The 107328-nt window shown below is 36.7% G+C and overlaps 6 protein-coding genes and 1 long non-coding RNA gene across 9 annotated transcripts; 3 read left to right on the forward strand and 4 right to left on the reverse strand.

Moving 5' to 3' along the window:
• Positions 1 to 1592: 1592 nt before the first annotated feature.
• Positions 1593 to 18706, reverse strand: LOC580307 (eukaryotic peptide chain release factor GTP-binding subunit ERF3A). Its single transcript, XM_030984226.1, has 14 exons — positions 18385 to 18706; positions 16684 to 16854; positions 15966 to 16082; positions 14148 to 14181; positions 13648 to 13725; positions 12693 to 12873; positions 11268 to 11422; positions 9934 to 10171; positions 8577 to 8657; positions 7429 to 7530; positions 6094 to 6165; positions 5383 to 5472; positions 2998 to 3166; positions 1593 to 2179 (listed from the first exon to the last, which is right to left on the reverse strand). Exons 1-14 carry the CDS (start codon positions 18581 to 18583, stop codon positions 2139 to 2141), a joined length of 1728 nt encoding a protein of 575 aa, XP_030840086.1. The 5' UTR covers positions 18584 to 18706; the 3' UTR covers positions 1593 to 2138.
• A 5199-nt stretch (positions 18707 to 23905) lies between these two features.
• On the forward strand, positions 23906 to 27067 carry LOC115923485. Its single transcript, XM_030984228.1, has 3 exons — positions 23906 to 24013; positions 25349 to 25546; positions 26576 to 27067. Exons 1-3 carry the CDS (start codon positions 23944 to 23946, stop codon positions 26815 to 26817), a joined length of 510 nt encoding a protein of 169 aa, XP_030840088.1. The 5' UTR covers positions 23906 to 23943; the 3' UTR covers positions 26818 to 27067.
• Positions 27068 to 29821: 2754 nt separating this feature from the next.
• On the reverse strand, positions 29822 to 33112 carry LOC100893386 (centromere protein X). Its single transcript, XM_003730375.3, has 5 exons — positions 33012 to 33112; positions 32017 to 32068; positions 31699 to 31752; positions 31086 to 31174; positions 29822 to 30709 (listed from the first exon to the last, which is right to left on the reverse strand). Exons 1-5 carry the CDS (start codon positions 33057 to 33059, stop codon positions 30695 to 30697), a joined length of 258 nt encoding a protein of 85 aa, XP_003730423.2. The 5' UTR covers positions 33060 to 33112; the 3' UTR covers positions 29822 to 30694.
• Positions 33113 to 33668: 556 nt separating this feature from the next.
• LOC587421 (ethanolamine-phosphate cytidylyltransferase) lies at positions 33669 to 54954 on the forward strand. Of its 2 annotated transcripts, XM_030984231.1 has the most exons (13): positions 33669 to 33907; positions 38851 to 38939; positions 39669 to 39830; positions 44814 to 44880; positions 45562 to 45609; positions 46041 to 46137; positions 47284 to 47331; positions 50153 to 50291; positions 51192 to 51268; positions 51696 to 51773; positions 52679 to 52810; positions 53508 to 53596; positions 54534 to 54954. In XM_030984231.1, the coding sequence occupies exons 1-13, from the start codon at positions 33807 to 33809 to the stop codon at positions 54667 to 54669; spliced, it is 1263 nt and encodes a 420-aa protein (XP_030840091.1). In that variant the 5' UTR covers positions 33669 to 33806; the 3' UTR covers positions 54670 to 54954. The 2 variants fall into 2 exon arrangements, with proteins under 2 accessions (XP_030840091.1, XP_030840092.1); XM_030984232.1 differs by lacking the exon at positions 47284 to 47331 and having other exon boundaries at positions 33671 to 33907.
• A 4604-nt stretch (positions 54955 to 59558) lies between these two features.
• LOC100891988 (adhesion G-protein coupled receptor G6) lies at positions 59559 to 80434 on the reverse strand. The gene is made up of 13 exons (XM_030984230.1): positions 80261 to 80434; positions 79203 to 79379; positions 75500 to 75758; positions 74039 to 74155; positions 72949 to 73079; positions 72011 to 72163; positions 70605 to 70968; positions 69780 to 69958; positions 66825 to 66986; positions 65856 to 65968; positions 64638 to 64897; positions 63465 to 63534; positions 59559 to 61742 (listed from the first exon to the last, which is right to left on the reverse strand). The coding sequence occupies exons 1-13, from the start codon at positions 80336 to 80338 to the stop codon at positions 60959 to 60961; spliced, it is 2847 nt and encodes a 948-aa protein (XP_030840090.1). The 5' UTR covers positions 80339 to 80434; the 3' UTR covers positions 59559 to 60958.
• A 1776-nt stretch (positions 80435 to 82210) lies between these two features.
• Positions 82211 to 85684, reverse strand: LOC115923486. 2 transcript variants are annotated; one of them, XR_004063910.1, is made up of 3 exons: positions 85316 to 85684; positions 83267 to 83497; positions 82211 to 82912 (listed from the first exon to the last, which is right to left on the reverse strand). It is a non-coding gene; the product is annotated as an uncharacterized LOC115923486 (long non-coding RNA). The 2 variants fall into 2 exon arrangements; XR_004063911.1 differs by having other exon boundaries at positions 83236 to 83497.
• Positions 85685 to 99908: 14224 nt separating this feature from the next.
• Positions 99909 to 103752, forward strand: LOC582622 (5-demethoxyubiquinone hydroxylase, mitochondrial). The gene is made up of 5 exons (XM_030984233.1): positions 99909 to 100202; positions 100638 to 100752; positions 101439 to 101523; positions 101940 to 102063; positions 103579 to 103752. Exons 1-5 carry the CDS (start codon positions 99966 to 99968, stop codon positions 103654 to 103656), a joined length of 639 nt encoding a protein of 212 aa, XP_030840093.1. The 5' UTR covers positions 99909 to 99965; the 3' UTR covers positions 103657 to 103752.
• The last annotated feature ends 3576 nt before the right edge of the window (positions 103753 to 107328 follow it).

Genomic DNA, 107328 nt, shown 5'->3' on the forward strand with positions numbered 1-107328 from the left:
ACACTGTTGGCCAGTTCCTTTCACAAGCACCCTCCATTTTTAAAAAACATGTTATGTGTACATGAAACTGACTCTAGAATATTAAAGTGATGATAAATATTAAGCGGAGTCTGTAGGGAGAAAATAAGAAATGCAGAGATATCGTGCAGACTTGAAGAGTCAGAAACAATGATGTGATGTAAAGAAAAAAAGAGAAAGTGAAGGAGAAAAGGGAAAGAAAGAGAGAGAGAGAGAGAGAGAGAGAGAGAGAGGGGGGGGGAAGAGGAGATAGACTGCAAAAGAACATAGTTTGATTCCCCAGTAGTAGTAATATAGTAGTAATGATGATGCCGCCTAATAATGGCTGTTATTTTCACAACAGAAAAAGTGAACAATGCTTCTGGAAATCTACGACAGAGGCACGACACGTTGATGTCTGCTTTACATGATTGGAACGAGTGAAATAACTACAGTTGGGAAAGAATATATATATCTATTTCCAATTTAAAAGACCTTAGCCTTGCAGTTTCAAAATATTCAGTCTAAAGCCACAAGTTCCTTGACTAACCACACTGTACTTCTTCCTTCCCTCCTGCATCTTGCAGTATAGCATTAGTCATTTTTGCAATTTAGAAGGCAATGACGTCATAGAGGAGTGAAGAGACAAACAAAAAATTAACTAATTCATGTAGTGGTATCTACAGTGAAAACATTTATTACTCTTAGAGAATAGTCTTCACAATACAACAACCAAGATTTTATTCACTATCCAAATACTACAGCCATTTAACCTCGTTTAAAAAAGAAAAAAAAAAATCAAATTCCACAAAGAGCAAAATCGACCCCTCAAGGCTCAAAGTACATCTGCAGTGGTCCACTCATATTACTACTGTTTTCCAACCTCTCTTTGTTTGTGCTCTTAAGCATTGCAGGAATTATACTGGAAGACATCTCCAAATGATCGAAGCAAGGGTCAACAAACCTGCACTTTATTCCAACTACCAGCCCATCTAAAGTGATACCACAGTCACATCGGCGAACAGACACCAGGGGGCGTTTCACAGAACTTGTCATCAGTGACAAATGACAGTATTTTGTTATACGCTACTGAAATCCTTGCTTCTGATTGGTTATTAGCATATTTGTCACTGATTTTTGTCATTGGAAAAAGGCTTTGTGAAGCGGTTCCCAGGGGGTCGTTTCAAGAAACCAACTTCATGACAATAGTATCTTTGTCCGCGACCTACGGAGATGTCAGGAAGCGGACAACGGAAGCGACGAGTCTCGTGTCGAGGAAGTTGTCGTTCCTCCAGGCAAAGATGGTTATGTGAAACACTTAGCGGACAAGTCGAGTGACAGCGTCGAGACATTGTTGATCTTGTACATATGATGGTTTTGTGAAACAACCCCCAGACTGACAACAGACCAAACATGAATCAATTGCTTTGAAATCAGTTTTGAGTTGATTTGTCGGTGTGACTGAGGTATCTGTCTTGACATGCTCCTGTAAACTACATTTCTTCCTCCACTAAAAATGCCCCCTTTCAATTCAAACAAAGACTGCATGTGACAAGTAGACAACGGGATGATAAACAATAAATAATACACACAGATTCTCTCTCCAAAACAAATTCATACTACGGGAATATTTTAATACGTGTTGATCGATTCCATTTATACAACATGGACTGGAATAACTATTTAGGGCTCCTGAAGTCCATGCAAGCCGTGCGTTTGTCATGTCCACGTTCCACTTTGTGAGCTCTGTATTTGGCCGCTAAATAGCTAGTAAGGCACACCTATCCCTACAGGCTCGCATGTCAAGCAACCATCTCCATGACGTTGCTCTTCTCGTGTTTCCTTATTAGAGCACTGGCTTCTCTGAAGTCCTTGACCGTTCATCAAGATTGAACAGAGCATGTTCGCTTGGAGTGAGAGTGAACAATGAAGTGTTTTGATGGAGTTGCTGCTTCTGATGTTGCCGTTGTTCATTCCAGGTGATGCAGTTTGCCCCAAAGGATAGTGTTTACTGGAGTGCACTTGATGTGAGGGTCACCACGAGGTGTTTCTTGCTTTGGTGGTGGCTTAGTTTGGAACTGTTATTGGCGATAAGTGTCTCGGGTGTGACTCGTATTGCGACAATGTCCGGTGGTTGAGATCTACAGCAGCTTCAGCACCTTGCCGATTGCAATGGTTTTACCTGCAAACATGAAGGGATCCAAGACAAGAGAAGTTCTGTTAGGAATCGCATAATTAACATTTTCACAAACTAATCACATGTGCAACAAGAACAGCTGGTAGCAGTAAATATCAACAACAACAAAGAAAAGATTTAGGAATGAAATACTTTTTTAATAACCTACATGTAAACTGACATTTAAGACGGCAAACCATGGACTTATAATTACTCATAACAAACCTAGCAGTCGGTGGATTCTAAAAGTAGAATAAATAAGAGAAAAGGAGAGTGTGAAGATAAAGAACAGATAGACAACTATGAAGGATAGATGAAGCATATCCCTTCAACAGACCTGCCAACCTCTGGAGTTCAAAAAATGTATTCTTTCATCCCAAAAGTTGTATTTTACTGACAAAAATTGTATTAAAAAAAAAAAAAGGATAAATGCCTCTTACAGTTCCTACATACAGGAAGAAATTTGTTCATGGATCATTGGTTGAATATGCATCACTTTGTCATGACTGGTGTGTTTCATGAAAAAATGAACATCCCCAAATTGCTGATGTGAGATGCTAGAAGGATACTTTACAAGACAGAATTTTTTTTTGGAAAATCATATTTTATTGAGGAAAATCGTATTGTAGTATTTACTTCTAAAATTTGTACGACATACGATTAAATCGTACTGGTTGACAGCTCTGCTTCACCCTCAACAAGAACCAGCCCATCATATATTTGATATTTATACAAAAATGAACTGCATGAATCGAAAAGAGCAAAAGACGCATATCCTGGACAAGAAATCAAAATCTGCATCGGCACCGAGAAAATCGTTATACCTTCATCTCTGAGAGTGAAGCGGCCCATTTGTGAGAATTCTTTGAAGGTTTCCATACAGAGGACTCCCGTTGTCTCCAGCCTTGCAATGGCTACATGATCCTGCTTGATGAAGCGCGGTCGCTGCTTCGTCTTGGCCCCCGTCTTCTTGTCTATCAGAGCAATGATTTTCTGAATTACGGAATGAAGAGAAAGAGACAAAGTGGTAATGATAATGTCCTTTGGCAATACATTGATCTACATTTGCCACACTCAAGCCAGGTGGGGTAAATGGGTACCTGGTAGGATTATTCCTTGAAATGCACTGTGCGCTGATAACAGCTACGGGAGCTCAAGCTAGGGTAATCATTTCCAAAGCTCTTTGGAAGCGCATAGAGATGTTATTTCATAACATATTATGCGCTATACAAGAACTGAATATTTTTATTTTTATACCACAGATAGTGAAATTACCAGAGGCAAGACACCAACATTTTCATCGAAGATCCAGATGGAAATTTTAGGGGTTCAAGTACGATGAATCCCATTAAAGACTGTCAATACTACTCCCAGAAGGGATTAGACCACACAGCGAGGTCACTGACAGGTGGCTATCTCATTAACTCAGCTCTCAACTAACATCAGAAAAAGAGGATCATGGGGGACCAACAGGCACCGATTGGGGAAGTTTTCTATATAGAGGGAGCAAGTAGCTACAAGTAGGACAGTGGGGCTTTAATGCCTATGAAGGTTGATCAATACAATATCTACACATCCTTGCTGCAACAGTCAAAGACCCTAGTATCAATTGAAGCAAAGTATATCGACATCCTTAACCAAGAGATAACTTCCTTCTATTCTACAAACCTTCTACTTACAAATTAGATTTGTCTTAGTTCCCGCCCCCCCTCCCCTTCATTCCTCCTGCAACTCTGCGTGTGTGTGTGCGTAGGAAAACGCCAGCAACCGCGGACCACTCCATAGAAAACTACCTCAAACCGCGGATGTACCTGCAATGGGGGACCGTCCACGGTTGCGATACCGGTTCCGCCGTATCAAATTTACGACGTAGGGGGCGTTTGAATATTAGATGTCACAGCGTGTAGGCAACATCGACTGGATCAGTCCGATGTGTATCGCGAAATGTCACAGAGCCCCCTTTTGACTGCGCGGGAGAGGTGCTCGCTACCTGGATCATCCCATAGGAGGTACGTCCGCGGTTTGATGTAGTTTTCTATGGAGTTGTCCGCGGTTGCTGGTGATTACCTACGCACACACACACAAGTACTAAACTTGGTCCGCGGTTGACGCCATTTCCCTGTAGTGGTGTGTGAGTGTATTTTAATGTTTCAATCCCATGTGATTATTTGCGTCCAGTCTAGGATCGGCCTTCAACGTCACCACCCAAAAAGACGCGACTCTGATTGGACCCAGGGCCCCGTTTCATAAAACTTGTTATCAATACCAAGTTACAATAACTGTTTAATACAAGCTCCTGAAATCGTGGCATCCGATTGGCTGAGAGCAAATTTGCCACTGAAAGTTAGCATTTGTTATTGATAACAACTTGAATGAAACAGGGCCCTGGGTCCAATCAGAGTCATTTTGTAGATGAAGACAGAGAGCTGATCATACCACGAAAATATCCTCTAGATCCACTCCCAACTGCCAAGTGAACGTTTCTTCTGATTAGCATATGAAGTCGTAAAAGCCATACCGTATTTGCCGGCGTAAAGGCCGCAGTATTTTTGGAAGAGAAAATATCAAAAAGTCGGGGTGCGGCCTTTACGACGAAAGAGTAAAAAAAAAACGAAAGTCAAAACCAGCACGAATTTCCACGTATGGGACTAGAAACGGTAAAAATAACAATACCACTATGGTACAGGAAATTTCCAAACATCTTACCGACAATTTTATCTTGCATTGTTGACATGAAGACGTAAATAAACGTCCTAACACAATATTTGCTGATAGATCTTGATCTAAGTTCGTGCCAATGCATTGCAAAAGTAAAGGAAGGGACCGTCTAACGGAGCTGCCGCGAACATCCATCCAAAGTCGCCATTTTGTTTTTCCATTTCATGCAGTTTTGCATTACAGCGTACATTGTGGTAGGGGAATATAGGACACCAAACCTGCCTGCGATCACTTTTTTAGCTAAATTTCCGGTAAATTATAAAAATATGGATGAATTTGGTATCAGTTTGTAAAAAAAAAATATATAAGTTTTGAGAAAATTATGATTATTTTGTTTTGTCCGTTTGTTTTTTTTTCCTTTTTTTTTTTCCTCTTTGAAATGTCAAAGTTGGGGTGCGGCCTATGTGGCGGTGTGGCCTTATCGCCGGCAAATACGGTAGTTACTTTGGGTATCTGGTCAACCCTCGACAATATGCAGAGGTCATACTTACGGTGATTTGAACTTCCTCACAGGCATTATGGATGTGAAGCACTGCACCATAACCTGGACAGATAATGGACTTATATTCTACAATTGCAATCTGTAATGAAAGAAAGAAGAAAATGCATGCATAAATTTATAATATCAAAATACAGCAATACTAAACAAGCCTCTAAATGACATGGATTAAGTCTTTCAGTAATCCCGCCTACGATTCAAACAAACTAGTCGCAATTTTTTCTATCACTTCCATTGCTTATTCAAATTCCAAGAAAGTATGGCTTCCACGGTTTGTACAAAAATGAGGAGCCGAATTTTTGGACATCATCTTCGGACGAAAATATCTTTCCTGTACAAAGCTTTCATAGTTTTCATAGTTTAGACCTAAAAGTCTTCTACATAATATTTCATACCAAATATAACATTTCGACAGAGCGTTAACTTAAAATGATACTGAATCGTCAAAAAAAAATATATAAGAGAAACTAATTGGCAACAGGCTTAAAAGCCTTGAGGGTTGAATTGTCCTTCAGAGCTAACAATTAATCTTAGATACTAGACAGAAGTTACGAGAGGGCATGAAATCATCTAAAATGAGCTTCTTGTAGCATGGAATAAAACAACAATAATTGCTAGGGCTTGAGTTCAGGATTTTGCCTGAAGACTGGCACCCCTGATTAATAACAACATGTTGTATCCATCATCTTAATGTGAAGCTCACCTGTGCATCAAACATTTTGGAGGTATGGCACACATCTGTCGTATCACACAGGACAAAACCAGGACACACGTCCTGTCAAGAAGAAAAAATCCATGACAAAAGAAAACTATTCAAAAAACAATAGAAAACAAAAACAAAACCTGCTGCATCTGTATCACTCGAGAGTAGTTTGTTCTTATGATTATATTGCAGGTATAGCAAAGTATACATCCCGGACACAGCACTAATGTCTTTTGGTAAAGCATTAATCTACATTTGCTACTCCATACCCAGGAGAGAAATGGGAGCCTGGTAGGATAACAAAAGCCTTAAAGGTACTATGTCCCTTTTGCAGCCAACCTCAAATGCTGCAGAACTTTGCAGGAATTATGAATATGTCATGTATGTCCTATCTGTGAAATTTAAACGTTAGCAGTGTCCTCATATTCAAATTATGCAAGGAAAACCGTTTACTTGCTAGACTTCACTGCCAGACACTATTGAGTGACTGACTGGCTTTTTTTCTTCTTTGGTAATAACATACATGAAAAGAGTTGTAAAGGGTACATGAGTATTTTTCTACATCAATAACCCACTTCTTGTGATGGCCAAGATTAAACTGATTGAATCTTTGGGCAGCATAAAACGTATGACCATTCGGTACAATTGTCTGAAAATCAAGACTATTACTTTTGGGCTCTATAGCCCTAAAGTCGATTTGACAACTAATAGTCGTTATTTTCCCACTTGAAGACATTTTCAAGCCCCACCTTTTTTAGGGAAGTTCTAAATTAGTATTATCTTTCAAATGCAGTTGGAATTTAACTTTTTCATTTTTTGGGCCTGCAAATGGGACATAGTCCCTTTAACAATGATAATGCTCATAAATTATCTTTCACCTTTCCCAAGAACTCAACCTTCTCTTTAATGATTTCAATTTACAATATATCTAAGCCAACTGTATTTGAAGTTATATCATTCAAACACCATTACGCGTAATAAATGAGGCCCAAATCTACCAGTATCTGGTTTGTACCTTAAGCATACTTCATCACAACAGAGCAAAATTATCACAGAAAAAAAATTCAAATACTATAACTTCTTTTTAACTGACTGACATACCAAAATCATCCCCTGCTCAATATTCACTTAACTGGGCCCTGTCTTAAAAAGAGTTGATATCAGTCAACTATGTACATAAGAGATAGGAGACCTCAAACTTTTGATTGATAAGAGGACTTGCGATTGATCCAAATCAATCACAACTGTTTATAAGACAGGGCCTCATCGGTGTTGCATGTTAAAGAAAAAATTCATGTTTTCCTTTACAATGATATATCTTGCAATAACACTTACATCTTCTTCTACCCCCCTAACTTTTAGTTTGACGTTTTCTCCTGTTCTTGCAAAGTTGGTTTCGTCTTCATCTGAGATGATTTGAAGGACTTCTACGTTTGTCTGTAGGAAGAGAAATACAAGTCAGGGAAATAAAACATTACATTTTGTTTTCTAATTGGAAAGGTGGCACCCGGTGGGCTAATTAAAGGCCGTCTGAACTAGTTTGGCTTAGAGGGATTATACCTCACAGGAAGGTCACTGACAGGTGGCTATCTCATCAACTCAGCTCTCAATTTACACAAGAGGATCATGGGGGACCAATGGTCACCGATTAGGCATTGTTTTCTATATAGAGGGAGCAAGTACTGACCTGCCAACCTCAGGATTAATCCCAAAAGTTGTATTCTACTGACAAAAGTTGTATTCTTAAAAATAAACACGGACTGTTACGTGGATCAATGCGTCTTACAGTTCCTACATACAGGAAGAATTTTTTATGGATCATTTGTTGAATATGCATGATTTCGTCACAACTGTTGTGTTCGATGAACCAATGAACATCCCCAAATTGCCGATGTGAGATGCTTGTAGGATACTTTACAGGACAGAATGGGCATTTTGCCATTGAAAATTGCAAACACACACACACATAAAAAATAGAAAATATATATTTTTTTTTAATGAAAATCGTACTGTCGTATTTGCTTCTAAAAATCGTACGAAATACGACTAAATATATGTACTGGTTGGCAGGTCTGCTAGTAGCTACAAGCAGTACAGTGGGCCTTTAAGATTTGGTTTCTATTTAAAAATCTGTTAATTCGATCCCTTATGATCATGCTGTCATAGTTGAACTAAAACAAACCATTTCTTTCTACTTTTAGAAGATACCGTAATGTTAAAATATGGCATCACTTGTTTCAAATTTTATGAATAATTCATGGCAAAAATTGCCTTTTAACAACACCGGAAGTTACATGACACACTCAGCAAAACTAAACGTATCAATGTGGTCTCCATCCACATATTCTTTATCATACATTACATATAGTCAGTTCAACTCGGTAACAAGGTCTTTGGGAAGAATATGCATAAATGCGAAGACATCTATAACAAATCAACCCATGTTTTATACAAGATGAAGATGAAACAACGTTCAGACTTACTTTGTTGGGCATTAGGGTATATGTTCCTCCTCTCCGTAAGTTCCCAGATTCCACCTTACCTAGTAAGATCGTACCCATGTCCTGTAAGAGAGAACGAGAGAGAGAGAGAGAGAGATGAGAAACATACACAGATGAATGATAATCAGGGGGGAGTTTCACAAAGATCCTAAGTTGAACTTATCTCTAAGTTGGACTTAACCACTGTGGAAAGCCATTAGCATCTTTGAAAATATTTTGTAAAAAGTTATTTTTAAAAGGCACAAAATGTAGAATCAAATCATTCATATTTTCTATTATCAAGGAGATTTCATTTTCTTGATGTGAAATATGAAAAGTCAAAAATACTAGATGTTTCTCTTTGGAATAGATTTTATTTTAAGGCTATAAATGGCTCTTCATAATTTGTTAAGTCTAACAGAGTTAAGATCGGTATTAACCTGGAAGTCAGGCAGACACTGGAATTCTTCTGATGTAAAAGAGAGGCACTCATTGCAATGAATGCATACTTCATACTTTAATAAGCAATTTGCTGTCATATAAAAGTTGAGTGTCACTTTAACATTGAAAAATAACATGATGTGAAAATAAACAATTTCCTGACTAAATAACCTTTTATTTGATGCTTAAAAGTAATCCAGGTTTGGTAAAGGTGATTGGACTCATTAAAATGTCATCACTTGGTGCGCCTCTAAGCTCAGTCCAAACAGGTTTAAGCTTTCAAAACATTCATAAATAAAAATGTAAAATTGCTCATAGCAAAGAACAAAAACCCTCAATCGGCAGCGAAGAAGCAAGACCAGTCTCAAGCTTCTGATATCTGGGGAGTGTTTCACAAAGATCCTAAGTTGAACTTATCTCTAAGTTGGACTTAACAATTATGAAAAGCCATTAGCATCCTTGAAAATACTTTGTAAAAGTTATTCTAAAAGGCATAAAATGTTGATTCAAATCATTCATATTTTCTATTATCACGGGAGATTTCATGTTCTTGATGTCTTGAACAGTCTAAAATACTTGAAAATTTGCTTTTGGATATATTTCATTATACGGCTACAAATGGCTCTCCATAATATTTAAGTCCAACTTAGAGTTAAGTTTGACTTAGAATCTTTGTGAAACATCCCCCCCCCCCCAGGTCTTGACCCCACAAACCGATTCATTTCCAAACACGTGCAATCAAAGCTTTCCTCCTTGTCTCAGTCTCATCAGAAGAAGGAATAAGAAGTTGGTATAAACAAAAACAAAAGGTGAAGTTTTGCCAGGGAAGCAACCTCTCATGCCCTATCTTGAATACAGCATTGCAATGGCTGGAAAAGCGGCATCTCGGAACAGTTTCGATGACGATGATGCGACTCACCTTGTACCTATCTGTGATGGGTAACCGTAGAGGTCCCTGAGAGTTCCTGGCAGGCAGTGGGGGTAGATCGTCTATGTACTTGATGAACGGTGCGCCGGTGTACCAGGGACACTGGTCGGACTCCGTCTTGAGGTTGGCCCCCGTGATCCCCGACACAGGAATGAAATGAATGTCTTTTTTGGGATTGAAGCCGACCTTGCGGAGGAACGGAAGCAACTTCTCCTTGCACTCTTCGTACCTGAAGCAGAAATGGAAATAAGTCATGTAACAGAAGGTTGTAATGTGAAGTATTAAAGCCGCACTGTCCTACTAGTAGCTACTTGTGCCCTCTATACAGCCAACAATGCCTAAGGGGTACCCATAGATCCCCCATGATGCCTTTTTCTATTGTTAATTGAGAGCTCGTTCGTTCGTTCGTAAAAAGAATATCAGGGAGTACATCATCTAGATAGGAAGATCCTTATTTAGCCATCTGATTGTCTCATCATCAAGGTCTCAAAGTCCAGAAGCACTGTGAGGGGATTTGTAGATAGGACAATCATCGATCACATGATCCATAGTTTGGATCTCTCCATTGAGAGCTGATTTTATGAGATAACCTCCTGCCAGTGACCTCACAGGGAGATCTAATCCCTGCCAAACTAGTGCAGAGGGGCTTTAAAAAGGAATCACTGGCATTTTCGGAGTTCAGTGGCTTTGAGGCATTTTACAGAGTGCTAGAGATATGAATGACTGCTCAGTTTGTATTTGAGCGGAGACATCTTAGCCAACTCGACAACTACATTCATATTTTCTGCAGTCAGGTTACTCTAAAGGAGGATTTCACACTTACGTTTCTTCACATCTAAAGTCTCGTTCAGAAGCGACTTGAAAAAACTTTTTTTTATATATAATGACAGAAATATAACACATTTTACATGTTTATATCTTATATCACATTTCATTTGACAGATCAACCTTGGAGATTCATCAGTGTTCTCTCATCCAAACGGAATGACTCAGCTCATTAAATACAGAAAGAACACCACACTACTTGTGTACACTCTGAAGAGAGAGAGAGAGAGCTAGAGGGGAGGATGCGAGAGGAAAAGAGAGAGAGAGAGGAAAAGAGAGTGAGAGAGAGAGTGGAAAAGAGAGAGACAGACAGATAGAGGTTTGGGGAGAGGGGGAAAGAGAAGAGACACTAGAGAGGGGAAGAGAAAGAAAAGAGGGGAAGAGAAGGCAAGGAGGGGAAGATAAAGAAAAGAAGGGAGAGAGAAAGTGAGAGAAAAGAGAGAGAAAAGAGAGAGAGAGAGTGGACTTTGGGTCCCTGGCTCTTAGGATGATAATTTTACCTTTTGACTGACCACTCTACTGTATGGTCATCCATTTTATTAACGAGAATGACTAGATGCTTGACTCCTGCCGTCTTCGCTAACATTGCATGTTCCCTTGTCTGACCTCCCCTTTCAAAACCTGTTTCAAATTCACCCTTTCGGGCAGATATTACCTATGGGGCAAAAAAGAAAGAAAAAGAACATTAGTACCCGTACAGAGTGCATTAGAGATAATACAAAACTTATAAATTAGCTACATTATATCAAAGACTGGTGATAAAATTTGCTTCAAACCTCATAAATTAAAAAAAAGAAAAATACAAATTTGAAATAAATGAAATGAATGTACAAAGGGCATTTTATCAACTGTGCTTCTCTTTACCCATGTGTACAAATGGGTACTGAAACATGGGGTTGAAAGGGGACCTCAGTCTATTTTGTTGCTCAATTGTTATGCTTTCAAAATTCTTGTTTTATTATATTTTATCTACAGTGAATGATAGAAATGGAAACAATTCTTATACCCTAGGGCACGAAAAGCTTAGAGACATCATTGATTTAGCTCATGCTGCAATCATACTTATAAATCTTTAGGTCAGTCAGGAATCACATGAGGTTTACAAGCCGATCACACGTCTGATTAACAAGATATTTTTGATTGGAATTAGAAATTTCAAAAACCATTTTCACAACAGTTTTTATTACACCTCAGTCTATTGGGGAAAATAAGTATGGTAAACCCAATCACTCAAAGACTTTTTTTTTTGTTGAGGCATATTAGATCATTTTGAAGTGCAATTTTTTAGGGCTTCAATATTACACCATATTACAGACGCTGATAAAACATAGGGCAACGCATCTCAAGTTCGGCATTGTTAAACAATGCCTTTAAGCACTATATAAACGCGGAATATTATTATTATTGATATTTGTCCCTGTTCACCATGCTTGGCGGGAGTACCATTGATCAAGGATTCAGTGACGCAAAGACGTAACTCCATATTTTGCCAAAAAGAGAATTTGATATCAAAATGTTCAGAAAAATGTGGGCTTTCCAGGAACCACAAAGACTTAACTTCACCCCAACACCCCATTGACACTATGAACATCTCGGACAATGAAAGCGGACAAAATATACAGTTCCTCAGGTATACAAAGGAACATCCCTTTACTGCTATTATGTAAAAATGTGTAGAACAGGTGAATATGCATGTGACACCTGTTCTACACATGTTTACATAATAGCAGTGAAGGGATGTTCCTTTGTCTACCTGAGGAACTGCATATTTTGTCCGCTTTCATTGTCCGTCATGTTCATAGTGTGAAGTCAATGACTAGTGAAACATAGGCCAAAGTGCTCAGTGGCACATGAACCACTTTTTCTCAAAATGGCCAAAATGGAGTTACGTCTTTGTGCCACCGACCCCTCGTAATCTCACTCACCAGTACAGCTAAATCAGCTTGGGCAGCACCACCGATCATGTTGGGTACGAAGCTTCTATGGCCCGGGGCATCCAGGATTGTGAAATGTTTCTTTTCCGTCTCAAAGTACGCTCGCCCGACCTCCACCGTCTTACCCTTATCGCGTTCCTCTTGGTTGGTATCTAATGCCCATGATAAGTACCTATGGATCAAAGAAGAAGATAAAACATGAATATTTGTAAATCATAAATAGTTTCAATAACTTTTTTTCTAAAATGTTGTGTATATCATCACACACAAAATATTTGGCAAGAAAGAAGATTATATATGTACAGTGAAACCTGTCTATTAAGTCCACCAAAGGGAGACAAAAAAGTGGTCTTTATAGACAGGTTGTCTGTATGTACAGGTTCCTTTAGAACAGGTTTCAATGAGAAACCATTTTCAAGGGAAACAAAAAATGTGGTCTTTGTAGGCAGGTGGTCTTTCTATACAGGTGGTCGCTAAAGCAGGTTTGACTGTAACCACATTTCTATTTTAAAACATGAGCCCTAGAATGAACTAGACAACTCAAAATATTGATTTTTCATTTTATAGTATTATACCCGAGGACCATTATGATCTGACCATTATCTAAAATCACAGAGAAGTTCAGCTGTCTCTTATATTTACAATAAAATAGAACCAATAATTACAGCTATCAAGGTAAAGACAGTGGTTAAACAAATGCCTTTTCCTTTGAATGCCTTCCAATTTGTGATATAATAAATGGAGTGCACCCAGATTCCTTTAAAAAAGTTGAGCTTATTTTTGTTTACAAGTATAATTCAAGTCATGCCCCGTTACTTGCCACATATGAACACCCTTCAAAGATATGTTTGGTCCTTTGGCACATCATCAATTGATGTCTTTTTGATGACGCTCATGAGTTATCCTTGTGTTTTTCTTCCTTTTGTGACATCATGAATCAACTTACCAACTCTCCCTGTTCTTTTCTTTAGCCTCTCTTTCATATTTTTCTAGTGTCCTCTTGTCTACACCTCCTGTAAGATACCTGTAGGTTTCACATGAAAACAAGATTTACAATGTGGTTAATCTTCATGCGCGATTGAAATGATATCACCAATAAATCAGTAAACAAATTCATTTTACTTTTAAACGGTCTTTCAGAACTATACAATTTGGAAACTCTGAAACTTAACAACACAGTTCCAAGCAATTACATAAAGAGTTATCCCAAAACTGATGCCAACCAATTTTGCGAACGAGTTATTTCAAATTAAATTTTAATTAAAAAAAAGAAACCTTTACCATTGAATTGCATCTCTCATATAAACCAAAAAACAAATAAAAAGGAATATCTCTACCTTATAGTATACTTATCAATCATCTAAAATTACATCAATTCAAAGTTTGAGATGTAAATTTTCTTCTCCATCAATGCCACCCCCATCTTCCTTATATATTTATACTTACATTATATGACCTCCAATGGTGGATTTTCCTGCATCTGTTTGTGTGTGTGGGGGGGGGGGGGGAGAAAAAGAGGGAAGATAAGAAGATAATGTTTTACAGTAAATACATGTATATAGAATAACTGTTAAGAGCTTGCATGAAATTGCTGATATGGACATGAAAATAGTGTATTTTATATCTAACACTGCATTACCAATTTAGAGACTTTATTGAATAATGACAATTAATTCACTCATATTCAAAGAGTGGCACAACGTACTGCATTGGAAAAAGACAACAAAAATTCTGCCTTTTCTGCACATGTATAATATCCTATAATTCCTAGCATTATGGGTCAAAAGATAATGCACAAAAAATGTTACTAAAAGGAGACACTGAACTGCATCATGCTATGGGATTAAAGAGGACATGGGAATGAATGTATGTATTCTTATAATAACAACATGATTCCTCCCATTTTGATGATATGTTCACCCTAAATAAATCCTCTCATACGTACGCAACTCGGCATTGTAATGACATGCAACTTGCCCCCTCACTTAATTCAGTTAAGAGGAAATTGAAATTGTTTCTTATACTTCCTTACAATACAATTAATATCAGTGCATTGTCAAATCATGTCTTGCCTTCATCAAATCCTTCCTGTCGTGTCTTTCTTTACGCTCTATATCTTACTTTAATTATGGTCAGTAACCCTGCTTTATGCACATCGTGTGCTCTCTCTCCTTTCTTCTCCTCTCACACCTCTCCTCTTTTTTGCTTTACTCTTCACATATGCTGCAAATCTTTCTATCCTTGCATTTCTCTTTCCTTGCTTTATTTTCTGTTGTCTTATGTTTTTTATTTTTAATATACGTTAATGTCTTATCTGTCAGTCTTCACTGTTCTGTTGGAAATGAAAAATGGGGAAAAAAATGGAAAAAAGGGAAACGCTCTCGGCGGTCTCGCCTGCATAACGCAATTCAATATGATAAACCAGAACGTCAATGACGTAGCGCTCATCTGCATCTCGCAACAACAAATATCGTAAATTTTATGTGGTACACTTTTAAACTGGTCAAGAAATAAAAATTTGATGCCCTGGAAGGGACATAATTTCATTTCATTTGCATAAAGTACCATAAACAATCAATGAAGCAAAATCTCACAATTCTGTGTAGAAGTTTAGTGTTCCAAGTATACTAAGCTCTACCAGATAAGGCAAACCAAATCAAAATCGGTCAAGAAATGAGGGAAAAGAAGCAATTTTTGTTATTTTTGGAATAAATTTGCATAAATTACCATAATTAATTAATGGAGAACAATTTAAAAATTCTGTGTAGAAGTTTAGTGTACCAAAGTTAGCTCTACGATAAAAAGCAAACCAAATCAAAATCGGTCGAGAAATGAAGGAGAAGCCTTTTTTGTGATTGCCAATAAATTTGCATAAATTAGCATAGATAATGAATTTCACGATTCTGTGTAGAAATTTTAAATCCCCCTCCTAGCCCTATCATATGAAACAATCAGAATCAAAATCGGTTGAAAAATAACGAAGAAGAAGCATTTTGAAAATCTTGATGTTGATGCCACAACAAAGTCTAAGTTTGTTGACCTTGAATGACCTTTGACCTTAACTTAGTGACCTGAAATTCTACTCACATGATTGGGAATACTTGATTACCCTATAGTCAAAGTTTCATTGACTAAGAACTTATACTTTAAAAATTATATCAAAAATTCGTCGTCGCTGTCGCCGTCACCGGAAAAGCGGCGCCTATGTCTCGCTTTTTGCTACGCAAGCGAGACAAAAATGAAACTGAACTGAATGTGCCTTACCAACGTGACCAATGAAAACAACATTAACATGCTCCTTCTTGGATTCTGGTTCTTCTTCTCTAACAGCTTGTTGCTTGGAAGGCTTGGGTGCGATAAAGGCTTTCATTGATCCATTATCTGTTGAAATTATTTTAAAAAATGCAAATCTATCAATCCATCGTATCAAAACATGTAACAATTGTTACTACTAAACATGCTACAATAAAAAGTCAGGCAAACTTAGGAAAAGCAGTAGAATATAACTATTCACCAATTTCAGTTGTTGTGACCGACATGTTGAAATGTTGATGAAATTTGGGCAAAGTCTGAATACGAGTACATGCAGACGACTGCTGGCTGCAGATGTTGGGCAAATGAGTTTGTAACTAGAGACTGTAATAACTAGAGAATACAAATAGTATCTTAATTATTAACTGGATAATCATTCTGATCTCTAAATAAGCCCAATACTGTTCCGTCCATCCCTTTTTCCTTCTTTTAGACAGGGATCGATTGTAGTAGACTTGACAAAAATACAGGGGCGCTCAGGGCAAATTAGCCCCCGAAATGCCAAAAAGAGCCCCCAAAATGTGCGTAGAGTTCAATGCAAAACAAATTAAAGAGTGTTATTTTCAAGCAAGCATATTTGAAAAGTAGCCCCTGAAATTTTTCAAATATTTTTTTTTCCTCTGCGTCTGTCTTGATATGATTTTTTTAATAATAGGGGCACCTATATTACCCTTGACAGAAGCTTCTGGTACAGGAACTTCATCCTCTTGCATGGCTTCCTCTTCCTCTTCCTCCTCCTCTATTTCCTCCTCTAGTTCCTCCTCCTCCTGTTCCTGCGCTTCCATGACGACTGCATCCTCGTTACCGAACCCTGCGCTGTTCTGAGCTGCATCTGTTGGTACTGAAAGGACACAAGAATATGGTACACTGTACTTCAGAGTTCTTACCAGTGTAGAGCGGCCTTGGGAGTTGGGGACTCGTACCAAGCATGGAGGACTTCAAAATAAATAAAAAAGGGCAATTTCTCCCTAACAAGAGTACGTACCTACAGTGTACATGCATAACAACCAGCACATCTGTTAATGCATACATTTGGGACAAACTCTTATCTTCAAAAACCATCCCTTCGGATGCCACCAAAGGTTCACTTTCAAGTTTTCAACCAAGGATAGATGCAAGTACTATTCTTGTTAGCAGCTGTTAGCTTACTTTTGGTCCAAGTTGAGGGGAAAATATATATATGCCTTGCACCAAATGAAGGCGGGGGGGGGGGGGGGGGGGGGGGGGGGGACCGTGGTGCTGGCCGGTGGGTGGTGGTAGGGGAGGGGGTACATATCTCCCTCCTAATCCCCCTACATTTGACATGACTGAGCAAAAGAGAACGTTGAGCACTGCTAAGAACAATAGTTTATTTTTCCACTCGTTTTTATTCCATCCTGATTTTGTTTTCATCTCAACTGTATTTCTAAAATTCAAATTTTAAGACTTTTAATCTAGATTTAATTTAGATTTTTTAATCAGATAGCTAGTGAATACTAAATTCTAACAATTTCTTTTTCTCAAAATACAGTCTTCTTTTGATGAAAGTTTTATCAATTTCATGGGCAAGTTTTGGAAATTATTTTTCATCAATGGATAATCAAACATGTCAACAGACATGGGGAGAAATTCATTCAATAACTATAGTAAAGACCTAATGCTTAAGTTCAAGAAATTATCAAACCTCATACACAGACATACAAGAGTAGGCAAGAGTCTTTTTCTTTTCGTAATCTCAAAGCTTTCAGTCTTTAAAAGTTTAAACAAAATTGATATTGTGACACTGTGGCTTTCAAAGAATAAAAGAAAAAGAAACAAAACAAAAAATGAGACAAAACAAAAATGAGACAAAACAAAATCTTGGTTCAAAAGTATAGAGGCACAATCAAGACCATCATGCTCATCCTTTAAAAAAAATTATGTAAATACTTACTACCGGTACTTGTTCGTGCCCCCCCCCCCCCCCTTCCTGAAAATATGATATCTTTAATTTTAATGAATAAACTGTTTTAAAATATAAACCATCAGGCTTCAGTAGGGGTCTACATGTCAGTACAAATCACCTTAAAGTTTCACATCAATGAATCTATCACTCATCATTAAGTCATCAAATCTCATCATGTAACTCCATTCATTTAATTTTCAACATTTTTCATCAGACACTGATTGGCAGTGACTCATTCATTCATTCATAAATTGCATTCATTCATTCATTCATTCATTCTCTTCCATCTCATTCTCAACTTTCACCAGCCATTTTTATGAACTTGCAATCAATATACAGAAGACAAAAAATGAGATGGATACAAAAGTACCCCCAAAATACGTCTCTATTCATGAAATATAGCAGCGTAACAAAGAAAGACAAAAATTATGATTTTAGTCAAGTTACCATTCCCTGTGGCATCTAAATCCGGTTTTGTGTTTGTGGCATTGCCATATGATGGCACAAATGCCGGTGCATTCATGTTCGGTATGAAGGGTTTTGCTGCCACATTTAGCGACGAAAACTGGTTAGCAAGACCGGGTCCGGGATCTTCTATATCGTCCCAGTTGTCCAGACCCGACGATTCATGAGGATCTGCGGCCATTTTTCGAAATATTTTATTCCTACAGTCAGTAATCGCACGGGCACTCGACGTCGAATGATGTGGTTTCGTTTCAATGAATTAGTCACACAGCGCCTCAAAATGAACCTCTATCACACGCGCACTAAGCTATCAAAGATGGCCTACTCACAGCTAGGTCGGTAACACACGTGCTCGATCATTTCATCACGGAATATCGAATTTTGATGAGTCGCTTTTCAGTTACATAAATTATTCTATGTAAGTACATTTTTTTAAAATAACGTCAAAGCAAAAAGCAAATTCATCTTTGAGAAGGTATTTTGCTTTTTAAAAGTTTTTTTGTAAGGTAAATATTTATTTTATTTAAGGGGGAAGGTGAAAGGGGGGCATGCACCCCCACGCCCCCGGATCTGCCCCTGCATATCTTCCTGTATATCTTGGTCCGGGATCTTGGCCTCATTTAATTCTCCACCTCTATTTGATTTGAATTGTTTTGTTTTTCTTCTGTAAACCAATGACGTATAATTAAATGGTGGGGCGGAGGGGGGTGGGGGTGGGGGTTGCCCACCCTATAAATGGGAGAGAGGGTGAGGGCTGATGGAGCGATGGATCATGGATGGGCAGTGATCGAACCACATGAGGTGGGGCAGGCTCAAAAAATTACTCTGAGGGTAACTATAAATTGCCCCCTTTCTTTGAGCATTACAACTGCATGGCCCTATAACTGGCTACTTGTTGGTCTTTAACCTTTAAAAATAAAAATTGAAACTTTAAATTATGAGCCATTCATAGTCTGCCAACATGTGCATCTTCAAAAAATTGTGTGACATATATAACTTACCATAGATCTATGAATAAAGCAAATGTTTTGTTTTGTTTTGTATAAAGGTACAGCTACAAATTCAGTTTCTAAGTCACACTTTACTTACCATTTGTATTAATATTTAGTTTTTGTATTATTTCAAAGAGTATTTAAACATCAAGGAATTTGTACATAAACATTTCTATTTTATTTCATTATGGAGTTCTTTAACAATTGTAAAATGTAGGCCTACTATTTTCACTGCAGTTTTCTCTTCCCCTTATAATCTACCCCGTATTGGCTACCGCATTGAAAAGCGATATATCACCGAGTAGGCTATCTTTGGCACCATAACTTCATGGATCCCATAGACGACGTGTATTATCGGAATCGTAGCGCTAGCACACAAAACGTATACAATCTAGCATGTGCAGTCTTTGCTCATTGTTGGTTTGACGTCATCACTGACAATGAGGGCAGTCGTCGTGTATTGCGCAATTTCTGGAAAACCACTGAACTTTAGTGTAAAGTTCAAATGGGAAAAATAGAGCGATGTCATATTCGTTTTCTAACCTTTTCTATGAAACCGCCTACACAATGATTTTAAACATCCGTCACTTACGGTCACTACGTGAGGAATAATTTCTCGGTTGTCCAGAGATAACAAACAGTGAGGGGGAGTTGAAAAAAGAGAGATCAATATTATCGGGGGGGGGGGGGGGTTGCGTATCCCCGATATTAGCATAATTAAACAGCCCTTCGAAAAAAAGAAAACAAATTGAGTTGTAGTTTTATCTTTGGTATGTGGATTTTCAAATTTTCAATATCGTCTTTTCGAATCAATCAAGACACAAGCATGTAGAAAAATAGCTAGAAAAAGGGGGGGAAATTATGAAGAGAATAATCTCAAGCCAATGAAAAAGTTGGGGCGGTGCAAAGTGAAAATTAGAATATCAAATCAGTACCCGTCGGAAGGGGATTAGTGGCTGATGGGGGCAGGTGTATGGCACATTGCAGGAGCGGTTGAGCGTCTTCGAAAGTGGGAGGGGGCACCAACAAAAAAGAGCACTTACTTGAAGAGCGAAGGGTTCATTGACTGGGGTTCCATTCAATGGCGTACGGATTGAGCAAAGGATGGACTGTTTACTTGTCTAAGTAGGCCTCGATTTGGAGGGAATTAAAGATCGATGCAAACATTACAGTTCCATGAATTGAGATCGAAGAATAAATTGTTTTCATGATAAGAGCCGTAGAAAATTAAAATCCCTTAGCGGCAGTGGCGGATCCGGGGGGGGGGGGGCGAAACGGCCGCGGGCCCCCCTATTGGCGGCGCAAAAAAAAAAGGAAGGAAAAAAAGAGGAAAAAAAGAAGAGAAAAAAAGAAAGGAGAAGAGAAGAAAATAAGGAAAAGAAAAAAGAAAAGAGAAGAGAAAAGAAAAGAAAGAAGAGAAAAGAAAGAGAGAGAGAGAGAGAGAGAGAGAGAGAGAAAGAGAGAGATTAAAGGAGAAAACAAAAAGAAGAAACCCCCCCCCCCCCCTCCCTCCCACTCTGAGGTCGGAGGGACCGAATTTGTGTTCCCAAAATCTCCGGTAAAGGGGTACTTTTCACGCAACAAAGTCCGGTCCGTAGATCACCCCCCCCCCCCCCACTTTGAGAACGGAAGGACCCGTGCGTGTTACCAAAATGTCCGATAAAGGGGTACTTTTCGTGCGACAAAGTCCAGCCCGAGAATTGTAAAAAAGGGGGTGTTTTTTTTTTTTTTTTCCTCTCATCTCTTTGGACTCCTGAGAAATTATTCCAAATTTAGGGGGGTACAGTGAGCATTTTTCATGATTTAGGGGGGTCTCCAAGGCAGGAAAAGCCCGTGAAAAGCCCGCGAAAGGGGGGTTCGGAAATGTTGCCAGTCCTCAGATAGGGGGTGCTTTCAAAAAGAGGGAACAAGCATAATTATGCGTACCCTAAATAACACTGAGTGGGGGGGGGGGGCGCGCAGATACACACAAATCCGGCCCGTACTGACTTTACACGCCGGAGATAGAGGGGTGCTTTCAAAGAGAGGGAACATGCATTCGCGTACCAACACTGAGTGGGTGGGGGGGGGGGGAGTCGGGTAAGAAAGGGGAAAGACAAGGAAATGACGCTAAGTGACAGTAACGACGAAAAAGGGAAAAACTGTAACCGGGGGATTTGGGGTCATTCCAGAAGGCTTTGGAAACGTTATTAAAGTGGGGCCGGCCGCATAAAATCTCGAGTCGCGGATTCAAAGTTAAACGTTAAAAACAGCCGCTGCGCTACAAAGGTCAACACTCTTTAGTGAAAAATTTGAAAAGGGCGCAATATTTGGGATGTCTTTTAAATAGAAGCTATATACTCAACAGTCAAATTTTAAATTAACGGTAAAGGGGCCGCTTCACAACTCTTGTTTTGCCCTTCATTTGGCTTCAGCTCACGTCCCCCAGGAAATTTAGAAATATAGCGGAAAGAACGTACATTATTGGGGTTAGGGATTTTCTAGAATGCATAATTTCAGCATTCAACATTGCAAAATCTCGCTTGGTCGCTACGCCCCCTCGCCCAATAACACAAAATTATGATATGATGTTCCAGGCCGTGATTTATCCATGGTTCGTGTAATAGATCTTTTTTTCATTTCATTTCTGCTAACCTAATATTATTGTGTGCTATCACAATCATGATTGTTTCATTTTCCCTGCAGGCGCGTAGACAAGGGCGGTAGGGGCAGTAAGATGACATAAGACAGAAGCGGATCTAGAGGGGGGGTTGGGGGGGTTGCAACCCCCCCCCAAAAAAAAAATCCGGGGACCATTTTTTAAATCTTATCTTTTTTTTTAAACTTGTAATTTTATTTTATTCTATTTCTATGTATTTATTTCATTTATTATTATTATTATTATTATTATTATTATTATTATTATTATTATTATTATTATTATTATTATTATTATTATTATTATTTCTTTTTGGGGGGTGTTTATTTAAACCCCGTAAGTGATGTTTTCCTGGCATCTATTAACGCAATGGAGACCATAAAAAGCAATGCGGAATAACGTCTTTTTAAATCAAGTAACAGTTTAATACACAGTTATATCCAGAGTTATCATGTGTTTGGTTAAGTTACCAGATGAGTTGAATATCTTCTCACAATATTTGCACTTGAAAGGGTTTCTCTCCAGCGTGCGTTCTTTTTTCTTTCTTTTTTTCTTTCTTTTTTTCTTTTTTTCCCCTTTTTTTTGTTTTTTTTTGTTTTTGGGGCCGCCCAAGAGGGGGGGGGGGGGGGTTTTAAACCCCCTAAACCCCCCCCCCCCCCCCCCGTAGATCCGCGCCTGGACTTGCAAGCAATACGGATCAATCGCAACTTTTTATAAATCAGAAACTGGGCCCTCTCAGTTGCGTAAAAAGTCGAGTTTCTACGCATATCAACAAGTATATACTTGTGTATTAAACTGTTACTTTATTTAAAAAGACGTTATTCCGCACTGCTTTTTATGGTCTCCATTGCGTTAATAGATGCCAGGAAAACATCACTTACAGGGTTCAAATAAACACCCCCCAAAAAAATCGGCTCGCCGCTTCGCGGCTCGTGGACGATGCTCCGCATCGTCATTATTTTGGTCAAACCCCCCCTTAGCAAAAAGCTAGATCCGCCCCTGTAAGAAGAAAAAGGAGCAGACAAAGAAACATTTTTGAAAATTCTGACAAGTCGAGAACGGTACAACGAATCGTCTTCTTTCTCTAAACATTTAATGAAATGTCAAAGCTTCCGCGCTTCGCTCGGGAGGGAGAAAACTGAATTCAGACAAGAAGAGTCGAGAATGGTACAACGAATCGTCTTCTTTCTATAATAATTTCATTAAAGTATGAAGGGTCAACGCTTCCGCGCTTTGCGCGGGAGGGGGGGGGGGATCTGAATTTAGACAAGGAATAAGAGTCGAGACTATATACAACAAATCATCTTCTTTCTCTAATAATTTCATTAAACTATGAAAGGTCAAAGCTTTCGCGCGGGAGGGGGAGAAAAAACTGAATTCAGACAAGGAATAAGATCAAGACGAGATTGGTACAACAAATCTTCTTCTTTAATTAATGAAAGGTCGAAGCTTCCGCACTTCGCGCGGGAGGGGGGGGGGGCTGAATTCAGACAAGGATTAAGAGTCGAGAATGGTACAACGAAAAGAAAAGATCGAAGAAAAGGAAAGTAAAGTAAAGAAGAAAAGAATGGAAAAGAAAAGGAAGGAACAGAAAAGAAAGGGAAAAGAGAAACGAAAAGGAAAAAGAAAAAGGAATGAAACGAAAAGAAAGCTAGAAAGGCAGATTTTCAATCAACAAAGTGACCGTCGATCGATGTTGTTGTTGTTGTTGGTAATAGTTTAATGGCGTTCATTCAGTATTGAATATATACGCCATATCTTCAATTTTGTAAGAAAAACAGTTATACATAAGAAAACTGAGAATAAAGATTTGTAATGATATAGTTAATTAATCAGTAACGCTCGATCAACCCTACCCCGTCTTTTGTTGTAGTCTAGCGCCATCTCTTGATAAGTTACATTTAGAGAACGATGGCGATGGCGGAGACAGCGTCCCGTTTCTATGGCTGTGTGTTATCAATTCTGATGTTTATGTTTTTTGGTAAGTAAAGTGTAATAGTTCTTTTGGTTACAAGCAGCAAAAAAGTGTTAACTTTAAAACCGTAGATCTAGAGTCCATGTACGTAATTGTAGTTCATGCAAGATGTTGGTCTAAATAACAAGGAGAAGTTTACACAACTCAGAGAGTCAGAAGGAGCTCGGCATGCATCGGCATCGGGAGGGAGTCGGGGGGGAACAGTCAGTCTCAGTGACAGTGTCTGTCATTTGTTGGACATCGCTCATAGATTCTTGAATTGAATGCATCTTCTTCTTAGTTGATCCCTCCACTGTTTTGGAGATTCCTAGAGTCCAAATAAAGTAAATGTTTAAAATCCGACCGGTTAGGAGCTTTGGAGAGTATAGAACGAGAAGCATCAATTTTGTGTAGGAAAAAGAGCGATAGTACTGGTAATAGTAGTATTAGTAGAAGTATCTAGATCTAGATCTCTATCTAGGCTATTAATGAATTTCGGAAGGCAGGCATGGATGGATGAAGGGGTAACAGAGTAGCTTGGGTAAATTTCTGTGGGTCATCATCGTCATATAGGTTTAAACAGATGGGATAATCCACGAGGCATTCCTTGACTTTGCTGATGAAATCCTGATGGAGATGGTCCAGTCATTCAATCAAAAATATATAGATCTAGATCTAGTAGGGTCTAACTTTTTTTAGATCTATTTTTTTTTATTTTCCTTTTGAATAATAGATCTAATAATAGATCTAGGTCTAGATCTATGTCCGACAATTATAATTTTGAATTTATTCAATTATCGAAAGTGTAAATAGGTCTAGGGTTAATTTAATGTTTGGGTGATCCTGAATGTGTTCTGTAAAATCAAGTCCATGGCATGACCACCATGTCCACTCCAAGATGTTGTGTGTCAAGATAATTGATTTAAAATAGTAATATGAAGAAGTTTACTTGAAACATTTAATAAATCTTTTAAGACATTTGTTGGACAATATCAGAATTGACAATTATTCTTGATGATGAGTGCTATTTCAGTATGTGATGAATATTTTTGCTAAAGGCAAGACAAAAACAAGGCTGTTGAGTGTTGTAAGAGTAAGACCGTGTCTTGTCACCCCCCCCCTCCCTCGCACCTCATCATTCATACTCGTAGTTCATAGTCATACAATGTGAACATTGTAAATGCAATTAATGCTCCAAGTTGTCAATTTTTAGTGGTCAATAATATTGATAATTTTCTTCTCACCTTAATTAAAATGATATGCATCTAATCTGGATTTAGTTAGCCTACATATTTTGAGTTTAATTAAAATATAATTTTGTTTTGCATCTTATCTTCCTCCCCTGCCCCCCCCCCCCCCCAGTCACTGGAAATGAGTGGCACTATCCCTCCTGTATAGTGGTAGATCCCGACAGCTATGAGTGCCTGAACAGTTTCTTCTATTATTATGGAGGGTACAACTCGGCAATAGGGGGAGGAGAGGAGGTGGAACATACATGGGTCCGTTACGTGGATGACATCTACGACTACAATGATGCAAGTGCGACTGCATGTAACATCAGTAAGTGAATGTTAGTAGAATATTGGACAATGTTAGTTTTCTTTGTTGAATGTTACCAAAAAGTGGCATAGCATTATGTTGGCTTTAGTGGGGGAGGGGGCGGAGTGGGGCTTAGGGAAGGGAACAGTACACAGGGGGTGTAGTCTTTTTCTCGACCATGATGCTCATCATCTGAAAAAATATCAGCTTTAAATTTCCAAAGTAAAACTTGCGCAAATAGGTTTAAAATGTGAAAATTGTTTTAACTCATTTTTATATTTGATGTCATTTGTGCAAGGACTCACATTCACTTTTTAGAGAAAAGGAGGTAATTTCAAGGATTGGTGGAAAAACAAGATTAAACACACGCCCTGATCTCTTTGTTGGATATACATTGTCTAGCGTAGAACCTCCCATTGTAACTCACACACACACATACTAACTCTTTGAGATTACTGAATTGTTAAGATATTTTAGAATTTGAGGCCATTTGCACCTTTTCAGAAGCTTTAGTATTATTATTACTATGATTATTATTAAAAGCTTGCTCCAAACTATGAAAAAAAACATTGCTTTTGGAAATTTAACAGTCTGCATCCACAGAATCCTTCACCATTTTTTGACGTATTTCAGAATTTGAGAAGGCAATTTGTACCTAAATTTCTGGAAGCTTTATTGTTATTATTACTATTACATAACTTTGCTAAAAAACACAATGCTTTTCTACTAACAGGAAGGCAGTCTGCATCTACAGAATCCTTCACCATTTTTTGACGTATTTCAGAATTTGTGAAGGCAATTTGCCACTAAATTTCTGGAAGATTTATTGTTATTATTATTATTATTACATAACTTTGCTCAAAATTGCGAAAAAAATGCTTTTCTACCAAGAGGAAAGCAGTCTGCATCCACGGAATCCTACCCCATTTTTTGACGTATTTTGAAATTTGAGAATGCAATTTGTCTCTAAATTTCTGGAAGCTTTACTGTTATTATTACTATTGCATAACTTTGCTCAAAACTGCAAAACCATTGCTTTTCTTCTAACAGGAAAGCAGTCTGCATCCACTGAATCCTTCACCAACGTGTCCTGGACACGGGACGGGTTCTCCACCTGTACCGTAGAGGAGGTGTCCACCTTCAATACCTGGTGGAGGGGTAAATGTGAAGGGATCTGCGTCGATGACAACAACTGCAGACGCTACGCCACCTTCCTGGGCTACCACCTCTGGAACAACTGCAGCTGGGACGCAGAGATAGAGAGGCCGAACTACGACCTGGTTGTTCCGTGATGGCGGGTTCTCGTGGTGGCGGTGGTGGTAAGGATCGGCTTTTCCGGGCAGACGAATAGATGGATAGCCTCTTCAAGATTTTTGTGCTTTCTTTTGCAGTGGGATCGATCTCATTAGAAAATCCAGGACCAGGGAAATACCTGGTGTTGTATTCTGAAAATTATGTTATTTGTTATGTTTAAAAGTAAAGCAATGTTTATTAATAATAATAATAATACTCAGGGTTTATATAGCACTTATTAGAATCACTAAGCGCTTCCAAACTTGGAGATTATTATCCTGGCTTTAGCTGTGCTGCCATTGCGGCGCTCTAGCATTTCAATGAAGTAATTCCTACCAGGTACCCATTTACATCACCTGGGTTGAGCGTGGCAAATGTAGATCAATGTCTTGCCAATTAAAGGACATTAATCATAACAAATCAAAATTAGGACCATGCAGTCATTTGTGAACGTCTGCACAAAGCTTGCTGCATTTGCATCAAAGTATAAGAGACATCTGTGCAAGCACCAATGATACTTACGTGTGTAAGTGTTTATCCTGTGCTATTTCAGGTTGTTATAACAATTAACATTGTCTTTCCCAAATTAAATGATTACATAGTTTTCAGAATGCCGCCCCTGGTTATTATAAAATGATGTCGTATCAGGGCTAACCTAAAACAGTAGAAACACAAGTAACTGGAACCGACAAAATTACCTCAATAACATGAAAATTTGTAATAGGTGTACTTTACAATGAGGTTTCACCTTACTATTCTTTACACTTTGACAAAAAGGGCCGACACACCGAGCTGACGTGTGGTGCATCAATTGCCACTTCCCATTTCTTTCTGTGCACTTTTGTTTAAAAAAGAAGAAAAAAAGAAGAAAAGACAATACAAATTTTGATTTCTGAATATGTCCAGAATGTATAGCCTGTTGGGATATGGTGTTCGCTACATTACTTTTTTTATACAACTCTTCCATTTTCAACACATATTCGAAATATGTATTTTAGTACACATTATAGATACCTGTACAGGCACACAGGAAGAAACCTTTTTCATTGATACATGTTTGCAGTGCTTCATTTTATATACACATTTTTTTCTTCTTAGAGAGAATTCTTGTATTTGAGTATGTACAGATTTAAATTTTTAATTTTTTATGTAGACTACATAACATCTTTAATACTGAATATCTTTAATTTATTAAAATATATCATGCACTCGATTTACACGTGGAAAAAAAAGACAAGTGTACACATCAAAGTTCAAAAGCAATAACAATATATTTAATGCCAAAGATAAATATTACAGGTATTTACAGAAGTAAATGTTTTCTCAAATTTAGACATTTTCTACTATGTACATATAATATATAGAAGTAAATGTAAGTGGCATATATCAGATTGCCCAAAATTTAAAACTTACAAGTTCACAGGTAGATTCTGACTATGTCTTCTAAATGCTGTTTGTTATTTTTAGCTGGCAAAAAAAAATCATGGTTGGTAAATTTTATGGCATTATACCAGCACTGTTAGATGCTCTTTTATTCACATTGGCAATTATCAATAACTTTAACATGTTTGAGACTTCCAAAGAACTGATATACAGTATATTTCGTTTTGACAATCATCAAAGTATTTGTTCCGTTATCAACTCAGTGAATGATTATACAATAACATTTGTGAACCAAGAGTCTGAGAAACATTTACATGGACACTGCACAACTATTTGGGCATTATTTCTGTGTTGCAAAGTTCAGTATTATGCATAAAAAACAAAAGTGTTTTGAATTGAATCAATTTCCTAATTCCTTTACAATTACCAGTATTTCAACATAAAACAAATTTGTATGAGAATTACTTCCAAACTTATTATTCAAAAGGCCCTAATTCAAATAGGTAATACAGTAAATGTACCAGTTGATAACAGTATTGTGAATGTTTTCTTACAAAGAAATGAAAAAAGCAGAAAACAGATATTTTTTCCAATCATCATTATGAACTATGTAGTCTTTTCAAGGATAAGGTCCCTGATTTGTGGATCAAGTGGCATTAATTTTCTATTTGCTGAGAGTATGTCTTAATTATACTGCACAACTATGTGAGGCTGTTATCTCGTTATACAGGGTATCACAATTTCTCTATTTTTATATGTACAGTATGAACAAAGGGCATCTGAAAGGGGGAAGTTCCCTGACTTTTCATAAAGTTAAAGAATTGTGTGAATATTTTTGCTACATCATTTTATACAGTAGAACATATACGGTGCATATTTTTGTTTTCGTTGACTTTTAACAATATATAGTGATGTCAAAGTTTCAATGAAAAAGAAAAATGCTTCTCTGGTCATTTCTTGTATTCAATCTATGCATTGCTAATAAAATTTGGTGTTTAAAGACTTGCCAGTAATTTTGTTAACCCTTTAGGACTATTCTACTAAAATTTAAACCTGATGCTCTGCTAAGCCTTGTCCAAAATCATGTTTAACAAAGAAATTTAAAGTCCGAGGTCTAAATTTTCATTTTTTAGACGTGATTTTAAATCAGGGGTCAGGTTTAGCAGCATTAGTAGAATACTGACCTAAAGGTCTTACATACACACACTATACAAGATATATCTTTTACCGATATATCATTATTTTTGTTATCCTCGGGCCTCGGCTCACCACTATAATAGTTTACTCTGTGAAATGAGATCGATTTGATTTCTTGAAAATGACTTCTTTCTTGGACCAGATATAAAGTACATGTACAGTTAACTCTGCATGAGTCAAATCTGTTGGAACCACACACACCAAATAATAGTGAAAATCTCGATTAAAGGCCTCATGTCAAAAGGCCTTCATAATTTGCCTTATCCCTATAGAAGGTGAATTTCGTTCACGTCATGAAACTACATGATATTGTTTTTTAAGAATTTTTAAGCAGTATCTCGCTTATTTTTGCTCTATTTTGTCTCAAATTTAAGTTGACCAGCCCACCTATACTTGTTCCAAACAAGTATTATATGTCTAGTTGTAAATATACAGTTTTGTCAAAAATGAATTCAACTTAAGAAAAATTTGACTTGTGCAAATTCAAGGTAGGCCTATGCTGTTAACTGTATCAGCAAATGAACCAAGATTCAAATTAGTTTGGTTTCAGGTTTCCATGTAAATAAAGAAATATCCTTTTTATATTATATGTACAAAATTATGAATGTGAATGGAAATTATATTGATATCAGATTTATATATCATTGATTGACGGATCATAATAAATTATTTCTTTTTAATGAAACAAAACTTGCTTGACTTCTTTAGTTCTATCTTTGTTCATCCTGCAATAACGCTGTATTCAAAATACATGTATTCTTAATATAGCTTTAATATACCATTCAATAGTATACTGAGTACCCATCATTTCAGAAGTGGATTTAGATGAATGGGTCATGCATTTGTTGGGAAGGGAATGTGGTGAACCTGTGAAAAGAGCGTGGGATCTGGAAGTGGTTGGCATAAGAGGGAAAGGGAGATCTAAAGAAATGGTGAAGAAAGAAAGAATTAAGGTTGGTCTACCTAATAAAGTGGATGCTCGAGACAAAAAGAGTGTAGGGTCATCATGGTGCGAAGGTCAGTAACCCCTCGTAAGAGGGAAAATGCTGACTTTAATAAATGATGATGGTGGACAAATACATGGATCACAATATACAGGTGCTGATAAAACGTTGCAGCAAATGGGAAAAACTTTATTTCCTTTGCACCATCAGGTCTGACCTCAAATGATTGACCTTTCAAGCAGAAAAGTTAGTACATCAGTAGCTTCTCCTGCAATACCCGAAGAGCATGAGCCTGGAGATTGGTCAACGTGTGTGCAAGCATGTCACTTCTGGCTCGGTGGCTCTGTACGCATCAGAAATCTAAGAGCTGTAAAGGCGAAAAAGGAAAAAGAAAGAAGTAGTATACATGTATGTATAGGAAAAACTATTAAGGAATAAAAGCCAAGAACATTCAGAATATGCTACATAAATGAAAACAAACAAATTTAATGCAAATTCAGCTGGAAAGCAAGAGGCTACAAGTACAATTTAATAAATACCAGTACGGTAATCATAAGTTGATTTTGGTATTCACCAACAATTTTTATAAGTTTGTGGTACTGATTCTGAAGGTTAATGAAGCTGGTTTATACATGGGCAATTTCAAGATATACCGGTAAGGTGCCCCCTCCATATTTATGAGCGATTTCCACCCGCAATATGTAGGAAAATTCCACCTCACAAACATAAGAATTAGAACGTACCAACTGCGGAAGAACCTTTTCTAAATGTCTTGGTTCGACGACCATTGCCTGCTCAGACTTGGCCTGCTGTGCTGACCTACATGCTCCTTCTGCAAATCAAAACATTATCAAATAAAGAAATAAAATAAAGAAATAAAGAAAATTCACTGAAAGGTTACATGAAGATAGTGTTTGGTGTCTGAATAAACCACTGTCGAACAAACAAAATTAATCAACAAAATTTCTCTTATGATTGTTGGTTATACTCCAAGTTTAAACCTGCTCCAACTGAACTTTACACATTGTAAATATGAAGTTTATCAGATTTATTTAGTTTTATGACATTTCATCAAAGTAATATTCCTAAAATAATATCCTAGATTTTTAGTTATAAAACTTATAATAACAAAATATGCTATCATTTGAGGGATGTATTACAATCAATGAATTAGTGAGTCCCTTACTTTGAATATAAAATTTTTACAAATAATATTTACAATAGTCATACAGCAATATCACAAACATGTCCCTTGAAGCTTAAAGAAATTATCCATCTCTTTACGATTTCCCAAAAGTGATGAAATCAAAGTTTAATGTTAAAACCTAAAAACCAAAGACAATTTATATTACATACCATTAACAAAGATGCGAGACAGTTCAACGATCAGCACCAATGCATCTTTGTTTACTGGATAAATGGAAGAAAAGAAAGAACATGCATATCATACAAGTTTGTTTGTTTTTCCATTGGTTATTCTCCCATCCTCACAACTGAAGGTTGGGGATCATGGATTCATACACCAATGCTACATAATTTACAAAATGTATCTTGTGCAGACAAATCGACCCCACAATTTCATGAGAATTTCCAGAAAAGTTCATGTTGAGCATTCAGTGCAAAACATTGTAAAGATATTAGAAATACTATCTAATTTTCAATGTTGTGACTTACTTTTCGTCTTCTCCTCTTTAAAGTTCTTCTGTAGTAATCGTTGGATCGTGCCCTGCAGAGGAGTGAAAAAAGAAAAAAAGAAAGAAATTAAGCCTATACATTTACAGCTACTGTAGACCAAATTTTCTGTCTCTTTCGTTCGTTAGCCTCTGATTTGGGTAGGGTCGGCTCCTCTCTTACATCTACTGTAGGTAATGGGACCAAACTTGAACCAAGCACAGTGCATAGGTTCCTGAAGTGTGAAAAACAAATGCTGAGTAATAAGAATGAGATTATGATCTACATGTAGGTCTACAGTGTAATAATCTTTATTTTTACCTCTTTTCAGGAAACGATTGTGACAATATAGTTTATTCTTGATAAGATAACATTTTATATCTTCACATAGACCGAAAACTTCAGTCTCTCTAGTCGTCGGTTGTTCCACTAAGACTACGTCTGGCTCCACTAGACGGTACTCCAATTATAGAATGTCAACAAATGTCAGTTTTATTAAAGGAATGACCCAAATCAGATGGTTATTTCTGTCTAATCTTCACAGTGCTTTATTAATTATTGATCAATCTCTAGATCTATGACTCTTTAAATGGATCAATAGAGTTCTGAATCTGAGAAGATTATAACCATTTAATATCAAGAATAAACCATATTGGCACAATCAATCACTTCATGAAAGTTGAGAAAATAATGCCAACTTTAAGTTTATGGGCAACAGTGTACTTGCAACATATTTAAGGAAGAATAGGTTAGTTAGAATGTCTGAGACTTTGTCAAGTTTATGAGAGCATGTTGCAAATTCATTTCACATGCATGAAAGTTTTTCTCATTGTGCTATTTGTGGCCTGTTTTGTGAGTCTTTTTTTACAAGTTCGTGCTAAGGTATCCTTGAGGCTTCATAAATAAGTGTCTGGTATGGGGAATTCTAGCTAAACCTCAATGCCATTAATAATAGTATTAATAGTCTATAGACTCTAACTGTTAGAACGAATAAATACCTGTTTAAATGTGATGTCTTCATGTGATGATGTCGATGTTGACGCCATAATCCTGATAATCCTGATCGATAGACTAAGTAATAAAGTTATCTTCAACGATCTAAAAGAAAAGGTTGCCGTTCATGCCAACAGACAGCTCGTCAATCACCACATTAGTACAAACAGGGCCAGTTTCTTGGTCTTACTTGATCAGAGAGCAGTCAAAAGTGTCTACAAAAATAATTATCCGAATGTATCGAGCCCGGTACGGTACGGTCGGTTGCGCTGTGCCCGATGATCTGTCAGGGTAACTTGATCATGCATGGTGTAAGATTGGTTGTTTACGTTTGGATTTCGCGCGGAATCTTTGCAAAGCGCGCGCCCCATTGATATTTTACCTTGAAAGATTCATAATTGAGTAGGGTTTATCTTTATTTGCACCAGAAAATAGAAGACATTACATTTTTTTAAAGCAGTAAAATGTTTGAAATAATCCGCATTTATGGTATTAATTCTTTTTTTAATAAATAAATTTGAACCTTGTATTCATATTATTGTGAATAGAGTCTAGAAGGCCTATTTTTTCTACCTCAAAATGTACAAACCCGTAATATAATGGAATTGCCCCAGTTGTTGTAGATCACCCGATGAATGACCTTTTATCATGACCTTTAATGTGGGCGTGTCGTAAATACGGTACAAGTACTACAGAGAGGCCTAGATCTAGACCCTACACGGATTTACATTGTGCAGAAAATTGCTTTTTGTTTGTTTCTGAAATTATTTTTAAATTGAAGAAATATTCAATCCGTCACCATGAGCGCGAATGGAAACGGGAACAATCGCCCTGCACCTGAGGGAGATGAAATGCCAACCAAGAGACAGCGACGAAACGTGAAGGTGTGGTGTGATGGATGGTAAGCATGCATGCAAGCGTTCGAGGCCGAGGCTGGTCGGCCAGGCCAGGCCTGGCCATAGAGCCAAGCAAGCTCTCGCTCCTCTCCAGCCCCGCGCCCCGCAGGGACGGGGATAGACCGAATTTTCCGTCTCTTTCGTTCGTTAGCCTCTTATTGGGGTAGGGTCGGCTCTCTCTTTAGAGACGGAAGCCGTTTATACACATGTCCTTGCTAACGCCACGGCCAGTTCTGGTCGTAGCGTTTTGCCCCCAAAATCCCCAAAATGTCATTTTACCTCGAGCATGTTATATTGTAAATTAGGCCTAGGCTATAATAAATCAGTTCCACTTACCAACTTGACTGAAATAATCAGTTTAATAGTCCCTTTTTAGGAAATTATGGGTCAAAATCGAAATCCATTTTGAAAATCTTTTTCAACATGGATTCCGATTTTGACCCATAGAGTCTAATTTCCTAAAAAGGGACTATTAAACTGATTATTTCAGTCAAGTTGGTAAGTGGAACTGATTTATTATAGCCTAGGCCTAATTTACAATAACATGCTCGAGGTAAAATGACATTTTGGGGGATTTTGGGGGCAAAACGCTACGACCAGAACTGGCCGTGGCGTTAGCAAGGACATGTGTATAAACGGCTTCCGTCTCTAAAGAGAGAGCCGACCCTACCCCAATAAGAGGCTAACGAACGAAAGAGACGGAAAATTCGGTCTAGGACGGGGACTGCTGCATATCGTTTTAAACGTACAGGAACCTTCTTTCATATTTCTCTCAATATCATGCTTAGTGTACAGTCAGGTCTAGACTAATCTCTATAATGTAAATTTAAATGTAGTCGACCAAAAATATCATGAAATTAAAAATGCGAGCAAGACAGACACCAAGACTATTCAATTGCCAAGAAAGAACCAGGCAAGAACAATGTCATTTTCACAAGAATTACAAAAGGGAGGCCATGTCATTTTGACATTGCAAAAAGAAAAGGTTCCTAGATCTATGTCTTTGCACTATCTTGCCTCTTTAAAGTTGGAGGGGGTAGTCTAGTCGTCTCTGTGCCATGTGGAAGATCTACACTACATGTACGTGTCGTTGAATTGAACAGGCGCAATCCTATTCCTAGTGCAACTGTATTTTGAGCACCTCAGTCTTAAATCTGGCTACTGAGGTACAGGCGATTGCACTTGCAAGTTGCAGGGAGAATTTTCCACAGTCTGATGGCATAAAAACACAGACATTTTGATATTTGATGTGAAAGATAACATTTGATGAAGCTTGTGACTAAAATTAAGAGTTTTCTCAATATTTTTGAATGTTTTTATTAATGATTTATATATTACCGCTATAGGCAAATAGGGACAACATTTGTGTGTTCTTTGCATGTTTTGTTTTACTGCACAGACTTGTGCTCTAGACTGTAACCATACATTTTTAATTTTTCAGACTTCCCCAAAGTGGCCATTTGTTTTCTCATGAAGTGTGCGGTTTAATAAATGTTTAATGTTAAAGATAAACTCCAGTTCTGGTATAAAAAAGAAAATTAATTCTCAAAGAATCAAACGAAACCTACACTGAATGTTCAAGATTACAAATAAATCACAACTCACTTACATGTACAAAAATGAAACTTATAATTTCTTTTTTAGTTAAGACAATAATGTATTTAAAAAAAAAAAAAAATTGTAAAATTATTTTTTGTTTTTATCTTTCTTTTTCTTTGTGTTTGTATTTAGATTGTTCATGTGGTATTTTCCACTTTTCATGTATGCTTGCCATATTGTATAATATTGTATTTATGTTTAGCATAGGCTAGGTTTAGATTAGACCGAATTTTCCGTCTCTTTCGTTCGTTAGCCTCTTATTGGGGTAGGGTCGGCCGGCTCTCTCTTTAGAGACGGAAACCGTCTATACACATTCCCTTGATAACGCCACGGCCATTTCAGGTCGTAGCGTTTTGCCCCCAAAATCCCCCAAAATGTCATTTTACCTCGTGCATATCCACATGTAAATTAGGCCTAGGCTATAATAAATCAGTTCCACTTACCAACTTGACTGAAATAATCAGTTTAATAGTCCCTTTTTAGGAATTTATGGGTCAAAATCGAAATCCATGTTGAAAAAGATTTTCAAAATGGATTTCGATTTTGACCCATAAATTCATAAAAAGGGACTATTAAACTGATTATTTCAGTCAAGTTGGTAAGTGGAACTGATTTATTATAGCCTAGGCCTAATTTACAATATAAAATGCACGAGGTAAAATGACATTTTGGGGGATTTTGAGGGCAAAACGCTACGACCTGAAATGGCCGTGGCGTTATCAAGGGAATGTGTATAGACGGTTTCCGTCTCTAAAGAGAGAGCCGACCCTACCCCAATAAGAGGCTAACGAACGAAAGAGACGGAAAATTCAGTCTAGGTTTAGATCATTCCTATTTATTGTTATACTTTTATATTGTTGTTTTGTTGTATTCTGTATTCTTTGTATTATTAAGCTATGTTTGTATTCTTTATTATGTATCATTATCATGACATGTACATGTACATGTGTTGTACTCTCATACCCCAGAAGGGGGTCGAATGAGTCAATAAATTCTATTCTATTCTATTCTATGTGCCGAACAATTTTGGAAGAAAATGTATACAGGCTGAGTAATGAGCATAGAAAGACAAGGAAATCAAGGTACATGTAGTACTAGCCCCGACACCATGTGTGTTGTCCCATATATAGCTTTCTGTGTACAGTGCTTGTTACTTTACCAAGACTCGGCCAAATTTATTATGATTTTGATGACTCCAGAACCTTGCAGTGCACACCAATACTTACATGCTACATGATCAACTGTTTCTGATCCATTCCACACCTTTTCTTTCACAATGCAATCACATTACCAGAACTCACCTTTATCTTTAACTCTGATATTGTTGTTAGAGCTCGAGAATCAACAGATTTATGTAGTCTGGCTTATTCAACAGCCTACATCAGCAAGCTTCCCATATGAAGTAACCAGACAACATTTTGCTTATATATTCTTTCTAGAACAAAATTCTCCCAATAAAAACAACTCAACAAAACAAAACAAATAAACAGAATTGGGTTTGATAAAGGGAGCTATTGGGGACAACATTTGATTTTGAGCTCAATTGAGCTGTCTTGATAAAAGTTGTTGAATGTAATTGGTGAATCGAAAACAGAATTTTGATTTAATTAAATTCAACAGAGAGTGCATCACTGTGGATAATAAATACATTTTAATTTTTAAAAAAAAAGGTTTTAGTGGAGAAAGTGGGAAAAGACGATTACATTTTGTTCTTCATATGTTGGAGCGGTAAATAGAAGATTGTTATAATTTCTTTTATCAAAACAATTGTATTAATCTTCCATACATGTACGATGTATGTAACCAGACATTTACTCACTTATTTCAACTACTTTTGGAATTCTACAACTTTAATATAAGGATTAATTGTGTTCTGTTGGCAAGACATTTATTTGACATGCCAAAAGAGCATCACAAAGGAAACACCAGTAGTGGTTGAATAGGTTAAAAGTCAAAACAAAATCACGCCATTTTCTTGCTCAGCTTACAGTGTTTAGTTTATCTCCAGCAATTTCTTGTTTTTTAATTGAAAGAAGATAGCGTGATCACAACAATCAACAAACTATGAGCTACCTTTGTGTTTTGTGTACATAAGGCACGTCTTCATCATCTCGAGATTGCCAAATAGCCCGCTATTTCTGATTTGGGAAATAATCCCGAAGTAACAAATCGCGTCTTCACTATCTCGAGATTCGACCTCGAAACTTGAAACTCGACCTTGAGAAATTAGCTTGAGATATTTTGCTCAGCGTTAGCGTGTATTGCGAATCTTCGGTCTAGTGAAGACGCACGGGACAAATAGCTGGATATTTTGCCAAATAGTGGGATATTTTGCAAACTATCCCTAGATATCTTGGGATGACAATCCTGACCAAATATCCTTCTGATTGCTACTTCGATCTGATGAAGACGCAAATTAGCTGGATAGTTTGCGATCGGGAGAGTTCAAATAGCTGGATATTTGGCAATCTCGAGATAGTTAAGACAGGCCTATAGATTCAAGGTAGCATAGCTAAGTCATTCCAAAGTTTCTTGACTGTTGATAAACTAGAAACCCCTGATAAGAATTAAACAGATATAACATCTTGAATGACACCTTCATATAGTGGATACTTATAATTTATTCCAGTTATTAATGGAAAATGATCATAACCATTAAAAGAAACCTTTTTAACTAGACAAGTCTATGAACTGGATAGCAATTATCAAATACAGCAAGTTTTGGTACAAATGGATTTTTCATTTATTTGTTTTCACTCCGTGTAATAAAATTACAATAATAATATGAAATTAAAAGTAAGATCACATACAGTGAAAATAAAGAGAATAAAGGGCTTGTTGGAGTGCATTCCTGGAGTATCATTTATAAAATTGAGATATCATTGTTTAATCAAGAATATTCTCATGAATAGCACTAACTTTTTATGACTAATTGTAAATAATGTCACCATCAAAGGGGCCTGTGTGATCAAGTTTAACTTTTCAAGCTATACATTATATGCAGCGTTCAATAAGTACTAGCAGTAGTTTCAAAATAATTATTCCATTGAGGAATGATGTACAACAAAACAATGTAGATGCTCATGTGGACCCTTGAATATTCCTTGCAAAAACTTCTCCGTAAAAGTGGAGCCTTTTGCTATTTGTACATTTCTGCCTTTCGTTATACATTGTAATATTACTGGTATACCTGGAACGTGATCTATTTTAATGAATTTAATTTATGCAAGGCCTTTTTTTTTTTAATTTAAAGAAGAGACTGGCCTTGTGTCTATAGCAGTGTAGGATTGCATGTTAAATAACAGTTTGCACCTACTCAGTATGTTGGTCAATTTTTTCTTCTTTTCAGCTATGATATGGTTCACTTCGGGCATGCCAACTCTTTGCGCCAAGCCAAATTGATGGGGGATCATCTTATTGTCGGTGTTCATTCAGACGGTAAGAAAATCTTGCTGCTTTAGTTTGATTTTATTGAGGAAGGTTACGTATTTAAGATGTTTTGTGAGAAAAATTTCAGGGACATTTCATCTGTAGCTTTTCATTATCCAGGGAGACATATTGCAAGATTGTTGGTGATTGAAACTAATGGGTCTGAAATTGCACTGAAGTACGTGCCTTCATTCATTTATTTTGGTTTATTGAAAACAAATTTCTTGTTAAAAAAACAGTCCAAAGACCAATACAAACAAGATTAGTTAAAATGTTCAACATTTATATAAAAGAATCCAATAAATTCACCAAATTGACAAGAAATGAAAAGTGAGATTAGATGTGACGAAGAACTGTTTAACACATTGCACGTTGATAATAATTGATAATAAACATAAACAAATTTTTGATTGGAAAGTAAAGAGAGAAGAGGAGAAATGAAAAGGGACAAGTTGGGGAAGATGACAGAAAAGAAGGAGAGGGAGAGGAGGGATCTGTTGAGAAAAGGAAAAGATATATTAAAGAGTGCCATTTCATTTGTTTGTAGCTTTTATTGCATTCTAGTACAAAGTGACATAATTATTCATGTCATTCCACAATTTTTGTAAAGCCTACTAGGAAATGGAAATCAACCATTATTGTGAGTCCATAGAAAATATTCAAAATGGTGGTGGAGGCACTATTCCTTTGTCTGCCTTTGAATGCCCGGGGAAAAAATGTGTTGTTTCTCTTTTGCAGCTGACATCATCAAGCACAAGGGTCCACCCGTGATGAACGAGAAGGAACGTTACAAGATGGTGCGTGCAATCAAATGGGTGGATGAAGTAGTAGAGGCTGCCCCCTATGTCACACATCTAGAGACGTTGGACGAGCACGACTGTGATTTCTGCGTTCACGGAGGTATACTTCTAATCTCTTTATTTCGTTTACCAGGCCTGATAATTACCGGATTTATATCAGTTTCCTGATTTTTTTGAATTTTTTCCCCTGATTTTTTTTTTCTTCCCGATTTCCCCCTGACTTTCCAGATTTTTTCCTATTTTTCCTATTTTTCCTATTTTTCCTATTTTCCCCAATGTTCTTACTCAAAAGGGGGGAATGTTGTTAGATGCCATTTTTTTCCCCCCTGAATCCTTGTTGTTTTTTTTTACTCAAGGGATGGGGGGGGGGGGGGGGTTAACTCACTACTAGCATTTGCCAAGGATGTGGTACATTTATGGCTCAGTGTCTAGTGTTATAGTTTTTCGAAATATAGGTTGATGATAAAGTTGTTACTTATATTTGAAATTTGAGAAATTTGAAATTTGAAATTTATTTGATTTCCAGGTACATGTATAAACAAAATAGAAATGACAACACAGAGCATATAACATTAAGAGTTACAAGACAGTGAAAAAGCCACCAGCGGACGCCTGAGGATTACCTAAAAGAATTTCCATTCTGTCATGAGGTTCTCCACATCCACTGGTGTTACATATAAATAGATTTAAGAAGTAACAGTAAAATAACAACATAATTCAAGTTCATCCATCAAGCATAATAACTAATAGAATGATTGCATGTATGTTGAACTTTGTGGCGTGAAGAAAATAACAATCATGTACGGCATGTAACGGTAAAATAAAATAACATAATTCAAGTTCATTCATCAAGCATGATAACTTATAGAATGATTGCATGTATGTTGAACTTTGTGGCATGAAGAAAATAACAATCAGGTACGGCATGTAACGGTAATATAAAATAACATAATTCAATTTAATGTAACTCATTTAATGTAATACCTGAAGGGAATCAGAGATCCTCGCGTAGAGACCTCCACACCACCCTGCTCGAATGCGCCAAAAAGTTCACTCCTCGAACAGCCCCCACCGAAAAGGCACTCCGACACAAGTGCCAAAACTCAACTCAATTCAATTCAACTAATTTACTTAATTTAAGCAAATCAGCTAAACCGAACTGAACCAAATTCCGACACCTACATCAGAACGCCCTCTCAATGGGAGACTGCTCAAAGAGCAAACCCCTCAGCGCACCCAAACAGGGCGATATACATGTAGAGGTGTCCACACACAGATCCCTGATCTCTTCAGGTAAAGTATCCCAGAACCTAGGAAAGGCATAAAAGCATGAAAATTTCAGAGCATTAGATCTTGCAAGTCGATGGTTGAAGAAAAGACTATGGGAGCGTCTTGAACTGGGAATGGGAAGAACATAATCGGGTACATCATGACAACTACGGATGCATTTTACAACAAATGACACTGTCAAGTGAATGAGACGATTATACAAGGGTGGCAAAGCTAGCTTCTCCAGTCGTTGCTCGTAAGTAAGAGTGTTGGAAATATGGTATGGGAAACAAGAACGAGTAAATCGTCTTTGAATAGCCTCAAGAGCTAAGATGTGGTTCTTTTGGTGTGGCAATCAAACTGGGATGTTGTATTCAATGACAGGTCTACATATGGTACAGTATAATCGTTTAAGGACGGTTGCATTTCTGGAGTTTACAATCCGACGCACAAAGCCACATAATCGTGCACATCGGGAAGTCACAGATTGGATGTGTTTACTCCAAGAAAGATCACTCGAGAATATCAATCCAAGATGTTTGTGTGAGGTAACTACATCAAGTTGACGACCCCCCAAATTGTACTCTATATCGATTCCTCTTTTGGAACGTGTAATATGCATTACTTTGCATTTGGATGCATTGAGTTCCATCTTATTGTGTGTACACCATTGAGATATTAGGTTTAAATCATTCTGAAGTACATTGCAATCATTTGGATTCTGAATCGGGCGGTACAGTACTGTATCATCTGCATACTGTGGGAGTGAGGAGGATATTATGGAAGGTAGATCAGAAACAAAGAAGTTAAAAAGGGTCGGACCCAACACTGACCCTTGAGGAACTCCAGATGTCACACTGGACCATTCAGAAAATGTTCCCTGAAACAAGACCTGTTGGTTGCGATCTGACAAGAATGATTGAATCCACCCAAGAGCTTTTTTACAAATACCAAAATCATGAAGTTTTCTTACAGATGTACAAGTAGTGCATGGTTTACCTTATCAAAGGCCTTAGCCCAATCCAAGAAAACAGTATCGACTCTAGACACTTTCGCGCTTTCTAAACATTTGGCAAGGTCATTGTACAAAATTGAGGTCTGAGTAGAACAAGAGCGTTTTTCCATAAAACCATGTTGAGATAAGGGTATAATACCATACATATTAGAATGTTTAAGTAGATGGGAAGCAACAATTCTTTCCAACATTTTGCAAGGCACTGAACATAAAGAAATCGGTCTGTAGTTGGATATAGATTCACGATCACCACTTTTCAGTAAAGGCACAACATTCGCTGATTTCCATTCACGGGGTACCGTACCTAAACTTAAACTTAAACTTAGATTAAACATGCGTGTGAGAATAGGGGCCAAAGAATTACCTGCTAACTTTAAAAAAACCCGGCAAGATGCCATCGGGTCCAGGGGGCTTTGACGCTTTTAGGTTGTTGATAGCGATTGAGACTTCCTCAGTTTGTACGCTTATTTGGTTCAGGGGTAACATGCCAGCACTGTGTCTATTACAGGCATCCAATATAATGTTAGACGTTGTATCAATTGTAGATTCTGAAAAATTCGAGCAGAAATATCGATTGAACACATTAGCAATATTTCCAGGATCATCATAATGATTGTTATCAAGTTTAAACGTTGAAAGCATTGAAGTTGCCTTCTTAGCTTTTACAAACGACCAAAATCGTTTGGGGTTAGAATTGAGGGAGATACTTGAGATATAATCATTATAGGAAATCCTTTTTTGTTTGTTCACAAGAGTACAGATTTCTACATTATTCCATAGATCTGTATTATCATTTCCAGTCCTTTTCTTTGCAATAGCCTTTTAAAAGGCTCTCTGTTTTTTCTTTGACAGTTTAATAATATCTTGTGTTATCCAAGGGGAGCGTCATCGACCTTTGGCTTGTGCGATTGGTACAGTATCCTTAATTGCAGCATGTATCAAGATACTACAATTCTCTCATGTTTCATCAACATCATATTCATCAATGAATAAATCCCACGGTATGCATTCAAGGGTTTTCCGTACATCGTATTGATCAGTTTTGTGAAACTGATGGAAGTAACGAGAAAATTCCTGATGATTATGATGGACGTCAAGATCAAAGAGTACTGAGAAATGGCCACTACTGGCAAGACCTGGACCACTGGGAAGGTTTTTGACGATATCCGGCTCATTGCAGAACACCAGATCCAGCATAGAATGCCTTCCATTGGATCCAATGCGAGTCGGGAAGGAGACCAATTGCGTTAGACCGAGACTGTTAGTAAGATCAAGTACATCTGACGTCTTCTTATCAGGGACATGGGCTATGAGCTCATCAATACTTGTGTATTGTAGATTTAAATTGAAATCTCCTAAGAGGAATATTGATTTAAAATGATGTATTACTGGAAGGATATGGTTGATGGATGTAGTAAGCTCTGTAGTAAAGTGATGATTTGACGAAGGAGGTCTGTAGCACGTGCCTACGAGAATCTTTCCTTCGTTATTAGGCAAATTGATCTGCACCCAAATGATTTCGCATCGTTTACATTCAGTTGCACCTTCAAGATCCAATCTTCGATTTGCATTAATGTTACATTTGCAAGCAAACAAGACCCCACCACCATTTCTGTTATGGTCCTTTCTGAAGACGTTGTAAAGGGACTGATCAAGAAGTTCACCATCAAAGATGGCATCACTGAGCCATGTTTCAGTAACACTTAAGATATCTATATTGTCAACAGACATCTTAGTTTGAAGTGCAAGTTGTTTATTACCAAGGCTTCATGCATTTAGTAGAGCACATCGTAGGTGTTTCTTGTTACTGACAGTGTCTGGTCCAGGATTTGGATGGATATCACCACATTGTGGTGTACAAATTTGAATTTGAAATGTACTAGTCGTGTTGCTGTTCCCAGGTAGTGCACTTTCACAAAAGATTGTGGATGAAAAGACTTTATTGTGCAGTCTTGAACTATAGTGGAGCTATCAAAATCTCTTCTATTCAGGATGAGGGCTATCAGCCCAAGAATAAAGAGCTGCTTAGTAAGTGCCTCCATTATGCTTCTTGCATACCATTCGATTGAAGAGCAGTGGTCAGTTCACAGATGGATGACTGCAAGACTGATGTGTATAACAATATATGGCTTCCACCTTGTTGAGCTTGGAACATTCCCACAAACAAGTGAACTCAAATTATTACTTACTGACAGAAGTAATCCAAATCAAATTTGTCCTCCAGAGTCAGTATAACTCAAATAACAGGTCTTAACAATTCATGAGGTAGTTAGTACATGTATAGTTCAATCACTGAAATCAAGCAAGTCATTATAGACAATTTGATGTCCCTTCCAGCTAGGAAGCTGTCCTTTGGAAATACATTCTTCTCGTAATACTAGCCCTGTATTTCTAAGGCTTTTTGGAAGGATCAAGGATACATTAAGGATAGTTAAACATGAATTAAACTTCCACGATTATCTACCGAGAACAAACACAAACAATTGCATACCGGTACCTTTGAGGCTCTGAGTGTTTGATAAAATTTCAATGATCATTTTTTAAACTTTTAATCAGAGTTTATAATGTCAATTGTAGTCAAACATTTTAAATCACATGGAGGTAAACAATCAACAATTGTATTTCATTTGTCAAGTGAATTGGAAGCGTCAAGGCCAAAGGGATAACATTGAATGGTAGTGATATCTTCAACATAATCACGTAGGTACTTCTTGATGTTTACTTTTAGTGTAAAGAAAAGTAACACTAAGATCCTGTCATTTTAAATTGCATATTTTGTTCTCACCTTTACCTGTATAGATGATATCACCCTGGACTCTGAGGGGCAAGACTGCTACAGGATAGTCAAGGAAGCAAAACGTTTCAAGTACGTGACTAAGATACTATTTGCAGGATGAAAAGATGATTGGTACTACAACATCAGAGAATAGCGTTGAAAAGAGCCATACTAAAGCTTTTGATTTGCACTCATCAGAGTGATACGCAAGAATGAAACAGAAAGCCAAAATCGAACAATAGTTTCCATTTGCAGGATAATAAACCAGTTTAAATCTAGGAATATCTATGAACCTCCATTGCTCAAAATATTTAATTCAGATCATCCTGCGTATATTTAGTTGTTGATATGAGGGGCAAGCCTCCGACAAGCTTTTCAGTGTCGAATACAACTTTTGTAGTAATAGATTTGCATAAGATTTGAAAGCATAGAAAATTAGGAGTAAAAGTCATGAGAGGTTTCTTTGATTACTACCAAATCCCTTGCCATTTTGTTACAGCGAAATTTGGGTTTCACAGATAATTGCTACTTTGCAACTGGTTTTCATACACAGAATTTGTTTAAACTTTGTACTGTATATGGATTCACAGTCCCCCTAATGATACTCTGTAGAATTCTATGAGAGAATGTCCATTTTGATCACCAATTTTTGTATGTTTATTGTTGTTGTCAGATATTTGAAATAGTGTAACAAAGATCTTTTCTCGTGCAGCAAAATATTTGTTAGTTTTCAAAGGTGTTATTTTAGGATATTTTGTTTCCTCTACACAGGGAGTGCAAGAGAACAGCAGGTGTATCAACGACAAACATCGTAGGCAGGTAAGAATAAGAAAAATGAGTTTTTGATGGAAAATCTTATTGAATGTAGATGAAATATATGGTCTCAACTCTCTAACACATGGAGGCGATAGAGGAGCATTTATAACCTGACTCGGTTGGTTGTAGTAAGATAAGAATAATGTTTGTAATAGTTTACATTTGGAGGAGGTGTAATTTAGCCCCTGGGCTGCATTTTGGCGTTCTTTAATTATAATTCATTGCTAATCAGCTGAATTAAATTCTGTGTAGGTCAGTTCAGATCAATTCAATTTGATTTACTTCCATTCTTTTCAAAGAACTTTGATCAAAATGAGAACTAGAGCAGATCACTGATATTGACCTGAAGGTCAAACAAAAGTTGGTAGCTCTATGATGTAACGTGTAAAGCAAGTTTCAATTCGGTTTTAAAATCTCATCAAATTTTTTCCCAGAATGCTGCTGATGACCAAGACGCATCACATGGGAGGTGATCTGGAAGAAGAATCAAACGGCAACGTCAGTCCCAGGTCCAAGACCCTTCAAGCATCAGTAAGTACATAGACCCCCCTCTCTCTCCACCCCTCCCCCTCACCCCTCTCCCAAAGAAGGTAGTGCAAATAGTTTGCTTGTGTTGTTTGATGCACACCGTTACCTTTTTTTTGCTTTTGTCTGCTTGAAAAGTCCACTTTGACCCGCATATAATTATAAGGTTTGTTTACAAATGGGGGTAGGTTAAAGGGAAAGTCCACCCCCAAAATAAGTTTGTTTCGATAGAGGCAGAATAATAAGAAAATCAGGTGAGTGAAAGTTTGAGCAAATTCTGAATGAAAATAAGAAAGTTATGAATTATTGAAGGTGTGATCAATCAAATACAAATTGGCAACTCTGTGACTTATTATACGAGCTCTCCTTCATTTGCTTTGTGCATAATATTCCATAAAATTATGTTTTCTTCGTTATTGATGACGGAATATATATTTGTTCCTTGCAGGGGGAGTATAGAAACATATTTGCAATTATTATATTTAGGGTGCATGTATGGTTGAAATTTTTCTTGAGGGAAAATGAAAATTTTAGATTTTTTTAGTACTGAGCAAATGGAAGTTGAGCTCGCATGATACGTCATAGAGTTGCCAATTTGTGTTTGATCGATCACAACTTCAAAAATCCTAACTTCCTTATTTTTAATCGGAATTTGCTCAAACTTTCACTGACTTGTTTCTCTCATTTTTCTACTCCTATTAAAACTAACTTAATTTCAGGGTGGACTTCCCCTTTAATAGTTGCAATGTTGTGTTCTCTATAAAAAATAAATTAAAAAGAGGAAGAACATTTTTGTTTGTTTTAAAGGCTCTATTTAGCATTTTATGTGGAAATCATACTTCTATTTGAAATATGAATCATGTGTCGATCTAATCCTTTCACATAGGAAATTTGAAAGTTTCAAGCACATTTTGTATTTAAAAGTGTGATTACGGACATTAATTCATATTTTCACGATGCTACACATCATGCCGATGCAGTGTCCCCGTCACAAGCACAGGATATAAATAGAAGGTGTAAATTTATGCAATGGTGCCAGTGCCTGTAATAGGTACATGTACAGTACATGCACGTACCTATGAAATAAAGTTATATTTTTAATTTCTTTTATTTTTTATTATTTGAGTTTGTTTTTATTATGCTATATTCCAGAATTCAGTGGAATCATTTGAGAAGAACCAGAACTTCAAGAATGGATTGGTAAATGGCACAAAACATGTGGAATCTTGGATTATAGCTTTTCTTGCCATACTAAAAACATGATATCTGTCTGTTTAGAGCAAGCAACACGAGTCTTGACTCATATATTTTAACACAGAGATAACACATGAATTCATTAATCAGCGCTTTACATTTTATTGCTACATATGAACATAGTGCAACTTTTTATATACCGATATGGATTTTTTTTTTTTGCAAGCCGAGAAAAGATGAAAATCAAACTCAACTTTATCATTTACCAATGTAACATAATAGACAAATTATATATATACCGGTATACATTTAATTTTTGTCATATGTTTCATCATCATGTATACACATGCATTATCATGTAAATCTCCAGTGCAATACTACATTTGGGGAATGCACATACAACAAAGAACTATAAAGCACTTGCCCTTTATACATTTTTGAGAAAACGTGTTATCCAAAAATTAAATCTACAGGGTATTAAGGCATTTCTTTATGTCTTGCACAAGTCTTTCTTATTGTGTTTGACATTTTATAGTTAACTACATTTACATACTTATACTTTCATTCACTATATCTCTATTCATTCCCATTCCATACCCCCCCCCCCCCTCCCCAAAAGAACCCCTCTATTGTTGGTGTCTGTTTTTCTGGGTCTACATGTCCGTCTTTCTGTACATCTGTTTTCTGGTTGCTGTAATCTGTTTTGTGGATTTCATAACCTACATGTTTTCTTACAAGATATTGTTTTTCACTTGCTTTCATTATCAGGACCTTGAAATATGCTGTTTTTAAAAAAAAAATATACACATTTGATTCATGGAACTTTGAAATATATTTGTTACACCCTTTACTAAGTAAGAATTCAGTCATTTTAATACTGTAAATGTGGGTGGTTAGTATACTAAATCTATCTACATGTATATCAAAGATTTGATTGCATTGCAAGATGGGGAGTCTCTTTTATCTTGTATATCGCCCTCTTATTAGTTTAATTAAGCTTGCGTAATATCTTGGGACTTGAGGTGTATAATCCATTTGTATCAACACTTAAAGGTGCTTAGAATTTTAATGCTTGCTCCTCTGTTTAATTGGCAATTTTTCTTAGTCTTAATCAGGAGAAAGGTTTGGGTAAGAGGTAATTCAGTTGATTGATACGTGAGGATTTAATAATAATAATAATAATAATAATAATAGCCTAATAGTCCACTCCAAATTTTATTAAACCGAAACGGAAATTCTTTTTGCCCATTTGATCGTGAGCCCGGCAGCCACTGAGCAGCGCCAGATCGACGTTGCTCTATCCCATTGACCATTTCTTACAATGTATTGGTCGACTATGAGGTGTATATCCCCCAGGTTACCATGTGCTAAACCTGATGTTTGTTGGTTTATGCATTTGAATTGAATATTGAATTTGAACACAAAGGACTTCTAATATAAAGATAATTTATCAAATTATGATATTTTTCCTCCTTTTACTATGATTGGATTTGTTGTTTCATATTATCGTGAATATTACTAGCTTTCAAACGTGTCAGAGACAGTTTTCAATTATTCTATGTGCAATACATTATTTCTTTATACTGGTACATTCTTTCATGTAAAGGCTACTGAACAGAAATATTTAGATATAAAAAGAACAAATACGATGTAATATTAATGTTTATAATTTCATACTGAGAAATCAGGGGTTAGAAATATATAAAAACAAAATATGAAAACCTCATTTTTGTAGTCTAAAAGAACCAAAAAAAATTACACATAATCCTACTCTCATTATTTGTATGTTTGTTTTCAATACTTTGTTATCCACAGACTCAAATTTATTGCTGCTGATATATCATTGTTTGTGTCGTATTATATTATCATATTGCCCACTCATACGGAAAATTGAAATTTCATGCAATTGAAATTTTTTGTTCAAGGTGAATTCTTTTATGATTGTTAATCATTATTGATAGCCCTTTTATTTGGCCATATGTCATTACCGGTACTAGAATGGTGTCAGATAGGAATGCCTAAATATAAATAGAGAAAAATGATTTGAGAATACAACATGAGGGTAGATTTGATAGCAATTGACATAGTAGTGTTGCATTGCTAATTTAACGGTCCTAGATGGTATTTTAACAATTATCTTTTTTTTTTAATGGGATTTACATGTAGTCGACCATCACAAATTTATATTATGACAAGTCATTGGTTAGCTCTATGCACGTATGGCTTCATACATGGATAGTTCACATAGGCATCTGCTTATTACCTGACTACCAGTTTAATACAATTCTGTTTCGACCTTTCACTACAAGAAAAGAAGAAATGGTTTTCAGTATTCTATTCTTGCTCATATCTTATTGGTTGTAGACCATTTTAAAGAAAATATATACAAGTACATAGATCATATTTTGTAAGAATTTCAGAACACAAGGCAAAAGATCATAATATTTGTTTACCTCTTGTAATTCATTTACCTACTGTATATTTATTTATTTAATGAATAAATTCTTTGTATATTTTATTGAAACAAATCATAAGAATCACATATTTACAAGATTTGATAAAGTGAAGAATTAAAAAAAAAAATTGTTTAAATGATTTTTTTAAAAATAAACAAAACGTTACAGATTCATGGTATATTGTTTTATAACAACATTTTTAAATCTGTATAGATCTTGTAGTCTACATGTACATAGCATTGGGAGTATAACCATTAACAATGCACTTTTTTAATTATTATGCTTTCACAAAACAATAGACTTACGTTACCAACATACATATGTTTCATATTAACAAATCAGTTTCATATTCTCTTTTTTCTTTGTTCTAGTGTTCAACAATGAGTAGTCCCTACACAGGAATCTCACAGTTCCTTCAGACCTCCAACAAGATCATCCAGTTTGCAGAAGGAAGAGAACCTTTGACTGGTGACCGCATCGTCTACTGTCCCGGTGCTTTTGACCTCTTCCGTATCCTTTGACCGACAATGTCAATGTAACATTTTCAAGTACAGTGAAACCTGTCTATAAAGACCACCCAAGGGAAACAAAAATGTGGTCTTTGTAGACAGGTGGTCTTTGTAGACAGGTGCCTGTCGTACATGTTTCAATGAGAAACTGCTTTTCAAGGGAAACAAAAATGTGGTCTTTGGAGACAGGTGGTCTTTGAAGACAGGTGGTCACTAAAGCAGGTTTGACTGTACTGGTAGAAAAGAAGGATTCACTGCTGTATTCTCAGTAGCAATATCCTTTCTGGGGAGTGTTTCACAAAGACTAAGATCAATTTAAGTTGGACCTAACTATGGCAGGCCATTCATGCCACTGTTTGCTCTCACTATTATGATCTTTAGATAATATTTTTTCCTTCAATAATGATGAATTATCAAAAAATGTAAATCCTGTAGATTTGTGACCATGATCTGTACGTCCCTTGAGAGACCAATTAATGCCAGTAAATGGTGAGAGATAACAGTTGCATGAACGGCCTGCCATAGTTAAGTCCAACTTAAAGTCGATCTTAGTCTTTGTGAAAGACCCTCCAGGCATGACTAGCAATTTTCTTAAAGTGGGTTTATCTTGTGCAATTTTCCTTCACTAAACTAAGGAATTGATGACATACAAGCTGTTCGTAACTTTCTTAATCTTGACTGTTTTTCACTCAACTCATAACTGTTTTCTTTATAAATGCACATATAAGATGTGATAGAAAGCTTCACAATTTAAAAGGCCAATCGACTGAAGAAGTGACCAAGGATTACAGGATCTACTTCTCCTCATATCATGATGATGATGATAGTGTATATATGATGCAATTATGTAGGAATTGTACAGTTTGGCCATTTCTTTCCTTGACCATTGATGTGTTTTCAGACGTTGGTCACATAGATTTCTTGGAGCAAGCAAGCAAACTGGGGAACTACATCATTGTCGGGCTGCATGGAGACCAGGTAAACATACCATTATTAATTGAAATAATCCTAGCATACCGAAAGATAGAAAACTTGTTATGCCTCTGCCTACCAAATGTGGTGCCAGAGGCATTATGTTGATGATAAAATGCAGTGTTATTTCTTTCAAATTGATAATGAAAACAGCAGAAAACATAGTGTCTTGTACAAAGGAGCACAATTGCAAGTTGTTAGGGTGAGAGCTGGGTAAAATAGTGACAGGGAAAACATTGTTTGATTGATTTAATGACAGCATAATGCACTGCAATGACATTGACTTCTGTTCATAATATTTTTATTTTATACTAATGATAAAAGAGGCATGGTCCCTGATATTTTTGTATTGCCTCTGAAAATCCTTTCTCTTTAAACTATCTTTAATTTTGTATTTCTATTGTTATCTTCTTCTGTGTTATAACCCTTTTAGGAGGTCAACCGTTACCATGGTAGCAACTATCCCATCATGAACTTACACGAAAGGACTCTCAGTGTACTGGCCTGCAGGGTAAGAGAACACTCTATTGACCCTTTTTTTATCAAACAATTTAATTTTTGTATTTATGTAGGAACAAAAAATTGATTAAAATTTCAGTGTTTTGGAACTAAAAACAGTAAAAGATGACTTAAAAGTTCAAGTGATTTGATTGTAATTGAGTGATCATTTTGTGTTTATCATTAGCATTTCTGATTTTGTTTCTTGTTCTTTAATAGCACATGTACCACCTATATTCCCTTTTCCTGGTTATTGATGAGAAAATTAATATGATCGGCTTTAATAGTAGTGTTCCTTTGTTGTTTTTGAATGTCCATAATAATAAATAGTGTGGATTTTAAAAGAGAAATAATTATTAGAGATGTCACAATCTGTGAAAATGTAATTACATATCATTGAGAACAAATGTCAGTTTTGTCAATGTAAACTTTACGTAAACCACAAGGTAAAAAATCAGAACTGCGCTGCAGACATCTTGCAACAAGCACATCTTTTCCATCAAATAAAAGTTTTCTCCTGACAAAGCTAATTGGTGCTCTTACATGATGCTGATTCATCAATCGTTGGAAAAGTATATTTGAATTGCAGTCTGTTGCAGCTCGTTTGCAAAGGAACTTTGGACGTATAGGGTGGTATTGTGTCCATATGTATATGTTTTTAAATAATTCAATCTGTCACTTTATCAAAATAAAATGTAATAACATAATTAATAAACAATGATATAATTATGTTATCATCGTAATTGAGGGACATTTCAAATTATTCAAAATTATATTCATATGGGCACTTGGCATTCCATACTTGTCGGTGGATTAAACCATGGACTAAAGTAAGTCCACTTTCGAGAATACCACCGAAAGAAATCCTAAGATATGTTTTTTTTTACGAGCTCAAGCATGATCTATTTCCATCCACAGTACGTTGATGAGGTTGTGATCGGCGCCCCTTACAAAGTGACGGCTGAGCTCCTAGACCATTTCAACGTGGATGTCGTCGTTCAGGGCAAGACTAAGATCTTCCAAGGGGCAGATGGCGCAGACCCATATGAGGTTTGTAGTGATTATACAATCTACCATCATCAAGAACACATATTACAGTAAAACCTGCTTTAGTGACCACCTGTCTACAAAGACCACATTTTGTGTTTCCCTTGAAAATGGTTTCTCATTGAAACATGTACTAAAGGAACCTGTATTAGAAGACCACCTGCCTATAAAGACCACTTTTCTTGTCTCCCTTTGGTGGTCTTTATAAACGTGTTTCACTGTACAATAGTATGATTACCAATCCAGGGCCTGATAAAATTAGCATAAACTTAATATAATCAGTCATAAATATGTACCATATTTCCAATTTTGCTGCAATGAATTATATCTTTAAACCGTGCATGGTATCTAGCTGTTATATATAAAATTAAGATTGTATTGTATGGTTACAATTGATTGGAGATGATTAATTTGATAGAAATATTCATAATGGTCAAAATATTCAAAGTATTCAAAATTGCTTTTGATGATAATAATAATAAAAACGATTAACTTACTCTGTTCACATTGATGTATATTGTAATTTGTAGGTTTATTTGCATTTTCTTTTTGTTTTGTTTAATATGTAATCATTTATCATTGTATTTTGTTTGTTATAGTGCTTAGAGACTTTAATAGGTGGTAAGCGCTTTATAATCACTGTTTTTATTATTATCATTTTTTTTAAACTACTTGTATTTGATGTTTTCTTGTCTACTAGGAACCCAAGAAGAGGGGTATCCTGCAGCTAGTGGATTCTGGGAATAACATGTCCGCCTCTAAGATTGTTGAGAGGATCATTACAAACAGGTATGGATAGAATCCTTGTGGCCTGATTACAGTATTGCAAACCACAATCAGGTGGGTGTTTCACAAAGACTAAGATCGACTATAAGTTGGAATTGGAAGTTGGTTTGCTCTCACATTTACTGGCATCGGTCTCTCAAGGGACGTACAAACTATGGTCACAAATCTACAGAATTTACATTTTTTGATAATTCATTAATGAAGGAAAAAATATGATCTAAAGATCATAACGGTGAGAGCAACCATTGGCATGAATGGCCTGCCATAGTCTTAGTCTTTGTGAAACACCCCCAGCTCTATGATATCGTGGTGAATAGTCTACAGTTCATAGAGAACTGGTTGGTCTTGCTGCCTCTTGTTTGTAAACATGGCAGAGAATTGACTCACACAAAATATTGAATAGGAATAAACTTTTGAAAATTAAAAAAATCTGTAAAAAATTGTAAACATGTACAACAATTTGAATCCATTTAATAAACAAAACCTTACTTGATCAGAACAACATTGTCTTTGTGTTTTACGTGAATTGTGGTACTTTCTATTTGCAGGTTTACCTGATATGATAGGGTCTGTTATACATAACCCAGCTAGCTCTGTTTACGGAAGAACTAGCCACTCTTGATTCAGAAAATATTGTATGGTTCTGAAATTCGAAAATTGGATTATCATTGCTTAAACCTTCCTTTGGCCTGTATTATACCAATTCAGTTGAAACTGACATTAGGACTAAAGTCATGTGAAGCAAAGGAAGAATGTCGACCAGACTAGACCTTGGACTAACTTTCTATGTTAAACTCAACTTTAGTCTGACCTATAAAACCCAGCATTGGGTTTAAGTTTGAGCAGAAATTGAGCCTACATACACACTTTTCAGCTTTATAATTGCTTCCATGTTTCAATTCTTGAAGAATCTCTCTCTTTGAATTTGACCAACGAACAGGATCAGGTTCCAGAAGAGGAACAAGGACAAGGAAGAGAAGGAGCTCAGGAACATCCATCTCATCGAGGAGAAGAGACGGGCATCCGCAAGGAGCTCCATCGAAGAGCCAAGCTCTCCCGTGTCCGGCCAGCTCTAAGCTCAGAAACATCCATCTCATCGAGGAGAAGAGACAGGCGTCGGCAAGGAGCTAAGCTCTAAGGCCTGGGGGGTGTTTCACAAAACTTGTCATCAGTGACAAATGACAATTCTTGTTATAAGCTACTGAAATCCTTGCTTCTGATTGGTTACCAGCAGATTTGTCACTGAAAAAAGGCTTTGTGAAACGGGTCCCAGATGATGAAGATACGAGAAAGGCGATGCAGAAGAAGAAGGAAGGTTTCCTGAACATAGTTGTGCACCTAAGTAATGAAGTAGGCCTGGCTGGACGTGCATAGAAAACAACAGCGAAAACTTCTTTCTACAGTCAAAAAGCAATGTACAGATAGCCAAATTGGCAATCAAATCTTTATTTGTACTAATAAGAATGAACATCTGGGGCCTGTTTCATAAAACTTGTTATCTTTCATAGATGCTAAATTTCTATGACAGATTTGCTCTCAGCCAATCAGATCCCATGATTTCAGTAGCTTATAACAGTAGCTTGTAACTTGTTATTGATATCAAGTTTGCTCTCAGCCAATCAGATGCCATGATTTCAGTAGCTTATAACAGTAGCTTGTAACTTGTTATTGATATCAAGTTTGCTCTCAGCCAATCAGATGCCATGATTTCAGTAGCTTGTAACAGTAGCTTGTAACTTGTTATTGGTATCAAGTTTCATGAAACAGGGTCCTGTGTGGCATTTTGCGGGGCGCCCTCTCCCGTCATCCTCATGAGGATGAGAAAGATCCATGAATGTTTTTATAAAGGTCTAACAGTATTTAAAGAACTGTATTAAGAGTGACCATCCTGGAGGTGTGATAGCACTCTCTGACATTTTCCTCATACGTACACATCTTCTGGATAGCTTAAAGTCCTCTCCAGGTACTCGGTAAATCATGATTAAGGGCACCAGCGCATCAAATTAGTTTTGAATCCTGAACCTCCTGGTTATTAGACCACTGCTCTATACCACAGAGCCACCGCGCCTCACTTTTATGGATTCATTCAATTATCTCATTCAGGGAGTGTGCAGTATCTTGTAAATAGTAGTATTGGTGAGCGCATCCCCCTTTAAGCTGATAGTGTATACTGTATAGAGACCAAATTTTAAGCTTTTACATGCATCATGAAAGCTGTATTTGATATGTAATAATATTTGTTTGTTTTTTGGTACTATATTGGTACTAAGTTATTAACTCTCTGTGTGGATGTATTATTGTAATATATATATATATATATGTATATACATAAGACAGGGTGCCTCTGTGTCACATATGATGTATTCAAGAAAAAAAAAGTATTGTTGAGCTGCTCAAAAGTACTTTTTTATCGGCAGAATTTGGATAAATGCATATTTAATTGTGTAGAATAAAGGTGAATTCGGTAGATTGTCTATTATGTGTTCATCGGGACTGAAAACACCAGAATACATTCTCGTAACTCATGCAGGTAATGATGGATACCCACTTGCGCATTGAAATTGTGCAATTAATACAATAGTAATATGCTTCATGAAATACCAAAGTCAAAATATACAGACATAACCTCATGTACTGAATTTTATCTCCTTAAAGGTAAAACAGTGAATTATGGGAGGAAACAATATCAAAATCAGGTTTTGACTAACACAATTTTTCTTCATTATAGGAAGGCATTGAATGATTGATTGATTGATTGATTTTAACAAAAGCAGTTTTATTCCACAGTTGTGATAACTATGCAGCCATTTTGCTTGCTGACACAATACTTTCAACTATATTGTAGAAAAGAAAAGAAATTTTGTAGAATTGAGCTACAGAAGAGGAGTATTTAATTTGCAATATGAAGGTTATTCCTGGAAAGTTTTCAAGTGTATATATTTATGATGTACATGTACTTCATGTAAATAGTTGAATATATATTAAAAAATTAGAAGCAATATTTGCACTCCATCTCACAATGTGAGGTGTATTAGAAAGTCTGTTCTGAGCCAGAAGGGCATTAATTCTTTAGTTAAGTATATGAGTTAAAGATAAAGGTGAGTTCTGGTAATGCGATTGCATTGTGAAAGAAAAGGTGTGGAATCGATCAAAAAAGTTGATCATGTAGCATGTAAGTATCGGTGTGTACTGCAAGGTTCTGTCATCAAAATCATAATAAATTTAGCCCAGTCTTGGTAAAGTAACACTATACTATACCTTGATTTCCTTATCTTTCTATGCTCACTTCTCAGCCAGTATACATTTTCTTCCAAAATTGTTTGGCGCATGACATTTGTTAAAATCTTGAACATTAAGTGTAAGTTTCGTTTGATTCTGTGAGAATTCATTTCCTTTTTTTACCAGAACTCAAGTTTACCTTTATAAGCTCTTTTGGCTCCAAACAGCCCAAAACATGAAGAAGAAGAAGAAGAAAAGACAACACATTGGCAGCATTTCACGACACCGTCCTGAGCTCTAGTTAACGGACAACCCATTGAAACGAGAAATAATAAAACATTACACACATTTCAATGGGTTCTTGACAAACCTGTCCTTGCAACGGTTCTGTGAAACATAGCCCTGTCGTGTTGCCCTGCTATGGTTGTGTCAGGAAGCTGTAATGAATGGAGATCCCGTCCAAGAGGCCCCTTTGAAGTCATCCGTGGCACCGCGCGTCTTTTGTTTCCCCTACCGTAATCCCCTTAATCCCCTCCAAAACCTTACAGCTCCCTAGTAGCACTAAGTCCTCCCTTTCCACACGCAGCCAAGCCCAGCGAGCACGGCGGCTTTTGCTTTGCCGGCCCGTACTTTGGGTGAATAGTGGTGCTAACTTGACAACTTCTAGTCCTAAATCAATAAATGCGCAAACATATAACACAATTTCATTTAGTTCTTTAGGAAGATAAACCTTTGGACTACCTTCCTAGCTATGTACAAATTTCGGAAATTTTCGGAAAATGTCAATAATTAGATGAGAAAATCATGATTATGAAAATCTTTCATTCGCTCTAACTCATGATTTCCTTAGTCGATTTCGCTGGTTAAAATGGCCATGTCTTCAGTAGAGCTATCCGAGAACGAAAAACGCATTTGATGACTAATAGAAAGTTGCGTTGGTCATAATGTTGTGAATTCTGCATTTTATATGTTATAGCTAAATACATCTTCCATGAACATGACTTAATTTGTCGGTGCCACGCATGGCTTCAAAGCCCGATGCTTGCATATTTTTGCAAACGAGTGAATAGAGAACTTAGGGAAGCAGATGGCGTTGCGTAACATTTCGTACTATTTGGAATGCCAGAGAGGGACTGTGCATTGATATGGACAGCTGTTGATGGAAATGATGGCTGGAGAGGGTTACATTTCTTTTTGTTAAGCCAGGTTAATCTTGAATAATTTTCCCTCGGAAAATTCTTTCGAGACGGTATCTCCATTCATTACAGCTTCCTGGTTGTGTGTAGTAAACATGTTTATTACAGCAACTTTATTATGCATTGTACCAGTGTATTTAGAATATAGAAGCCAAAAAGAGTTGTCAAAATGTGATTTTTCCAGTGCCAACATTTTTATTTTGTGTTCACAGTGCTTGGCATGATGAAATAGAAAACCGTTGTACAGATATATGTGTGAATGATTGCCTAGTTTTCTAACAATCTTATGTAACAGTGGCATGGAATTTTAATAGAATGTACTGGGGAAAGAACGAGTCACAAACATTTGCTTCTCTTGTCTACAAATATCTAATTGCTAGATTGATTTATCATAGGATGTATTTAAATAAATTGGTTATTGAATAGAGGGCAATTCAAGTGATAGTTTAATCTTGGGTGGTATTGATTACATGCACGAGGGGCGCAGCCAGGAAGGAAATTGGTCATGTTCACGTCACTGAGGGCACTATATTTGGTTTAAATTTGTAATCTTTTGGCTTTATAATGCCTAGATATTCTAATGATCTCATGCATTGTATGGTTAAAGTAAACTTAGAAATTACTTGATGCCATTCGTTAACAATAAACAATTGATTAATTTGTTTACAGGTGTATTATACTATATTAAAAACAATATTCAGTTATATAATATGTGACAGTTTATTGTAATAGCTGTATCAGCTGTTATTTTATCTTTCAGTATGGAAGGTTAAGAACAATATCAACAATTATACATAGCCTAGAATTGATTTGGAATTATGATTTGGAATTAAGGATTAGCTAATTCATAACCAATACAATTGGAAGAAAACAAAAAATGTTGTGTCTCTACTTTTTTGTTTACTATTTGATTGCTGAGAAAACTGAAAGAGATGTGATGTGTGTGTGTGTGTGTGTGTGTGTGTGCCTGCGCATGTGTTTTATACTACTTGGGGATCCTCAAATCAGTTTGAATAGGCCATTTTTGTAATGAAATGAAATTTAATGCACAAATCTTTTTTAAGTGCCTTGTTACAAAATTATATCATTTACCTGTTACTAATTATTGTATTTCAATAGTCCGAATGCATATTGCTTACATTTTTTCCTGTGTTTTTAGGTAAGACAAAAACAATGTTTGTCCTACCTAGCAACAGTTAACTTACTAGTATTCAATTCTGGCTATTGAAATACAATTATTCAATTACATTCAGTTTGATTACAGTAAGAAAAATGGTCTATTGGGAGGATGGGATCATACAAACATCGCTGACAAGTTCGCCAAAAGTCTTTTCATTGAGCCCATCCCACATAATTAAAGAATTCAAATTTTCCACCAATCAAAAAGATCCATGCATTTGATATGGTTAAAAGGCACAAATTGCTGACCAGATTTACTGAAAGAAATTTGAACGAGGGGTGTCACACCTATAATGATAACCTAGGCTATGGTCTTTGGATGAAATAATTGTAAAGGGAGGGAGACGGACAGACAGACAGAAACGCTAAGGTTTTCATAGAAAATTAAAAAGAACTTTATATTCTGCATAACAGACACATGTTTATCTAGACAAAGAAAAGCATAGAGCTCATAAAAAAGATGAATTATCAAATTGATATGAAGGTTTGAGAATAAGATATACCCATTGTACATGAACATGTATGTATCAAAATCTATTTCATATCAAATGAAGCATACGGCTGTAGGCCATGAATATCATTTTGCTATATTTATACAGTCACAAAATGATTATAAAAAAATATAAAAATGTGAATTATCTTGTTTAAACACTATCAATATACATCTATAGCTATGACAGGTAGCTATATAATAAACTACATATAAATTTGTAGGCCGAGTACTTAGGCCGACAGATATAAAAACAGCTGTACATTTGGATAAAGAAAACAATCACTTCATACATGACAATCAGACTAGAATAGTATGAAATTACTTATAATATAGCTATACAGCTTTTCGTATAATAAAAATAAAATGAATTTACCAAGAAATTCCAATTCTCCTGATTGTACACATATACATGTGAGTTCAACTACTGTTGCTACTAACCCGAGTAAAAAATAGATATCTTTTCTAAAAATAAACCCTCTATTAAAAGAGAAAAATAAGTACTGTTAACTTTGATAAAATCACGAACATCTTCTCCTCTGCAGCACTTCTGTACAAACAAAATACAACCGATCAATAAAATGAACAACAGTACTTGAAATTTTCAAATTGAAACAAAAATAGTCTGTAGATTAGCTACCATATTTCAAATATATAATATAAGATATAACATTTATCATTGTATAGACTCATTCCTGGAACTGACCACTACATTTCAGTTTTAATGCATATACCTTCAACTTTCAAATATATTTCAGTTTAAATATTTAATTTTTCTCCCCAAATTACCACGTCTGCCATTACTGGTAGATGTAATTAATAATGGCCACTTTATATAGCACTTACATGTATATCTGCCATGCAGAGCGCTCATGGCACTTAGACATTATTACCCTGGTTACAATTATTATATTATAATTATGGAAGCTGCTAAAGTAATTAGCACTCAAGCATATCAGGTACCCATTTATACCTAGATGGAGAGTAATGAATGTAGGTTAACGTCTTGCTAAAGGACGTTAGTGCTGGGCTGGGATTTGAACCCCGTACCTTGTGATCTATATTCCGGTCAATTATCCACTAGACCACAACACCTATAATTATTTTTTAAAACAAAAACAGAATGATAAATATATTTTTCTTTGATACATAATATGAAATATAGAAGCTGTGTGCAATTGATTTATATTCTCATTATAAGAGAGCACAAGATTTTCACAGACTACACAAGAATAATAGGGAAATGTTAGGGAGAATCAAGTGTGATCTGAAAATTCATTTTCAACTCAATTCAATCTCAGCTTCAACTGCAAATCGATTCGCATGTCCATTTGCTTTCTCATTTCGATCCTTTCCTATTATTGGAGAGGGTGTTAAACTTCCGATAGGCTCTTCATATGCAGAGTAATCCCGGGTCTCGACAGTTCTTAGAGAGGTCATCTCGATTTGTTCCCCACTCTGTTCTGCAGCGGTATTCACACGGCCTTTTCCTTTGCCCATCCTGCGCTGCTCGGTGTCCGACAACGGTATCACCGTCGGGTCAAAGTTCTGCCGCGTGAGGGTGCTGTTCCTCTGCGTGTTGTCCAGGAACTGCTTGGGGGCGTCCACCGGGACGATGTCCGGGTTAGGGTGCCAGTGCGACGCGGAGAAGTACGGCTTGAAGGACCTTGACGTACTGCTCTTCTTTCCTTTCCCAAACACTGCCATCGTGGCAAGTTTCACTTCCTCGTCCAGAATGCAGAGGACGACAGGGAAGGCTAGACCTTGCAAGATGGCGAACACACCAAACAAATTTTGGAGTATCGGTACCAAGTTGTACACGACAAAAAACAGGAGGAACCACGTCGCATAGCACATGATGAATATGAACATCATCCGAATCATGCAACCGCTTGTAAGCCACGCCCAGGGTTTCCTGGCGCCCTCTTGGCTGACCGTCGTGTCAGGTTTCCTTATGTTTCGTTCCGTTTGGATGATGATAACAAATACTCCTATCAAGCACGCCACCATGGGTAGGACGAGAGCAAAGATGAGGGGATAGGGGTTGCTTCTATTCAGGAAGCATCTAGAAACACATAGAATTAATTGATTGATTAATTGATTGATTAATTGATTGATTGATTGATTGATTGAAGGATTTTATCAAACATTATCCATCCTCGCAGTCCAAAGACTGAATTCTCGCTACCCTAAATAGGTACGAAAATCTCGAAATTCGCGAGACGAGGTAATTTTCACTCTCTCGGGTCGTCACTACAACTTCCGGTATAGAGTCCCATCCCGCTGGCGCTAGCGCCTGTGTTCGCTGTGCAGAGTTTTCACGCACGCTAAAATCGATGCCAATTAGTGTAATTGGTACAGATTATAATATGCAATGGAAAGCTTCGGGCAGAATTAGTGACTTTAGCACAAAAGGCCGTTAAACTCTACCGTGAAAGAGAGGGTTGTGATCACGAACGCCTGCACAGGAAGCTGTAATGTCGAAAAGCTATCCCATAATGCAATGCGGATTTCAGGATTTTCCCCGGATCTCGGCAGAATCGCTATTTGGGGTAGCGAGAATTGCAATGGGTACAACAAGTTTACAATGTATATACATGATAAAAGCAATTATACAATAATTATTAAATTATGAATAATTACAAAATAATAATATTATGGTGTAATTCGCGAAGGGTAACCCAATCGGTATTAACATTTTTTCTCTCTGCAAAGGGCCCTGCAATTACTGTTACCGAAGTACTGCAAGATATCCATGAATGATTCAAGTGGGTAAAACACCTTGTCCAAGAATGTAAGCATCATGTAAGGTTTAACAAAAGGTCATACTACAGTGCTCCCATACTAATGGTCTTGTTTTTAGTAAAATGGTTAAAAGACTTGATTAAGTAGTGTATGGATTTATCAGGGTTTTGTAATTTCTTTTGGTTTTATATGAACATCTTAAATAGGGTTTTATGTATTTCAATATCTTTTTTTTAAAACATCTAATATAAAGCCATATTCTATTTATCTCACCTTGCTGGACAGAAATTGAAATAAAGTGTAATTTGGCCAGGAGGGATTAGACCTCCCTGCATGGTCACTGACAGGTGGTTATCTCATCAAATCAGCTCTCAACTAACATAAGAAAAAGGGGACCATGGGGGATCAATGGGCACCGATTAGGCATTGTTTGCTATATAGAGGGCGCAACAAGCTAAACGTAGTGCAGTGGGGCTTTTAAGTAACTAGATTTCTAATAAATTCTGTTCAAAAGAAGTATTACGTTTTTTTGAAAATTATTAGACTAATTGCGATTACCGGAAGGTCATGAGCATGAAGTCCTAATTCAAATAAAACTTCTAGGAAGCTACAAGGTGTACAATAGAGTGGTGAAGTGTGACGTCACAAAAAAATCTAATTTTAGAATTTCGAATTTTTTCCTTCATTTTCCGAAAGAGCATCAAAAATAATGTCCAAATGTAAAAAAAACCAATTGAATATGTTACGTATTGGCTGAGATATGACCACTTGAATAAATATATGCCCTATGGGAACTCAGTGTTATATGCTCTGGTTCCTAATGGCTAGGAGCCACAGCATATAACACTGAGTTCCTATTGGAAATATATTTATTCAGATGGTCATATCTCAGCCAATACTTAACATATTCAATTGTTTTTCAACATTTGGACATTATTTCTGATGCTCTTTCGGAAAATGAAGAAAAAATTGAGAAATTCTAAAATTAGATTTTTTGTGACGTCACAGCTTCGGTACTCTATACCAAATTGTGTAGACTTACTGAGGAGCCGAATTCTTGTAGACTATCTGTGTCGAAGCTACCGTCACACACACAATAACTGTTGGTGCTCCTGGCATGGTCAAAGAGAAAGAACATCAGTTGTATTGGAGAGGACGTAAATGATTGTAAATATTTCATATAGAGATAAGAGTACACTATAAAAACTTGTCCGGTATTATTCTCATCCTTATGTGAAGCATTCATTCATTCTTCATGTGTATAAGGAAAGGTATGTAGTGTATATGCTGATTGCAGGATGCTACAAAGATATATGCATTTATATCCTGCATCAAAAATTTGTTGGCTTTTGATTGGTTGAGAGCTCGTCACGTGACCAAAAATATTTGACCTATTTTTAGAAACTACTATATGAGAGTACTATTTTGGTTTACTATTTGGGAGTTGAAAAAAAAATGTGAATTTTTTTTTTGAATTTAATCAATTTTTTTTTCAAATCTTAATTTAATGAAAACAAAATATTTTAAATCTTTTTAGATAAAAATTGAATTTTTTTTGTTCTAAATATTTTTTTTCCCAAAAATGTTTTTTTTTTTTTCTTCTTTTTTTGATAATTTTTTTATGCAGGATATAAAACAAATATACCATGCCTTCTATTCGAGGTACTGGTTAAACTATAGGCCTCGGTGACTCCAAAAGTACCATTTGCTTTGGGGCTGAGTCACCTCTTGTGCATAGTTTTAACCAGAACCTCTCAAGGCAGTGTATATTTGTATATTACCTGGTAACCAGGGCAACTACATTACTGTTGCAGACAGGCAAAGTGTTTCAGCAACAACATAATGCCTCCGGCTACTTTGCAGCAGAGGCATAAAAACAGACCCAGATTCCCATTTGGGCAAAATACATTAAAGGGAGTGTAGCTTGGCAAATACTGGTTAACACCATTTACGTCTTCTTTTGGACAACGTCTGCACGTAAACGAATGGACTTGATTAACGGTAGTCAGCGACTAAATCTCTACTACATGGTCAGCGTTCGCGAAACAGACCAAAGTTCTCCTCACGCTTCGGTTTCGTGAAGTCTGTAGTCCGTAGTCGTATTATACCTGATTGGCCCCCCGAGTCAGGCCACGGGAAAGACACGTAGTCTCGTCAGGCTACACTCCCTTTAAGATATTCTTGTAACATCCTTTCAACAATTCTTCTTAATTACCCCATGCCGCCGCTAACGTGTACAACGCAAACCGCTTGGAGGCCACTGCCTTCCGCCGGGACGTGTCGTAGAATTTAGCTGTAATGGCTACCGTAGAGCAGGTGCAGATCAATATGAAGCAGTGAAGGATCCCCGCTACGACTGTGCATCCCGTTGTCGAAGAGGGCGCACTTTGCCCAGCAGCGAAGGCCAGGTAGAAGATGGCCACTGGAAGACACAAGGCAGCCTCCATCCTGTAGAGCTGCCTTTTACGAAGTTTTCTTCGGAAAAGAAGTGAAATAATAATAATAATAATAATAATCTTTTTAAAGTCCACTCCAAATTTTATTTAAACCGAAAATGGAAATTCTTTTTGCCCGATTGATTGTGAGCCCGGCAGCCACTGAGCAGCGCCAGATCGACGTTGCTCTATCCCTTATTGTTGAACGCCAAACAAGGTAGCAGCAACTCCCATTTGTTAACGTCTTTTGGTACGACGCGGCCGGGGTTCGAACCCACGACCTCCCGGTTGTGATGCGGACGCTCTACTGACTGAGCCAACACACAGGTAGTGATTAATTAAAATAGGATTGAAAAAAATACATGGGAGCCAATTAGCTGTGAGCTCCAAAAGAGCTCTGTTTAACAAAAATTAAGAAAGTCAACAAAATAGAAGACATTACAATTGCTCTGAGAAAATCACACTTGTCTATCAACAGATCCCAAAAGATCTCCTGTAAACAAAAAAGTACATTTTAAACTGATAAAAAGGAACAATAATATTCCATTTCCCATTCTTATGTTTGAAAACCAATCACAGCAAAAAAAAGTCTTAAATTCACAACTTTATTGTAGGGTTCATCAGGAGTTGTATCTTCTTCGTATTTAATCATTTCATAGTTTTTGCCTCCTACATCTCCTTACGACTGTCATCCCTGCCATATATGGGTATATCTCTCGCTCATTCTCTCTCTGTCTCTCTCCCTCTCTCTCTCTCTTTCTCTCTTGCTCATTCTCTCTCTCTCCTTCTATCTTTTTCTCTTTACCTTTACTGAAACTGCTCTTCTCTTTCGCTTCTAGCCACCTTCTTTTTCCTTCTTCTATTTTTCTCTCTCTCTCTCTCTCTCTCTCTCTCTCTCTCTCTCTCTCTCTCCTTAATTCCTCTTTAATTTTGTCTGTACTTTTCCTCTGCCTCTAGCAGACAGAAGAAACTCCTGGGTTTTTACTCCTTAAACTCACTTGATACAGATGAGCACTAAGAAGCTCAGCAGAGCACCAAGAAACGCCACGATTATTCCAACAAAGACCAGAGCATTAAGTCGAGGATAAACGAGGGGTTCAGCTATTACACCCTATACAGGAGTATAACATTTATCCATCATTGATAAAAAATAAATATTACAACTACATGTACTACTGTAAATGTTTACTGTGCAATTTTCAAACAGATTATAAACAGATTTGCATGAATCCATAAACATAATATTGATCCACAGGAATTTGTATTCAAATAATTTCAAAAACATAAAAAAGGAGAATGTTCCTATAGATAAAGAGGTCTGAATTTTACTTTGCCTTATTTAAACAAGAAAACTTTCGTGTATGCAGCTTTTTGCTTTCTTTCTAAAAATGCTATCCAATACTAAATGGACATGTTACTTCAAGAAACACATTAAACTGAAATTTAGTATTGGTTTTTTTAAATCTTTTTTTATCTGAATGCTAAAAAATGTGTGTGTGTTGCTTGTAAGTGAGTAATTAAGGGGACCAATGTTTTTAAAGTCTTCTCCAAAGGACTTGGTAATGAGGACTTATAACTTACCAAAGGGCACTAACGCAATGACCTGGTGTTGAACCCATGACCTCCTGGTTACGAGACCACTGCTCTACCACTGAGCCATCACGCCTCCCCATTGCCATTGGATTTTTTCTTCATAAAACCTTGAATACTTCTTTTCTTCCATGCATGCAATTCTGCAGTATTTTAAAACTAAAACTGCAAAGAACTGGGCATGGTGGCTTATAACAATGGGACCTTCTGCCTTCTAGATAGGCGCTCAGCATATTAGATTGGAGAAGGGTAGCAATAACATATTATATTATGCAGGGCCCGCTGGAAGAGCAGTTTCATAACTGAATTTGCTACCCTGGGTAAATAAAACGTTATTATTATTATTTATTATTATTTAAAACGTTAATGATTTTTACCTTGATCAGTGCAAACGTGCCTCTGGTTTCACACTGACACACTACAAGGTCCCCATCGAGAATCTCAGCCAGCTGGCAGCCATCTTGGATCCAGTCGCCATGGCCACCATTCATCGTAGCATTCCAGGTGCCACACACAGGAAGTTCCACAGTCTGAATGATCTGGGATGAATCAATAGATAAGAATATTTTTTGTTATTACAGTAACATTGACTTCATTCAGAGAATGCATTTCTGACCATTCAAACCTTAACCCCAAACAAATTACTTTGTAATTTCTATTTTATATATATATTACTTAATAGCTTTGAGTGCTCAAGTAGATAAAGTGTCAGCACAATTGATTTGATATACAAATTTGTTGGCTGTATTCTCAACACTTAAATCAATTTGAAAGAATGCATATTTGCATACTTATTTCATTACTTCCATGTACAGTATGTACATATATATTGTTTTCATGTATCTTTCACATTTAACATGTACATTGTGCAATTCTTTTATGTTTATACTATCTTCCTTTATCGAAGATTGACAATAAAGTGATACAAAATCATTAAGCATTAATTGTTAAACAAAATATACATGTACCATGTGAATTAAATTCTTCTAATGAATACAAAATACAAACATAATGGAATGGAACGGGCAGGATGGAGAAGGGGATAGTTTCATGAAGATTACGATTCATCCAGTTACATTGACAGTACCTGATAGCAATGTTTTCATATACATGTATCAATTACTAGAGGTGCCTAAGAATTACGACCGTTGATCCATGATGTTTCATCAGTTCCTACAGGCTTGATTTATATCACTTCTTACAGCCTCAAATTTATTACATCAAGTCATCAAAAGCAATGAAATAAATTTACTTTCAATTGTGTGTCAAGCAATGGGCTGTTTGAACCAGAAAAAAATATAAAAAAGCTAATGAAATGCTGTGTCAGGAGAAATAGCGAGATTTTTTGTTATTGTTGCTTATTACTCAGTTACATGTATTGTCTACCAAAATCAATTGGTAGATTAAACTGAAGTTATTTTTTTAATTCTGTGAGCACTTTATTATTTCCACTATGACCGCCCTTTAAATCAATATTGGCATATACAGTACTAGAAACTATTTCGATTTTTGAACAAACTGAAATCAAAATTATTTGCAGGTTGAATCCTTGATAAAGTGGATGAAAAACAATTTCTAACCAGACACAAACCCGTATTACATAACCCCCTTTAAAAAATGAACCCCTGCATAACAAGCCTTTTTGTCAGGTCAATGTCTTTTCTGGATTCACCATTTAAAGATAAAGACTAGTTATGGTCAAGCGATTGCATTGTGAAAGAAACGTTGTGGAATCGATCAGAAAAGGTTCATCATCTAGCATACATGTATATGTACTGGTGTGTACAGTACTGCAAGGTTCTGGAATCATCAAAATGATCAGAAATTTGGCCCAGTCTTGGTAAAGTTACAAGCACTGTACACAGAAAGATGTATATGGGACTACGCGACATGTGCGTAATATCTATCAGGTTCAAATAGATATAATAATTTACCAAATATATCAATTAGTAGGCGGTTTCTTGGCAAAATTTGTATGATCACGTATTAGTCAAAACATAATCTTTCACATGATTGGTAATAAGAGCTTCCTTTTCATTTTTTCAGAGAGAGGCGTTTCCAAAACATGTCTTTACCTTTAAATAGTCCTAAATGCCTTGCATCAATGACTTGGCTCTACACTTATCCATTCACCAGTCCCCATTCACTATCATACATTCCATTCCAAAGAGACAATACTGTTTGTGCACACACATGAATAGAGGGCGCACCCATTTGTTGTTGCTCGGCAAGGACGTTTTTGTGTAATGAACTTTCCAAGGTCGCGGCTAAAAAGTGGGCCATCTACCTTTTCTCTCCGTTAATGAAGCATGTCTGACTTTATACGCATGCAGAGAAGCGCATTGTCCATCGTTGATTTGGACATAATACATAATCTTTTGAACAACTGTAATCTGTTGACAATCTAATATTATTTTGTATATTTGGTTCTACATAGTGTCATATTCAAAAATGTTGATTGAGAAACCTACATGTATAAATATGATTAAAAGATGAATAAATATGACAGGTACATTTGATATTGCATATTCTGCAGTGTTGATTTAAACACACACCTTTAAACAAATATTATCTGAAGATGATTAAATATATATGACATTGAATAACATATATTCTGAAGTGGTGATTAGGACACCATACATGTACATGTCTGAACAAATATAATCTGTGAATGAATCAAAATACAACATAGACCTGACTGTTTAAATATTCTGCAGCATGTTTTGGTTTAGACAAAGCATAATTTGAGTATGATTGAGTATGACATGCAGATCATTAATTCTACATAATATTATGTAGTTTTTTTTTATTTGGACACCATAAATATATAAGGCCAGGGACCCGTTTCACAAAGCCTTTTTAGAATGACAAATGACAAAAAACAGTGACAAATCGGCTGATAACCAATCAGAAGCAAGGATTTCAGTAGCTCATAACAAAAACTGTCATTTGTCACTGATGACAAGTTTTGTGAAATGGGGCCCAGGTGGTCGCCGAAGCAACTAGACTGTACATCCTTGGGGGAAAAGAGAATGTAGGTTATAAACAAGTGAAAAAACACACGGGGGGCTCAGGACGAAATAGCCCCTGAAATGCCCAAAAGAGCCCCCCAAAATCAGAAAAGAGCCCCAAAAAATTTGCATAGAGTTCAGTGCAAAACAAATTTTAGAATGTTATTTTCATGCAGGCAAGGTTGAAAAGAAGCCCCCGAAAAATAAATATTATTTTTTTCCCTGTAATATAAACATAACTTTGAGTAATAGTTATATCATAAAGAGATAAATTTGCTCCATTAAATCATTTTTTTCTGAATCAGCAATCTTCCAACTCACCGGTCTACTCGTAGTTGTGACTGTACTCCTAATTTGACCTCCGACCCCTGCCAGGTGAAGTGACATGACCCAGCCATCGGCACCGCCCTGGTTACCTGACTCAGAGGTCGGGGTAATCACAGGCTGAAAGAGTTTGTCCATTGGGTACATGACATACGTGAGACGTACATCAGCCTGGCCTGCAAATGATATGAAATCAAATTTATTACAAAATAAAGTATTGTCATTAATAAAGCGTGCTACATAAATAGGAGCTGTAGGTCAAATTATACTTTTTAACATCTATTTAAGAGAACATTCATCAACTAATAAAGTAGTGCACACACCTCAGGGGTGAAATTTTACAGACATTGAATTGTTATTGTTGTTAAATTCATTTTAACTGTACATGATCAAATACTGAATAACTATTTATACCTACCGGTAATATTTTTGAAAATCAAGTTTTTTTCTTATATGTAATTCAGCATGTGTATTTTATTTTCTATATAACTTAACAAAATTCACCGTAAACTTTCAATCAATATACATTGCATCTTCAATTGTGAATAATTTTGTTAAATGTTCTCTACCTTAAAGTGATTGATGCTCTCAATGTTAAGGAAATTCATATGGCACGGAGAAGAATAAAATACCTATCCTTTAAAAAATTCAACACACCAAATGAGGCTGAGGAGAAAATATATGCCTCAATAATAACCTATTCAACAAAGTACAGCATACTCTTTATATACATGTAAGAAAAGAAAGAAGCTGAAAGTTTAATAACATTGCTTTTACACTGCATGTGCGGGAGACTTGGGTAAAAAGTTTGTGAATGATTACCTGGAGTTGGCAGATCACCAAACTGAAAATGCACGGAAGCAGTTAAATCCTCATCGTACGCCAACAATTGGTTATCGTAAAAATTTAAGCTGCTTCCACTCCCAGAGTTAAGTTGGTCCGATTCGACGCTCAACCCGTACCAGCTAAAATCGATAGTGCCCTCGACCAGTCTCCTGATACCCAGGTTGACGTTGGCCGAGGTGGTCGTGACGTTGAGGCGGTCGCTGAAGTGGGTGATGGAGAGGATCGTCACGAGGGCGCTATTGATGCGAGAGGATGAGAAGTAGAGGGTTTCGGCTTCGATGATGATGGAGGTGTCGACGGCTAGGGCTAGGCTGAGCAACGTGGTCACTTCTTGCAGGACCTACCATAAAATTAGGACCAGGAGGGTGTTTCACAAAGATTATAAGTCGAACTTAACTAAAGTTGGACTTAAAAATTATGGAGAGCCATTCGTAGCCTTATAATGAAATATATTCAAAAGCAAAAATTCAAGTATTTTATACTTTTCATAAATTCCACATCAAGAACATGAAATTCCTCATGATAATAGAAAATATGAATGATTCGCATCAACATTTTATGCCTTCTTAAATAACTTTTACAAAAAATTGCCAAAGATGCTAATGGCTTTCCATAATTGTTAATTCCAACTTAGAGATAAGTTCAACTTAGGATCTCTGTGAAACACCCCCCAGGAATACAATTGATTGTTCAGACAGTCACTAAAAAGGATATCACACACAAAAATAATTTTTACAGTACAGAGAAACCTGTCTATAAAGACCACCCATGGGAGACAAGAAAGGTGGTCTTCATAGGCAGGTGGTCTTTATGTAAAGGTTCCTATGGTACATGTTTCAATGAGAAACCAGTTTCAAGGGAAACAAATAAAGAGGTCTTTGTAGGCAGGTGGTCACTAAACAAGGCTTGACTGTATTTGTTCTTCTTTTTACGATTATTTCTCATATTAGTACATGTTAATACCAATGATAAATCATTGTGAGATAAAAGCGGAATTTTTTCAAGGGTCTGCACTTCATCATATAAAATCGGGTATAATTTTTATTTTTTTTAAATCAAGAAAAAAATATATATATATATATTTTTTGGGGAAAAAAAAATCTAAAAAAGATCGGGAAACCGATTTAAATCGGGTAATGATCAAGCCTGTATTCACAAACGTTACAAGGTTTGCATAATCAAGTATAACCTAATATCTTTATCAGAAACAATTTAATTTTGAATCAACACATTCCCAGTTTATCTTGAGCAAAATATTCATAAGGTCAAAAGATATTTTACAAATATTGAAACCATCTGATTTCCCAAAATGAATGGTGGGGGTAGGGTTTTTCACCCCCCCCCCCCCCTTGTTTCACAGACTCTATGGTAGCCTTTCTTACCTCAGTAGAAACATTTCCTGTTCTTGCTAGTGCTTCCAGTATTTCAGCAACAGCAAGTATGCTGACACTGGTGATCTCATCAGTGTCTCTCAATAAATCAATGGCATTTCTGATGATGATCAGGTTTGGATCATTCTCCCCTCTTTTGGTTATCTGTTTAATAGATCAAAGTGGTAAAGGACATAAGGTAGGGGGGGGGGAATCTAGTTATATTACAGGTACTGTCATTGATTTGAGTGGAGAGGTAGAGGTTGTGGGTTTAAGCCCATTAATAGCCACGGTGCCCTTTGGCAAGATATTAATTTATTATTGCATTCTCAAAACAGGTGTAGAAAGTGGGTAGCTAGTAGATACAATGCACTAGGGGGCTAGTCATGGCTGCCTCTTTGTCATGAAATTGTAGACTCTTAAAATTAAAAAAAAAATATAATGATACATCTCAGGTTATCAACATGTTAAAATGTAGTATACAAATAATGCACTGTTGCAAGTGTGTTAGCGAAAGGCCAGTGCACATTGGTGATAACGCACTGACTAAACTGAGTGCACTGGAACTGCGCTAACACACAAGCGAAACAGTGCATTATTTGTTTTGTAAGACGGGTCGGCAATACTTTCTTACAATATACTCTAGATCTAGAGTATAGATAGAAAGTAGATGTAGATCTAAGTTGGATCTAACTAGCTCTAGGTCTAGAATATTCTAAATCTAGGTCTAGATCTTGAAAATTATGCACAAATTAAATTTGGCTGAATTACACGGGATTACGCGAAAGCGATATCGGCAGGTATTGAGCGAGGGTTATCAATTTTTGATGGGAGATGTTTTGCATGATGGGAAGAACTAATACACGCCCACATGATGTCAATTGACCAATCGGATGGCTTACATTCTAGAATCCATCTTACAATAACCTCTATTGAGACTGGTAACCAACCTGTTCACCAAGCTCAAGCAGCCCTCCTTCCTGTGTGACCGATCCACAGTCAGTACAAGTAAACTGAGCCCAGGCTGCATGGCCAGCCGCATCTCTACTGCAGGTACGGACTGAGACAGAAAGCTCACCAGCTGGATGAGAGAGGGGAGGGAGATGGAGGGAGGGAGGGAGGGAGGGAGGGAGGGAGGGAGAGGGAGGGAGGGAGAGGGAGAGAGGAAGAGAAAGAGATATAGAGAGGGGAGAGAGAATGAGAGAGAGAGAGAGAGAGAGAGAGAGAGAGAGGAGGTACAAGAGTACAAGAAGGGATGGGGAAAGAGAAAGAAAGTGCAGAAGATGACGGAAACAAGAGCAAGCAAGAGAGGGAAAGAGAGAGGGAGAGATCAGTGGAGGGGGAGAGGGGGAGACAGCACGGGAAGTACAAGGTTGCAGAGCAAAGAAAAAAAGATGAGGAAGTACACAAGAATGAAATTTAATATTGGTGTGGAGAAAAATAATATAAAAACAGAAGGAAAGGGGAAAAGGGTTATAAATCATATTTATGTTTTGTGAAACTCAACTTGTATCAGATGAAAAAAAGTGTTGACATTTTCTGTTGAACTGTGTACTTGATTGTACACTAATAACACACCATCCAATTGAATTGCCCATGTTTGGTAATTATAAAGTTGTACAATAAATTACACCAATAAAATTGGTGTACTATACAATTAATAAGGAACATTATATTCAAGATAAATATTTGTCAACAAGTCTTAAGTTTTGTCCCAGTTAAAAACATAATTTGGATTTTTACTTTGGATAATACTTTAAATTTATAATAATATGTTATAGAAATATTAAGTTTCGTTATTATATGTACATATGTAAAAAAACAAAAATTGTTCATATCCTTACGTTTATATGTTCTTTGTTATTCTGTTATTATATTTGGAAAATTGCAGAAATAAACTAATCAAATCAAATCAAATAATCATTAGAGTTAAGAAAAGTTATTTCATTCTGAAATGCTCGCCCCGATGTATTTGTGTCCTGAATGCATGAGGAAGTATACTGGTATATTAACGCTAGGCAATAATCGTGTTAAATTTACCTCTTTCAAAACCAACTGGGCACTTCTCTGTTGTTCCTTGATTGATGCCTACTTCAGTAACATGCCAGGTCAACAGACCTTGGGATGTGTGTATAACTTCTCTCAAGCATACATCCACTGAAAAAAATAAGAAGAAATAAAGATTAGGATAAATAGCTGAATTAATCATCATGGAAATAGATAGTTTCTACAGCTAATCTTGAGCTCTAGTATTTAGATGAGCTCTGGTATGGAAACTTTATTTTGAGAGAAAATTGCTAAGTTTTATTCTGGATTGTTTATGCTGCAGTAGATTGGTTGTTTGAACCAGTGAAATCAAAACAACAAACGCACATCATCTTTGACATAAACCACAACTCCCAATGTTTTCTAAATGTTTTCTATACAATATAATTTTTGTCCTTCACAAAAGTCTAACCTAGCTTTATGTCCCCAAAGTAATTTTAGCAATGATTGTTGCTCCGTACAACCGTGACATGTAATAGCAATTAACCCTTTAGGGACTCGTGATTGATAGTTAATTTTACAGATGATTTCACTTGGTCAATTCCACTGTTTGCACAAATTAGCAGAGAAATACAGAAGGTGAACATTCCCACAATTAATGATGATGTATTATTATTATTATTATTTATTTGTTCATCGTCTCTCCAATGCTATTTAAATGAACATTAGCTTTTATTGTTAGGCTTCCTGAAATAAGTTTCAATCGTTGTTTTTCTGGTTACACCCAGTAGATCCTGCTGGTTTCAAGAATATTTTCTGACTTGGCTTCAATAACAAGCTTGAACACATGATTTTAATCTACTGGATGCAAGCCAACAATAAACAACATTGTGGTACTATTTTACGTAGCATTACATGGCAGTCACATAGCAGATAAATTCATTAGTACCAGGGTATATAACTTCAAAGAAAACTGAATTTGAATCCCGGACCCTGCTCTCTCTTTCTCTCTCTTGCAATATGATTGGGGAAATGCTTGTGCCCTTTTGCATATCGTTCTAATATGATTGCATTTCTAATTTTCTTTGTCTCTTTACATATTTTGAACTATCACTAATAACCTTCAAATAATTTGATGCATAATAACTTCAGGAAGTAGCTGTCATACTTGCACATTAATAACTCCAGCAAACTGTAAATATACCTTCAAAAAGAAATTGCATGGGCTATAACAATCACATTTCAATTGGTCAATGACACAAAGATGTAACTCCATTTTGAGAAAAAGTGGTTTAAAGATAGGGGTCCACTTGAGTTAAGTCTATGTTTCACTAGCCATTGACTTCAATGGGGTGTCGGGTGGAGTTAAGTATTTGTGTTTCCTGGAAAGCCAACATTTTTCTGAACATTTTGATATTAAACACTCATTTAGGCAAAATATGGAGTTACCTCTCTGTGTCACTGAACCCTCGATTTCATGTCTTATGTATCCCACAAAATCAGAATATCACTCACCAGTACTAGGTGTGGTGATGACATAGAAGAGCCTGGAAGTGTCTGCTAGCATGGCAGCCAGCAGGAGGGTGGTCTCCAGGTTATCCACGCCCACTTCATCATTGCTCGTACTGATGATGATATCGGCCAGGAGGGTGATGTCAGCCGGGAGGTTGGATGTCGAGAACGACGGGGACGAGGCGATGGAAGTGAAGCGGACGACCACCACGTCGTAAAGGGTGGGAGAGTCACCACTTGTGGTCACAAAGCGACTCTCGATCTTTAAGAAAAGGAGAAGGAAAAGAGCCGATCATTAACTGGAAATAAAAAATGTGTATTTACTAATATATATGTCAAAAACTATTATTGAGAACACTTGTACATGACCATTGCAATGAGAATAGAATTATAATTTACTTGTATATAAAGCACTTCTTGGTCAAGCTCCCACATATATCAAAGAACTGTTGAATATCAAACTTAATCAATAAAATTGTAACGTGTAGTTCCCGAGACACTTTGTTGCTGCAGATCCAATCTATCAAAACAAAAATAACGCTAGGTGATCAAGCATTTGCTTGTGCAGCCCCAAAACTCTAGAATAACTTGCCATTTGAAGTCAGGAAATCACCATCTGTAAATATCTTTAAATCAAAACTGAAAACACATCTTTTTAATTAACTGTAAATCTAATCTGAGGAGTTTGAACGCAGCATATGTTTGTGGAAGATTTTCACATTTCCAAAATTTAGGAATTATAACCCTACTACCTAAAGGTAACAAACCTCGCAATCTACTTAAAAACTGGCGTCCTATATCTTTGCTCAATGTCCAATATAAGATTCTTTCTAGTTGCATTGTAAACAGAATAAAACCATTGTTAGACGAAAACATACATAAAGATCAGAAAGGCTTTCTGTCCGGTAGATACATCGGAGAAAATATCAGAATAATTTATGACATAATTTCTTATGCAGATCATAAAAATATTCCTGGGATATTACTTTTTATTGACTTTGAAAAGGCGTTCGATTGTGTTTCACATGATTTTCTATGGAATGTATTACATTTCTTTAATTACGGGGATAAAATTATCCAATGGATCAAATTACTATATTCAAATTCTGCTTCAAATGTGTTAATTAACGGTTGTTTAACCTCGCGTTTTAATATTAAAAGGGGTTGCCGACAAGGAGATCCGCTTTCTCCATATTTGTTTCTATTATGTGCAGAAATTTTAGGCATGTTGGTCAGAAAATCCCACAAGATAAAAGGTTTAGTTATAGAAAACAAGGAATATAGAATATTACAATACGCTGATGATACAGTGTTGTGTCTCGATAGTACAGAAAGTTTACATTATGCTCTGGAGCTATTGGAGTTCTTTTCTCAGTATTCAGGTTTAAATCTTAATATAAATAAGACACAGATATTGTGTATCTGTTCCTTGAAAAAAACTGTAAATATTGATTTACATCAGGTTCATGGGACTGACATATCGTTGGTTAACGGGGGATTCATAAGGTATTTTGGAATAGACTTTGGTATTGATTTAGAAAAGCTTCCGGATTTCAACTACGACAGAATATTTGATAAACTAAAAAGGCAAATGATATCTTGGTCGAAACGTAACATTTCTGTTTTTGGTCGCGTGGTCTTGGTGAAATCACTGCTAGTCTCGCAATTTAACCATTTATTTATGTCCATTCCTAACCCTTCTGAACATCTTTTAAAAGCAATAAATGTCTCTTTTTTTAAATTTATTTGGAAAGGGAAACCTGATAAGATTAGCAGAAAACAGATGGTTTGTTCTTACGAAAATGGTGGATTGAAAATGGTTGATGTTGTACAATTTTCTAGAGCTTTGAAACTGACCTGGATTAGAAGAATATTGTTGAACTCATGTGAAGACGTTACCCATTTAATGTACGCTTTCTTACGTCCACTATCATCATTGGAATGGGGTAAAGGTGATATATATTTCACTAAATTATCATTTATGCTAAGAAACTGTTTTTGGAAAGAACTTTTCCAAATACTAGCTTATTTTGTCCGCCAGGTTCAATGTACTACTACTCCTTTTTGGAAAGCTATTTCTATTTGGTATAATTCTGAGATTAAAATTGGAGGAAAGGGTATATTTTTAAAAGAATGGTGTGATAAAGGTATTCGATTTTTAAACTATTTACTAGATGATCAAGGACACATCTTAGCAAGAGAAGAGTGTGAAAAAAAGTTTTCAATCAAAATACAGTTTCTTCATTATTATGCACTCTGTCAAATAATTAAATGCAAATACAAGTCCCAATTGGAAAGTTGTAATATGAAGGTAAATGGACCATTGTGCCCTGCATATATTTCATGCTTGTTGAAAGATGAAAAAGGATGTAGACATATTTATCAAATTATGTTAAAAGAAAAGGATGAACATTTGAATAAATTATGTAATAAATGGCATGCAGATGGTGTATTATTTGATGATAAATATATGCAATATTATTTCAGGGTTATGTTTCGCTGTACAACGCATACAACAGTTCGGTACTTTCAGTACAGACTTTTGAATAAGATACTATATTTGAATAAAGATCTTGTGAAAATTAACATAATTTTAAATAAGAACTGTTCCCTTTGTGGAAGAGAAGAAGAAGATATGGTACACTTTTTTTACTCCTGTAACGTGACCAAATTGATTTGGAGTCGTTTGACTGACTGGTTAACTATTGTAACACGCTGTAGAATAAAACTGTCCTTAATACATGTTTTGTTAGGTTTCATTGAAAAAAGAAATGATGCTTTAAACTGTATAATAATTTGGACTAAACAACAATTATATTTTTCTCGAATACAAAAGTCTGTACCGTCCTTTCGGACAATAAAACAATATATCAAGAATAGTTACACAAATGAGAGGCAAGTTAGTATATTTGCTAACAAAACTGACAAATTCGATAAAAAATGGATAAATTTTGAGAGGATTTTGATCCTTTAATAGGAGTATATTGAATTTCCCATATCATTTTCAGTCATGATGTTGCATTATTATTTAATATTTGTTTTTCTTTCCCTTATCTACATGTATGTTCTGTATATACAGTATTATGGTTGATATTCGTTATGTATATCTTATTATGAAATATTGTATGATATTCATTGGAACATGTGTTCAAATATGTTATCTTGAGATTGATTTTCAATAAATGGCCTGTTGGAGGGTCCAAAAAATGGAAAAAAAAAAAAAAAAAAACTGTAAATCTAAGCATATCAATTAATGTTGGATAGTTTCTGCACTCTATAAATGTATTATTATTATTATTATTATTACTTGGATAAAATCTATCTTTACCTGACTGCAGCTAAGATACAAAGAGCACACACACACACAAATAAGAACAACAAGGTTTATTCACATCTGATCATAAAATGCTATATTGCACACATGCTCTTCTTAGCAATGTATTTTTTTTTTTCTCTCTATTTTTCTAGTAGATTTTCAACTATAAATCCAACATTCAGTTGAATATTCACTGAATACAGTTTGTCTACTCACAAGTGTTTCTTTGAAAATGAAAAAAAAAATATTCACAAAGATTTTAAATCTATTGCATTCCTATTATATACCAAATTTAGTTCCTACATGTACATGCAAGCTAAACTAATGAAAAGAATTTAACCACTTCAAAATCTTTCAAAAGTTTTGTTTATGACTTGTTAATTATCTTACCTCATCTTTGACATCAATGGCAGTGGTTCTATAGAGACTGGTGGATGCATCTTCTAAACTTGACTGGTACTCATATTTACTGGCTAAGGCGATCCTTGTGTAGAACTTGTGGTTATATCGAATTTGGGTCACCGTGACAGTGGTGTTCTTGTCCGTGACATGTGCGCAGGCTGTATCCTGGATTTGATGTTATGAGGAAAAAGGAAAAAAATAAACAATTTTCTATTTTTATATGGTTACAGAAATGTAAATAAAATCCACCTTTCAATGGTGATTGTCACTTGTTAGAGGTGTTGTGATCGAGTGGATACGTCACTGGACTGTCAATCACAAGGTCTGCGGTTCGAGTCCCGCCGCTGCACTAATGTCCTTTGGCAAGACATTGATCTACTGGTACATTTGCCACACTCAACCCAGGTGAGGTAAATGGGTACCTGGTAGGATTATTCCTTGAAATGCACCGTTCGCTGATAACAGCTGCTAAAGCTAAGGCTAGGGTAATAATTTCCAAAGCTCTTTGAAAGCTCATCCTCCTCGCTTGGTTCCTTACGGAACGTTGAGGAGTATCCCAGAAGAAGAAGAGATGTTATTTCATAGCGTATTATGCGCTAGGCCTATACAAGAACTGAATATTATTCTTATTATTAGATGCTTTTCACCAGATTATTGAGACTGAGACGACTGAGAGCGCATTGATTTCTACTCTCTAATTATGTTTTCATTTCCCGCATTGAATTGCACTCTTGCTATGTACAGGTTGATCCGGACTAACTCGGACCCGGGGACAACTCAGCCCGCTGCAAAAACGGTCATGCATAAGCATAAACCTTCAATCACAAGATCAAGAATTTGAAGAAATCTTGTTTGAAATTCAATCAGACTTGTTATGAATTACTTATTCACTTAGTCTTGTCACTTTAGGCTTAATGTCAATGGTTTAGTCGACTAGTACTAGTCTATAGTAAATAATTACAAATTAGCCTCTACAAAAGTAAAATAACTAATAAAATGAATCTAGAGAAGTCTAGACAATTTTTAAAATTTAATAGACTACTTACCAATGAATGAACAGACAATGGAAGGAATAGTAAACAATTCAAGTGAATCAGTAGTCCTAAAATTTTAATCCAATTCATGATTGCCAGGTTGCAAAATTACATTCAGCGTAATTATTCAAGTTCAACAACTCTCATAACTCTGTCGATGTCTCATCAACATTCACATCACTGCACACAAAGGCCCGAATTCACAAAGGAGGTTTAGATTTAACCCAGGCTAAATCTAACCCTGGGTTATTTAGCCCAGGCTAAATCTAACCCACGGTTTAAACCTCGCTCGGTATTCACAAAGCGTGGGTTAGATAACCCATGGTCTAAATCTAACCCACGGTTTAACCCACGGTTTAAGCATGCCTAAGAGAGCAAAAAAATAAACTGAGCATGCGCAGAATTGAAGCATTGAACTGAGCATGCGCGCTCAGTACACTTGGTTACTCCACCTAGTTCACCGTCGTCTGCTAAGTCCAGATTCAGTTGTATTTGGGCTATTACTCTTCGCCTACAAGTAGAGACTGAAAACCGACCGATTCTAAGTTGAGATAAGACTTTAAACCACTATTCACATACTAAAACAGTTCTCTGACAGATGTCCTCAAAATATTACCGAATTTCGCATAAATTACCTCAATAATTCCTCACTATCGTTGTTAATTTATGGCCTATAATCGTCCGACATAATTATGATCAGCTGGGCATCACAACACACTAAACATCGACAGTTTTCGTGGAAGAGTCCACAAAAAACTTCTGTAAACGACCCTTATACCAGAGTGAAAATGTTCTATGATGTAGTGTTCATTTTAGAGCTATATGATCACATTTTCGTTGATTGTTATGATTATTTTAGAGCGTAGGTCACACTTTAGTTTAGCAATTAATCAATCCGAAGTAAGAGTAGACTCGTGTTATATATAGCGTAGACTCCGTAGAGGCAGCGAAAGCGATCGATGACGTTTAGTCCAGAATGTGTTGATGATGTAGAAAGAAAGGGCCGAAAGGTTACGATAAATACTATCTGATAGAAAATACTGGCATTAATGCATAAAATGCATAGATGTATTGAGAAAAAAACCTGGGCTTACTGGTCATATAAAATAGGAGGACAGCAAAAACAAGGCAGTCTTGACATGTGATAAAGAATTATTAGGCCTAATTCGGGGGGGGGGGGGGGGGGAGGGGACATCAATTGTTTTCTTAGGAGATGGGGTTTTTTTTTTTGAGGGGGGGGGGGGGTTAATTTTGTTCTTAATTTTTCATAGGGGGAGGGGGCATTAATTGTTTTCTTAGGGGGTGGGGCTTTCCTGGGGGTGGGGGTAATTTTGTTTTTAATTTTTCTTAGGGGGGAGGGGGCATTAATTGTTTTCTTAGGGGGGGCATTAATTTTTTCTGAATTTGTTTATTTGCTGTATTAATTCTTTTCTTAGGGGGGGGGGGCGTTCATTTTTTTTCTTAATTTTTCTGCTTTATAGAATTTCTCAAGGGAATAGTGATTTAAACAAAAAGAAAAGAACTTTTTTGTAAATTTCGTCTCTACTTCTCACTCTTTCACCTTTCTTGTTTTTGTTCGTTGTCTCTCTTTTTTCACCAGCTCTCCACCCCACCTCTCTCAAATATCTTTTTATTTCGTTAGAACTCCATTTTTTAAATCCCTCTCGTACCCCTTTTCTTTCTCTTTTTTCTCCACCTCTCTCTCTCACACATACCCTTTCTCCTTCTTTCTTCATCTCTCTCTTTATCTTTTGCTCTCTCTCTGTGGGTGTTTGGATTTAGCGAAACATAACGAATCCATTTTAATTCATGGTGTGTACTGGGTAATTATAAGTAATAGATAACAGCAAATGGTATATTAATAATTAAACAAGATAAACAAAGTAGGTCATTCACTTGTAAAACGTTTACCTCCTAACTTAATGATTTCACGAGAAAAACCACACCATCAAACAAGAGAAATTTATATTTAAATATTGACGATTTAATATGGATAATCAAAACAAGTATTCAAGGTTATTGACGAAGACAATGTTGAAGTCGATGATGATGTCAGTGATGATAATGATGACAGCAATGTTGTCGGTGGTGATGGTGATGAAGCAGTCAAATAACGATTTCAGTGATGATGTTGATGATGATGAAGATGATGACTATTTCCCTTTCAAAGTGGTTGGTACCTTTTGCAAAAATGTTTTTGGGAGGAACTATATCAACCATTAGATTTCGATATACGGTCTAATTGTTTCAGACCACAGTACTGCATGGGTGTACGTTTCGTTCAGAGAAACTAAAGGGGGAACCAATTCCATATCGGTCATTTAATTAATTGGATTAAAAGTAAATGGGGAGCATCTCCAAAAAAAGGGAAAATTTTCATTTCATTAATAGAGTATATGTTCTTCCTATTAATAAAATACAGGGCTTGATCTCCACCAGGACTCCTGATGTAGACATGAATCCTAACAATTGCACCTAGAAAACCTGGCAAACTGCAGTATTGGTAGAACTGCTGCTGTGTTGCTTCTACTTCTTCTCTTGATGTTGGGAACTTCATGAATTGTTTCCTTCTTCTTGCAAACGCTTCTGACACGTCTCTGATGACTCTGCATACAGAAGACTGTGAAAGTTGTGCCTCATCACCATGCATCTTTTGGAATGACCCTGTACAAAAAAAAATCCTTTTAGTGAAATATCAACTAGTACAATTTCTTACAAGTTACATGGCCAGACCAAATTCTCAAACTGAGAAATGTTTAAAGTCCTTAAAATTGTAGAATAGATTTTTTATTAAATCAGGGCTGTCAACCCTCTTGCATTTAGAGGGAGTCTTACGCCACCACGCCCTTCCTCCTGCTTTGATGTAGAATCTCCCGGTTTATGAAAAAAACTCCCGCAAAACAGGTTAACCGCAATTTTACCCTTTTACTTTTTCGCTCAGCCCAGATTAAATAGAAATTTACTAAATACTAAATAAGGTAAATCACCAACAGCATATAATCAAAGTGCTGTCGCTACCTGTATAGGTATTGGGTCGTTTCTGTCTGTCGTCCTCCTCAGCTCTTCATCCACCAAGTTGATGAGGTAGAGCGCTGTCTCTTTGGAAAACCAGTACCTGGTCCGAAATGACTCATCATCATACACTTCAAAAGGGTTCATGGGTCACGAAGGCCTCTCTGAGGTCTGCCTATCAACTCTCTGTTCCGATCAAGCTGGCGGAGATGGTGAATATATTCAGCCATGCTGTCTCTGTCACAACAAAATAGAAAAAAAGTGAATTAAAATTAGAACATGAAATGAAAAAAATATCATTCATTGTTTATCAAATAAATCCTATGATATTACATGTTTTGCATTCTTTGTATTGTAGACAATCTGATTTTGAATAGCTTTTGCAAACTCTAAAAAAAATATTAACGATACTTTGATTGCATTAAAGAAATGAGTGCTATTGATTCATACTATTGGGTAATTAGGAAAGATGATGTCACTGAACCTCCATAAGAACGTAGGGGCTAATTCCTGTCGTGTTTTGTTAAAAATCTACTCATGCTTGATAAAATGTGAAATTAGATACATGTACATGTAAATTAGCATTAGATGTCCCATGTGAAAGGTTGAATTTGACTAAGATTACATGTAGATTAGGAAAAACACACATTGATTTATTGGCTATTTGCTTGCACAGATTTTAAACTTGCTTCAAAATTCAAGTACAACAATGTATTGATGTAGACTCTAGGCCTAGACATGTCATGATCATGATGTAGATCTAGTATAAATTTGTAGGAGTTGAGTGTAGAGACATTCAACAGTCAGTACTAGAGTCTAGTCTAGCTAGATCTAGATCTAGATGGGCCTAAAGACAAAGTACCTCTCATTCAGCTCAGACTTGTGCTCGAACTCAGTGACGGTGAGACACACAAACACTCAACTTCTCATGACACAACACAACAAACCATCGGCGCGGGCTTGGCATGAATTTATGAAAAGTAGATCTAGGTTTAGAAAGGTCTAGATCTAGACCACATAGACTAGATTCTAGATCTAGAGCCTGAGGTCTATACCGGTAGACCCTACGGCCTAGGTCTACTACTAGTTCTAGATCTAGAAAGTCTAGAGTACTAGACTAGACCTAGACTAGACCTAGACTAGATCTAGGTCTAGACCCTAGGTCTATTTTGAAAAATATTTTATTCCATTTCAATTTCTAAATCTAGAATAGACTAGATCTAAGTTAGGTCTAGATTCTAGACCTCTAGATCTAGATCTGCATCTTTTAAAATAATTTACAAAATACTTTTAATAAATTCATGCCATGGTTTGGCGTGCTTTGACTAATTTCTTGAGACTGAGGACTAGATCTAGATAGATCTAGACCTACGTCCCTAGGGCAGGCCTACATCTATCATCTAGCCTAGGCCCACGTCGTGTTTGCGTGTCTCACTGCCACCGACTTCGAGCTCAAGCTCAGGTCTTATTTAGTCAGTACTGAGTGTCAGTGTAGGCCTGGTAGTACTAGAGACTAGTCTAGATCTAGGTCTAGACCAGGCCTCTGTATATAGTAGGCCTAGACTAGACTAGTAAAATCCATCAGCGTGGAAGAATTTTCATTTTCATTTCGGCATTTTTCGTTCTCCTCCGTTACGTTAGTCAGATGAGAAGCAGCATCAGCAGAGCAGAAAATACAAATGGAACTGTCGCTACCCCCCCCCCCCCCCCACCGAGGCCAGGAATGTCTCAAATGTCATGATTAACATATTTTTCTTCCCAAATCACACAATTGTGTGATGTTATAACTAATTTCGTATTGTTAGCTGGCACATTCGCAGTTATTGCGAAATTGCCTTGCCTCGCAGGATTACATAAACAACACAACACAAATACACACGCATGGGTCCGAGCTGCGTTAGGTTCTGCGACAATGTTCGCAAAGGCTGTGCAACTTACGATGAAGATTATTATTCGTGCACTTTTTACGCACATAAATCATGTTCAATTGGGCTTCCATTTTAGCAGAACTGAGAATATGGTACAAATATGTTGTGAATAACTAAAAATACTTACAATGTAGGCTATCAAAGATGAAAAAACAGCAACTTTGTGAAGGTCTCTTCACTTTGTTTTACCACAAATTTGTCAACAAAATTTGTTCGTTCGTCGGCGCTAAAAAGCCAAAGCTCGCTGGTATGACGTCATATGACGCGTTAAACCGTGGGTTAAACCGTGGGTTAGATTTAGCCCGCTGTTTAAACCACCCTTCTGAGCAGGTTAAAATTATGACGTAATATGACGCGATTTAGCCTGGGTTAAATCTAAACTTCCTTTGTGAATACCAAAATAATGACCCATGGTCTAAAGCTCGGGGTTATGACGTATTATGACGCGATTTAGCCTGGGTTAAATCTAAACCTCCTTTGTGAATTCGGGCCAAAAAGTCCTGGTAGAATTGATCTGTAACCAGCGGGATGACAGTGTTTCTCTCCCAGAGTCAGGGGGACAGACCCGTTCATGATATGGTACCTTAGGCGCAGACACGAAGATTGCTCAAGAAAAATGTTAACATTTTCGCTATTAAACTACGAATTAAATGACCTACAAATACACTTCCCACTCACACTGACTCATTCAACGGAACACTTGCATTTTAACTCACCCACTTTGTAAATGGTCGTAGACCCTAGAGTCTTTTGTTGATTTGCTCATTCTTTTCAACTTACCCGCTCGACCGCGACAGCCCTGCCACCCATGCCCATTGATCAAATGGGTAGCCTCTAATCGGGCACATCTACAAGGAGGTCAATGAATATGCATATCAGTGACGTCGTGTCAATTCATGAATATTGATGTTCTTGACTGCGCGCGTACGTACGTACGTGCGGAATTGGGGTCATGCACAATGAAACTAATTCGTGCAACACAGTGGCTAGCTCCGTCAAATCAGGGGCAAAATCTTACCATTATACAGTTGGATTGTCCGTGGTTATGAGGTAGAAGTGTTTGAGTGTTAAGTATATTTATTTAGTGTGGATTTTGATACAAAATTTAAGCAAAATTGGCGATTCTTTTGGTCGTTTTTTAACTCCAAAGAACACGTGGCCAACTCGATCGTCGGCTAAACTACCTCCCTGCAGGTGTGCCAGCTTTACCTCTACATGTGCCCGAGGAGAAGGGAGGGTAATAAACGAGTACAGCTAGTGTCATGTCGTATATATATCGACTATTCTAGATATGTAAAGGATGTTATAAAGCTTGCTAAAAAAAGTCTAAAATACAAATGAGTTTCACATGTATCAATTCAACTTCTTAACATTAATTTTCTCTGGATTACACGTGTCTTACGTGGTCAAAACATGCACCTCCCTGTAGATGTGCCCGCCTACCTCTACTCGAGATAGGGATCGAGTTAGTGTAATAAAATAGTATTCTATATTCAATATCCGAGAGATAACGGATTTAACATTAAAGCTCCCTTATATATGAGTTTACAACTATCAATTCAACATCTTTGCATTGATTTTCTTTGAGGTATACGTGTTTAACGCTGTCAATATACATCACCTCCCTGTAGATGTGCCCGCCTACCGCTACATGTGCCCGAGATAGGGGATATGTAGTAAGGCATTAAACTTAATGTTGTATATTGAATTTCCGACATTTCATGGATTATAATAAAGCTTCCTAAGATACAAATGAGTTTCACATGTATCAATTCAACTTCTTAACATTAATTTTCTCTGGATTACACGTGTCTTACGTGGTCAAAACATGCACCTCCCTGTAGATGTACCCGCCTACCTCTATACTCGAGATAGGGATCGAGTTAGTGTAATAAAATAGTATTCTATATTCAATATCCGAGAGATAACGGATTTAACATTAAAGCTCACTTATATATGAGTTTACAACTATCAATTCAACATCTGTGCATTGATTTTCTTTTCTTTGAGGTATACGTGTTTAACGCTGTCAATATACATCACCTCCCTGTAGATGTGCCCGCCTACCGCTACATGTGCCCGAGATAGGGGATATGTAGTAAGGCATACAACTTAGTGTTGTATATTGAATTTCCGACATTTCATGGATTATAATAAAGCTTCCTAAGATACAAATGAGTTTCACATAATCAATTCAACTTCTTAACATTAATTTTCTCTGGATTACACGTGTTTTAAGTGGTCAAAACATGCACCTCCCTGTAGATGTGCCCGCCTACCTCTACATGTGCCCGATCGAGATAGGGATCGAGTTAGTGTCATAAAATAGTATTCTATATTCAATATCCGAGAGATAACGGATGTAACATTAAAGCTCCCTTATATATGAGTTTACAACTATCAATTCAACATCTGACTTTGCATTGATTTTCTTTGAGGTAGGCCTAAACGTTGTCAATACATCACCTCCCTGTAGATGTGCCCGCCTACCTCTACATGTGCCCGATATAATTATGTAGTAAGACATAAAAACTTAGTGTTGTATATTGAATTTCCGACATGTCATGGATATAATAAAGCTTCCTAAGATACAAATGAGTTTCATAAATATCAATTTATCTTCTTTTCATCGATTTTCGTTGGATTTTACGTGTTTTACGTTGCCAAACAATCACCTCCCTGTAGATGTTCCCGCCTACCGGCCGCTACAATCATGTGCCCGATATAGGGGGAGTAGGTATACTAATAGGCATACAACTATTATTGTAAATTTAATTTCCGACATGACTGTAAAGGATGTAAAAAAGTTCCCTTATAATTATACAAATGACGTTACATCAATTCAACATCTTTGCATTGATTTTCTTTGAGCTATTATGTGTTTAACGCTGTCAATACATCACCTCCCTGTAGATGTGCCCGCCTACCGCTACATGTGCCCAAAATAGGGGATATGTAGTACGGCATACAACTTAGTGTTGTATATTGAATTTCCGACATGTCATGGATATAATAAAGCTTCCTAAGATACAAATGAGTTTCACATATATCAATTCAACTTCTTAACATTAATTTTCTCTGGATTACACGTGTTTTAAGTGGTCAAAACATGCACCTCCCTGTAGATGTGCCCGCCTACCTCTACATGTTCCCGATCGAGATAGGGATCGAGTTAGTGTAATAAAATAGTATTCTATATTCAATATCCGAGAGATAACGGAATTTCCGACATTTCATGGATTATAATAAAGCTTCCCAAGATATAAATGAGTTTCAAATATCAATTCAACATCTTTGCATTGATTTTCTTTGAGGTAGGCCTATACGTGTTAAACGTTGTCAATACATCACCTCCCTGTAGATGTGCCCGCCTACCGCTACATGTGCCCGATATAATTATGTAGTAAGGCATACAACTGAGTGTTGTATATTGAATTTCCGACATGTCATGGATATAATAAAGCTTCCTAAGATACAAATGAGTTTCATGATAGCAATTTATCTTCTTTTCATTGATTTTCGTTGGATTTTACGTGTTTTACGTTGTCAATACATCACCTCCCTGTAGATGTGCCCGCCTACCGCTGTCATGTGCCCGAGATAGGGGATATGTAGTACGGCATACAACTTAATGTTGTATATTGAATTTCCGACATTTCATGGATTATAATAAAGCTTCCTAAGATGCAAATGAGTTTCACATATATCAGTTCAACTTCTTAACATTAATTTTCTCTAGATTACACGTGTTTTAAGTGGTCAAAACATGCACCTAGATGTGCCCGCCTACCTCTACATGTGCCCGATCGAGATAGGGATCGAGTTAGTGTAATAAAATAGTATTCTATATTCAATATCCGACATGACTGTAAAGGATGTAAAAAAGTTCCCTTATAATTATACAAATGACTTTACATCAATTCAACATCTTTGCATTGATTTTCTTTGAGGTATTGATGTGCCCGCCTACCGCTACATGTGCCCGAGATAGGGTATATGACTTGTATAGTAAGGCATACTACTTAGTGTTGTTTATTGAATTTCCGACATTTCATGGATTTTAATAAAGATTCCTAAGATACAACTGAGTCTCATAAATATCAATTTATCTTCTTTTCATTGATTTTCGTTTGATTTTACTTGTTTTACGTTATCAAAACATGCACCTCCCTGTAGATGTGCCCGCCTACCGCTACATGTACCCGAGATAATGGTAGATGTATAGCCAGGCATTCAACTAATGTTGTGTATTGAATATACGACATGTTAATTATAAAATAGAGCTTCTAATATACAATTGAGATTCACAAATATCAATTTATATTCTTTTCATGATTTTCTTTGGATTCTACGTGTTTTACGTTGTCAAACAATCACCTCCCTGGAGATGTGCCCGTCTACAGCTAAAATGTGCCCGAGGGGAAATATAGTGAGGCATACGACTAGTGTTGTATATTGAAATTCCGACATGTCATGGATATAACATCCTTAACATATCTAGAATAGTCGATATATATACGATATGACACTAGCTGTACTCGTTTATTACCCTCCCTTCTCCTCGGGCACATGTAGAGGTAAAGCTGGCACACCTGCAGGGAGGTAGTTTAGCCGACGATCGAGTTGGCCACGTGTTCTTTGGAGTTAAAAAACGACCAAAAGAATCGCCAATTTTGCTTAAATTTTGTATCAAAATCCACACTAAATAAATATACTTAACACTCAAACACTTCTACCTCATAACCACGGACAATCCAACTGTATAATGGTAAGATTTTGCCCCTGATTTGACGGAGCTAGCCACTGTGTTGCACGAATTAGTTTCATTGTACATGACCCCAATTCTGCACGTACGTACGTACGCGCGCATTCAAGAACATCAATATTCATGAATTGACACGACGTCACTCATATGCATATTCATTGACCTCCTTGTAGATGTGCCCGATTAGAGGCTACCGATCAAATAGCGTACTAAGGTGCCAAGGTACCGGTATTGCGGCCTCATGAATAAACATGAGTATATGACGTCACGAACTCGCTACGAACTCGCCACGCCTACTCTACCCCTTACCATTTAGCGGGTATCTATGTTAACGTTGTCGCCTCTATAATCTATTTTCGTTGTACGTACGGCCGTACCTACACCCCGACTATATATATATATACCTACCTGTATACCTACATATACTTACCTACCTACCTACCTATATATATGTCTCATTTTGAAGAACTTCAGTCATTAATTGTTCTCGCTCATATATTAGTAACTCCATATATATAATATATCCTAGCTTGATAGCACCCCCTCCATTAATTATATTGAGCAATAGAAATATTAACTCCATCACTATCCATCATTTAAACTTGCTCGAACTTCATCCAACCTAGCACCTCCTCTATACAGCCTAGCACCTCCTCCATATTAAGCCTTAGAAATATTAACTCCATCCATCTCCATCATTTAAACTTGTTCGAACTTCATCCAACCTAGCACCTCCTCTATACAGCTTAGCACCCCCTCCATTGAGCCTTGGAAAAATAACTATATCTCCATCATTTAAACTTAATTGCACAAACTTCATCCAGCCTAGCACCCTCTCTATACAGCCTAGCAACCCCTCCATTGAGCCTTGGAAAAATAACTATATCTCCATCATTCAAACTTAATTGCACTAACTTCATCCAGCCTAGCACCCTCTCTATACAGCCTAGCACCCCCTCCATAATAGGCCTTAGAAATATTAACTCCATCTATCTCCATCATTTAAACTTGTTCGAACTTCATCCAACCTAGCACCCCCTCTATACAGCCTAGCACCCCCTCCATATTAAGCCTTAGAAATATTAACTCCATCTATCTCCATCATTTAAACTTGTTCGAACTTCATCCAACCTAGCACCCCCTCTATACAGCCTAGCACCCCCTCCATATTAAGCCTTAGAAATATTAACTCCATCTATCTCCATCATTTAAACTTGTTCGAACTTCATCCAACCTAGCACCTCCTCTATACAGCTTAGCACCCCTCCATTGAGCCTTGGAAAAATAACTATATCTCCATCATTCAAACTTAATTGCACTAACTTCATCCAGCCTAGCACCCTCTCTATACAGCCTAGCAGCCCCTCCATAATAGGCCTTAGAAATATTAACTCCATCTATCTCCATCATTTAAACTTGTTCGAACTTCATCCAACCTAGCACCTCCTCTATACAGCCTAGCACCCCCTCCATTGAGCCTTGGAAAAATAACTATATCTCCATCATTTAAACTTAATTACACTAACTTCATCCAACGTAGCACCTCCTCTATACAGCCTAGTATGTTAAATTTCTTAAATATCTTAAATTTCTCTTATGTTAATCTATCCACCTTTCCTTCTTACTCTTTCCTACAGCGCATAGAGACATATTGTGATATGCGCTATATAAGTACCGTATGCTATTATTATTATTATTTGATAATATTGTTAGATCGTATTTATGCTGATTGTGCCATGATTACTAGGAAATTGATTTCAATACATTTACATACGTTTTTCGCCCAGATGTCATGGGCAAATTATAATTCCAAATTTGACAAAATGGAACATGCCTAAACAAACAAAAGTGAATCTTTGATAGCCCCCCCCCCCCCCCACATAATAAGAAAGATATTTTAAGAATTAGTGGCAAAGTTCTTTTGCAACTTCAAAATACTAGTAAGAATATTTATCAAAACATATATTTAGACAAAATACTTGATACTTGGAAATAGGCGCCGCTTTTCCGTTGACGGCAGCGGCGTCAACAGGTTAAGTTTTTGAATTTTTTAAAGTGTAAGTTCTTATTCACTGAAACATTGATTAAAGAGTTATCTAGAATCTCCAATGATGTGAGTACAATTTCAGGTCACAAAGTCAAGGTGAAAGGTCATTTCAGATTTAAACAATTAGACTGTTGTGGCATCATGATCAAAAACTTAACCCGGGGTTAGGTTTTTGAATTTTTAACATAATTTTAAAAGTGTATAATCTTCTTCCATGAAACTTGAACATAGGGGTTGTAAAGTATCCCCAATCATGTGAGTAGAATTTAAGGTTGCAAAGTCAAAGGTCATTTCAGGTGAACAAACTTTGACTCAAGTATGTTGTAGCATCAACATCAAAACTTGACCAAAGGTTAAGATTTTGAATTTTTATCATAATTTTGTATACATTCCTATTCCATGAAACTTGAACATAAGGGTTAATAAGTATAACCAATCATAGCTCATTAAATATGCAAAACACCTAATTATATATGTGAAATTGTGGTTTCTTGCCTATTAATATATAGTCCAATGTTCTAATGTATATAGGCCATTTGTACCCTGCGAGGGGATGCTACGCTTTGCGTTGACCTGTTTAATGTTATCATGATTTCAAAAGTGTTTGTTTAAATTCCATGAAACTTGTACCCAAGGGTTATCAAGTATCACAAATCATATGACACAAATTCCAGGTCACAAAGTCAAGGATATTTTAGGTCAGTAGACTTGGATTATGTTTTCACAACTTAATATGAGACTTAATAAATCAATTTTTGGTTTTTGTTCCTATTTCATTAAAGATATCAATCTTGGTAAAAATTAGAGTAAATAATTCCTTTGGTGATTCTAAGTCAATATTCACTTCAAATGCCGATTGTATTCAGAGGATTTCAATTTGGGGGGCCTGCTAACGGGCCACCCTGCCTATAAATAATGTCCTAACCTCAATTTTTAATCATATTGAATTGTGTAATGCAGGTGACACCGCCGAGAGCGTTTCCCCTGTTTTATATTTTTGCCCAGTTTTGGAACACTCCAATAATGCAACCAAAAAAAGGACTCTGAAATTAATATGAAATATAACCTCAAATATTTATGTAAGATATTTTTCTGAATAGTAAAAGAATTGCAAGAAATATTTATGAAATAACTTTAAAAAATAGGGTTTTTCTCAGCATATTTTTGGAACCAAAAGCATAACAATTTTATGCATTTTGCAGGCATGCTGATTAGTGATGCAGTGCTTGCAAGAACCTTATAAACATACATAAAAAAGTAAAGGCAAGGCACACACAAAAAGAATAAAATGATGTCTTTATCATAGAAACACATATTATGATGCACGTAAAACAGGTGCAATCACTTCAGATGTATTGTGAGAATTGGGTGCAGGATAATAATCAATGAAATCTGCAGGTTTTTGAGGAATATGAATGGTTTTAAAATTACACTAACTAATAAAAGGGGGACAATATACCTTCAAATATGCTTGTAGCTAGTTCAACTCCGAACACCACAAAAATGTTACTATTTGATTTTTTGTGTACTCCTTTTATTGAATTTTATTCATGCAAATCAGTCACCTAATACATGTACTGTATCTTTAAAATTAGACAATTATGCAGTCATGTTTTTTTTTCTGTACATTGTTTTTTAAATAAAACAATACTTATAATCCAATTATTTGAAATTGATTTAATCCTTATATTATACTTTATATTTATTGTGCGTGGCTGGATGGTGTAGAAGGTGGTGTGAAGTGAAGATCTTTCTATCAATTGCATAATTGCTAGATCAATAATAATGATAATAATAATTGTTCTCCATTCACTTTAAACAAATTAGTGACATGTACACTTCACTCTGTCATAGTCGAATCCGTTGGGACTATAGAAAAAATATAGATTTCACCTAGACAAAATCTGACTTGGGTAAAAAAAAAGCAATGGAAAATGAAGAGCAGGACTTTAAAAACCTTTGACTTACGATTACTTGACTGAGCAGAGTTGACTCTATGACAAAGTAAGATTCAACAAAATTTGAAGGGAAAGAAAACATACATGTAGTTGGCAGTCACAGGTTCGTTACAATAAATTACATATTTGAAAACTGGCAAGTGATTATGAGCAGTCTTGAACATTATATTTTTGTAATTTCGGTTGACCAAGAGTGCCAGAGTACAGGGTCATGGATGATGAGAATGTTCTGTTGCCATATGTGAAATAACATGTTGGACTTAATTAACCTAGGGTGTGTGCTGGAGTGTGTTCGTTTGCAAAATCTGTGTACTTTTGTGCGAGGTATTATTCAAAGCTTTGAAAGTATTATGACTATATCTTAATGAATACATACTCCAGTTAAAAATAACTTATTTGCTATGAAAATGGAAAAATGAAACACATCAGTTCGAGAAAACTCGACAACAATATAAAAACAGTTACCGGTATGATCCATTCAAGGTCTTTCAAAACCATTCAAAATTATCCATGCTGAACATGAATATGTATATTTGGAATAGGTATGTAGAAAATGTGGAAGCCAGGCAGTGTCATCACTTTGCAAATTTGTAATATTTAGAAATTCATAATTAGTTAATAATTTTCAGATATGTCTCTAATTTCACTTATTCAGTTACTGATTTTCTGACTTTTTAGAACGCAAATTACTTTGTTACCGGGATGACCCGTTTCTCAACTGATAACCAGTGAGGTGTATGGTAATGTAAGTCTTGAGAGGGAAAAGAAAAGTGCATGTATGATCCTGCATTACTGATTATGAAAGAATATCTTTAAAATCACATTTCAAATCCTTCACCTAGCTAGATATAATTGATGAAAGATATATTAAATTGGTTCTGTTAAATTACCCGTATACCAATAGCTACATATGGAGTTGTTGCTATATAGGGGCCAGGATATCGTTGGTGCAAGCTAGGTTGGACAGATACACATTATCGTAATAGCTAGGTCTGAAAACATGCAAGCTTAATGGTCGCTCTAGGCTGTATAGAGAAGGTGCTAGCATGGATGTAGTTCAAGTTTAAATGATGGAGATAGATGGATAGGCTCATTGGAGGGGGTGCAAGGCTGTATAGAGGGGGTGCTAGGCTAGCTAGCTGGATGAAGTTCGAACAAGTTTAGATGATGGAGATAGATGGAGTTAATATTTCTAAGGCTCAATGGCCGGGGTGCTAGGCTGTATAGAGGAGGTGCTAGGTTGGATGAAGTTCGAGCAAGTTTAAATGATGGAGATAGATGGAGTTAATATTTCTAAGGCTTAATATGGAGGGGGTGCTAGGCTGTATAGAGGAGGTGCTAGGTTGGATGAAGTTCGAGCAAGTTTAAATGATGGATAGTGATGGAGTTAATATTTCTATTGCTCAATATAATTAATGGAGGGGGTGCTATCAAGCTAGGATATATTATATATATGGAGTTACTAATATATGAGCGAGAACAATTAATGACTGAAGTTCTTCAAAATGAGACATATATATAGGTAGGTAGGTAGGTAGGTAGGTAGGTAAGTATTATGTAGGTATATAGGTAGGTATATATATATAGTCGGGGTGTAGGTACGGCCGTACGTACAACAAAAATAGATTATAGAGGCGACAACGTTAACATAGATACCCGCTAAATGGTAAGGGGGTAGAGTAGGCGTGGCGAGTTCGTAGCGAGTTCGTGACGTCATATACTCATGTTTATTCATGAGGCCGCAATACCGGTACCTTGGCACCTTAGTACGCTACCACTAAGGGTGCAGAGTATAGACTTTAAACAAGTGAATCTACATATTTTATTTTTGTGAGCAGCTAAATTAAACACATTGTCTCTGTATAATTGTCTTTAAATTTCTTTAGTAGTATATTATTATATAATATTTCATCGTCAAATATCTTCATATGTGCTAAAATCTAAATACAATGAGGGTCAGTAATAACATCATGCTGCAATAACTCATACAAGTCTGGAGTTAGACTAAATTACGAGGAGTAAATATTCGCAAGAATGATACGGTAATGTACGCCCATAGAGATATAAGACGCCCTACTCTGTACTCCAACAACAATAAGAGGGGGGATAGGGGAACCAGGGGATGCGGGGATGCAATCCCCTGTGATTCATGAAATAAGAGTGTTCGAGATCATAATATAGCTTCGAAGCTAGAATAGGCCCATATAAATGAATATCATCTGGAAAAGAAAACAAATTAAAGCAAAGCAAGCAACTTTAGTCCATCTCTAGTCTCTATCTTCCATTTTCAAGATAATCTCATTAAGATAAGATATGACAAAACAATCATAATCGTATTATGTGTATTTCAGTGGACTTTGTCCGATTATCCCAATTTACTGGCGCTATATGGAAAGCCCACCCCACTGCAAGCTATATGTGTAAATCAAAATATGTATACTAGTAATCACTAGCTGGCGGATCGAGGGGGAGGGGGGGGGGGGATGGGTGGCGGTTGCGAATCGGCTGTGCCCACTGATTTTTGCGGCCTTAATAGCTAGCTGCCTTCATATATAGCCTCATCCACATACATCCTATCTCTATTCTTTCCAAAAGGATAAACAAATTTGGTGTTGTTTTGTAAACAAATGCTCCCTGCAAAAAGGGAAAGCGATGGAAGAAAAGTAAAAAATATCAAGAAAAGAAAAGTAAAAGCGAAGAAAGTAAAGGGAGACGGGAAAAGAGGATCTAAAGAGAGAGAGAGAGAGAGAGAGAAAGCCAAATCGAGAGGGTGAGAGAGAGAGAGAAAGAGAGAGAAAAACCATTAAACTTAAAATTACACAAAGATTACGTTGCTGTAGATTTGGCTCGACATTATGTGCCTATATAAAGACGGAAGAAAGTTGAACAGGACGGAAAAAAAAACAGTTCTGTATTAAACTATGAGAAAGATGATTTCTAGCTTGGAAATCATCAAGGCCTCCCGGCAGGGCCTCAGATCGATCTCCCCCTCCCCCCCCCCCCCCAATTAAACAAAAGGGAAATTAATGATTTTTTGATAACATGTGATATATACAAAATACGTCATCATTATCATGCATGTGACTGCTACAGCCATGGCAGATGCATGGATTTTACTCTTTGTTTACAATGTAGATCTATATCCATAATATGAAACATATACAATTTTACTGGGGCATGCGTGAAACTTTGCACATATTTCCTGTTCTTCTGTTCTTCTGTTCAAAACCCCCTCCATGAATAGGAAGCATCTAATCATATTGTGCCCCCCCCCCCTGAATCCGTCACTGTATCTAATGCATCCACTATGCATGCACGACCGGTGATGCAAGAGCGCATCTCTATGCGCATGTGCAATAATGCACGTAATCCAGAGACTTGAATAACCCTGAGCTGAGGTTGAGCTGAGCTTATTCATTTGGTAAGTGTTTCTTTCCTCAATCATGTATGTATTTAATCATGAAATTAAATTCTTCTGATAATTTTGTACAGACGTTTCGCCTTTTCAGCACGAAGGAGAGCTGTATATCTTTGCAAGTGACGTACATTTGGTTGTGTCATATCGCCAATCAAACTACCCTTTCATTCCATAACCTCCAAACTCGTAGCCCGCTGGAGTCGGCGGGTACATCGCCCATAAGCAGTGTAGACCCCTAGGTAGGTAGTAGAAGATTTGGAAAATAACGAACGTATTATTATTAAAATTACGTTTTGGCCTTTGGCTAGTACGTTGTATGAAACGGTGTTGGCTTTTTTGTGAAAACTATAAGTATTACTATTACTTTTTAGTGAAGTTATGTAAGTTTGACTATTAGACCAGGGCACTGAGAAGCTAGAACTTAATTAGATCTAGATCTAGGTCTAAGTATAGGGTGTCTGATTGCGCACCCGATGTTGTGTGCTAAAATTCTTCCCATAGAGATTACACGCATCCCTATGCAGCCTACGTGCATTGCGCGACCATGCAAAAAAAGTCAATTTTTTTTTTCCAAATCGAGATTCAAACCTTTATCAGTTGTGATCCTGAAGGTGATAATCAATGAATGAGGTGTCATATGAAAGAGCAGGTGAATTCCAATATTTCCAAAGGGGCGTAGCCCCCGAAATTCTAAAAATATCTTGGTCAAAACAGCAATTTAAACATTGTGTCCTGGCTAACTCTGAGGTTTGTCACTTTTGAGATATGACGCCCCGATCGATAAGTAGTCCCAGTCCTAAGGAACAATTCTATGTGATTATATTTTCGCTAGCCCCCAGGGATCACAACTGATAACAGTTTAAAAATACCCTTTTCGCTATTTGGTGGATCAGCTAATTAGGGGGCGTGCGCTCCGCTCAGTCCAAACCATGGTTACATCGCGTAACATCTCCGCGCACGAACGAAACCCCAAATTCAATTACACATTATAGTGACTGAAATTATGGTTGGCAATTCCCTCGATAAACCCGGAAGTGAATACACGTTATAGTCAATGGCAATATCGCGGAGACAACGTGCGTTGTCTCCGCAATATCGCGGAGACAACGTGCGTTGTCTCCGCGATATTGCCATTGACTATAACGTGCATTCACTTCCGGGTTTATTGTGCGACGAACGCCAACCATACTAGTCAATCGCACATGTCGCGGAGACAGCGTAGCTCAAGCTGCAAGTCGCGGATTGGCTTAGCAGCATGCGTACGATATGCATACGCTTGCATATCGCGCGATACAGCTGTTTGGCTAAATTTAGCAAAACAACATCACTCTGCGTGGACGTCTTTTTCGTCGATTTTGACCAAAATGATATGAATATACCAGCGTTTTGGAGGGGCTGTAACTTTTGATAGAAACATCGGTGAGACTTGAAATTTGAAATGTATTATTCTGATAACATTTTTTATTCAAATATCAAACAAAAATGGTGAAAAACGATCCCAAATTGAAAATTGAAAAATCGTTCAGACACCCTACTAAGTAGAGTCTAGGCCCTAGACAGAAATAACCGTCTGATATGGGTCATTTCTTTAATAAAACTGACATTTGTTGACATTCCCCAATCGTAGATCTAGTGGAGCCAGTAGTCTCAGTGGAATTAACCGACGATATAGAGAGACTGAAGCTTTCGGTCTAGAACTTAAGTTAAGTGAGCTGAGAATGAGACTATCCATTTCAATGATTCACTGTCCTGATTGTGAAATCATTCATGGACGGACGTACGTCATCTCAACACCTTGATGGAATTTGTATCATATTTTTGAAAGTATACATTGCTATTCCATGAAACTTGAACATAGATCTAGGTCTACCGGTAGACCTACATTTTTTTTATCAAATACACATGTAGAATCTACATGTATCACCAATTATGTGATGTCTTTTAGGTGACAAAGTCAAGGTCAGATGTCATTTCAGGTCTGCAAACTTAGACTTTGTTGTGGCATGATCAACATCAAGATTTTGAATTTTTAGCATAATTTCAAAAGTGTTTGTTCAAATTCCATAAAACTTGTACCCAAGGGTTAACAAGTATCACAAACCATATGACACAAATTCCAGGTCACGGAGTTCAAAGGTCATTTTAGGTCAGTGGACTTGGATTATGTTTTTCACAACTCAATATGAGAATTTATAAATCAATTATTGTTATTTGTCATATTTCATGAAAGTTATCAATTATCAATAATTCTTCTGATGATTCTTAGTCAATATTCACTTCAAAATGCTGATTATATTCAGAGGTTTCATTTTTGGGGGCCTACTTATGGGCCACCCTGCCTATAGATAATGTCCCAACCTCCATTTGTCATCTCATCGAATTGCGTAATGCAGACGAGACCGCCGAGAGCGTTTCCCTTGTTATTGAAAGGAAATCTTTAATTCAAAAGTATATAGTCTATTGTTTGAAATATTCCACATAGAAAGAGACTTTATCACACTGTTATCATCTGATCATCATGGTATAAATTGTTTCGCTTCTTACAGCCTGTTTTAACAGCACTTTTGATACACCAACAATCCATCCAAGATGCAGAATCTGACTTCAATAAGGTACTGTGTCCTGAGGCAGTACAAGTTGCGAATGAGCAGAGCCATTGTGGAGGTCAAAGGTCAGAGGTCAGCCAGCTCCCTTTCTGGCCTGACCAGAAGAGAGATGATAGACAGGTTCATCAGAGTGGACCATGCCGGGGAGGTAGGGGCTGATAGGATCTATGCCGGCCAGCTTGCTGTACTCAAGAATACCTCAGTGGGACCCCTTATACAGGTTGGTGTGTCTTTTGTATCATTGTTTACATTTGTAGGTGTAAATTTTTTGCTTTCTTGTCAGAATGTAGCTCACGTGCATTAATTGTAGTGCTGTAGCCGAACCGCCGAAACCGAACGGAAGTTTGCCGAACATGGCACTTCCTAACCGAACGCAAAGGCCTGGTTCGGATGTTTGACAGAAAATGTTAACGTTTTCGCAAGCTAATTGACTTGTCATTTTGTACCTAATTTTCATGTCTTGATTGCTTATTCTATATTTACTTTTCCCCATTTTCCTCCTTTGTGATTTATGCCTCTCCAGCAATATAAATTGATCTCTCTGTTGAGAGACAGAGGAATTATTTGTGTTATTTGTACTCCCCCGGCTCCCAACAGACAATACTTACTTAAATATATTCTAGAAAATGTTCATGATATATCTTTACGTTGTTAGGAGATGTGGGATCAAGAGAAACATCACAAGGAGACATTTGAGAGACTCATCCCAGAACGCAGGGTACGACCCACGGTCCTGTTGCCAATATGGAATGTTGCCGGCTATGTCTTGGGTGAGCACTGACAAAGTTTGGCGATATTTAAACCGCTTTCAAATATGACCCGTAAACTTTTACTTCCTTTCCAACCTCCAAGAATCAAATCAAACCAGAGTTAGAAAACAGTAAAGCGGGGGTAATAATCTCCAAGTTTGGAAGCGCTATACATGAAAACTGAGTATTATTATTATTATTATTATTATCTTTACAAGACTCCCATAACTGTGCGTTAAATTCTTGAATTGATTTTATATCACCTAAATTATGACTCCATGGTATTGTTAGAAGGAATTTCAAACACTTTGGCCTGAATTTACGAGGGAGGTTTGTCAACAAACCTAGGTTTATGTGCGTCATATGACGCGTTTTGACAAACCTTGGTTTGTAAAAAGGTGTCGAAACTCGTCATATGACGCACATAAACCTAGGTTTGTCGACAAACCTCCTTTGTAAATTTGGGCCTATATGCTCTTACTGTATGTGTTATCCGCAGGAAAATAAAGTCGAAGTTAGGATTTATACAATTGTTATTAGAGGAGGAATGGTTTTGTAACATTTCAGAACAAAGCATATATATTGTTTTATTTTATTTCTCTTTTTTTTGTTGATTTTTTTACATTTCTGCGTGAAGTTACAGATGTTGAATGAGCAAATAAGTTATCAATATTTGCTCAAATGTTGCTCTTGATGTTTTGAATCAGGTGCTGGTACAGCTCTCATGGGTAAGGAAGCTGCCATGGCTTGCACAGTAGCAGTAGAAGAATCAATAGGACAACATTACAATGAGTAAGTATTACATCCATTGATGATTAGACTTTAATATGGGGCGTTTCATAAAAGTTGCGATTGATTGCAAGTTGCAAAATTTGAACTTATATTTGCAATTGATTGCAACTCAACTTTCTTGCAACGCCCCACTAGTCTATTAAATTTCCTAGGCTTATTTAAGGACTGGTCTGGAAATTACTTCACAAATAAATAGGCTCGTCATGATCAGAGTTTTCGTTCCACTACTGGTCCAAACAAGTTGCCTTACAAATTTACCTTTTACACCATCTAAATTTTAGTGGATCCATTTATCTGAGTCTAAAAGGCAACAAAGTCTTTCGAGCCAACTGCAAGTATGTTGTACATTTGTTGAATGTGAAGTGCATTAGCTCCCCGACGCTTTCTAAATGCTTATCCATATTCTCATCTTACAGCCAGATCCGTGCCCTGATTGAGGATGATCCTGAGGTCCACAAGGAACTATTAGAAATTATCAAGCAATTCAGAGATGAGGAGCTAGAACATCTTAATACAGGCCTAGAGAATGATGCCAAGAAGGTAACTATAAACAAATTGTCATTTAAAGGTAAAGACCAGTTATGGTCATACGATTGCATTGTGAAAGAAACGTTGTGGAATCGATCAGAAAAGGTTGATCATCTAGCATCTAGCATCTGCAAGGTTCTGGAATCATCAAAATGATAAGAAATTTGGCCCATTCTTCGTAAAGTTACAAGCACTATACACAGAAAGATGTATATGGGACTACCCTATATCTCTCACAGACCATGAGAGAAACAAATTTACCAAATATATGAATTATTAGGCGGTGTCCCGGCAAATTTTTGATCATCATGTATTAGTCAAAACATATTCTTTCACATGATTGGTAATGAGAGCTTCCATTTCATTTTTTGAAATTGGGGCATTTCCAATACTGGTCTTTATCTTTAAGTCTGTTGTTATACAGTATTGCTTGAAATAAAGTAGACACTCTGAAACTGTGTCATGTTTGACTGCATGTATTATTCCATAGACATACCTGCCAACCCTTCCGAATAATCCGGAATATTCCAAATTTTCAATTTTTTTTTTTTTTTTAAATAATTTTTTAAAATATTTTTTTAAATATATTTATTTAGTGCTAAAGCCAAGTTAAGCTTGTTTTATAATGTGCTGCGATTTCAGAGTTCACGTATTGTGTGCATTGAATGGCTGCATGATCGAGCAGCAAATTTTTATTCGCTTTTTGTTACAGATTTACCACGTATTGCCATAATATACTGCCACTGCAAGTGCGATTTCTTATTTTCGAAGGCATATCGTGCTAACAATTCCTAATTCTTATTTTCAAATGTTGGCAGGTATGCATAGACTCTGGTGTTTATGTGTCTACTTCATAAAAGCAATACTGTACTTTATTTGTTTATTATGTGTGAATGCATAGATTTGTTGATCCTGTGTGGATTGCATTCTTATGTAGGTTTGTTTTACATTAAGGGCCAAATTGTAGTCCTGTTGAGTTCTTACTTCCAGTACTAGAATTCATTGCTTTGTACCAAGTTTGATAGGTTCTAGCTGATTTCAAAGTGCTGTTGTTGTATTTTCATCAACCCCAAGTTTTTTAAATAATGTTCTGATTTGGCTTGATGTTAGGAGACAACGGAAGGCCAGTTTGCAGTCTTCAAACTTTTTAGAAAAACAAAGTTTACATACAGGCAAGAAAGCGGTGAAAGTATCGACCATGAAACAAATGAAAGGACCAAAAATAATATCGCTAGTGACACTCGTTTGTCTCGCAATGAATGGTCAACAAGGGATCTGGAAGATCACAACATTTCGTGCGCCGCTGCAACACTTTGTCAGGTGATAAAAGGTGATAAAATATTGTTGACCATACATTGCGAGACAAACAAGTGTCACTAGCGATATTATTTTCGATACTATATCCGCAATGAGTAATATATTTAGCTTTAAATGAAAGGACATTGATATAATTAAATGTGTCAATTGAGCAGACATCTATTTATCTTCTTAAGTATTTTAGAATATTTTCTCATCTTCTCATTCTAGGCACCCATGTACTCTACAATGGACATGGTCATCAAGGGTGGATGCAAGGCTGCAATATGGCTGTCAGAAAGGATATGAGCGCAAGTTGCAATCCTTTGCCGTTCTTGCGCGAGAGATATGTTTGTATCACTCCAAAGACTCTTTCTCCCTGGATCACTCACCCTGCAGAGGGCACAGTATTTAGCCCTAGAGTAGAATCCTTCTAGACCTTCAGGAGTGAAGGGGAGTGTTTCACAAAGAACAAGATCGACTTTAAGTTGGACTTAACTATGGCAGGCTGTTCATGCCACTATTTTCTTTACTCTTCCTCTATATTGCCTGATTGCCTGTGCGGTGTGCTTTTTAATGTAGAGTATTTCCATTTGTAGCTGTAGCTCTTAAGTCACTGTACACTACTCAGTGTACTTCCCAAAGATTCTACATGTATGTTTGTAACGCTCTCTGTTCGAGATTGTTACTTGAAGAGTCTCCAACAACAGCCAAGCTAAATGAAAAAGGAGTGGGGGTATCTCTTCTTTTAGCTGTCTCTTTTCTTGCTCCAATTTCTTCTCTCTCTTGTGCCTGTGCTGTGCGCTTTTTAATAGAGAGTATTTCCATGAGTAGCTGATGTTCAAGTTGTGGATGTTCCAGCCTCATCCTGTGTTCCTCTTCTGTCAGCTTCAAGATGCACCCTTCAGTGAGACGGAACTTCATTTGTGAAGCACTAGTTGACGAAGTCGCCAATAGAGTATAAAGTTTATCATTTTTATTTCATTTCTAAACAAGATCTTCAATTGCAATAGTGCTGACAAGCAAATAATTGCCAGGGAACACAATTGATGGTACTAGGAGTCATGAACCATTGTTCAGGTGGTGGTGTGGCATTCAAGAAAAGTGAGGCATATACCATGTATACTGTTACTTGTTTCATGCGATTGAAACAAGCCTCCCCAGATTGACTATTCCTGCGTTTTGTCTGGATGCCAAGTTGTCAACCTAGTTGTGTTCATCTGGGTTATCTAGGACAAATTGCAGCCACATCTTCCTAGGTTGAATTTAGGGCCACTACCAAACGAGCAAGATGGTTAAGAAGATGTGCCTACTGGACTTTGTCCAGATAAACAATCCATTTGATGAGGATGCCTCGATCAACGAGGCAGCTGTCACGGCACTCAAATTTTTGGCTGAAGCAAATTCTCACCAGTAAGAGGAAATGACCAAAACTTCTTTGTGTAGTTTGCCAGGTTTCTTATCACATAGCATGTGTTGGTCTTGCGGAAGCAATGTTCCAAGAGAAACTGGTAAGTAGACATGAAATAGATGTCGGGCCTAGCATGGGTTTGTTTTAACTAATTGTTTTAATACTATTTAAACAAAATCATTTATCACCAAAATTTGTTTCATGCGATTGAAACAAGAGCTCAAATGACATGGCTCTATCTAAGCTTTGGCATTTCTTGTTGAATATGCCAAAGAGACTTTTAGACTATGGACGCAAGGTGATGAGAAAATTGATGGTTATAAATGCATTTGCAAGTGGAATCTCATGTTTTCTCTGCATACAACAGTTTGTAAATTCATTCGCTGAATTCTTCAATCTCTTAGTACCGGTATATATTAAAACCTCCCCTAAATTACATACACATTGTTACTTGAAAAGGAACCCTTATTTCAGACAAGAATTATTCCAGAAAGGACCACCTTACTTGTTCCCTATTTCCGTGATATGGAGTTTAGTTTGGTGCTCTGCTTATGCATGTAATAAAGTACCAATCCAGTCGTAGCACAATTAAGCCAGACACTCCTGTATGTATTAATTAAAAAGTTATACATTTAGAAAATATGTATATGTGTAATCTCTGTAAATGTTTACATTGGCTTTTCTTGATTAAATGCTAGTAAATCTTGATTTACTTTTGAGCAGTATCCCCGATTTGAGAAATACAGCACTATTCAAATGTAACCTAGTCTGATCCATTATATGCTTTCCAGAATTCTTTCTTATATTTTATTATTTAATGCAGGGCTCGACACTAACCCAAACCCAAAGAACTGGCTGAGCAGAGCCATGCTCTCAAAAAAGAGTAATTAGAGTTCCGAGAAAGGATGACTGTAATGCAGATCAAAAAAACTTAAAAAATTGAACATGGGGCTTATTCTGCACACAGACTCTAAAAACTGAAATCCGGGTCCCCCTTCCAAACTGTTATTCAACTGTTTGTTCATAATATTCCTACTGATTATTTTAAAAATGTTTGATACTGTAAGCCCTTCTGTAAACAAGATTACTTAGTGTCATAATTGATTTTTAAAAAGCAATACATATACAACACATTATGCAATATGTAAATCTGTGCTTGCAAGTCATGTAATGTAAGCATGACAGAAACATGTACTTCTTTATTCGACAGTTTGTTCATAATATTTCTTTCATTATTAAAAAATGTTTGATATTGTAAGCCCTTTTGTCAACAAGATTACTTAGTGTCATAGTTGATGCCAGAGAGTGTAGTTCAGTTGGTGATATCTGGCGACAGTTGGCTCCAGGGGCTTATCAAATTGTGTGGGATTTCAAGAATTTATATTACCTCCTGATTTAGGTCCAAGTTTGTCGGTAATACCTAAATTGCAGATTTTTGTGGGTATTCATGTTGGAGAAAAGGCCCAGCAAGTTGCAGCCAGCCACACAACTGGCCACTAATGATTTTAACTATCATTGTTTGTTTTTCTTACTACGAGATGTTAATATAGACCTTCATAATCTAATTTACATTTTGAAATCCTATATCTGATCCTTTTAAAACTCTTTCAAAATCAAACCATAGTTGCAGTCATAAGGTGTACAGTGGCATTAAGATATTATGGACCGTATTCTACAGAAATTTGAACCTGTAGCTGGGTTTCAAGTCGAGCTAGTTTTAAAGTTGGGGGGAGGGGGGTCAGTTTCCATGTGCAGAAGGCCATAATTCGCTGACACCAGATGGTGGAAATACCATTGATGGTTGTACCAGTCTGCACACAGCAAACCTGGGGTCCTATCAAGAAACAACACCCCCTAGTCTCTCTGAGAGTCTTCGGGTGAGGGAAAAAGCAAAGCAGTACATAATTTCCATCGGTCATGAAACTGAAGGCTAATCCTGCCGATTGACAACACCTGTCATTGGGCAAACACCTGAACGGTGTCGACTTAAATGAATTCGTAGAATACCAAATATTGTACTTTTGTATACCATCACATTTCCACATCAATAAAACAAAAGTCATTTCCTCTTTACTGTGAAATATGGCCCTATCCCACCACAGGTTTTAAATGAATTGGTAGAATACCATTGTCCTTTGCTATACCATAACATTTCCACATCAATCAAATGAAAATACAGAACAAAAGTCATTTCCTGTATACTGTATATAGATATTTTATTACAAAGTCATCATCGTCCCTGTTTACAAAGAGTTGCACATGATACAAATCATCTTTTTTGTTTTTATTTACACAAACCTCATAAAATTGAGATCGAACACAAACTTTTTCATACATTTGTACAATTTACAAGACATGTACATTAGCACATTCCTTATTGGGAATATATTACATTCTACAGAAACATAATCAATTCTATGGAGAAAATAAAAGACTAATCAATTATTATGTCATTTTTTTAGTGCTACTAAAGCTACGGTCACAAAGGTCAGTACGAACGATTATTTCGAACGAATTTCCCCATTTTTCCATTGTCTGAAAATCATTCGTACGGCGTTCGTAGCAGCCCG

This window comes from Strongylocentrotus purpuratus, unplaced genomic scaffold (assembly GCF_000002235.5).
Source record: "Strongylocentrotus purpuratus isolate Spur 01 unplaced genomic scaffold, Spur_5.0 spur5_scaffold_14, whole genome shotgun sequence".
NCBI lineage: Eukaryota > Metazoa > Echinodermata > Echinoidea > Camarodonta > Strongylocentrotidae > Strongylocentrotus > Strongylocentrotus purpuratus.

Bases quoted from the DNA above. Each gene is read 5' to 3' on its own strand.
- LOC115923485 (XM_030984228.1), top strand. From the start codon at position 23,944: ATGGCGATGGCGGAGACAGCGTCCCGTTTCTATGGCTGTGTGTTATCA. The intron at 24,014-25,348 runs GTAAGTAAAGTG...CCCCCCCCCCAG, and splicing joins TCTGATGTTTATGTTTTTTG to TCACTGGAAATGAGTGGCAC. The intron at 25,547-26,575 runs GTAAGTGAATGT...TTCTTCTAACAG, and splicing joins TGCGACTGCATGTAACATCA to GAAAGCAGTCTGCATCCACT.
- LOC100891988 (XM_030984230.1), bottom strand. From the start codon at position 80,338: ATGAATTGGATTAAAATTTTAGGACTACTGATTCACTTGAATTGTTTA. The intron at 65,969-66,824 runs GTAAAAATCATT...ACTCCTGTATAG, and splicing joins GCACGTTTGCACTGATCAAG to GGTGTAATAGCTGAACCCCT. The intron at 63,535-64,637 runs GTAATTAAGAAG...TGACCATGCCAG, and splicing joins CACGTTAGCGGCGGCATGGG to GAGCACCAACAGTTATTGTG.
- LOC580307 (XM_030984226.1), bottom strand. From the start codon at position 18,583: ATGGCCGCAGATCCTCATGAATCGTCGGGTCTGGACAACTGGGACGAT. The intron at 11,423-12,692 runs GTGAGTGAGATT...TTTGCCCCATAG, and splicing joins AAGCTGATTTAGCTGTACTG to GTAATATCTGCCCGAAAGGG. The intron at 5,473-6,093 runs GTGAGCTTCACA...CTTTCATTACAG, and splicing joins CCAAAATGTTTGATGCACAG to ATTGCAATTGTAGAATATAA.
- LOC582622 (XM_030984233.1), top strand. From the start codon at position 99,966: ATGCAGAATCTGACTTCAATAAGGTACTGTGTCCTGAGGCAGTACAAG. The intron at 101,524-101,939 runs GTAAGTATTACA...CTCATCTTACAG, and splicing joins ATAGGACAACATTACAATGA to CCAGATCCGTGCCCTGATTG. The intron at 102,064-103,578 runs GTAACTATAAAC...TTCTCATTCTAG, and splicing joins TAGAGAATGATGCCAAGAAG to GCACCCATGTACTCTACAAT.
- LOC587421 (XM_030984231.1), top strand. From the start codon at position 33,807: ATGAGCGCGAATGGAAACGGGAACAATCGCCCTGCACCTGAGGGAGAT. The intron at 50,292-51,191 runs GTATCCTTTGAC...ATGTGTTTTCAG, and splicing joins CGGTGCTTTTGACCTCTTCC to ACGTTGGTCACATAGATTTC. The intron at 51,774-52,678 runs GTAAGAGAACAC...TTCCATCCACAG, and splicing joins TCAGTGTACTGGCCTGCAGG to TACGTTGATGAGGTTGTGAT.
- LOC100893386 (XM_003730375.3), bottom strand. From the start codon at position 33,059: ATGGCGTCAACATCGACATCATCACATGAAGACATCACATTTAAACAG. The intron at 31,753-32,016 runs GTAAGTCACAAC...CCATTTATCCAG, and splicing joins TAAAGAGGAGAAGACGAAAA to TAAACAAAGATGCATTGGTG. The intron at 31,175-31,698 runs GTATGTAATATA...TTTGATTTGCAG, and splicing joins GTCTCGCATCTTTGTTAATG to AAGGAGCATGTAGGTCAGCA.